This window comes from Astatotilapia calliptera, chromosome 6, assembly GCF_900246225.1.
Source record: "Astatotilapia calliptera chromosome 6, fAstCal1.2, whole genome shotgun sequence".
Classification (NCBI taxonomy): Eukaryota; Metazoa; Chordata; class Actinopteri; order Cichliformes; family Cichlidae; genus Astatotilapia; species Astatotilapia calliptera.
The window spans coordinates 31,750,415-31,894,593 of record NC_039307.1 but is presented as its reverse complement, the minus strand read 5'-3'; the positions used below and the strand labels follow the sequence as shown (position 1 = coordinate 31,894,593).

General features: G+C 40.0%; 5 protein-coding genes and 1 long non-coding RNA gene across 11 annotated transcripts; 1 reads left to right on the top strand and 5 right to left on the bottom strand.

The window, feature by feature from the left end:
• Nucleotides 1–38,718: 38,718 nt before the first annotated feature.
• Nucleotides 38,719–81,337, bottom strand: vasna (vasorin a). Of its 3 annotated transcripts, XM_026171746.1 has the most exons (3): nucleotides 81,101–81,162; nucleotides 77,775–77,851; nucleotides 38,719–42,529 (listed from the first exon to the last, which is right to left on the bottom strand). In XM_026171746.1, exon 3 carries the CDS (start codon nucleotides 42,506–42,508, stop codon nucleotides 40,418–40,420), a length of 2,091 nt encoding a protein of 696 aa, XP_026027531.1. In that variant the 5' UTR covers nucleotides 42,509–42,529; nucleotides 77,775–77,851; nucleotides 81,101–81,162; the 3' UTR covers nucleotides 38,719–40,417. The 3 variants fall into 3 exon arrangements, with proteins under 3 accessions (XP_026027531.1, XP_026027532.1, XP_026027530.1); XM_026171747.1 differs by lacking the exon at nucleotides 77,775–77,851 and having other exon boundaries at nucleotides 81,101–81,337; XM_026171745.1 differs by lacking the exons at nucleotides 77,775–77,851; nucleotides 81,101–81,162 and adding an exon at nucleotides 48,000–48,016.
• A 4,981-nt stretch (nucleotides 81,338–86,318) lies between these two features.
• Nucleotides 86,319–95,483, top strand: LOC113024564 (uncharacterized). The gene is made up of 3 exons (XR_003272672.1): nucleotides 86,319–86,450; nucleotides 87,824–87,977; nucleotides 94,434–95,483. It is a non-coding gene; the product is annotated as an uncharacterized LOC113024564 (long non-coding RNA).
• A 3,904-nt stretch (nucleotides 95,484–99,387) lies between these two features.
• Nucleotides 99,388–116,895, bottom strand: LOC113024561 (beta-1,3-galactosyltransferase 2-like). Of its 2 annotated transcripts, XM_026171744.1 has the most exons (3): nucleotides 116,621–116,895; nucleotides 108,762–109,752; nucleotides 99,388–100,235 (listed from the first exon to the last, which is right to left on the bottom strand). In XM_026171744.1, the coding sequence occupies exon 2, from the start codon at nucleotides 109,745–109,747 to the stop codon at nucleotides 108,764–108,766; it is 984 nt and encodes a 327-aa protein (XP_026027529.1). In that variant the 5' UTR covers nucleotides 109,748–109,752; nucleotides 116,621–116,895; the 3' UTR covers nucleotides 99,388–100,235; nucleotides 108,762–108,763. The 2 variants fall into 2 exon arrangements, with proteins under 2 accessions (XP_026027529.1, XP_026027528.1); XM_026171743.1 differs by lacking the exon at nucleotides 99,388–100,235 and having other exon boundaries at nucleotides 107,801–109,752.
• Nucleotides 100,224–103,042, bottom strand: LOC113024560 (beta-1,3-galactosyltransferase 2-like). 3 transcript variants are annotated; one of them, XM_026171742.1, is made up of 3 exons: nucleotides 102,793–103,042; nucleotides 102,405–102,486; nucleotides 100,224–101,226 (listed from the first exon to the last, which is right to left on the bottom strand). In XM_026171742.1, the coding sequence occupies exon 3, from the start codon at nucleotides 101,219–101,221 to the stop codon at nucleotides 100,238–100,240; it is 984 nt and encodes a 327-aa protein (XP_026027527.1). In that variant the 5' UTR covers nucleotides 101,222–101,226; nucleotides 102,405–102,486; nucleotides 102,793–103,042; the 3' UTR covers nucleotides 100,224–100,237. The 3 variants fall into 3 exon arrangements, with proteins under 3 accessions (XP_026027527.1, XP_026027526.1, XP_026027524.1); XM_026171741.1 differs by lacking the exon at nucleotides 102,405–102,486; XM_026171739.1 differs by lacking the exon at nucleotides 102,405–102,486 and having other exon boundaries at nucleotides 102,882–103,042.
• Nucleotides 105,425–116,973, bottom strand: LOC113024559 (beta-1,3-galactosyltransferase 2-like). The gene is made up of 2 exons (XM_026171738.1): nucleotides 116,849–116,973; nucleotides 105,425–106,525 (listed from the first exon to the last, which is right to left on the bottom strand). The coding sequence occupies exons 1-2, from the start codon at nucleotides 116,932–116,934 to the stop codon at nucleotides 105,574–105,576; spliced, it is 1,038 nt and encodes a 345-aa protein (XP_026027523.1). The 5' UTR covers nucleotides 116,935–116,973; the 3' UTR covers nucleotides 105,425–105,573.
• Nucleotides 116,974–123,035: 6,062 nt separating this feature from the next.
• Nucleotides 123,036–129,688, bottom strand: LOC113023333 (beta-1,3-galactosyltransferase 1-like). Its single transcript, XM_026169353.1, has 2 exons — nucleotides 129,474–129,688; nucleotides 123,036–124,418 (listed from the first exon to the last, which is right to left on the bottom strand). Exons 1-2 carry the CDS (start codon nucleotides 129,515–129,517, stop codon nucleotides 123,317–123,319), a joined length of 1,146 nt encoding a protein of 381 aa, XP_026025138.1. The 5' UTR covers nucleotides 129,518–129,688; the 3' UTR covers nucleotides 123,036–123,316.
• Between the last annotated feature and the right edge of the window lie 14,491 nt (nucleotides 129,689–144,179).

Here is a 144,179-nt window from a genome sequence, read left to right as displayed (position 1 = left end):
GCCATGACCTCTTAGCTGTCAGCATCACTAGAAAATGTTTTTGGAGCTATGGTTTATTGGTTGATGTTCTACAAGATTTAGATCTTTAGTTGTACTGTAATACAGAGACCGAATACCTGGAAGCAGGCCATCAAACTGATGGCACCATCATAATTAACAACGAAGAGTTGAAGTAGACAGAAGAGTTCCACTACTTGGGCTCAGTCATCAGCTACGATGGAAATATCACCTCCGATGTCCGAGCATGAATAAATGCAGCCTGGTTAAAATGGCGACAGGTCACTGGTGTCCTTTGCGATACAAGAATGCCAGATCGACTCAAGGGAAAAATCTACAAAACAGTGGTCCGCCCAGTAGCCCTGTATGGCTCCGCATGTGAACACACATGAACAGGCCCTAAACACCATGGAGATGTGCATGCTCTGATGGAGCTTGGGAATTACAAGACGGGACCATGTTACGAACAAAGACATACGGAAGCGACTAGGCGTAGCTGCAATTAAGGAAAAGATGCTCGAGTCCCACCTGAGGTGGTATGGACATGTGATTCGAAGCGATGAGAACTCTGTAGCAAAAACGGCTATGATGATCGACCCAGAAGGATGCCGGCCTCGAGGCAGACCGAAGAAACGGTGGATGGACAAAATTAAGGAGGACATTAAGACCGTCAACGCATCACCTGAGGACGCCTTGGACAGAACCAAATGGAGAAACCTTTGCCAAAGAGCGGACCCTGCACCAGCGGGAACACCGCCAGGATGAAGAAGTTGTACTGTAATACAGACCCTGTTTACTTTGCAGTTTACAAATGAAACATAAACACATGTTTTTTTTAAATAAGAGGTTCTGCAATTTTATCATAGAATCTGGAACAAGTGATTTACATTTTTTTGGTTTGGAAGGCATGATAAAAAGAAATTTGCTTCTTTTAATTAACTTATGAAAATGATTTTAACATGTGGCTTCATGAACAGAAAAAGTATTTTGTTCAATATTCAAAGGTTATTTGAATGACATATATATTTACATAAAATCTTCGAGCTTCGAGCAGACGGCTCCCTGTTATAGTGTTTCCTCACTTGGCTCATGTGGACCCAGCCCAATTTTTACTCTTTAAGTGTGCGCGTGTGTGTGTGTGTGGGGGGGGGGGGGGGGGGGGGGGAGATATGTGTGTATTCACATCATTTATGTTAATGAGAGTGTGGGGAGTGAGTTGGAGGGTGGGGTGGGCTGCTTTTAACTATGTGAAGCACTTTGTGCTACATTTTTTGTATGAAAAGTTCTTTATAAATAAAGACTGATTGGTTGATTGATTGATTGATTTTGGCTAAATTAGCATGTTGTTTAACCATATAAAGTATGAACTGTGAAATAATTCTAACATTTGTTTTTAATCAATTAAATATCAGTGTGCATATATGTATTTTCATTTTTATCATTTTGCAAAACCTGTCATCTCACATTTTGTTTTTTCTTAACAGAAACATGTAATAGGGTTTGAATTAAAAATAAAACCACACATTTAGCGTTGCACTGTTAGGAATCTTGGAGTTGTTTTTGACCAGGATATGTCCTTCAGTATGCATAATAAACAAATATGTCGGACTGCTTACCTGCATTTCTCAATATCTCTAAAAAAATATCTCTAAAATTAGAAACATCCTGTCTCAGACCCATATAGCAAAATTGGTATGGCCTGGATCTGGCCCACACAATGTGCTTACACATGGCTCACATACCGCAAAGCATGACGGCCCTTTGGTGGCCCAGATCTGGTTTGCCAGAGGTGGCCCACACATGGGCCAGCACAAGGCCAGTTGCAGACACACTGCTTGCCCAGAACAGTTTCAGCTCTGGCCCCAGATATCAGCCTAATGTGTGCCTTAATCAAACCATGTAATAACAACATGCGCTGGAACATAATAGTGCAAAAGTAACATGATGAAACTCTGTTCAGACAGTGAATGGACTGATTCTTAGGTGACCTTCTCTACCTCCTGAGCTACAGCCACCCAGTGATAAACATGAGTAGGTGACTAGGTTTAGGATAAAGTGTACACTCACACACCTGCCAAACCTACATTTGAAACGTTGGCTACCATAGCAGTATAGTATTGCAACACGGCATTTGGGTCTACTAACTAAAATAGGAAAATAGGAACATAAGTAGTGCCATCATTGCCAGACCTGGCCCACATACAGGGAGTGCAGAATTATTAGGCAAGTTGTATTTTTAAAGGAATAATGTTATTATTGAACAACAACCATGTTCTCAATGAACCCAAAAAACTCATTAATGTCAGTGTTTTGATCTGTTCACCATCAACATTGCAGCAGCAACCACAGCCTCCCAGACACTGTTCAGAGAGATGTACTGTTTTCCCTCCTTGTAAATCTTACATTTGATGATGGACCACAGGTTCTCAATGGGGTTCAGATCAGGTGAACAAGGTGGCCATGTCATTAGTTTTTCTTCTTTTATACCCTTTCTTGCCAGCCACGCTGTGGAGTACTTGGACGCGTGTGATGGAGCATTGTCCTGCATGAAAATCATGTTTTTCTTGAAGGATGCAGACTTCTTCCTGTACCACTGCTTGAAGAAGGTGTCTTCCAGAAACTGGCAGTAGGACTGGGAGTTGAGCTTGACTCCATCCTCAACCCGAAAAGGCCCCACAAGCTCATCTTTGATGATACCAGCCCAAACCAGTACTCCACCTCCACCTTGCTGGCGTCTGAGTCGGACTGGAGCTCTCTGCCCTTTACCAATCCAGCCACGGGCCCATCCATCTGGCCCATCAAGACTCACTCTCATTTCATCAGTCCATAAAACCTTAGAAAAACCAGTCTTGAGATATTTCTTGGCCCAGTCTTGACGTTTCAGCTTCTGTGTCTTGTTCAGTGGTGGTCGTCTTTCAGCCTTTCTTACCTTGGCCATGTCTCTGAGTATTGCACACCTTGTGCTTTTGGGCACTCCAGTGATGTTGCAGCTCTGAAATATGGCCAAACTGGTGGCAAGTGGCATCTTGGCAGCTGCACGCTTGACTTTTCTCAGTTCATGGGCAGTTATTTTGCGCCTTGGTTTTTCCACACGCTTCATGCGACCCTGTTGACTATTTTGAATGAAACGCTTGATTGTTCGATGATCACGCTTCAGAAGCTTTGCAATTTTGAGACTGCTGCATCCCTCTGCAAGATATCTCACTATTTTTGACTTTTCTGAGCCCGTCAAGTCCTTCTTTTGACCCATTTTGCCAAAGCAAAAGACATTGCCTAATAATTATGCACACCTGATATAGGGTGTTGATGTCATTAGACCACACCCCTTCTCATTACAGAGATGCACATCACCTAATATTGTTAATTGGTAGTAGGCTTTCGAGCCTATACAGCTTGGAGTAAGACAACATGCATGGAGAGGATGATGTGGACAAAATACTCATTTGCCTAATAATTCTGCACTCCCTGTATGGTTGACATACACTCTGCCATGACACCAGTCATTCAGAAGTGCCAGCTTGATGGCAGATCTGGGCCAGATCTGTTTTCTATGACCCTGGGCCACATAACCCAAACCACAATCGAGCCATATATGGCATGCCATTACATAGACAGTGCCATCTATGCCAGGCCTGGCCCATATCTGAATGACATATGCCTTATCATGCCAGAAGTCAACCAGCAGTGCCGGCTTGATACCAGATCCAGGCCAGACCTGCTTGCTATGTGGGGAGTGATGCTGAAAAACTAGTTTGTGCATTTATTGCATGGAATAATGTAATGAGTTATTATTAGGCTATCTTAAAGACTCTGAAAAGCCTTGAGCTGATCCAAAATGCTGCAGCAATAGTACTGACAGGGACTAGAAGGAGAGGATATTTCTTCCATACTTGCTTCTCTCAGTTGCTCCCTGTGAAAATCTGAATCCAATTTAAAATCGTGTTCCTCACATCCAAAGTCTTGAATAATCAGGCTCCATCTCATCTGAAAGCTGTCCTACTTACTGTATCACACCAATAGAGCACTTTACTTTCAAAATGGGAAACAGAGCCTTCAGCTTTTGAGCCTGTTCCTGCAGAACCAGCTCCCAGTTTGGATTTGGGAGACAGACACCCTCTGTACTTTTAAGATTAGGATTTTTGACAAAACATGTAGTTATTGCTGGATCAGGTGACTATCCCTTAGTAATGCTGCAATAGGCTTGGACTGATGGGGGATTCCCATGATGCACTCAGTGTTATTCATCATATACCTCTTTTCACTCATTATGTGATTATATACTCTGCATTTAATCATGAGTTATTATTAATAGCTGGTTCTTTCCGCAGCATGCCTTTGGCCTGTGTCCCTCACACTCATCCCCAACCGGTCAAACGAGACAGCTTCCCCTCCCTGGACCCGTTAAAAGGAAGTTTTCACCTTCCCACTATCAGCATAGGATATCATCTGCAGTTACCTTTGCACCAATATCAATAACTTTGGTTGGCAAATTTCATACTGCCATTTTTTCAACAGAAGAAAAACAATTTTTTTAAGTCCCTTTTCAGGATAGCATATTAACTTTGCAAGCAATAAATACTGTTACCTTGCAAAAAGCATAACATTTTGTTAAAGGAGAGCCTGAGTTTTATTTTGAACACTAACAGTTTAATAAAAGCGTGCACGACCAAAGTGCATTTAAAAAAAAAGAAGAAAAATGTTTGTTTTTCCATTGCTGCAGCACACAGTGTAGGAGACTGCACTACTTACTGTAGAAGTGATCTTGTTTTAGTTAAGATAAAAGAAAAATGAATAAGAGATGCCTGAAGAGATCTACAAAAAAAAAAAGAAAGAATAATTTATTAGTTTTCATGGAACACATGAACTCACAAGAATTTCCTCTCCTCTATCAATCTCGTCCAATGAGTTTGCACAAACACACAAATGCACAGCAGTGTCAGACGTGAGTCAATACAAGAGAACTCTCAACATGGAGTTTCAGTTACAGCCGGGTGGAGCTGAACATTGGATGAAGTCAAACAAATATAATTACCTCATAAGATCACACAGTCGACTTGGTGATTGGCCAAATAGTGAACGGCATTTCACTCCTCATATGTCATTTACTCCTTAGATTTGCAATAATTTTAGTTCATACAGTTATTTTGTGCTCTGGCAGGTACAACTACATGCTAACAGGAAGTCTTGTTTTTCTGGTGGGGGGGGGGGGGGGGGGGGGTGTCATGCCAAAACAGCTGTTACTCAGCACCACCGCATGTGACTCTCTGCCACTTTATGCTCTTTACCAAACTGAGAATTCAGTTAAAGGGTCACTGAAACACACTGGAGGATATCCAACACACATCTCAGACCCAGTGCAAGTGGTCAGGCTTCCAGGAAGCTATCTAAAAATAGCAGCTGCAGGGGAAATATCGTGTTAACCCAAGAAACAAATAAAGAAGCATGAGCTGATAATGTTGTGATAATGAAGTGGTGGATGTGATTTAGGCATATCTGGCATATCTGGATTTCACATGAGAAGAAATCAGATTCACAATAAACCAAATTTCTAGCCTCTTCTCGTGGACTCCTCCAACCTTAACACTATTCTTAGTCACATCAGTAACATCACTGTTTTTGACTATAAATGTTCAGTGTACATTTTCCAGTGCTAGCTATTCAGTATTTCTCAGGCATATGCAAACAGTAGGAAAGTGAAGTCCGTGAAGCGGCTACATTTTCATTTTCAGGAAACCCCATCCCTAATGACATGGGTTAGATCCATGCCATGTGATCTAAACATAAGTGAACTTGATCTTGTGACACCCATGAAAATTCAAATTCATGCTGTTAATTTGTTATTTAAGAAAGTATTGCAGACAACTTGAGGCTGAAATGCTGTGGTGAAATATCCTGCTGCCCATTAACTTGCATGATGTTGATAAGATAGATAGATAGATAGATAGATAGATAGATAGATAGATAGATAGATAGATAGATAGATAGATAGATAGATAGATAGATAGATAGATAGATAGATAGATAGATAGATAGATAGATAGATCGATCGATCTAGACTTTGCTTTGTTTCTACCCCTTATTTCAAATTCCAAATCAATATGCAGAATTCAAAATTATATAATCCCACAGTATACATGTTCAACTATACACAAATCTACACTCATATACAATACACACTTAGAACAAAGCTCCCAGACCAAAACAACAAGCTACATTTTTTACATTAGCTAAATACCCAAGTCTCAGGGCCTCTCTAGCTTGAGGAGGAATTAATTTTACAAAAAAATGTGAGATAACTTGTTCAGTTTTCACTAGAATAACCGCTCTTATGTCTCATCTTTGAAAGCTGTTAATCAAATCACAGTGTGGTTTAGTTGTGTCTTCTTAGTCCTGCAAGTATGATTTCATTTCAACCAGCAGCACAGTTGAAAAGTGTCCGTTTTGAACTCTTGAACTTGTTGCAGAAGATGTTTTGTTGAAAGGTGTGGCTCTTTCTGCGTCAGTGTAACAAGATCGTTTGGCAGGACGCTGATATTTAAATAGTAAGTGCAATTAACCATGCAAGACACAAAAAAACATGAGTGATGAAACTGGTGATGTAAGTGGCTTTGGGTTGTGTTTAAGAGAGAGAAAGATCTATAACTTTCAGTGTGTGGGAAGGGGAGCGTGCGAGAGTCTCAGTGCAGTAAAAATAACATTCGGGGTTGCAGATGATGCGTGACAGGACTGACAGCAGTGGGAGTCTTTGTTATTAACAGCAACTAATAAAATATTAACTTATTTTCAACCCTACCCCTGCAGGCTTTGCACTCACATGTTCACATACCTATATATCATATACTCAATGACTGAGACCATTAGTCCATCAGTTGCTGTGCTGTGAGTGGATAAATATACCAAACACAGAAGCAGATGGGGTGACCGAAGGTCCTGACATGAGGAGGGATAGGTACTCCCTAGGTGCTATAGAAAGCTTTGCAGACCTACATCTATGTTTTATAGCGGTCTATGCTCACATAGGGGCATTGTCATGAATATATGGAATTACTGGTAATGTGGGCTGTTTATGCTCATGTGTGTGCTGTTGTTGGTCAAGACTTTTTTTTCCCACTTTCTTCTCTGTAGGTGAAATTTTTACTTGTCAGCTAATAAATATTCAGCCTATGAGAAGCAAAAGCTGTTGGCTGTGTTTGTTGAACTTTCACAGCTCTTTGCAAATAGCACCATAAATCTCTAACAGTTTGATTAGTGTTAAAGTGAGGGGCTTGGGTTGAGTCACCTAAGGTTTTGGAGCCAAGTGTTGCTTTAAGCCCGGTGGCCCTGTGTGGAGGTCCTGGCAGAAACAGAATAGAGGTGAGAGCCGGCCCGTCTGTCAGGCTGCTTGTCTGATTAAAGTTGTCAGGGTCATGAATTGCCTTGACCTGACTGTTTACCTTGACAGGGTCTACTGGGGCTTGGTCCTTTCTCTCAGATTGAAATTGACCCATACTTTTGTAATGACTGTCTGGTAAACAAGCACAAATATCTCTACACACACACAGATAGACACAGTTAAATGTGTTATGGCCTTTTTGGCTTTCCATTTTAGAATTCAATTTAAAATCTTATTGTTTGCTTTAAAAATTTTACACAGCCTGGCAAATGGGAAACTTTATGGGATGTACACAAATTATCCCACAAAGATCTCTCAGATCAGGTGAACACCACTCCTCGTGGTGCCCATGTGGAGACTGAAACACCGAGGGAAGCGAATTTTGGCTTTTGTGGTCCACAAATTATGGAGTGAGTTGCCCCTTCATGTTAGGCTCTCCATCAGGTTTTTAAATCACATTTAAAAACACACATTTTCTCCATGGCATTTTAGGAGTAGTGAGTTAGCTGTCTCTAATCAGTTTTTGTCCATTTTTATCACTTTTAATAAAAAAAATTTATTATTAGTTTTATTTACTGTACATTTTATTGTCTATTTAATTTGTGGTTTTCTAGTTTTAAGCTTTGCTGTTATTTTATTTTTATTTTTACAGTTTTATTAATGTTAAGTTTAATAAATATTTCTTATATTTTATTGCAATATTATAACTAGAATGTATTTTGGTAAACTATGCTGTTATTTAAGGTATTCTTTATATAAAGTTTTCATTTTTCCATTCACAAAGTGATAATTTACAGAGAAAGTTAAATGAATGAGAAAGAGCACATGTGATAAGTCAGGCCTCAGTGCACTGATAGGGCACTCTAAAGTTTTTGTTTTCCAGTGGAGAGCATCACTAAAAAATATGCATTCTTAAAGTGCAAGGTCTTTCCCAACTTTTCCTTAATATCAGTCTATCTCCTGCCAATCCCTGTTTGTGACTGATCAGAGTCTATTGACACCACCCTTTTCATGTGAACACAACCAGCTTTGTGTGACTACTTAGCCTGATTGCCACTGTTAGGCTAACTAAAGTCAGACAGCAAAAAGCTGTCCTTAGTATTTCAAACTCCCTCCATAATACAAGCCCCGGGGTCACCAAGGCCAAACAACAAACAAAAAAGGTGCTATTTCTAAAAAGACGAAAGATGAAGTCCTTCCTCACACGGGGTTTGAGGTCTGATTGTTGGGGTTGAATCTCTATTATTGTTGACTGTTGCTGTGATTTGGTGCTACTGAAATAAAATTGAAGTGAACTGAACTGAATTACCTAAGCAACAGTTAAAGACTCTGTACTCCCTGGCTATCCAAAACACAGTGGGAAGGGTAATTCAGAATGACATATCAGAAACTCCCTAATGAGCATCCTTTATGTTGCAGGCAGATTTAAACAAATACAAAAGAAAAACAGGAGCACATGGATCGCAAGCAGCATTCATTTTGATTGATGTAAAAATTGTCAAATAAGTTTTTGAAAAGTTTTTTTTGAAAAGTTTTGGGGGTTTTTTGCGCAATTATTGACAGTTTGTAAAGCTTTTACTTTACAGATATTGGAATACAATTAGTCATATACATCATATTTTCAGACTTTATGACCTTTCTCCAACTGTGAGACCTGAATGGACTCTTAATGTAGAATCCATTAAGATCCACTTGTTTTACCAAACTAAAGAGCAAAGAAAAGTGATGTTTTTGAATTAATTTAAATATTATACTAGTACTAATACTATACTAATTTAAAGACTATATAGTCACTGAATATAATTATAACTTAATTATAACTTCTTTGTACATGTGCTGAGATTTGACAAAGCATATTAACATGTAATTCTGACTCACCACCCCATAATCAGGCAACAGATTACATCATTTAATGCAAGAAATGAGAGTTTACGTATCAGTCTTAACTTGTACTAGTATATGTTTAGTTTTTCAGGAAACCAGAAATACATGTTTCACCGAGTGTTTGCGTGCAGAAAATATACTCATATACTACGATAAAACAACGGAAAGAAAAATGTTACAAGCCTTGAAAAGCTAAAAACTGTACAGCTGTACATTGTAGAAACTGTATATCATTTCAAACGATCCACACCAAAGAATCCAGTGTGTGTCCACGTGAGAATGATTGAATGGTAAACAAGACTGCAGCGAGGCAGAAACTGTAGCTTTTACTGCTACTGTTGAGCAGTAAAAGTTATGTGATCACATGCAATAAATAATGAGCAATAATTCCATATTCCAAGTAACTTTGCCCACAGGATTGTGGAATTTTTGCAGCTGACCCATAAATAACCATGAAAAGGGGACAACTGTGTATTCAGTAATTTAGCCTTCTTGTTTTCTCTGCAGCTTTTTTTCTCCTCAGTTTTGTTCTTGTGACTTCCCTCCCTTCTCGCCCACTTTAAATTACAGACAGATGATGTCTCTCCCCTCGGGCTCTAACAGTGGTGAGCCTTGAAGAGAGCTGTTTATGTTTATTTATACAGCAAAACTGCAGAGACGCACATGCACACTCATATTCAGAGCTCATTTTAACCTCTTTCTTTAAGCTCTTTTAATATGCTTAACATGATTTACTGGAAGCTCTCTAGTCTTGAACGGCTGCAGAGGTTTAGGAGGGAAAAATTCAGAGGAAATTTCTACAGGGGGAAAACGCCCAACCCAGAGAAGGCATAAAAGACTTTTGGACTTGAAGAACATAGAAATGTGAGTTTTGGGTTATGGACTATAAATTGAAGAGGAACATGTGTCAGATCCAGGAATTGTTTCGTCATCTCTGTGCAAAATCTTCCTTGAGATGAAATAAATTTTGCCAAGAGCTGTGGATCACCGTGCTGGGCTACTGTAAATTACACCTTAGATTTACAGCAGGAACACTCAGTGGAAAACCATTTCATCGACAGCAATTTTCAGTGCACTCCTTCTTTCCAGATTATTAAGCCAAGTAAGGTTTTCCTTCATGCTTAAACAGCCTTTGTGCTTTCACTCTTGAGTCACCGTGGTGTTGCGCAGCAGCAGTTCTTTAAACACAGCTTATTTAAGAAAAAAATTGAATACACTAAATGCACAGATAAAACTCAACTATAATTTCCATATCTATCATTTCAAGTGGTTTAGTGTCAGTTGAAAGAAACATCGTTGTAATGGGAAAAAATTCGCGGCTGGTCAGTGATTGAATTTTTAGTTCACAGTTGCAGTGACCAGCTGGTATTCCCGAGGTTGAACTTGCGACACCCTCAACATCTGGGTCAACTGGTGGGAGGCAAACTGTCTCCCAACTGTCATAGTCCAACTCACTAGGGTCACTCTCAGACATACAGAGCCATCTAATGTTTGAATGCATCAGTGAGTGGATCTATAAACCAACTAGTTGCCAACTGTTACATTCTGGTTATACTCTTACATAAAAGCAAGGTTACTAAGCAGTCATACCTGCTTTAGTTAGCCCTCCTATCAACTGAGATCTGTGCAGGCCACAGAGGTATATGTTTTTGTCATATCTCAGAGTTTAACGCAGCTGTGAGACATGACAACATTCATCATAATCAATTATTTAGTTTACGGCTATGTCGGCCAGTTTGTTCCTAATGCTACAACATCATTGTGTCACGGTCTGCGGAGACAGGCCGTGCGGTGGTGTGTGTGATGGACCCAGGTGCGTACACAAGTGAGTAGACGGGAGTGAACTTAACAGAAAGCGAGCCTTTATTATGGCCGAAGACAAAGTGTACAAACAAAGCAGGGATAGCGTGACTAAACTAGAATATAACTAAAGTGGGAAAACGAATACTGTGACAAACTAAGAAGACTCAGAGACTATGATGATCACTGCAAAGACTGACCGTGAAAACATGGAGGTGAGAACACAGACGACACGACACTGAACACAGCAAGACTGAGGACTAAATACACACATGAGGTGATCAGGGGAAGTGGAGACACATGAGGACACAGCTGACTAGAATGAAACATAATTACAGCCAGTGTTGGTCAAGTTACTTGAAAAAAGTAATCAGTAACTAATTACTGATTACTTCCCCAAAAAAGTAATCCCGTTACTTTACTGATTACTTATTTTCAAAAGTAATTAATTACTTAGTTACTAAGTTACTTAGTTACTTTTTAAAAACACGATTTACAACCTGAATAGGTGATAAAGTGATAGATCTTTCAGCCCAGTTCTACTTTTTCTGCATAATCCATCCTACAAAATGTAATCCAATGGAAAAGTCTCTTTTTTTTAACTTGTTTTATCAGTTTTAATCTTTTAACTTTATGCATCAAGCAAAAATTTAATTATATGCAACATTCTCTGACTTGAATAAATTAGTTTAACATTGAAACCTATTTTCTACACATTCCAGCACATAAAATAAAATATTTTTTGTGTTTACACTCAGTCTTTCAAATAGATGCAAGTAAAACACAGCAGAAAATAAATAAAGTCAAAGACTCAGCGGTCCTGTTGCTCTATTTTCACCTGTAAAGCAGGACTAGGGTAGGCGGAGGTTTACTCTGGTGCAGGTGTGCCGCGGTCAGTTGAAGAATCCGCGAGTTTCTCTGTGAGTTTCCCATTACGTCATTGCGCACTCGGTGCTTGCTTGGAAGTTTAAGGGTTTTTTTCGCTGTAAAAAGAAGTTTTCTTCCCACGCACGATGGACGCTAATGTTTTTGTCACTTTTTATGGAATCAAACTCAAAGTAAGGTCAGTACTTCCACGCTTTAAACGCTGCACGCTCATACTCTCTCCCGCACTCGATATATTATCCATTGTTGATCTGCACACAGCTGTTGTCACTAACGGCGCACTCGCTTACGTCACTGTCGTGAGACATTCTCTCAAAAAATCACGGTTTTAGTAACGCAGTAACGCAGCGTTCCTAGTAACGGTAATCTAATTACCGTTTTTGCAATAGTAATCCCTTACTTTACTCGCTACTTGAAAAAAGTAATCAGATTACAGTAACGCGTTACTGCCCATCTCTGATTACAGCACAGGGGAGAGTAAACCTAAATGCAGTGAACAAAGAACACCAGACTCTTTCAAAATAAAACAGGAAACCCAGAGACATGAAGATAAATCATGACATGAACTTAACATAACCACACAGACATGAAACATGACAGGTAGACGCACGAATCAGGGAGACTGAGTACAGGGGGAGATGACAGAAACGACTAAGAAATAAAGGACTAAATAGCCACCTAGAAATTAACTAAAAAATGGATACAAAAATACACAAAACTCAAACACTGGGTCACACGACCCAGCCCATGACACATTGTTTTCTATTGCTGCTTTGATTAGTGCTTTATAAAAATACAAATGTTTTGGAGTCAAAAGCACCCAAGTCTGCCTCTGCAGTTTTAAAGAAGAATTGGTATTTCTACATTTAATGTTTGCCATAATGCACTAAGTTAAAGTAACACAAGGGGGGAAAGGGATATTCTGTCAGTCATAAAGAAGAAAGACTCAGATGCTATCACTGCCTTCATCATTTGGATGGGGAACTTCCAATTTTGGCAGTTATCGGAACATTAGAGACGCCTACCTGAGGCAGGTGGGGCATTCCCTGTATGCCACACATGAAGAGGAGAGCTGATACAGCTATATCTGAGCAATGAACCTCCTGGGAGTGAAAACTCCATCTGCTGACGTGACCGTCCGATACCCAACTGGAAGATCTACTTGAGAAGGTGCTACCTTTGCTTCTGAAACACAGACACACAGAAAAAAGCATCTGTTTGTTCCTCCTGTCACATACCAGAGTGCTCTGAGAATAACATTGGCTAGTTGTGTGCAATAACTGCATGCAGTATATTTCATTTTAGTTGATTTTAGTTGTTTTGTGTGTCTCTACAACCATAGACAGAGCTAGCTCTACATTACGTCAGAATGCTGGGTGCTGCTCAGTACCAGGGCTGCACTTTTTCACCTATTCTCTTTATATTGTTCACAGACAGAGGCCACAGCAGGGGGTTGGAGAGTGTCTGGTTTGTTGGTTTCAGAATCTCATCTCTGCTTTTTGTAAATGATGTGGTTTTCTTGACTTCATTAATTCCTGACCTCCAGCTCACACTGAAGCAGCTGGGAGAGAGGAGAGGAAATTGACATATGAATTTGTGCAGCATTTGCATTAAGAAGGACACTGTGGCAGTCTGGTGTGATGACGAGACTTGAGTGTGGAAGTGGAGCTGAAGGTTTACAGGTCCTACCCTTAGCCATGGTCACAAGCTGTGGGTAGTGAGAGAAAGAATAAGATTGCAGATACAAGCAGTGGGAATGAGCTTCTTCTTAAGAGTGTCTGAGTGATAAAGATCTCTGTCATTTGGGAGGAACTCAAAGTAGAGCTGCTTCTCCTTTGCATCAAATAGAGCCACTTAAGGTCATTCAGGATGGAGGTATTTTGGTCATGACCTACTGCGGCCCCGGGGCAGACAGGATGGGCTGGAGAGATTACATTTCTGGGCTGACTGGTTACATGTTTCTTTCAGTGGTTTTATATTAGGATTAAAATGACACAACCATTCTCTTAATGAAGCAACCATTTCAAAGGTTTATTGTATGTTTATTGTAGATGGTGACAAACATTTTGCTCATGCCAACAACTGTTTTCCCAAGCATGTCTGTAGCATAACGCTATATAAGAAATACTTGAGTCTCTGAGTCCGGTGTCTCTACGTATTCCTGCCTCCCTTATGTTCCCTTGTCTGGTCAGGTGAAATGGTTGGTTCTTTGTTTTGTCTTGTATGCCTTCGTGTTGCATTCGTTGTAATTCTTCGGTGTTTAATCCCCTTGTTATCCCTTTCTCTCTGTGTTCAGTGCTTTCAGTTTTTGGCCTTCTTAGTTTTACTTTTACTGAGGTTCTGTTGTCAGTTAAAGTTTGCTCTATTCTATCCACCATATTGTGCTTCCTCTGTGTTTGTCACGTTTTTGTCTGTGATGCCATGTTTAGTTACGTCCAGTTTTAATTTGTTAGCCCTTTGTCTTGCATGCTCTGTGTTTAGTTTTTTTTCCCCCCTAATTAGTGTCCACCGTGTTCCCAACTGTTTCCATTCTCCTGGTTGACTTCTGAGTATTTATTGTCTGTGACACCCTCTGTTCATTGTCAAGTCCTCTGTCATTGCTGTGTGTTTCCTTGCTCCATGTGCTCCCTTGCTCTGTGGTTTTCCCTAGATTCCCCCAGATCCCTAGTGTTTGTATTCCTGGCTCCTACGCTTTCTTTATTTTGTATCTTGTGATTTTGAAAAGTCTTATACATCAAAGCAGTTTTTGTTTTCACGTCTTGGCTCTCGAGTCCCACATACTGGGTCTTCAAAACATGCCTGCTGCACAGTGTTACATGATAGATGCGTTACAATAGCCTAGCTTTCCTATCTTCTCAGAGAAATATTTAAAGCAATAAAACATCCAGTTCATAATCACTGACTTGCTGACTGCTGCTTGCTGTCTTCGGTCAGAGGTTTAGGCCATTAGTACCGTTTCTTAATCACAGGGTGGTTATAAACGATGGGCCACCGTGATGTCATCCATTGGTTTTTAGCAATGTTCTCTAAATCGTCAGCTAGTCTGGCAAGTCACATCTATAAACTGTGATTTTCTAACACAGAGACACACACATCTAATGAACAAAATACACAAGTTTCGCCCACCAGCTTTGGTGAGTGAAATTCACCAATTTTTGGTGGGTGGAAAGCCAAATCATTTGCAAGGCAAATCAGAGTAAAACCCAAAAATTAAGCCTAAAAAAACAGACAGGTGACATATTTAAAATATTCACCCTCATGTTTTGACTTTATTTCCTAACTGCCATGGAGACGAAAGAAGGAACTTCACGGGTCAGAGTTGAGTGTCTTTTTGGGTCTCACCATTCTGAACCATGTTTCGGTTACAGGGTGCTTTCTTACCTTTAGACTATTATTAGGTCACACAGAGTTTAAACTTAGGTTTGTTTTGTCCAGAATTCTTTTTTTTTTTTCATTTTCAGTTACATATATACTGTACTTTCATATGACCTGGAAACAATTAGGAACAGATAATCATGTGTCACCTAATAAGAATGCATCATCCATCTGGCTGAACAGTACCTGTTCCAACTTCCTTTGTTTTTTCTGGCAAAAAGCTGCATAGCTCCAGCTTTCTCCCGTGAAAGCCTGCATGCATTAATTAAGACCTGCAAAGGCTTCTGACGCCCACACAATGATTGCTGATCCCCTCCTGGATAGTGGGAACGCTGGACTGATTTGACAAGCTTAGAAGGAATACAGAGAAAGTGAAGGTAAGAGAGAAGGGGAACTATAATGTAATTTTCAAAAGGGAGTTTGATTTCATCCTGCAGGTATTTGGAAGGGACCAAGAGGCAGTCTCCAGGGATAAAGGCTCTCCTTTGTGCATACTTTCCGCTGTATGAAAAAAAGATTGACAAAGGGGGGGGGAGAACTACTTTAATTTGTGTTTGAGAAGGAGTCGGGGCAAAGTCGGGGGCAAAAGCTGGGCATGGTTTTCATTAAATGTTATGAGGTATTGTAGGGAGAGCTGCCAGAGTGTTTGCACATTGGTAATTCTGGATGTCAGTCAGCACTCAGTCGAGTCGTACCTCAGAGAGGGAAAGACGTTAAATGAGAAAAGCAGATTGGAGCTTTAGCTAAGGAAACATGATGCATGCAATGAATTCATTGGTGAATTTTAAGCAACACTGGTGGAACTGTTGAGCAACTGTTGAGCTTATATGTAACTTTTTAGATTATCCAATGCTAAAAAAAACAAACAAAAAGAAAAACAAAGAAACACTCCAAAATGTGCTGGATACCTATACTGATATAGATTGGGTAACTGGAATGACAGGATGTTGCATTATTTGACTGAAGAGAGAGTTATCAACCCACAGAGGGCTGATAGATAGATGCTAAGTTATTATACTTCTAATGGACAAGATACAGAAATAATTCACACTGTATACATTAACTATATATAAAAGAAGAGGAATAAGCTATAAAGGCCTATTTTTTGTTTCTCTTATGAAGTTGGATGTTTTATAAAGGGTGTCTGCAGGGATTTATTCACTTTTGCAATCGGCCTCATTAAAGGAGCCACAGTTTTGCTGCTTCTGCATTGGCTGCATTTAAAAAAAAACCCTCATCATCATTAGATTTTTGTTTTCTTTCCTTAAAGTGGAGGACTAGTTTCCAAAGGATTTGATAAGATTTGTTGACATAGACCAGCAGTCTCTTCAGCTGTTTCCATCCAAAACACCACTTTGGTGACAGTCAGTGTGTCGACAATGAAAAATGGCAAGTTGAGGAACAATGGCCACTTTTTAATGTTTTTGGATAAAGAATAGTGATTCAACATTGCATGGAGGTGGACGAGAATGAGTCACCAAATTAAATCCGCTCCTGTTGAAGGGATTAGTTTAGAGATTATGGTTTGGAGCTTCACTCCTCTGAAGAAAGTAACAGTCAGTATACAGTATCCAAAATCTGAATTGACCCAGTGAGAGGCCGAGGAAGAAAGAAAGGAACTTTATTCAAGACTGAAAGCAGGACAGAGAGTGTAAGACGAGAGCACAGGCAAGACAAATGAGTCAGCTGGGGTTTTGTTTTATGTTCACTGATATTCAAACGAGCTCTCGGCCGCATGAGATTGCGTCATGGCATTTGGGAGTTGGACCAGGGGTTTTATGAGCGTGTGTTGTGCAACACCAGCTCATGTTTTTCTGTAATCCATCTATTCATGATGTCATTTCAACTATATTTAATGTTGCATAATGCACCTTTTATAATAAATACTGGCCAAGTGTGGAATAAAAAAAAAGGTAATTGTCACATTTGTCATTCGCTAAGACTGTGAAATCAGAAAGTTCCACTAAGAAGACTGGGAGAATATTCGCAGCAACAAAGTCTCCTTATCCCTTTCCTTTTAAGAAAAGGGAAATAGAATTTTGTTATTTAATAATTACTGGACAAAAAGCCAACATATCCCAGCTGTCTTAAACCTGTTTTTTAATTTGAATATATGATCATTATTACATGAAGCATGGACTTTCTCACAACGCCATCATAAAGCCAAAATATGTTGGATTTATATTTTTAATGTACATTTTTCTGTGGTTTATCATCTAAGTTTGAAATCTGTGATCACAAGTCTGAACGGGTTTCTGGATTCACAAAAAAGAAAATCATTCACAGAGTTTTAAAATCAGATTACAAAAAGCAGCAATTGCGTTACAACAAATCAAATAAGCCCCATGAGTCATTCCAATAACATCTCCCTGCACCAGTATTTTGAACACTGAATTCAACCAGAGACCCATTTGCAAAGAAAACACCAAAACGTAATTTTCATTTATATATTTTTGACAGTATCAAACCCAGATTTAAACATTTAAAGGAAAATAAACAGATCACACTGTGAAAAAAATGTTTTAGTATTTAATTTAGAGACTCTGTGGCACCAGGACGAGTAAGGAACTGCTTTACAGGAGCTGTCTTGGACTCAAAAAATCACAAACTCATGCGTGCGCGTTGCATGCAGCTTCATGATTGTGCAGAAGTGGTCGGACAGGCTGACTTTCAAAGAAGAAGCGGGAGCTTTGTCAAAAGCCTGAAGATTAAGTTGTCATCGCAGGTCTAGTTTTAGCCTCTGCTGGAACTTACTTGTGTTTTTCCTGTTTGACTGCTGCAGCTTCTTCCACTGTCTGTCACAGCTAATGCACACATGTCTGACATTTTGAATGACAGGCTTATGAACAGTGGAAATTTTTCCTCAGAGATACTTAACTGTGTTTATATGAGTCTCAGCAAGTTGGGGCTTTAAAAGGGGTGCTCAAGATTAAACAAATACAAACCCCTGTATGAGGTTAAACTATAATTAGTAAATAGATTATTGAAAATGCAGACATTTAATCTACTGTCAGTTTTTAAGGAATGATGACAGCTAAATTATAAAGGAAGGATAATTACTCACATATTAAAAAAGACTTATAGACGTGTTTGTTTTGAACAAACATGTTCAGTAAATTCTGTCTGTGATGCACTCATAATGCAGTGTCTACTCTCTCAAACACCTCTGCTCCATGTCCTGTTTTTGTTGCTGGTCACCTCCAGGGATCCTATCAACACGCTGCGGTAATTTCTCAGTGTTTCCTTCTCTCATATCTCCTCTCAACGGGCTCCATATGACCTGCAGCTGAGTTTTAATATTCGATCTCCCGCCAGCGAGCTTTTCAGTGATCACACAGCTCACTGCTGGTCTCACACAATCATAATCTCCCTGTAAGATAGAACAAGGAGGACAACAGTGTGTGTGTCTGTGTGCGTGTGTGTTTGTATTATGTTTGGCACAGCAGTTGCAGTGCGGGGAGTTCCAACTGTTTTTATGAAGTTAAAATTAAAATAACAGAAGCGCTTTTAAGCGTGTGTGTGTGTGTGTGTGTGTGTGTGTGTGTGTGTGTGTGTGTGTGTCCTTTCTATGTGGAGCTTGCATGCTCTCTCTGTGTCTGCTTGGGTTTTCTCCAGGTATTCTGGTTTCCTCACACTGTGGTTCAGATAACTGGTGGTGGAAAGGTGTGAATGGACGCTCTCTGTGTTAGCCTGGTGACCCGTCCAAGGTATACCCTGCCTCTCACCTTATGGCAGCTGAGATAGCTGTTCTAAAGTGTTTGATGAAAAGTTTCTAAAACATTTTTGGCATGAGATTAATTATGTAAGGGTAGCACTATCAGTTCAACAGATTGCTGAAGTTCTAACACTGGATTTTAGCTAAACTCCCAAAAATGATTCGATAATTTGTAAATTCTATATAAGTGTGCTGCTCTTACAGAGAAACAACTTGTTACCCTGTGCGAGTAGACATTTGAATATGTGCAGCAAAATTCAGGAGACATGAAAAAATATTGTGATTCTTTGTCTCTAACATAAAAATAACATAACTTTCCAGTGAATGTGTTTCAGGCATTTACTGGTGTGTGAAATGTATGAAATGATGTATGATGAAATCACAAGGATAGCCCCTCAGATTTGAACCACAACTTGTAAAGCATAACCTACATTGATATACATAACCAAGGAGAAAAAGCAATTGTTATGGTTGGCACCTTATATTTTGTCGTAAAAATATTTCTATTTGCATTTAATTTCTAACATTTACCAGATGACCTCCTCTACCTCTAGAGCAATAGCCACACTGCTGTCTTCCAGGTTGCCTCTAAATGCCAACTTGAAGGCACGTAAACATACTATAGTCAGAAGATTTACTTTCCAAGTTTTAAAACAGATCCATCCATGAGGCATGAGTGCACAGAGGCTTACACAGTGTACTTGTTGGTTTTCATAAAGAAAATAATATAAGTTATTAATTTACCCTCCATGTTTTGTTTTTGCTTTTGTTTTTTACTTTTTGTCATTATTTCTGTCTGACTGATTACATTTTTCTTTTCTTTTTTTCTGTGACAAATTGAGCCTTGCTCTAAAATTGAGTTAATCCTCACAAACCAAATGAAAATCAATGAATATGCGTACAGCCGGGTACAAACAACAGTTAGGCATTTACAGCTAGTTTTACTCTGATTTTTCATCCAGCCCAACAGATGAAATAGTTTTAATGCTTAATTTTGTGTATTATTAGCGGTGTCCATCTTTTATCTACAGTTTATCACTTTTAACATTGCAACTGTATTTTCAGATGGAAGTTAGTAATTACTTTCCAGAATCACAATAAGCCTCATCCAGCCACTCATCAGCTTGACCAACTTTGGATGTGTGGCATTAATCCTAACAAAGATCGCTTATTAACATCTGAATGGTTTGACGTGTTACATGATTTTATGAGCGTTGCTTGACAGCCTTTGGGAACATGCAGTCTAGCCTGTGTCCATGGGTTTCTCTCAGAATGGGCGCATAGCTGACCTTGTCTGTCTGGTCTCCGAGGTGAAGACATTGTGTCTTCTCTCTGCTGCACCTGCTGATCAAGTCCGTTCTACACGCAGAGTGTAACAAGATTAAAGATTTCATCACACTCACAGTTATTTGAGTCGAAGGAGACACAATAATGTCTTTTGTTGGCGGAGCAAAACCTCATATCTGAGAGTGGAGGTCAGTCTTTTGTTTAGAGACTCTTGGGGACTTATCTGTGTGAAAGGAAATGAACTGGTGTTTGTCAGTCAACAAGCTCCAGGCAGCCAAATATGAAATACAAAAGCTACAAAAAATGTATATAAAACTCAAAGAGTCTGTTATATCAACACTGTGGATAGCTTAGACACGCAGCATTTGGCTGCAGTTCATCTAACATGGAAGGATTCCTTATAGGAGAGAACAGATTTATCTCTGCTGACAACTGAAAAACTATTTCAAATCTAATGAAGAGAAGTAAAAGGGCTTAATATGCTTATAAAAGTGCAGAAACAATATGGGTTTTATGAAATATTGGAGACTTGAGACAGACTACACCCTATATGAAGCCTAATGTTTCCTGCTCTTGCTAACTGTAAAGTTGCAAACAGTCTGCTCACAGTTCATATTGCTGACCTATGATTCATACTCCACAGAATTTAGAAAAATGTCACTCATTTGGTTTCCTTTTTCTTCCTCACCTTCATAAACCGTCACTCACCAGAGTAACAAAAACAGGCTTAACCACTTTTGGTAGGAAACAGTGAATGTGAATGCAGAGAGGGCATGCTCAGAGGCGGGCTGCCAAAACCGCAATGGAAAAAAACCAACATAATTCTCCTTGAGTTAAAAACATATAAAGGTTATGATGACTGCCCATCTCAACAAGCGTTCATAAGCTCCTTTTTTCATTTATCTGCTGCTGTTGAAAGAACTTGAAAAAAAGGTCTACATATGTTTGCACTGAAATCCAAAAAGTGCCTCCAAATCGTACCAACACATTCATTATATCTTGATTATAATTTCTCGTATTTAACTGGTAAAAAATGGAAAGCTGTGGTTTCACAGAGAACTTTGTGCTTGACTATTTGGCTGAGAGCAGAGACTTCCAGGAGTCTCTGTTGATTACCTGTAACTGTATCCGTCCAAGAAATAATCCACCTTAATAAATGTACCACATATTGTCATATTTCATGCTTCTGTTTTTGTGCAGATTAAATCAGAGCTACAACATGTACTTACCGGCCGCTTTTTTAGGTATTATATCTTGAACGGATTGTTAACACAGAGTTGTTCTGCTAGGATGTTCTCATACAACTATCTCTAAGGTTTATGGAGAATTGCTAGAAAAGGTGAAAATATCCATTCAGCAGCAGTTCTCTGGTTAAAATGCATTGTTGATGCCAGATGGCCAGCCTTCTTCCAAAAGAAACTTCAATAACCACTTATTACAATCGAGGTATGCAGAAGAGCACCTTTGCATGCACAACAGCTTGAACCTTGAAGCAGCAGAAGACCACACCAGGTGCCACTCCTGTCAGCTAAGACCAGGAAACCGAGGCTACACTTCACGCAGGCTCATGAAGATTAGACAATAGAAGATGAGAAAAACATTGAGTGGTGTGATGAGTCTCAGTTTCTGCTGCAAAATTTAAGATGATAATGTTGTTGCTAACCATGTCCATCCCTTTACAGCCATCTTCTGATGGCTCTTTCTACCATCATAGCGCTCCAGGTTACAAATCTACAAATACAAAATTAGGGAAAACGTGACTACTTTGTGTTCTTTTATCAATTAATGGCATTTTTAGTTTCAGTGTTAATGACTGGAAACAGTAAAAGAAGAAAAATGTTTCATATCTGGTCTTAACTGGCAGAGGGAGAAATGAGGGACCTACTGTATGAGCCTCTAACAGGGAAATATAAAAAATGCAAAGTTTCCGTGAATACTTAACTGGCTTGTATGTTTCTTTTTTTTCTTTCTCTTCTCTCCCATTTGTCCTCCAGAAAGTCTGATGGGAGTTGGAATTTGAGAGTTAAGGCCACTAACATGTAAAAAATGGCTTTATATGTATTTTCAACTACAAGGTTACAATTTTGTTAGAGCAGAGCTACAATTATCTGATTCTTGCTGCTGCATCCCACTTTCCAAAAACATCTAATCACCATGGTTCCATTGTGGAACTCTTACAAATGTACTGTATTTATTAAAACGAATAAATGCCATGTCACGAGGCATTAACATGTCCAAATTTGTCGGCATATATTCTCTTCTCCTACCTCCAGTTCACTGCTCTCTTTTCCCTCCAATTTCTCCCACCCCCTTCCTGTTCTCCTTCCTGCCAGGTCATGTTAAAACCTGCTTCACATCTGTCCTGACAAACACCAACCAAACAAGGCTCTTTGTTACCCGGGTGGCAGTTCAATAACTCAATTGGTATCAATTTGAGGAGAGGAGGAGAAAAGCCCAGAGGCTTGCAAGTAAATTCTTTAAAATGGGAAGGAACAAACAGAGGCAGGAAGAAGGATAAGATAATGACAGCTGACAGGTTAAAGCAAAGAGTTGCTAGAAAAGAGCTTGGATGTAACTTATGGGTCATGCTGTAGTTGAGAGCCTGGATGGCAAGAAGACAGAAAGGGAGGCAAAGAGGAAGGAGAACGATAATAAGCAAGTAATTAAAGTTGACAAGTAGATGAGACGTGTTACTGAAAATAGCCAAATACTCTAAACACACCCTTTCATATATGAGTGGCTTTAAAGAGCTTGGTTATGCCCTATTTTTGCCCAGGGTGAAAGGTCACCTGTTAAGAGGTGAAAGGTCAAGGGGAACAAGCCCTGCAGCAGTAAAGTGTTTATATAGGTGCTTTCTGCGGGAAAGCTGAGTGGCAGCAATGGTAGAGTAGATCTGAGTGTAGCAGCTGGAAACCAAATTATTAAGAATTGCACAAATAAACTCTTGGTTCAGTATCTTGCCTAAAAATACTTCCGCATGCAGACTGGATCAGCCAGGGATCAAACCACCAACCTTGTGGATTAGTAAATGACCTGCTCTACCTCCTGAACCACAGCCGCCCCAAAAAGAACGTTGCTTGCTTTCTCTACATACTTCAAGTTTCCCCCAAAGTCTAAAGACATGTTAGATTAACTTCCCTTAGGACTGAATAGCTGTTGGTCTCTCTGTGTTAGCCCTGCGACAAACTGGTGACCTTTCCAAGGTCTACCCTTTCTCTGACATCTGGGATAGACTCCAGTCCAACTTCAAACCCTTAATTAGATACATGGATGCATGGATGCATTGATAGATGGATGAATGGATGGATTTCAGTCAAGCTTTGTCAGCGCTGCATCTGCTCTCTGCATGAGCACATGTGAATAGGCCGTTCTCAGAGAGAAAACTAAAATTCAGTACAAGATCTCTCAGTAAGATTTCTTCTTTGTCCACTCTTTTTCTTCAAGACATCAAGCAATATATGAAAAAGTGATACTTCTTAAAAGTTCCTCTTAAAGCCATTCAGTCATGTCTGAATTATAAACAGATTTTCCTTGCAAACAACAAGGGTGCATGACAAAACTTTCTTTGGAGTTCCCATCCTCCTGTCTGATTTATGCCTCTTTCACAATGTATGCATGTTTGCAGCATGTATTTTACAGCCAGTTAGTGCACTATGGTGTGGAATATTAGCGTGCTATTAGTCTTGCTTGTTATGCTTCACCGTGAAGGCCTAAAAAGTGCAAGCCTCTTCTAATCTCTCCTCTGTGCAGTCATGTCATCTCCTATCACAACATGACCCTGCCTGGCCCAGAGGGCCTATTGTTGTGCCGAGAAGTAGCTGCACTGGAGCCCAATAAAACCTCAGCTGCTGCCCCAAGGCTCTGAAGTCCTCCCCTCATACTGTCTACCTGGAAGCTGCCTATGCTTAGTGCACGTTCTTCCCTTTTGCTTCTCTCTGTCCATGGTGGTTAACTTTTCTCTTTAATCTTCTATGGATCCAGCAACTGATGTACCAAATGAAAGAAAGAAAAAAAACAACAATTTCTGATTTCATTTGACAAGACAATAATTTATTGGCACACAAATTCAAATTCCTTTCCCTTTCTGCTCTCTTTTCTGCTTTCTTTGTCATCATCACTTCATTGCATTTATTAGTTACAGCAGAGATGGCAAGATCTCCAGTTTGCATACTTTTACAAAAATGTTTTTAGCTAGCAGATCCAGCTCTCTGTGCCATGTCGGATGGTCCTGTGATATGCAGTGTTAAAGACTTAAATTTTAACTTCTGCCTCAAAGAACATGGAAATCATTAGGGGCCCTGGGTAAGAGGAGACCTTTGGGTTCTATGAGCAGATGAATGGCAATTAAAGCTAATTCAATTAAATGTTGTATTGCATTTCAGAGAGGGTAAGAGCTATTCACAGCTTTATCCACTTTGTTTTGCTCATGAGAAAAGGAACTTGAGCTCTTAACCAAGGCAGTGTGGGAAGCCATTTTGAAGGCAACTACAAAGTGAACCAGCATTGCATCTCTTTAAGTGATGCATTTTATCGAATAGCAGTGCTGTAAACACTGTTACCATCAGTCTGTTCCCCATGAAAAAGGTAAGTTTCCTTAGAAATAAGGAGAGACTGTTTTTAGTATAAGCAGTCAATTTTTATTTTTGCTGCTTCAAAAAAGTTTGTTACAAGTTCATTACAGATATTATGTTCCTCTGAGGAAGATATCTGTTACCTTCAGTGAACAGATTTGCATTCATGTATGCCAGCATGGATGCTGTGTGCCTACATGCATGTCCGAGTGCCAAGAGTTAAATGTCAGGTATATGCAGGTATGCTGACATCTGAAACTATGGCAGGACAAATGGAAATCATTGTCAATTTAATGCTCAATTTAATGTAATATTAAATAAAATACATCCTTGATTAGCAAGTGATTAAACAACTTCAGGTGTGAAACAACTTCAGGTGTGAAACACAAATATTAGCTTGCTAATATTTGTTTTCTTAGAGCAAACACACCCAGGGCAGAGCACTGCATGGGTTTCACTAATTCTGAAAAGCTGGCCAATGCAAATTCATCAAGTTTCACCTGATCAAATGTAATTATTCAGTTCAGACCTGAAGCACAGTGGATTTTAGTTTGGAATTTATTTTTCTTGTTTTGTTTGATTTAGTTTTTTACATTTGCTTTACATTAAAGCCTACAAAATTCAGAGATTGTAATAATTATTTTTAATTTTTGGAGTGCATTGTATCAGTGGGACTAGGCATTTTAGCAACTTAGTCCCTAATGATGTGAAAAAACAATTAAAGCAAAACTAGGGTGTTCCTGAGAGGTTAAACACACTGAAACCTAGAAATAAAAAATAAAAGCTTTTTTTTTTTTTTTTTAAAAAACCCAAAAAAACCCAAAAAAACAAACAGTGGAAGTGACTTGGGGGACACAATGTGACAAAACAGTTTCTGAAGTGACCGATAGCAATTCCATTCTGAGTACTTTTGCAGCATTTTCGCAGTGCAGGTTACAGTGCATTTGCCCTGTCAGAGCCACTGTACATTTGCTTAACCAAAAGGATTGTTTGAGTCTATCCCCCAGAGCCAACCTGCCATTTCTAACATGATCACCTCCTACACTACAGTACATTCTCTTCTCCTCTTTCATCATGGCCATTTCTTTGTGAGTTATTTGTTCACATAGGACTGGCATCCTCCAAGTCCCCACACTATTCCCACTGGCACACCTGTATCTCCTTGGCAGTTACACCAGCTGTGATAAAACACCAGTCCTTCGTCACACTCATCACCACATTGTTTCACTAATTAAATGCTAGGCTTGCTTGGGCTTTTTAGCTGCTTGACTTCAATGTGCTTATACTTCATGTATTGGACTTAATCTTTCACTCTCCTCTGCAGAAACTCTGACTGTTGGATCACATTTTTACTTTTACCCCCATTGCACGGTTAAAGAAATAAACTTTTGAATTTACTGTATAAACCCAACAGAAAAAGGGAAAAGTAAGTAACAACTAAATACAACAAACATCATGAGGTCATGTAATGCCAACAAAGGTCAATAGAAGAAAAATGACCAAAAAAGTTTGCTTGAAGTGGTTTGCTTGTAAATATATTTAGCTGTAAGAGAATGGATTTGGGGTTGCAGAGCAGTCTGGTACATGTCTTGTTTCACATGTTGAAACTGGTGAGCTAATTTAAGTCCAAATTTCCAGTCTTAAACTCTACATCTCGTGCTTGAGGGCATCAAAGATTAGTCCCAGAATATTTTCCAATTTAAATGCCACAGCATTAATGTGGCTGCCTTAAATAACAGAATGGCAATTTAACAGTAATGTTATGAGTAATGACAGACAACAGCTGGGTCTTTTTATTTTTTTGTTATCTGTCAAACTAGTCAATAACCAACCAATCACACAGTGGAGTTGGTAAGGCAGGTGAATTGGTAACCAAGACATTTGTTTAATAAACTGCAGCTCTGCCTAAGGGAACTCCAGTGTGGATAATCAGCAGTCTCTGGCCTGGCTACAAACCCTAAGACATAAAGTTGAAGTTGCAAATTTCCCTTCAAAGATTAGAAATGCATTCCAGAAAAAGACCACAGATCTCTGATAAGAATTCTTGCCAAAGTGTTTAGCGCATTCAAAACAGATTTTAAAACCTATGAAGCGTGTGAATCTTTTTGAACTGAGATATGTAAGCTTGTTTGTGCCAGAATTTTCTTTGTCCTAAAGATATAAAGCAGTGTCCAAGCAGCAGTAGTAAACATCTCTCTATCTCTGTGTGGTACTTACTTATATATTACACAGGTATGTGAGTACTGATAGGAAGATATATTGCAGCACAAATGAGCTGCGTGTGGTATTCATGGTTGGAAGTTATGTGCAGTATCTACACATAAGTATGCATGCACATTGAAGCAGTGAGTTGAGGGATTTCTGGGGTCTGTTCAAAACATTATCAAGACCAGCGATCTGTCTGCAGTTGGATTTCACTTCATTCACTCTTCCCTCACCTCTCTTTTCACCGCTCACTCCATCTATCCACCCCCAGCAAGTCATGACTGCTTTCATTACAACCAGACTGTTCAAATAAATCAAGCCTCTCCCCCATTCCCCGCCTTCTTTGTTCTCTCTGAACACCAAGCACATTAAAAAACTAATGAGGGTGACAGACTCTGAGGTTAAGGTTTGTTTTAATCTAAGGACTTTTAGTAACCTTAGTTAATATTTTGTATGGACTGGCTGTTAACATTAACTGGTTTTACTGGTTCATTTTAGTAAAAAACATAGATACCAGATAGGGCTGGGTGATATGACCCAAAATTCATATCTCAATATTCTTTAGCTGGATAGTAATATACGATATATATCTTGATATTTTTTTTTAAAAGCCATAAAGTAAGAACAAAAAGAGAGTTCTTAGTCAAAGCTGTGTCCCAGATCTCACACAGGCACTTTTATTAACATACAGTGTAGATGTACAAAAATTACTCAGAAACGAATTATCGGCATTTATTAAATAATAATGCTCCATAAATAAAATAACATTTTTTATTTTTGTGCATAACAAAAAGCTCAAAATGTAAACTAAAAGACGCTGAGCATAATAACAAAGACAGACTGATTTTGCAGCTGCTCTGTTCCCAAGTTCTACTGCGTGACTGATAGCCTGGAGTTTGAAATCCACTTCGTAAACATGTCTCTTAACAGGTGCCATTTGTGGTCCTTATATACACACAATACGGTAAATTACATTGAAGCAAAGTATGTATTACTCCACGAGGCTCCCGACTTTGGTAGCCGTCATGCTCCAACAATGCATCAAGTGGTGCGCTTTGTAGCTTACCAAAGTTGTACGAAAACATTTTTTGACAGATTACTGAGCGCCGTGTATCACATAAAATCGGTTCGCGGTCAGTAAGCACAACCAGAATTCCACAGGGCGACCATGGCTCAGGGGCTTGGGAAGTGTATCTGTAACCGGAAGGTCGCCGGTTCGATCCCTGGGCTCTCTGTCCTGGTCGTTGTGTCCTTGGGCAAGACACTTTACCCTACCGCCTACTGATGTTGGCCAGAGGGGCCGATGGCGCGATATGGCACCCTCGCTTCTGTCAGTCTGCCCCAGGGCAGCTGTAGCTACAACTGTAGCTGCCTCCACCAGTGTGTGAATGTGAGAGTGAATGAATGTAAAGTGCTTTGGGTGCCTTGAAAAGCGCTATATAAATCCAATCCATTATTATACATAAGGCGCACTGTTGATTTTTGAGAAAATGAAAGGATTTTAGGCCGTGGTGTCAATTAGGGCTGGGTATCGTCACTAATTTCTAGAATCGATTCGATTCCGATTCACAAGGTCCCGAATCAATTCGATCCACGATTCGATTCAATTCGATTCGATTTGAATCGGGGAAATTTTGCCTCAGACAGTCAGAAATATTATAACTCAGATCATGCATCAGTACATTTCCATATTTTTATATCCCTAAAAAGAAATCTGACACTTGCGAGACATAATCAAAGGTGTAAGCATCACAGCAGATGCCTTTGTGACAAAGTAACTGAGGATAAAACACAGGAAAACATGATGGTGATTTTCCTGGCCTGGGATTTTATAAAAATATTCTGCAGTAGATCAAAAACAAAAGAAAACCATTAATGAATATGTGAACATTACCTGAGACTGCTGAAGTGAAGCAGAGCAAAGTTACAGAGGTTTTATTAGAGACACGGCTAAGCGTTTTGCAATTTTGCATAATTCTAAAAAGTTTAAATTTGTTCAGTAGCCTATTGAACAGCAGAAATGAGGCTTTCTTTTAGGAAGTAAGTAAAAGGAAACAAACAGCGGCCGACAGCGCTGCAACGGTAGACTTGTGCGTAACAAGCAAACAAATAATGCAGAAAAAAAGATTTTTAGACGGGAAACTGTTCTTGAAGTATACAGAGAGAGCAAGAGAGAGAGAGAGAGAGCTGTGCGTGAAGTGCGATTTTATCGTAGTGGAAGCAAAACAGCAAAACTAAGAGTGAATTCATGACAATGTGTCATGATCCTGGGCCATGTTGGCCCAGTATTCTTAGTTCTCATGTGTCCTGTTTAGGCTCTGTTTCCTGAGTTGCCCTGTTGTGGTGTTCCCTGAGTGCTTTCCCTTTGTGACTCTCACCCCCTGTGTGCCCCTCTGTGTATTCATGAGCCCTCGTCCCCTTTCGTGTTTATTCCGTGTCTCCCCTGCCCGTTATGTTGGTGTTCTACTCGTGCTCTCTCTCCTCCTGTCTGAACCTCTGTACTTCCTGTTTCACCTCACCCATCTCCCGTCAGTGTTGTGTTCACTCCTGCCATGTCTCGTGATTATTATCAGTGTCACCTGTGTTCCCCATGTGCTCCCACTCCGCTCGTTAACCCTTGGTGTATTTATGTCTGCGTCTCCCTCAGTTCTGTGTCGCGTTCTCCCTCATGCTGCGTGGATTTCCCCGTGTTCCTTGGTGAGCTTTATGTTCGTTTTTCCCAGTCTAGTTTTGTATCGCCTATCATCTTCTGTTAAGCAATAAAGCTGCCTTTTGAGTTCATCCCTTGAGTCTGTGAGTTTTTGCGATTGGGTCCTCATCCTGCCTGCCACACAGCCGTATCATGACACAATGTTTATGTGAAGCGTAGTTTGCTGCTTCTTTTGCTGCTGGTTTACTAAATATTGTTTGGAGAGAGATAAAACCTGCAGCTTCAGAATCATCGCAAAAAGGACGTAAACACAAAGCACGGACCCGCCAAAACTTCAGAATCAGTGAGCTGTCGGCTTTCAGCCCCGACCGTGTCCGTGTCGTCGGGTGAGAAAGTCACATCTCACTGATTCTGATGCGTCGGCGGGTCCGTGCTTTGTGTTCACGTCTTTGTGCAGAATCCGTGTTCAGTTTTTTACTGTTTTAGCTGTTTGGTGGTTGTTGAAATTTTGTGAGGTTTAACCTGAGATTCTGGCATTTCGGTCAAAATAAATTTATATTGAAAAATCGATTCAGGATTTTAATGAATTGATATCACGTTATCCAAATGAGAATCGATTTTAATCGATGTCTGTGAAGGTTCTCAGTCATCCAGGTCATCGTAGTCAAAGGAGCTTGCAAAGAAAAGCGTCTGGACTTCTTTAAGTAGCTTGAAGATTTTAATCGATAAATCGATAATCAAAACCCACCCCTAGTGTCAATGCTGTTGTAGTAAGGAAACCTCTGGCAGTTACTTGAAGGTTCTGTAACTGGCTCGTAGCCGGCAACCAGCTTACTATACAGGTCAACTCCGCTAGCAAAAAGATCGAAGGAGGCGTAGGAAACTGCTTTACCGAACTTTATTTCTTCTCCAAGGCACGAACACCGCGTACAGTGGGCTGAAACAGTTTACTCACAGCGAGCATCGCCGACACAACTCTGGCTGTCGAGGGAGTTATTATATTCCTTTTATTTATTCTGTTTCCGTCACTTCTGTAGCTAACCGTTACTTTTCCCCTTCCCCGCTCTCTCTCTACACACACACACCAGGGCAGTCCCACTACACACATCCCGAATACATTTCCCATCAGGCTTCACCCTTAAAGGGCCATGCCTGTAACAATGCGTTAGCCCGGTTAGCTCGTTAACACGTTGACGCCGTGCGTGGGGCAGTTTCAGAAAACTGAAGGCTCTCTCTCCCATCCTACTTTTAAATACTCTAGGAACAACAAGTAGGCCTGCAGAGCGAGAGCGAAGATTTAACAGGGAGCCAATGAAGGGAAGCCAATACAGGAGAAGTCTGCTCTCTCTTTCTAGTCCCTGTCAGGACTCTTGCTGCAGCATTTTGGATTAATTGAAGGCTTTTCAGGGAGTTTTTAGGACTTCCTGATAATAATGAATTACAGTAGTCCAGCCTGGAAGTAATAAGTGCATGAAGTAGTTTTTCAGCATCACTTATTTAAAACAACATATAAAAGCACAATCATAAATATCAATGTACAAATATGCTAAAAAAAAAAAAAAAGGGTATTCAGAGCCGAGGCTTAGCAGTGGAGGGGCAGGGATGCAACGCACAAACTCAAAAAAAGAGAAAAGAAAACACACTAATACACAAGTGCAGCACACTATCACACACTCACACTAATAAACAAAAAGAAGACAGGTGTGTAACACTCAAAAGTTCCCACCACCAAGGCGCCCCCAGTCTCCTCCACGTCAGCTCTCCGCATCTGAATAAAAGAAAAAAGAAAATTATAATATATTACAACAAAACTTACATGCAGTGCTGGGGGGGGTAACCCAACTGCAGGACCACACTGGTGATCTGCAGCTAGAAAAAGGGCCTCCCACCAGTGGTAACAAAAATCAAAACTACAAATCAAAACAACAGAAAACAACATACAATCTAAATAAAACTTTAAAATCTGGAGCAGACGGAATCGCCGTATTATTCCAACTTTCCGTCTGCCCGACTATAAGTTAATCATCCAGTCAATCAATGTGCACGCCAGCCGACTTCCGTAGCCAGCATGCATATGGCTGCTGTCCACGCCGATGTCCACTTTAAAAGGCTGGCAGCAGCAGGAAAAGAAACCTTGCAACAGGAACAGACGGTAAAAGCAAAGGCCCACACTTCCTGCAAAGTATAATAAGCATTTACTATAAAAGAACAATAAAAGGCAGAGATCGTAACAAACTGAATTACGTACCGAGTAAACAGCGTCACGAATCATGAGGACAGTGGCTCATTGGAGGCTTCCACAGCTACAACTTAAAAATAATATCTGTTTACCACCAAGTAAGGTAATGTACGCACTACACTGAGTAAACACCTACCAGCTGCGATGGAGGCTTCAGAAGAGTGACCCGCAGATGATCTCTGCAATACCAAGGGAAGTCAGGTGACCAAAAAGGAGATCACAGGTAAGCAATCCAGGAATGCTCAAATGCGGGGCGGATCTAGAGAAATTTTCTTAGGGTGGCAAAGAAATCAAATGGGGTGGCAAAATCAAAGCACCCCCCCCCCCAAAAAAAAAAAACAAAACAAAACACATATGCAGGTGGTTACATATGGTTAAAATGATTCAAATGCGGTAAGTATACACGTTTTTCATATAAATATTTTCTATAACTTAATTATTCTCTGTAGCCCACATAATTACACACTTTAGTTAGAATCAAAACACATGTTTTATGTATGTACTGTATAGAGATGGACCGATCCGATATTACGTATCGGTATCGGTCCGATACTGACCTAAATTACTGGATCGGATATCGGAGAAAAATAAAAAATGTAATCCGATCCATTAAATATCACGAAAGCACCTCACAAAACTTGCAACACACCGTAACTCACCTCAGAACGTTAGCAGTCGGAGCAGTATGCATCACGTGATAGAGCGGCTGTGGCATGCGGGACCTGTGGTGGTCTGGATAGCATGTGGAGCTTCGCTAGCAACCCGGCATTTCATCTCCGACAAAGTTATCCCGAGAGAAGTAAAGCAAGTGTGTAAGTCCATCTCTGAATGTTTGTAAAGCATTCCCACGTTAAGCTTAACGAGCGACTGCCTCTCGCTCTCTGGCTGCTACTTCAATCGTGAAACTGCTTAAATCAGCTGATCGGCTTTTCTGTCGCGAGTCCGTCTCTCTTGTTTGTTTTTGGTCCACTTTGCACCAGAAAGAGGAAACCAGCGGCTGAACAACAGCAGCACGTTTAAGCTTGATAAGCTGTTGTTAGAATTTATTTAATATTACTTTCTACTCCAGGATCTTTTTCTATGTAGCTGACGGCTGGTAACTGTGCAGGGGCGGATCTAGCAAAGTTTAGCCAGGGGGGCCGATAGGGCATTAACTGGGAAAAGGGGGCACAAAGACATACTTTTCTTTCTTATTCTCATTTAAAATGTCGAGCTTTTAATAAATAATTATCTGACACCCAAAGTTTTAATTTGATGTAAAATGAATAGAAGTCAATTACTGTATATAGTAACTATTAAGTCTAATATATATACCCTAGTAAGCTATAGTACTTTTTACTTTGGGAAGGTACCATCTGTGCAGTCTGCAATTTTGTTGAAGAAAGATGTTGAATCTATTTAATATTTCTTGAAAAATAATTGATTTCTGTGCATTTTTTTTTCACACTGCATCAAATTAAGGTTGATTACGTCGATTAAGCATCATGAGGTGGAGCGTGAGGGGTGGTTCCCTATTTTTTATTTATTTATTTTTGTTGTTGCTGGGAGTTGGAACCCTATTAGTTAGGTTGCTTAATATTTACGCTAAGTACTCTTTAAAATACCAGAATAGGGAGGATGGTGTAGGTCTAAGTTTATTAGATTGATCAGTATTGCTGAACTATGAAATATTTTTTTTGTATACAGGTATAACAGAATAGCTTTAGTGTAGTTGTTGTTTTAAACTTGAGTATGAACTTGCAGACTTGCAAAATGCAGCAAGATATTTTAAAAAACAGTTTTGTTGATTAAAAAACACTATATCGGATTCATATCGGTATCGGCAGATATCCAAATTTATGATATCGGTATCGGTATCGGACATAAAAAAGTGGTATCGTGCCATCTCTAGTATTGTATAGCCTGTATAATAAATAAATATTTAGCCCAATAAGTATAAAATCCAGAAAGCTACACAACACAGGGCGGTTCATTTAAAAACACAAGTCTAACTTAAGTTTCACACTGTTTTTTGTTAGAAAACAATCAACTCATATGGCTCCTACAGTTGCGTAGAGACAAAAGTGGACAAAAGAGGGGCAAACTTGTGGCTCCACAAATATAATTATAACGTAACATATACTATATCAATATAAACAATATTGTCACATCTCATATCTCGTATAACAATATATCGATATATATTTAAAGACTCGATATATCGCCCAGTCCTAACACCAGACATAAAAAAGTAAGACTAGGTGTTTTCATGGTCCCTGTGCCTCGCTGGCAACATGTTTGTTTTGGTTTTCGCTCTCTCCCTCCTCCCTCTCCCCCTCTCGCTCACTGTCTTTCGCTGCGGCGATGCTCATTGCGGGCTCCCGCTGCTGGCCCACACACCTGCTCTCATCACCGCACCGGCTGCTGATCCCAACTGATTGCAGTACTACTGAAGATGGCGAATCTACGTTAATCTTCGCTGGATCGTTGAGCTATCAGCGTCAGTCAACCTGTGCATCTGCAAATCTGAATCTGTAAGCTTTTGTGACTATCCTGCTAACCTGACCTTTCTGTGTGTAGATTGTTTCTGGAACCCGATTACGAGAGGAGTGGCAGAGGAGGAGGAGGACTTGGAGCGTTTGTACAGAGAGTGTACCTTTTCCCTGATCCCTGTTTCCCCACGGACCCTGGCTACCTGGACCCCCTTTCCCCTGCACATTGTATATAGCCACTTGGTGTTGTGTTCACTGTAAATAAACGCACTGTCTTTCGCATATAGGAAACAACTGGCCTGCGCCTGAGTCCCTGCTCGCTGCTGAAGTGAAAGTAAACTTTATTGTCATCTCCGCTACATACAGTCCAGTACATAGAGAGACGAGACGATGAGGCTCCAGTTACAGCAGTGCAAGTAAACAAACAATAAATATAAGAAGAGTAAGAAAATAAATATGCACTTTAGGACTCGGGGTAAAGGGATCAATAACAATTTAAAATTTATATTTTATATTTTGATGATTTAAAGTCTCACACACAACCCGTGGAAAGGGGAGGGAGAGGGGGGCACCAGAGGGAGTCTTCGCCCAGGGCGCCAAACAGGCTAGGACCGCCACTGCATCAAGACATCACATATTTGCAAAAGTGCTCTAACGTTTTCGGAGATGCCTGTTGCCCACAAGATGACCGCACAACATTTTTATTCTTGTTTGTTTTAACGGTATAAACAGTGAAAGGTGGTGGATTAGCCACTTGGTCATGATCAACTCTGGGCTGGACCAATTACAATACAGCCATATTGAGGTGAAAAGGAACACGATTCGTCTCGTACTTCAGCTAGAATGAAAAAAAAGACACAAAGCTGACGTTATTCTGTGTTTTTGCTGCACAACTGGCTGTTCTTCTCTCATTCTCTCTCCCTCCCTCTCCTGTTGCTACTTCAATCATGAAACTGATCAATGATCAGCTGATCGGCTTTCCTCTCTTGTTTGTTTATCGCCCACTTTGCGCCAGATATATAACGGTGTACACAAAGAGTTGAACGCACGGGCAGAAATGTTGAGAGCGCAAGCAACACATTGCGAGCAAGCACAAGTGCAAAAACTGAGCGAGAGGGGCTGCTATTGTGTGTGTGTATGGATAATAGCAAACACTGAAATACATTTTTTGCACACAGCAATGAATTTTGTTCACTCAAATTTAGCTTTTCTTCACTCAAAATAAATTTCTTCTCAAAATGCAACACTTGCACCTGCAAATGTTTTTTTTTACGTGCGCTCAGAATAGTGGCACAAAAATAACACCATATTTGTCAGGCTAAAACAAACTGAGAATAAAGGTGTTTGTTGTTTCTTAGCTTCCACTGACTCTCCTCTGTCAGAGTCTGTTAGAAAATGCCCTCGAAAATTTGCCTTCTTTGTAAGTTCATCGCTGAATTTTACAGGTTTTACTGTTGATCAGACATTCCCAAACTCCCTTCCCACAGCTTATTTTGGTCTTCCAGCTCATGTTGCTCTTTTTATTAGGTTAATTGAGTGACTTCTAAAAAAGCAACCCATCTTTTCTTACCACAGCTATAGAATGCCATAGAAAGGGTTCACCCATCAAAAGTAGTTGCAGCAAACACACTAAACACCCAAACAAAAAAGTTTACCCTCCTAGTAATTTTCTGTGGAATTTAGAATGATAATCTATAAAAGCCTGCTCCCCAAGCCACAGTGGCTTCTGTCAGTTCTCCAGCTCTTTCAAAGAAATCTCCTTAATGTTAATCTCTTCCATGTTTTAGATTCCAAAAGGCTATAATCTTTTCCATGAATATATAATTAGGTATTTGCATTTTTATAGAGACTCCCTGCCTTTATGTTCAGCGGGTCAACCCTTCATGCAAAACTTTCACGCAGTGAAAGTGTATTTAGTTTCAGTCTTGCTTTTAGTTCTTCTCTTTTAAACTGTATCCAAACAGAGCAGTTTGTAAATGTGTAACTTATCCCACAAAAATTGGATAAGCAGAGTAGGAAAGATCCAGTCAGTGATATCACAAAGCTAAAAATAGCAGAATAAGTCTAATTAATAGCATTTCGGCATTTTGTTCCAAGACCATGGCATTTTTGCATGAGACATCTGAAAGATAACTCATGTTTCATGAAGAACATACCTGAAGAGTGAGGTCAAGATTGTTGCTGTTTGCTTGGATCAGCAGGCTTTTTGTTTACCTGACCTAATAATCTAAACTTCCACATGGTTATTATTAATACCTTGGCTACCTGGATTTTCGTCAATTGCTTGGACAACCGGGATACTAAATTGTCCATGAATAGCAAGTCCTCAAAGGTGCAGGTTTTTTTTAATTGTACATATAAACATACATTGTTTCGTTTTTAACTGTCTTCCAACAAATTACTGCATTTTTGTAAATGTAATTAATCCATTAAAAATACATAGGAATGGGACGCCGGATTGCACACGCTGCCATGTTGCCTCTCCATCAATACTTTGGCCGAGATGAACAATGCCCTCTTGCCCAATTGCAGTTTATGTATATGGATAGAAACAGTCCACAGTACATAGTACAACAAAGTGGAAAAAAAATGTGAAGAAAAGCAATAATGTGACCCTCATCTGGATAAAATCTCTTCCTCCTCTTCTCCTGAACTGAAGTCGGGGCTCTTACACAAGAGCCATGGACGTTCCTTGAGCTGCCATACACTCCTATTTTAAAATATTCAACTCTGCAGCTGAAAGAAAACACATTTCCAGCTGTCTGAGAGAAGTGAACAGGGGTGATATTTTCATAACTTAAAGCCAGTGTGAGTGTTTGAGAGATGCTGACAAGACAAGGTCAGTCAATGGCACTTTGTCGTCATGTTTGTCATTTTGTGCTTTCTGTAGCATGTTCGAATGCTCGAGATTTGGTGAACAAAATGGTCATTTACTTGTGTGGGACCGCAAATTAGCCTCTGTGGAGTCTGTGTGAGACACCCATACATAGTATAGCTGAGGTTTGCTAACAAAGCCTGCTAGTGTTAGCTGATAAACTTGAATGTCTGCTCCAATATCTATGAAGTAGCAGAGTCACTTAACATCTGATTCGAAACCTGTTTGTTAGTGTGTAAAATTTTCCACTGGCATCTGTTCTTCGCTATTAGGGGAAAAATACTTAAAAAGACTTCCATCCACAAACCAACACAACGTCACAAAGTAATCATGTTGTGGTTTAGGTTAGCTTAAGCGTGTGCATGTGTGTAATGAGGTAATAAGGAGTTACAGGCTGCGTGTAATCAGCTCCTGTTGTTAATGGAAACCCTTTTCCCAGTTGTTTACCATATTTCTATGACGACACTCGCGTTCATTTAAAACTAACATAAAGCCTCAAAATGAGCTCGAATTCTTCTAAACCACACTGGCAGGATACACTGCAGTGAAAGATCATATAAAAGTATCTTCAGGCCTCAGCCAACACCTCTTGATCAAACACAAAACCACAGTCGTGTTATCATCAGAGCATTTTAATACTGTTCGTTTTCTCAGCATTGCTTTTATGGCAAAAAAAAATGTACACAGAAATGCTATTGACAGACAGAAGAAAAACATACAACAATGACAAAAATACAAGTTTCCCTAAATAAACAGGGAAAGTAGTGTAACAAGCATGTTGAAAGTATTTCAAACATTTCCTTCTCCTACGACTGTCCAAAGCAACACAGCGAGTGTTTCAGCTGATATGTTGGGATAAGGGGAAAACATGAACATCTGTGGCTTTGTTTGGACTGGAGAATTGACAAAATAAAACAGTGAAAACTGAAAATGGGTGCTTGATTTTGGACACTTTGGGAGTATTATATAAGGACAATATGGGGTTGGAAGCATAAAAAAGGGGACATAAAAACAGCCGTGAAAACACACACACATACACATCTGAACAATCAAACTCATGTACGTTACTGCTGTTAGATAACTAAGAATCAAATAAGGCCTTTTTTTTGTCAAAATCCTCACAAAAATTGATTGCATGGTGCTTCATTTTTAGTTTGTAATTTGATGCAATGCCATATGTTGTGAGACAAAATAAAGGCTCTATTGTTCTCGAAATCCACATCAGCATGTAATATGACACTAAAAGATGTCGGTAAGGCTCGGGAGCAATGTTGCTTAGGCATTTCTCTGTAAACCTATTATACTCAGTGATAGAGTATGAATCCTTTTTTTTAAGGAAGAAGATATAAAAAACTGCAAAAAATTATTTAATCTCTACCCCAGACAGGAGAAAAAAAAATAAAACAGATACATTTCATTGCTTTTAGCATTTACATTTCACAGTCTGGTTGGCAGTAAACAAGCAAAACTACACAAACCAATAATAGTCACTGACCAAAAACACACAATGATGATGATTAAAGTCAAGTGGCAGACAAGTAAGAGGGTAATAGCAAACAAAAAGCTAAAGGGGCCACTGTCTAGACGATATCACTGGAACGATACAGTCAGCAGCCCCAGGAGAAAACTAGTGCCTAAAACTCTAAATCTTTGAACTTCCTTTCTTGGCACGTGTGTGCTGCTTTATAGGAGTGAGCTCTGAGGCTGAAGGCCTTTGAACAGTTTAGGGATCTTTACTGTTCAAAAACAGTCTGAGCCTTATTTAACTATGTCTTTGTGGAGTGGAGGCAGACCTGGCAGAGAAACTAAAGTATCTGACACTGAACTTTTACATTCAGTTTAAATTTTGGAAAAAACAAAAAGCAGTCTGTATTTTATGTAAGAATGGCTGAGTTTTAATTAAAGTAGTTTTATGAATCAGCTTTTAGTAGATATTTAATTACTCCTCGCTGCTTTTGGATCTCATCTTTGGAGAACTTTAGCTTTGATTTACTTCTCCATTTACTTCTCCACTCAGGACAGTCAAAAATCCACCATTTATGCATGGGTTTATAGGCAGGGACAATTACTGTTTAAACTCATGTTAGCAATACTGCAAAAAAAAAACAAAAAAAACAAAAGACATGCTAAAAATACAAAAATACATGACAAAAATGGAATACCATAATATCAACTAAACACTAATAATCTGCCTCTGATGGCACAGAACAATGCAGGCAAAGTCCGTTCCCATTTACCTTTCACAGCAAATATATTTCCCACAAAAAACAAATGATGTGGCAGAATTATGGTTGATGGGTCAGAAGAATCCAAATCTGCACAAGACACTTGCATGTTTTTGTTTCAGATACTGTCCACAACATAATATAGAGTTCACACAGCTCATATGGTCTTCAGCTTAATGCTGATTTTCAAAATATTTTTATTAATTCCACTTCCTTTTGAGCATTAACCTTGTGACAGTCTATAAGTGGAACATTTGAAAGGAAAATCCAAATGTTTTTTTCAGTGCAAGATCTTTTTATAATCCTTATGGTGCGGTCAGAGTTGGTTGAAACTCCAGTTTGTATTGGGACGTGTGGTCCAGGTGTTTTCATATACACCAGTGACGTGATCCAGTTCTGTAGCTCAAACACTCAGGCACTTTCCCCATACCATATCTACTAAATCCAGCAACAGGATTACAACTCAGTCACATTGTTTCTGTTTTATAAACAAAAACATTTTAAAAAAGAACTGTCAGTTACAGCTGCGTCAATGCAAAAGGCACTTCCGTTTTCAGTTCGCTAAGACCTTTCTAGTAAATTGCACTCAGTTAGGTTTCACCACCATCTAATCCTGCTTGATGACTTTTAAACCACTTCCCATTCATTTTGCAAATTTCCAATATGATGTCATCGTAATTTTACCATTCACTGACTCTGAAATAAATCATCCACTTTGTTGTGCCACCTTTTGACCTTGAAAGGATAGTAAGTGCCACTTTTTGAATTTTGGATGTTTGGACTGAAAATTCGATTTCAATCACTAAGTGAGCGATATCAGGATCAGAAACTATGGAAGGGGAGTCTTTACAAAATCTTCCCAACAGTTAGAAATAAGATGGTTTTAGTGACGTAACATTGTTATTTGAAGGGCAGTGGCCTTGCACTAAGAGTGCTACATAGTCCAACCCCCCGTTTTGTTGCATGTATGGAAGTGGCTGAGGAGTAAAACAATGATCGATCTCCGGCTGTTTGAGGGGTGTTGTACCGTTTCCTCCATTCTCCAGACAAGGTTTCCCCTCCAGTTCCATGGGATCAGGATCAGTGGGGCCCAGTTCAGGCTCCAATCCAGAATTGGCCTGCTTCCTTTTCCTTAGACAGATGATTGTCCCAGCCACCACAGCAAATCCCAGCACCAGTGCAAGAGCAGCTAAAGCAGGTATGAGAGTATATGTCATAGATGGCTGTGTCTCCACCCAGGGCTCTGAGGATGTCACTGGAATCCCTTCGGTACGAGCCTCTGTACATGACCCCATTTCAGCAGAGTTGTTGGCCCGAGAGCTGATTTTCTCTCCCAAAGGATTAGCACAGACTGAATAGGTACAGTTTGGTCTCAGACCACGTAAAGTGTATTCAGGATAGTTGGGTGGAACATTCAGTGTAATGGATCGGCGATCAGGCCCTGAGAGGTTACGGTAGGTCAACTTGATGCCACGAATATGCGGCTGTGACTTGATAAACCGATGCAAGTCAAGAAGGATTGATGTGGAGGTCACCTGACGTGAACTGATGGCATCAAGTTTATCAGGCATCTCGGTGGTAACTATAGAATCTTCAGTTGCTGGTGGTTGAGGAACATCATCCATATTTTCACAGTAGAGGCCAAATGTCCCTGACAGACACAAACAGCCGAGTTCTCCCACTGGGTCAAAATAACAAGTGCCACCATTAAGGCAGATGTTTGGTGGACAAAAGTGCTCATATTGCCCACTGGTGGAGCTTGGGAAGACTGGAGGTTCTGTTTTTGGAGAGATAGTTTCTTCACTAGGTGGTGGAGGAGGAGGAATAGCATTGGTATGGGTTGTTCTTGGAGATGTGTATGGCAACTGTGGAACAGAAGTACTTCCAATGGGAGAGCCCATTTGCAATGTTGTGGTTGATGGACATCCAAAATCTTTGTGATCCAGTTCTGAAAGCATCTTCCCAGCATTAACTAGAGGAAAGTGGCATCTGGTCTCTTCATGTCTCTCAAGAATCACTTTCTTCTCTTTTAGCCAGACAGGGAACCAGGCTAATGGGCACAAACAGTCAAATGGATTCTTAGCTGCTGTCAGGGTTCTCAACTTGGGGAAAGTGTGAAAAAAATGTGGTGGGAATCCCTGGAGATTTAGACTACTGAGATCCAGTTCTTGAAGCCCAGATAATTTATCAAAGTCCTCCACCCTCAGATCCCCCAATGGGTTGCCAGCCAAGCTCAGCTTGGTCAGCCCTTTTAGGAAATCATGTTTTAGGGCCCTGGGCACCTCAGCTAACTGGTTTGATGAAATGTCTAGCTCATGAAGATTCTTCAGGGAGGCTACGAGATCCTCATGTAAAGTAGTAAGCTTTAGAGAGGCCACCTTAAGTGTCTCCAGGTGGGGAGTCTGTAGGTCTGAGGGACTCAAAGTTGGAATATTGTTGTTGCTGAGGTCTAAAAGGAGAAGACTGGGGAACTGAAGTGATGGGAGCGAGGTTAGCTGATTCCCTTGCAGTTTTAGTTCTAGCAACTTTTCTAAACCTTCAAAAGCTTCCAAATGAATGCTCTGTATGCGATTTGAATGAAGATACAGCCTCTCCAGCTGTACCAAGCCAGAAAAACTGCCTTTGGATATATGGGTAATCTGGTTAGTGGACAAGTCTAAGTTCTTCAGTTTTGACAACATCTCAAATACACCATCTGGAATCTCTGTAAGCTCATTCTGGCTCAGATCTAAAAGCTCCAACTCCATTAGACCTTTGAAGTCTTCTTGAGCCAAAGTAATGATGGCATTTTGGAAGATGTAGAGATTTTGTGTCGTTGTTGGGACACGAGGCACAATGGGGGCAGGAAGATTAATGCAGAATATAGACCCCTGCATTGGGCAGTCACAGCTTGCTGGGCAGTCAGATGATAACACCAGCCCAGAAGACAGGACAAAGAGCAGGAAGTATTGTATCATGGTGATGAAAGGCTTGCAAATCTGAAAGACATAAGTGGAATAGAAAATGGTTAGTGTCAATCATTAGTTGCTTGCTAAGGTGCCCATATTTACAAGACAAATTGAAACATAAACCCTGGTAATTTATAAATAGCTCTACAGGTAATATAATTAACTACTCTATGAAATAAATGAATATTATTTAAGAATTTTGTCAGCCTCGTACTCAAACTTAGATTCGTTTTGTCTAATAACAAATGCAACAGTTCCATAAAACATGTCCAAAGGAAGAAATTCAAGTATCAAAGAACACAAAAATATAGAAAAGTACAATGAGGTGGATACACACATACTTATGCTAGGGCTGCTCAATTAATCGAATTTAAATCTAAATTACGATCTGGGCTTTCAAGGATTAGTAAAAATGACTGAGCCGATTATTAGCCCCTCCCTCGTGCTTTACTCTCGCGCTGTGTGGCAAATCGAGCGCACCTCTCTGCATTTCGAACACGCGTCACAACAATTAAGAGGACCCGAGGGAAGCTCGGAAAGCTAAGCAGAAGTTATTTGGAGAGGAGAGTGATTGCTGTTGGTTGAAAAGAGAGGTAAAAAACTTCAGTGGTGCAGAAACATTATGGGTTCGCGGAGTCAGACGTGGATCAAGTAGACATAGTGTGTAAACTTTGCTACGGTGTCGTAGCTGCACCACAGAGCAACACTGCAAAGATCATTAAACATAGATGTTTACATTTTTTTATTTTTTATATTGCAAACATTTGCACTGTTATCAGTATTTGCACACTATTTTATATTATTTTTTGACAATCTTTTTAAAGTCATTATTCAATACATTGTTATTGTTAAATAAATATCGTCAAATAATCAAGATCTCAATTTCAGTGAAAATAATCGTGATTATCATTTTTGCCATAATTGAGCAGCCCTAACTTATGCTAAAAAAAACAAAACTTTATTTCCATAAACACAAATATGTATGCAAAATATAATGCCTAGAGCCTCATTATAGTGCCTTTGCTTTTCATATCTGTAATGATCATCCTCCCCAGGGATAAAGGCCCATAGGTTAAGTGAGAGGTTAGCACAGGCCACCCAGGGTGACTATTTCTGAGTAGATAAGAAGTCAGTTCAGCCACTTCTTTGTGTTTATGGCATCGTTTTTAGCCCGTGAAACCCAGTCTGCTGCAGTGAAGCATGACATGCACAGCCGCAAGTCTCCCATATACAAACATATCTGAGGCGAATATGGTTTGCTGACAGACACATTACACTATTGTTTTATAGTGCCAAAAAACACAGGACAGTAGAAAACTGTGGAAAATTCAAGCACTGCATTGAAAATTTCCAACTAATTTTCCAGTGGATGTGTGAATGTTTTTTAAATCTCATCCCGCTTCCCTCTTAATCAGCACAAGATTTTACAAGGTAGTGTACAAACAGTGCTCTACAAAGAGATAATTGTGTCATCAAGCGTCTTTACTTTGCCCACTTTTATTGTTTATAGTCACATGTCTTATAGGAAGAATAAAAATAAGCCCCATGTATGCAGCTCACCCAAAAAGAAAGAAAAAACACAAAAAATGCACTTAAATGTATAACTGCTGTGTAGTGAGTAAAGAAGTTTTAATAATGTGTCTGGATTGAGCATAAAAACAGTAACAAACTGTTCTGCTGTGGAATAATGAAAAATGTAAAAAACAATTAACTTACAAATATGTTGCTGTTTTTTTATAATCACATGTTTAAATGTTCCTATTATGGTACACCATTTATCAATGTGCATTTCAGTCACCATCCTTAACATTACATCAGCTCTTTGTCTTTCATCTTCCTCTCTCTCCCCTCCACTCCCTTGGCCTGGTTTCTATTTGTTAAACTCTCACACTATTGCCCTTTCCAGGACTCCTGAGGCGGAAGTCAAGGAGAAACCTAAGATGTTTTATTAAAGTCAGGCGTGCACACATAGGGCCATACCTCTATTCCCTCCCTGCCCTATTTCTCCGCCATTCATTCCCTTCACCTCATAACATGAAAGTAGGAATTTGCAATATTCTGGGAAATTCTTTATGTAGTGACAGGAATGGAAAAAAGTGGTGCTGACAAGTGTTTTGAACACAACACAAGATTTTTTTTAGATGAATTAATATGGACGGTGCTCTGACCTGCTGCTCTCTTGATTCTCTGTTAACCTAAAGACACACTTTTATTTAACTGATCTTCCAGGACCAGTTAGAATGTTTCTAATGCTGTTTTATACAGATCACAGCACACTGTCTGGGAATTAGAATCTTATCTCTGATTTTTGTCTCTTGATGCCATACTGTATCTATGTGGGAAACTGGTCACTTTGCTAGTTTTTGCCAAAGAGAACAACACTGTTACACTTCATGTCCAATAAGAAATAAACACGGACACTAAATTGAACAGCTTTACAAACCTGCAAGTCTGCATATACTAGTAATTTTAACTGGTGTTTGAACTTTTAGGTAAAAAAACAAAACAGCAATGCAAAGACATGTTTTCAGACCCAAAGTTACTGGTGTGAGTAACATTTTGTGGCCATTTATCAAAGCAATATATCCATCCATCATTCAGTTTTTTTCTGCTTGTCCAGAAAGGTCACCAGTCTGCTGCAGGGCTAACTTTGCCTGGCATTACTTTGCTTTAGTCACCAAACCAGTACTAGTGGGAAAAAAACAAACAAAACAAACAAAAGCTACAGACACAAACTACAATGCACACCCTAATGCATACAATTAAAAGATCTAAGATGACAGCGTGCTCCACTGAACTATTCCTGCTATGACGGGCTTTTGTTCAGGAGAATGTCTTTATTTAAAGCCACTGCACTCCAGAGTCTGGAGCTTTCTTCGTGTGAAGTCAGTTGTTGTTTACAGAACATTATAGCTGCCTTTCAGTTCTTTAGGGTGCTACCTCTGACACACTTGCTAAGTGAATAGTGTGATGAAAGGAGAGGAACGACTGGAATATGAATGGTTGGAGTATTACACTCTTAAAGCTAGCCTTTATAGGCTTTTATAGAATATGTTTGCAAATCCAAGTGTGTAGGTAATCTTGAGGCCTTGCGCTTGCCAACTAACCACTGTCAGGACATGCACGTTTACAGCCTCTGTGAATGTTCTAGAATAGAATAGAATAGCTCTTTATCCGATTGTTCAGTCTGACGTCACTAGCCGTGTCTGGACCTAAACTCCGCTGCAGGTCCATATATCAAATGATCACTATGGCATTACTGAGAGTTGAAAAACTGTCTAAAGTCTTTCATCTTTAATAAAATGATCAGCGTTCTGCTCTACTAGGTGTAACAATTGAGTTTAACATCCAGGCATCCATGAAAACGGAATTTATGACATTTAACGGAGTTAGAAGTTAGCAGGGAGTTAGCTCGCTAGCTTCTATCTAAATACAATATAGCATGTCCTGACTGCGGGGTTTTGGAAACAAATTAAAACGTACAGCTCTGTTATCACTTCCAACATAAATGACGACAGAAAACTAAACAGCAGTGATGTTTGTAGGGTTACTGAAGTTTGGCTAGCTGGTATATAATGATGTGCTACGTGACCACTAGCGACACAGCTATGTTAGCATAATATAAACAAGCTAACTTTTTTTTCCCACTCGATAAACGTTAACGTGAGTGTTCTCGGTAGTCAGGAACAAATGTAATCGCATGGCAGGATGCTGTAAAAGGACCAAACTTCAGCCAGGAGAACAACTGAGATAATCCATCCACAATACGAGGTTAGTCATTCATATACTGCTGCATGGGCTGGGCTGTAGCTACATCCTAAGGTTTTAAAAACTGAGCTTAAATAAATGATTAGCGATAATAAAAGCCGAGGGAGGTCAACAGTGATCACTGACTGTTTTAGGAGCTTTTTGAGATCAAATAGAAGAAAATACAAAACATTAAACATGTTAACAACACAAAAGCCATATTAAACGCAGACTACTTTAGGCCCGGAAGTAGGATTCATCGCGTCATCACTGAACAACCGGATTGTGACTGTTACAAGAACAATGAAAGGCAGTTTGGTATCTCTCCGTGTGAAATACACAATAGCGTAAGCAAGTATTTACATAATAACACAGACAGATTTACATTTACACAAGACAGATATGTACAACTTATTCTTACACCTGCATACATACAGATACACCCATAAAGACAGATATGTACAACTTATTCATACACCTGCATACATACAGATATACACATATATATATATACACACGATATACACATATATATATATACACGATATACACACATATATATATACACGATATACACATATATATATATAAAAACACCCAGCACGCCCCTGCGGGCGGTTTATCCTTCAAGCTCGGGTCCTCTACCAGAGGCCTGGGAGCTTGAGGGTCCTGCGCAGTATCTTAGCTGTTCCCAGGACTGCGCTCTTCTGGACAGAGATCTCCGATGTTATTCCCGGGATCTGCTGGAGCCACTCGCCTAGCTTGGGAGTCACCGCACCTAGTGCTCCGATTACCACGGGGACCACCGTTACCTTCACCCTCCACATCCTCTCGAGCTCTTCTCTGAGCCCTTGGTATTTCTCCAGCTTCTCGTGTTCCTTCTTCCTGATATTGCTGTCATTCGGAACTGCTACATCGATCACTACGGCCGTCTTCTTCTCTTTGTCTACCACCACTATGTCCGGTTGGTTAGCCACCACCATTTTGTCCGTCTGTATCTGGAAGTCCCACAGGATCTTAGCTCGGTCATTCTCCACCACCCTTGGGGGCATCTCCCATTTTGACCTCGGGACTTCCAGGTTATACTCGGCACAGATGTTCCTGTACACTATGCCGGCCACTTGGTTATGGCGTTCCATGTATGCCTTGCCTGCTAGCATCTTGCACCCTGCTGTTATGTGCTGGATTGTCTCTGGGGCATCTTTACACAGCCTGCACCTGGGGTCTTGCCTGGTGTGATAGACCCCAGCCTATATGGATCTTGTACTCAGAGCTTGTTCTTGTGCTGCCATGATTAGTGCCTCTGTGCTGTCTCTCAGTCCAGCTTTGTCCAGCCACTGGTAGGATTTCTGGATATCAGCCACCTCCTCTATCTGCCGGTGGTACATACCGTGCAGGGCCCTGTCCTTCCATGATGGTTCCTCGTCTACCTCCTCTTTCTTGGGTTTCTGCTGCCTGAGGTATTCACTGAGCACTCGGTCAGTTGGGGCCATCTTCCCAATGTATTCTTGGATGTTCGTTGTCTCATCCTGGACTGTGGTGCTGACACTCACCAGTCCCCGGCCCCCTTCCTTCCGCTTAGCGTATAGCCTCAGGGTGCTGGACTTGGGGTGAAACCCTCCATGCATGGTAAGGAGCTTTCTTGTCTTTATGTCAGTGGCTTCTATCTCCTCCTTTGGCCAGCCTATTACCCCAGCAGGGTACCTGATCACGGGCAGGGCGTACGTGTTGATGGCCCGGATCTTGTTCTTACCATTCAGCTGACTCCTCAGGACTTGCCTGACCCTCTGCAGGTACTTGGTGGTTGCAGCTTTTCTAGCGGCCTCTTCATGGTTCCCATTCGCCTGCGGGATCCCCAGGTACTTGTAACTGTCCTCTATGTCTGCAATGTTGCCTTCTGGTAGTTCAATCCCCTCAGTTCTGACTACCTTCCCTCTCTTTGTTACCATCCGACTACACTTCTCCAGTCCGAACGACATTCCAATGTCATTGCTGTATAGCCTGGTAGTGTGGATCAGTGAATCGATGTCTCGTTCACTCTTGGCATACAGCTTGATGTCATCCATGTACAGGAGGTGGCTGACAACTGCTCCGTTCCGTAGTCGGTATCCGTAGCCAGTCTTGTTAATGATCTCACTGAGGGGGTTCAGACCTATGCAGAACAGCAGTGGGGATATATATATATATTAGGGGTGCAACGATATTCGTATCGATATTGAACCATTCGATACAGTACTTTCGGTTCGGTACGCATATGTATCGAACAATACAACATTTGTAATTTATTTTATCAATTTTCCTTCTGACGATGCTTTCTGTGTGGAGCGCTCAGTGAATCTGTGTTCGACTACTCCGCCTAGGCTGCACTGTCGAGCGCAGATCCACTGAGCGCTCAACACAGACAGCATAGTCAGAAGGAAGAGCGCAGGGCAAGCTAGCGAGACAGAAGTTAAGCTCTCCTTGCAACAAGCAAATTGAACCTCATTCAGATCTGGCGTTTGGAATTATTTTGGTTTTCATGTGACGTATGACCCTGAAGGTAAGCGAGTCATGGACTAAAGTAAAACAGTATGTTGGATGTGCCATGCAATGCTCAATTGGTGTGAACTAGTGTGTTAGCGCAGTTAGCTCGTTAACGTGTTGGCCGTCTAGCCCCATGCACGGAGCGATCCGCGGTAGCTCGTTAACGGAGATTTGCCGTGTTGTGGCGTTAAGGTCATTTCAACGAGATTAACCTGAAAGCACTAGTGGTAACACAACGAATATGACTGCACATTTATGCCGACATCATCCTAGTGCAAAGACAAGTGGAAGCAGACAAAAAAAAGCAAGCATGCTACTAACTTTAGCCGAGTCATTTAGACAGCTGTTAGCACATGATTCTCCTTATGCTGCTGAGAATATAGCTCAGAAGAAGCGTATTGGAGCGGATGATGCCGTCATTCACCTCCTACATCGTTCCCTCGCTCACCTGGAGACCGCTGGAAGCACTGTGAGAATCATGTTCTTTGATTTCTCCAGTGCCTTCAACACCATTCTTCCCTCAGTTCTAAAGGACAAGCTGGTGAACTCTGGAGTGGACCATCACCTCACTACCTGGATCCTGGACTACCTCACCGACCGACCACAGTATGTGAGGACTCAGGGCTGTGTGTCGGACAGGGTCGTCTGCAGTACGGGGGCCCCACAGGGAACGGTTCTGGCTCCGTTCCTCTTCACCATCTACACTGCAGACTTCTCCCACAATTCCACCCAGTGCTTCCTGCAGAAGTTCTCTGATGACTCTGCAATAGTCGGCCTCATCACTGATGGGGACGACAAGGAGTACAGAGGTCTGACCCAAGACTTTGTGGACTGGTGCCAGCTGAACTACCTCCAGATCAACGCCAGTAAAACCAAGGAACTGGTGGTAGACTTCCGCAGGCACAAGCATTCTCCACTGCAACCACTGAACATCCAAGGTATGGACATTGAGGCTGTGGACAGCTACAGGTACCTTGGTGTTCATCTGAACAATAGACTGGACTGGACTCATAACTCAGACGCCCTCTACATGAAAGGGCAGAGCAGGCTGTACCTGCTGCGGAGACTCAGGTCGTTTGGAGTGGAGGGCCCACTCCTGAAGAAATTCTATGACTCTGTTGTGGCTTCTGCTATCTTTTATGGCGTGGTCTGCTGGGGCGGCAGCATCTCTGCTGGGGACAGGAAGAGACTGAACAGGGTGATCCGAAGGGCCAGCTCTGTTCTAGGATGCCCTCTGGACCCAGTGGAGGTGGTGAGTGACAGGAGAACGGCGGCTAAGCTATCATCCCTGATGGACAACATCTCCCACCCCATGCAGCAGACTGTGACAGCACTGAGCAGCTCCTTCAGTGGGAGACTGCGGCACCCACGGTGTGGGACGGAGAGATTTCGCAGGTCTTTCCTCCCCACTGCTGTCAGACTCCATAATAAAGACTTTAACTGATCAAACACACACATCCATACATATGCAATAATACTAAGTGCAATAATCCTTTCTGTCATCGTTGTATTTTTACTCAGTTGTATATAGTATTTGTATTTGTATTCTATTTTTATCTTATTGTATATTTATTTTATTTTATTCTACTGTATATAGTATTTTATTTTATTCTATTCTGTACAGTTGTGTACTGTATTTATTCTTGTTGTATTCTAATTTTTGCCTCATAACTTTTGCACTGTCCACTTCCTGCTGTGACAAAACAAATTTCCCACGTGTGGGACTAATAAAGGTTATCTTATCTTATCTTATCTTATAGTATAGCTTTTATTTTGGAAAGAGCCATTTCTCTGTAATAAACTCTCTTTTCCAAAGATGAGTGATTCCTCAATCAGATACAGGGCTTGCAATATCGCTAGCCCGACGTCCCGGAGCTAGCGATTTTTTCAGTCGGGCTACCAAAATCTATCTCTTCCCTGCCCGTCGGGCTATTGTAGGAAAAATATATGTCAATGCTTTTGCATTCTTTCGGAAATGTAGCTGGGTAATTATGTCATTGGCATCGGTGAGCCACTGTCAATATGTGACATATTGAAGTCGCGTTTGAATTTGCGCTTGTTTTTTGCTTTCACTTTGCAATCGTGCGAACTGTGTATAGAGAGCGACAGCACTGATCTGTGAGTGATGATAATTTGTGCACCAATTCCTCTGACATCGTCTTATTAATCGTTAGCTTACTATGCAAACATGACAAGTGAAATCTCCCACAGCAAGCTTAAACATGTGAGAGGTTGATCACGCAGAGAATCGCTGAGCTTATGTGAGTGCGTGTGTAAAAGCATTTCAGTTCTGCTGAGCCAAATAAGACAGGTCAGGGTGAAGAAGTGACAGCCAAAGAAAAGCTTACCACAAAACGGAAAAGTTATGACAAATCAGACTATAAGGCAAAAAGAAAGTGCAGCTTTATGGTTTCATGGACAAAAGAATCTCTGTGGCTGCGACATGACGAGCTAAATAACCAGGGCTGCACATAAGTGGTCCGCAGGTGCGCATTCGCTGTCAAAATAAAAAACACGCACAAGGGTTAGGGTTAAATTTAAAAACTGTACTTTTGAGTTAAAATATATATTTATAATTTTAATAAATGACAAATTAAAAATGCATGAACATTTTTTTGTATCGAAAAAATATCGAACCGTGACACCAAAGTATCGAACCGAACCGAACCGAACCGTGAATTTTGTGTATCGTTGCACCCCAAATATATATATATATATATATATATATATATATATATATATATATATATATATATATACATACATATATATATATATATATATATATATACATATACATACACATACATATATATATACACATATCACCACCTGGGTCTGGGTGCAGTTCCCCCCTCCAGGGGCAAGGGTACCTAGACCCGGTTCGTAGAGTACGCTTGGGGAGTGTGATCGTGTGTACAGCGTCTCTTTATGTCTGTCTCCACGTTGGTTGAGTGTGGAGTAAGTGCATATGAGAGCATGAGGGTGTGAATGGATGTTTGTGTCTGTGTGTGTCTATATGTCAGGTTGGGTATCAGACGCCACCTCTCTGGGGACATCTCAGGCCCTCCAAGGTTTGGAGGCCTATCTCCACCCACCACCACTTCCCCTGCCAGTGGCGGACTCCCTCAGGTGTCGGTGCGTTGGTGGTTCTTTGTGTCTGGGGGTGGGCTTCCGGGTACACACCGGCTCACTCCTTGGCGGCCGTTTATCGGGACCTGGAGCCTGGGGCTCGCTCGGGCCACTTCGGAGGTGGGGTGCCCCCGGCCTCTCGGCCTGGGGCTCGGTCACTCAGGCACAGCTGGCTGCCGGCGGAGCTCACGGGCGCGTCACTGCAACTCCCCCTGGCTTCTGCTCCGCGGCTGCTGAGTGAGCCCTCATCTGGGACTGTCCTCAGCTCTTACTGGGACAGTGGCGTGACTGCCCCTCTGTTGGTCTTCCTTGGTCTCTTGTGTTCTGGGGGCCTCTGGATGTCTGGAGTTTTGATCTCCTCCATACCTGCTTCATACCCTGGAGGACGGGGCTGTGGCTCCCCACACTCCCTAGCAGATCGTTACATGGAGAAACCTTTGGAATACAAGCATGCTGATCCACACAGGTATGCACACAGGTGTGCACACGGGTATTCACAGACGCGGACTACAGCTTTCTTGGCTGCTGCCTCAAAGCACATTGTGCGCTGTCTATCTTGCGTGCTGCACAACATCGTTTATTATTTAGTATCTACTGATATCTACTGCTAGCTAGTTTATTGTGATGGTGCTGTTTTTTTTATTATGTTGGTCTTTGTTGTTTGCTTTCTCTTCTGTTTTTTTTCTCCATACAGGTGACCCAGGTGTTTTGTTTTTTTGTTTGTTTGTTTTTTTTTCTTTCTTCCCCTCCTTCTCACCGTCTCTTCTCCCCTTTGGTTTTCTTTCTCTCCCTCTCTTTCTTTCATTCTTTCTCCCTGTCCTATCCCCCAGTCATGTCTGTCCCGTTTGTAGCAACTGAAAATAAAATAAATTCATAATTATAATAAAGGTCAATCAAATGGACCAATATGGCAAGGCCATGATGATCCACTTGGTAAAATAAATCCGCTTGGCATCTTTCTTGGCCTTAAGACAACAATTCTGATGGCTAAAGATCCAAACGGGACACAAAAAAAAAAAAAAATATATATATATATATATATATATATATATGTATATACACTCAACAAAAATATAAACGCAACACCTTTGTTACTGCTCCCATTCCCCATGGGATGGACGTAGAGACCTAAAATTCATTCCAGATGCACAATATAACCATCCCTCCCAAACAGTGGTCACAAATCAGTCCAAATGTGTGGTAGTGGGCACATCTGCCATATTGAGATAATCCATCCCACCTCACAGGTGTGCCACATCAGGATGCTGATCTGACATCATGAGTAGTGCACAGGTGTACCTCAGACTGCCCACAACAAAAGGCCACCCTTGGAATGTGCAGTTTTGTCTCACAGCAAAATGCCACAGATGCCACAAGCAATGAGGGAGCGTGCAATTGGCATGCTGACAGCAGGAATGTCAACCAGATCTGTCGCCCGTGCATTGAATGTTCATTTCTCAACCATAAGCCGTCTCCACAGGCGTTTCAGAGAATATGGCAGCACATCCAACCGGCCTCACAACCGCAGACCTCGTGTAACCACACCAGCCCAGGACCTCCACATCCAGCAGGTTCACCTCCAAGATCGGCACAGAGGCACTAATCATGGCAGCACAAGAACAAGCTCTGAGTACAAGATCCATAGAGGCTGGGGTCTATCACACCAGGCAAGACCCCAGGTGCAGGCTGTGTAAAGATGCCCCAGAGACAATCCAGCACATAACAGCAGGGTGCAAGATGCTAGCAGGCAAGGCATACATGGAACGCCATAACCAAGTGGCCGGCATAGTGTACAGGAACATCTGTGCCGAGTATAACCTGGAAGTCCCGAGGTCAAAATGGGAGATGCCCCCAAGGGTGGTGAAGAATGACCGAGCTAAGATCCTGTGGGACTTCCAGATACAGACGGACAAAATGGTGGTGGCTAACCAACCGGACATAGTGGTGGTAGACAAAGAGAAGAAGACGGCCGTAGTGATCGATGTAGCGGTTCCGAATGACAGCAATATCAGGAAGAAGGAACACGAGAAGCTGGAGAAATACCAAGGGCTCAGAGAAGAGCTCGAGAGGATGTGGAGGGTGAAGGTAATGGTGGTCCCCGTGGTAATCGGAGCACTAGGTGCGGTGACTCCCAAGCTAGGCGAGTGGCTCCAGCAGATCCCGGGAACAACATGGGAGACCTCTGTCCAGAAGAGCGCAGTCCTGGGAACAGCTAAGATACTGCGCAGGACCCTCAAGCTCCCAGGCCTCTGGTAGAGGACCCGAGCTTGAAGGATAAACCGCCCGCAGGGGCGTGCTGGGTGTTTTTTTTTTTTATATACACATATATATACACACACACACATATATATATATATATATATATATATATATATATACAGTGGGGCAAAAAAGTATTTAGTCAGCCACCGATTGTGCAAGTTCCCCCACCTAAAATGATGACAGAGGTCAGTAATTTGCACCAGAGGTACACTTCAACTGTGAGAGACAGAATGTGAAAAAAAAAATAATCCATGAATCCACATGGATTTGTAAAGAATTTATTCGTAAATCAGGGTGGGAAAAAAAAAAAAAAAAAAAAAAAAAATATATATATATATATATATATATATATATATATATATATATATATATATATATATATTAGGGGTGCAACTATATTCGTATCGATATTGAACCATTCGATACAGTGCTTTCAGTTCGGTACGCATATGTATCGAACAATACAAAATTTGTAATTTATTTTATCAACTTTCCTTCTGACGATGCTGTCTGTGTTGAGCGCTCAGTGAATCTGCGTTCGACTACTCCGCCTAGGCTGCACTGTCGAGCGCAGATCCACTGAGCGCTCAACACAGACAGCATAGTCAGAAGGAAGAGCGCAGGGCAAGCTAGCGAGACAGAAGTTAAGCTCTCCTTGCAACATGGCAAATTGAACCTCCCCCACCCTCATTCAGATCTGGCGTTTGGAATTATTTTGGTTTTCATGTGACGTATGACCCTGAAGGTAAGCGCGTCATGGACTAAAGTAAAACAGTATGTTGGATGTGCCACGCAATGCTCAATTACATGGGTGGGAACTAGTGTGTTAGCGCAGTTAGCTCGTTAACGTGTTGGCCGTCTAGCCCCATGCACGGGGCGATCAGGGGTAGGTCGTTAACGGAGATTTGCCGTGTTGTGGAGTTAAGGTCATTTCAACTAGATTAACCTGAAAGCACTAGTGGTAACACAACGAATATGACTGCACATTTACTCCGACATCATCCTAGTGCAAAGACAAGTGGAAGCAGACAAAAACAACAAGCAAGCATGCTACAAACTTTAGCTGAGTCATTTAGACAGCCGTTAGCACATGATTCTCCTTATATGTTTAATATGCTGCTGAGAATATAGCCCAGAAGAAGCGGATAGTATAGCTTTTATTTTGGAAAGAGACATTTCTCTGTAATAAACTCTCTTTTCCAAAGATGAGTGATTCCTCAATCAGATACAGGGCTCGCAATATCGCTAGCCCGACATCCCGGGGCTAGCGATTTTTCCAGTCGGACTACCAAAATCTATCTCTGCCCTGCCCGTCGGGCTATCGTAGGAAGGAAAAATATATGTCAATGCTTTTGCATTCTTTCGGAAATGTAGCTGGGTAATTATGTCATTGGCATCGGTGAGCCACTGTCAATATGTGACATATTGAAATCGCGTTTGAAATTGCGCTTGTTTTTTGCTTTCACTTTGCAATCGCGCGACCTGTGTATAGAGAGCGACAGCACTGATTGGTGAGTGATGATAATTTGCGCACAAATTCCTCTGACATCGTCTTATCAATCGTTAGCTTACTATGCAAACATGACAAGTGAAATCTCCCGCAGCTTAAACATGTGAGAGGTTGATCGCGCAGAGAATCGCTGAGCGTTATGTGAGTGCGTGTGTAAAAGCAGCAGGATATATATTTCAGTTCTGCTGAGCCAAATAAGACAGGTCAGGGTGAAGAAGTGACAGCCAAAGAAAAGCTTACCACAAAACGGAGTAGTTATGACAAATCAGACTATAAGGCAAAAAGAAAGTGCAGCTTTATGGTTTCATGGACAAAAGAATTTCTGTGGCTGCAATATGACGAGCTAAATAACCAGGGCTGCACATAAGTGGTCCGCAGGTGCGCATTCGCTGTCAAAATAAAAAACACGCACAAGGGTTAGGGTTAGGGTTAAATTTAAAAACTGTACTTTTGAGTTAAAATATATATTTATAATTTTAATAAATGACAAATTAAAAAGGCATGAACATCTTTTTTTGTATCGAAAAAATATCGAACCGTGACACCAAAGTATCGAACCGAACCGTGAATTTTGTGTATCGTTGCACCCCTAATAAAAATATATATCCTTCACCCTCCACATCCTCTCGAGCTCTTCTCTGAGCCCTTGGTATTTCTCCAGCTTCTCGTGTTCCTTCTTCCTGATATTGCTGTCATTCGGAACCGCTACATCGATCACTACGGCCGTCTTCTTCTGTTTGTCTACCACCACTATGTCCGGTTGGTTAGCCACCACCATTTTGTCCGTCTGTATCTGGAAGTCCCACAGGATCTTAGCTCGGTCATTCTCCACCACCCTTGGGGGCATCTCCCATTTTGACCTCGGGACTTCCAGGTTATACTCGGCACAGATGTTCCTGTACACTATGCCGGCCACTTGGTTATGGCGTTCCATGTATGCCTTGCCTGCTAGCATCTTGCACCCTGCTGTTATGTGCTGGATTGTCTCTGGGGCATCTTTACACAGCCTGCACCTGGGGTCTTGCCTGGTGTGATAGACCCCAGCCTCTATGGATCTTGTGCTCAGAGCTTGTTCTTGTGCTGCCATGATTAGTGCCTCTGTGCTGTCTTTCAGTCCAGCTTTGTCCAGCCACTGGTAGGATTTCTGGATATCAGCCACCTCCTCTATCTGCCGGTGGTACATACCGTGCAGGGGCCTGTCCTTCCATGATGGTTCCTCGTCTCCCTCCTCTTTCTTGGGTTTCTGCTGCCTGAGGTATTCACTGAGCACTCGGTCAGTTGGGGCCATCTTCCCAATGTATTCTTGGATGTTCCTTGTCTCATCCTGGACTGTGGTGCTGACACTCACCAGTCCCCGGCCCCCTTCCTTCCGCTTAGCGTACAGCCTCAGGGTGCTGGACTTGGGGTGAAACCCTCCATGCATGGTAAGGAGCTTTCTTGTCTTTATGTCAGTGGCTTCTATCTCCTCCTTTGGCCAGCCTATTACCCCAGCAGGGTACCTGATCACGGGCAGGGCGTACGTGTTGATGGCCCGGATCTTGTTCTTACCATTCAGCTGACTCCTCAGGACTTGCCTGACCCTCTGCAGGTACTTGGTGGTTGCAGCTTTTATATATATATATATATATATATATATATATATATATATATATAGGAGCTGAACCTAACAAGCTGCTTTAAGTTACTCACGCCCTTATTCAGACATCCCAACAGTAATGGAAAGAACCATGTCACATGTGATATTTATCTTAGATGGTGCACAGAACTGTCCATGTGCTGATTCCAACATGTAATCCAAAGGCATACATGACTTATCAGCAGTAACAGTAACATGCGTACATGTATAATTAAATGTGACTTTTAGTTGCCCATATAAGTATTTCATGAGCTGTTTTTATTCTTCATGTTTCACAAAAAGAAAAAGTACAATATAAAATAAACTGCCTCTTTGTCCCTGTTTACTAAATAACTTTCAAAATATCTTTTAATAATGTTGTCACAAGCTGTAGCTACAATACTGTAGCTGTGTGTTTGATATCAACACACAGGAGGTTGGGAAGCGTATCTGTAACCGGAAGGTCGCCGGTTCGATCCCTGGGCTCTCTGTCCTGGTCTTTGTGTCCTTGGGCAAGACACTTCACCTACCGCCTACTAGTGTTGGCCAGAGAGGCCGATGGCGCGATATGGCACCCTCGCTTCTGTCAGTCTGCCCCAGGGCAGCTGTGGCTACAACCGTAGCTTGCCTCCACCAGTGTGTGAATGTGAGAGTGAATGAATAGTGGCATTGTAAAGCGCTTTGGGTGCCTTGAAAAGCGCTATATAAATCCACTCCATTATCAATATCAGTTGGTGTAAATAATTTTCAGTCATCTATCAAAACCTTGTCTCATTATGTCTTTTGACCTTTTTGACCAGAAATATTTTTCCAAGACTTATAAAACTTACCTGATGTCAGACAGCAGCAATGTAAATTATTAAAACTTGTGTATGCTTTACTTTCTACATCTTTGTTTAATCTTGACCATTGTTAATTTCAGTCAAGTAAAAGGAAAATAAGTTGGCAAGGCTTTTAGATAAGTGTTAAACACCACTGTGGCAGGCCAAATGAAATGCCTTAAACATAATATTTTCAAAGAGCTTACAGGAAAGCACATTTATTCTTAACTTTCTGCTTCACAAACACCTCATCTATTTTGAAATTTCAAAGGAATGACAGGATAAGTAGGAGGGGAAATAAGGAAAGCTTAAAGCTCAATCTCAACATAAGCACTTTAAGTTCCTCTGTTTCTTCTGCTGTCTGATATTAACCGGGTGCCAACATCATAAAGCCAAGAATCTGCCAAGCACAGCACTCCAAAAAAATGGACATACACAGTGCACGCAAGTAATCCTGCATTATGCTGCAGTCACAGAACTTGTTGCAAAACCAGTTCTCTTTATTCTTTCGTACGTGTATAATTAAATGTCACTGCTTTTTGTTGTCACAGTAGGACTTAATGGCACACAGCATATCCTTAGCCATGGAGGCTGTGTGTTGAAAGGGGAACGTGCTCATCAGAAGATGAAAATTAAACAGTTCGGCACACACCCGACCTGCAGAACAGCAACTCACAGGCCTCTGAATGTATTCACACAGGCACGCACACATTCTTGCACATGTTCACGCCAGGAGACACACACAAACACAGAGTCTACAACACAGCTGGATTTTGTTACCCACAATACACTGCAGCCATCTCTCACTGTGAGACAGAATGAAAGGCCCACATAAACTTTACTCCTCCCCTGTGATAAGAAGTGGGCAGCAAGAATAAATGGAGATGGGGAATTGCAGAGAACGAGTGTGAGAGGCAAGATGTTTAAATAGCTGGTTCGTTGACGCCTGCCACAGTTCATCCACAATTTGCTGTATACAAAGACTCACTCATCTAAACTTAAAGTGCATGGCAAAACCCAAACATGATTGTGTTGTGTATTCTCTCAAAGCAAGGTGCAAGGAGTCTTGGTCCTGTAGAAGCACAACTATGGTGACTTGACGACATAAGAAAGAAATTCCGCAGCATTATGATAAGTTGAACCTTATTTTGAAAATCCGCAGAACAGTTACATGGCTTAAAAAAGTCATAACAACAACCTCAAGAAACCTGAGCAGGCTTGTACAAAACATTCTGCTCTGCTTTTGGTTTGTTGCTATGACTTCTGGTCCATCAAACTTTATTGGACTGATGTCACTATTTTCCCAAATGTCAGCAATGAAATTAATGAAAAATAAACCTCAAATTGGTACTTGCTATGAATTATAATTTACCTCAAAAAGAACATATGCTCTCTCTCTCTCTTGCCCTCTTTCTCCCCCTTGCTATGGCTGGCTGTACTGTATTGTACAAAAGAGAAGTATACCACTGTTAGTTGTCAAGAATAGGATCATAAGAAGATCAACAATGGAAACAACACTCTTTGCAGAAAGCTTGTTATCTGACGCATGACCTTAGGGGGTTTGCACTGCCATTTCTCCCACTGAAAACTATCATTCGGTCACTAGATTGTAGAGGTAGATGCTGCTCTTATCAATGATTATCATGATGACCCTTGAGATGATAGTCATATCAGAAACTTTACAAATAGCAACTGCACTAGAAATATTCCAGAGACGCACAAGGAAACAACCATGAAGGGGAGATCATCCAAATGTCAAACAACTTTTGTATTTGATCTTATTATTTGTGGAGTTGTGAAACTTTATAATGGCAAATTTTATAGTATGTTGAAGGTTAAAGATTGCTCGTGTTGAAAGCTAATATGCAAATTACGGAAATTTGCATTGTTCTTACTGCTACCAAAGGCTGTGCTGCGTTTCCCTCTTGGCTAGAATATCCAGATAAATGACCAATGCAAAAGGGCAGAATAAATTTAGAACATTGTTGTTTAATTATTGAATAATTATTGTCTTTACTCTTTATTCCTATCCAGTTTAAGTACTTACATGTCAAAGAAAGTAGGACAGCTAGGTGGTGAAGGCTACCTAAAACACTGGTATTAATTACACTTCATACACAGCAAAATCTCCAGTGTTAATTTAACACTGGAGATTTTGCTGTGTACCAGCATTATGAGGATTGGTAAACAGAAACTGCTAAAAAAAAAAAAAAAGAACCAACTACAACGGCTGTGTAAAAGTGCAAATAATTGAGCAGTCATTTAGATAAATTATGTAGAACACAAATGCTTTTGGTAGCAAATTATTCACATTTGTTTTTCTCCTGACACTAAATTGGATGATGGAGAGACTGGCAGATGTGAAAGAAAAAACATCAGTGGTGAGGGCACAAAGAAGTAAAGTGGCGATCATAAATTTGTGTTAAAAAGTTGTTCTGCAGGGAGGTTACTTCATTTTCTTTTAGAAAATAAAGGAGTCTTGATTTAGTGGTGCCAAATCTTCCAAAGAGGAATATCGTGTTACCTCATGCTTGAAAAGCTTACCAGTAAAATCAGTTTAACAAGGTCTTTCTTTCTAAAACTCTTACCCCACAACTGTTTTGTAAGAAGATCAATTATAGCCATGCACTGTATCTGTACTGTACTGGGGTTGCACAGGAATGTGAAAGCACATGGACAAACATGTGTAAGGATATTATAAATAAAACAGATTAAGGCTTAACACACACAAAGTAAATAGAAATGTTATTCTGATGGGCGTGCTGCATGAAAGTTCAGTTGTGTAAAGGATTTTGTGGTTGAGCAAGTCTCTTTATTTTACCATGACCTCAAAAGTTATGATGACTTCTAGGATTAGTTTGTTAATCTGAGCCTGACGTGACGTCTTTTCTTTCTTGCCTTAGGAACATATAACGGAGAGTTGCATCAGTCTTATCTGGATAGAGTGTCAACAAGCTGGATTTATGTTGCATCACCTATTCTCATAACCCAAGTATCAGTATAGTAAAAAAAATTAACAGAAGATTAGATTAATATATACCATTGGGTGAGATTAAATGAATATATAATCAGGGCTTTATGGTCTGAGATTACCAATGCAATGACTGTAAATACAAATCATCCAAAAACTATAAATGACAATCCAAAAATTACAAAACGCAAAGGAAATGTTTATATATTGTATTGTTTTCCCATTGATTTGATTTTTACTCATGGGAGTAGTACTTTAGTAGTAGTTTTCCTCTACAAATATAATTAATTAAAAAGTCTTCTGTGTGAAAAAATAACAGAGAAAGATAATCAGCTGTCTCCGATGAGCCTCTCATTCTCCATATGGAGTAGTCTTGTACTGTAGCTAGGATTTTTTACTTTGCACAGCAGCTGTGAGCTGGCACAGTGCAGTAATCTGTTGAAGTATTGAGTCTCGTGCAGTCCTTTAATGTGAAATAATACATTTTAATGATCGAAACTATAAAAGAAACATTCCCACAAAGTTAGTCATTGCCTGTGAGGTTTTTGGCATCACATGTGCTGACAATCTATATTAGGATGAAGAAGAATCGCATGCACAATGAGCCACATGAAAGCCACGATAAATAAATTACATTAAAAGCTTAGGTACAAATACAATTTATATTTCTTTGTCATTCTCTTCAACTGCATTTACTCCTTGACTTGTTCTTCTGTGTACTCTTAATAGAACCATTGTTTTTGGCAAAGTAGCAGCTCCACACTTAGAGACGTATCTGTGACTCCTCTTACTATGTTCCCCTCTGTCTCTCATTAACCGTACCTGCTTTTGTACTGTTAATAGAAGCAGTTACATACCAGCTAAATTGTATGATAGGACAACCTTTCTGACACTGGTAAGGGTAGCTTCAGATATATTATGAGGTTTGAAATATCAGATAAATGGCAATTTGAGCTGAAAAGCCAGAGTAGGGATCCAGTATCTGCCCTCTAGTAACTTACAATGGGTGAGTTGCAGTATCCTGTAAACAAAAATCTATCAGTGAAAGTATTATGACTTTAAGTCTGCCAGCACATAATGACAATTAACCTGGTTATTGCCTTGTAGATATGAGATTCGTGCAGAGGATGTGTAATTACCAGGAGAAGCCATTATAGAAGCACTGAACAAAGTAACCTCAGTCAGCTTTGTGGATGGTTTTGGCCTCTGGCGGTTTAACCAATGCCTTGGTGTGGTGTTTTAAGGTGTGGAAGTGTTCCAGTTATGCTCCTGCTATGCTGAAAATTCAGAGCAGTGTGCTGCGGCTGCCTGTTAGACCTTGAGTCCTATCTGTGGGTTTAAGGAACATTTCCGTAAGGAAATCCAGTCCCCTTCCCAGTAGAATACTAGAAGGTAAGCTTAGCTTGAGGTATTCATGGGCAAATGTATACAGAAGAATATCTGAACAGATTTAGATTTCCTCCTGAAGTAAATCCAAACAGAGCTGTACTGACAAGTACTTGACAGTAGAACAGTGTTAGTGTTGTTGTCGTTTTGTATTTGATTGGACTTTGTTTTTAAATAGGTGCAGATACTTTGGCTAATCTTACAGGGACTGAATGATTCTTAAGAATTGGTTGGCTTTATTCATTCATTGCTTCATTGCTATCTACTTTTTAAAATCAGAATCTTAGCCATTACCAGGACTTACTAGGACACAATTTCTAACAAGCACATCTGTTATGCCCCAGATGTACCTTTCAACAATGATAATTGCTGAACTGCATTTTGGTCTCTCTGTGCCTGGCAAACCTTAAAGAGTCATTTTTTTCATCACGTTATAAGGTAACGTGATGAAAGGTGTTTACCAAGGTGATAAGGTGTTTACCAAGTGAAGTTAAAAGCAATTATGTTGTTTTTGTGTCTGATCCACCAGCATAACAAGAAGGTGCTATGGAGCTATTTGCTGCTCCCTTTAGGGTTCACCAAAGCAGATAATCTGCCTTCATTCCACCCGATCCCTAGCATGTCCTCCCCTCCTCCATGAACCTCTTTTGTGGTCTTCTTCTTTTCTTCTTCTTTTCTGCCAGCTAAATCCTCAAGATCCTTGGTCCAGTAAATCCACTATCCCTCTGCAAATGTCCAAACCATTTCAGCCTTGCTTCACTAAGTGTATCTCCAACCTGATCAACCTGAGCTGTACTAATTTCTAATCCTATCCACTCTGGTCACTTCCAGTGAAAAATTTAACATTTTCAATTTTGTCACCTCCATCTCCTCCTGTCTTTTTATCTGTGTCACTGCCTCCAGCAGATCTCACTATCAACTTATAAACCTTCTGTTTCACTACTCCTGTCACAAATCACCCTTAACATTCACGGTTCACCCCAGGGATGTAAACTCTTCAAACTTGGGGTCAGCTGTGGCTCAGAGTGATTCACATCCCAGCTCCTCCAGACTGCATGTTTGAAGTAAAGCAAGACACTGAACCCCAAGTTGTCAGAGTACAACTGAGTTCACTTCTGTGAATGTGTGTGTAACTGTGTGAATGAGGCTTATAGTAAAAAATACCTTGTTTGCTCAGTTGAAGTAGAAAAGCGCTATATAAGAAAATCTAGGGCAGAAAACACATTTATTGTGCCTTGCTACTATTAACTCATCAAACAGCTCTACACCACACTAACAGAACACAAACTGAACTTTCATTCATTTTGCTAACTAGAAGAATATGTCTGTGTAAATAAATAAATAAATACATTTTTATTTATATAGCACCTTTCAAGACGGAATCACAAAGTGCTGAAAGATTTTTCAGCCTTTCAATGAGGATGTGGTGGTCAACTGTGTCGAAAGCTGATGTTAGGTCCAACATGAGTAGAACAGAGCATTTTCCTGCATCATTATTCACCAGGCTTTCACTAGAGACCCTAAGAAGAGCTGTCTCCGTGGAGTGAAATCGACGAAAACCTGACTGAAACTTATTGTAAATGCCATGTTTATCTAGAGCTGCCATAAGTTGCTTAGCCACAACCTTTTCTAGAAGCTTAGCAAAGGTTGTGTATCTTGATATGCTTTTGTTTCTTCTTGATGTGTTTACTTGTGGTACACTGGCCACATGCCTGCATTCAGGGTGAATGTTGGTGACACCGGGTTTTCCACAGAGTTGAAGCCTCAACATCAGCAATGAGGCACCACAAGCACAGTTGGGTATTCTGATGTAACAATTGGAGCAGCAAACAAGTCACAAAATCGAAGGTTGTGTGCATGTCTTCATGCTCAAGTGCTTCCAAATCTGTTTTGTCAATCAACAGTTGTAAATAAGCCTGTCACCTGGAGTCAGCTTCACACAGGTGTGCCAGCAGGCAAAGGGCAACAGGCACAACCCATACAAGCATGCCTATTCTTTCACCCACCTTCTCTTCTTACTATTTGTAAAAAAATTTCTAAACCGTCCCAGTGAGGTATGTAATCCTCCAGATGCTCCTTTTGTGGGTATTTTCCTTATAGCAAGAGTAAGTGCATAAAAACAAGTCTGATATAAGTAACGCACACGTAACTTGCTATTGTCTTTTTGAAATGTTTGTAGAGTCACCCCGAAGCAGTGAGCCTCCTCATTCACCTTCCTTGGATCTATCACTTCTTGGCCTGCAGTCACTTGTCGCTCACTTTAAAGCACTGTTCACTGTAAACAGAATCTCTGCAGCAAAGACAGTGATAGAAGTCACAACAGCAATGAAGACTTTTGAAAAAGAGCCAAGGTTCTCTGAGATTTTTACTGTCATTTTTCTCAATTAAGTAAGCCCGCCCCATCTTCATTTCTATTGCATCCTACAATCATTATTTTATATGACAAATTACGTCTTTAATGTTAAACACACGTGTGATGTAACTGTTCCTCCTTCATCTTTCTCCCTTACCTCCACCCCAGTTACTGACTGATGTTTGCCTGTTTGCCAACAGGGCGCCCTCATGTGTGTTCAGCCCTCTGGCAGGGTCCCTGTTAGGCATGACTGTGAGGGAAAAGTCGGGTGGTAGAGGCCTGTTCTCCGGTTTGTGCAAGTTTAAGACAGATAGCATCTTCACAGCTTATCTGCACTTTGAGACATCAAGCTCAGGTTTGGTTCAGACTAATTTCATTTGTTTGGTTCATCACCGCAAACATACACAGAGACAGAATGTTAAGAAAGCAGAAACTCGAACTGAAGCTTATCTTAATTGGCCGTTTACTGGTCCACATGAACCATCTGTAACCATGTGTACAGAGTATCCCATTCATATGCACTCAACTAACTTTGAGTTACCAGAACCCAACAATAAAATTATCTTGGATAATTATTGATTTTAGGGGTTATAATCACTTTTGTGTTTGATTGTATTGAACTAGTGACCTATCCAGGGTGTACAGCTGCCTTTTAGCCTATTTCAGCTGGGGTACGCACAAGTCCATAACTTTAAATCTTCCCCCCCATGAAAACTACATTTAACCTCACCTGTACCCTGATGAATTTTGACAACTCAATATACATCAATAAATGACAACTTGATTTTCGTTTTTTCTAAGGCTAGGTCTAGTAAGCCAATCGCCCTCACTAACTTCTGATGCAAACCCAGTTATTTTGTCCTGGAATCAGGCCTAATATAAGACAAAAACTGCTCAATTCAGAAAAAAGAAACAATAGTTACTCCTAGTATGCTTAGAAAGAGTTTAGTTGGATAAGCAGTTATAAAATTAATTCATCCAACGATTTCCTCAACCACTTATCTAATTTAGGGTTGTGTTGACCTCTTTTTTGTTGTAGCCTCACATTTCATAAATTTGAGGATGTGAAGTTAGTTTGAGGATGTTAACGTAATACTTATTCAGTCTAATTTAGAAGAAACTGGAGGTCTCATTTCCACAACATTTTTAGCTTACTGGAGAAAGTGTATTAAAAACGTGTATTCAGGTTTTTTCACCTGACTTTAAGTCAGACCCCGGTTTCTGCAAACGTGCAAACGCTGGGAATTTATTTATTTTTGGCTCACGCTGATTATGTTAGCTTATCCAACTAATATTCTAGTTAATAATCTTTTATACATATACAAAAGGGCTGAAATAATTACAGAAAAGCAAAGAAATGTTCTTACTATATACTTTCGTTTACCTGCATATAGGTGATATGCAACCAGCTTCTCTTTTTCCAGCATGTTACACTATATTTATTCAGACATTTCTTTATATTATGTTATATTTCTTTATGTTTTAGTGTTCAAAATATTACATAGAACCAAATTTGTTCTGTGAACATGCCGGAACTTATTTTCACCACAAGCTTCGGATGCTAGAGCACCGCTTGCGCAACTGTCATGGGAGTTCTCGCTTGACCAAAATGTACTCTGTAATTTGTGCGGAAATTTCACTGGGGTGGTGAAAAATCAGAAGCAGTGTTGTTGTTTACAGTCACACATCTAAAGATCAAATTTCACCTTCTGAAAAACCCATTAATATGAGGCACAAGCGGTTCATGTTTGTATGTAGACGTGCATCACTAAAGAACGATTTTGGCATCGATGTGGGATGAGTGTTTACTTTGTCACTTATCTATTTACTTTACCTCCTGACAGATGCTTTAAAATAAACACACGCACACATACACACACACACACAAGCCCATTCTTGTCCCTGCTGGAAGGGGAATCAATTAGTGCAAACTGAACTGCGTGTGTGTATGTTTGTTTGGCTCAGTTAAAGCCACTGACCTTGACTGGTTCATGACCCAGAAACAAAGGCTGCATTTTACACAGGAACAGATTTTTAACTCTTTGCAGTGCTGTTCAGAGCTAAACCAGGCCGTCTGTTCTATCAGCTTTACAAGACCAGACCTGTTCCCTGCCAGCATTTCCACAGTGTGAACGCAGCTACAGACACATAAAATGTGTCCTGGGAGGGCGACTTTGCTGAGAAGCCTTTGTGTCGGTGAGAGACGGGAAATATATGCGTATGAAACATACACACAAACAAACACACTCTCTAAATTACTCATCTTCCCAGCACACCATTTATAATGGCAGGAACCAGGTTTTCTATCTGTTTGTGCTTGCCTCACTATCAGCGCTCACAGATAATCAAACTCATCATCACATACCTCGAATAACCGGTAACTGCCTTCCAGTCAGTCTGCAGTAAAGTGACTATAACTTACTGTGGTGCACCGCAGAGTGTAAGATTGCGAGTCGAACCACTTAAGTCGTCCAACGAATGATGTAGTGTCACGAGGTCAAAGGTCATGTTAACAGTCTGTCTTACTTCTTAGGTTTGTTTTCATTCAAGAAGGAATGTGATGGATGTTAAACAGCAAACTATACAGAAAAAGGAATAGGTTAAATCAGAAATTTGCCTCTGTGTGCAACCGATTCATTTCTGTTATCGCTGCTAGCATGCTTTTTTTTGATGGCCCCACATTGCAAAACTATGACTTTAGTATTATAGCTAACCAAAAATATGTTGATTTCAGTGATGAGTAAAGCTGTATCGTCTCTTTAACCGATCGACTGCTTGAAGTAGAGGAGGATGTACTGTAAGTGTTTAAATCAAGATTACCTTAATTTGCTACAGCATATATAGTGCGCTCAGTGTTGGTGTTGTTTCTTCATCATCATAATAATGTTTGTCCAGGATCAATATTACAACAGACCAATCACGTTGTGATGTCATATCTTTGGAATGTGGAGGAAAAAGGAAAAGAAATGCCTTTGTTTACATATAACACCCTTCTAAAATAAATGGTAATCATTCCAAGTGTTTTCTTTATTCCTTTATGCTTTAGAATATATAATAGTGCTTTCAGCGTTAGCACGGTTAGCTCATTAACGCTTTAGCACCGTGCAGCCCCACGCACGGGGTGATCCGCATTAACTCGCTAACGGAGATTTGCCGCGTTAATGCAGTTATGGCGTTAACGTCATTTTAATATGCAAATGTTTGCAAAGTTTAACCTCACATTTGGCCCATTCGTTTTTAACAAGGTGTTACTTAGATTGGTGACAATCAGCAAAAGTTCAGTAAACACAAACATAAAGTTTGCAGGTGCTAACAGGTTTTGGCACTTCCACAGAACTCAAAGTAAAGGGTGGTTTCAAAGGTTGTTTGTTCCTCCCGCTGCCAAAAATTATTAATCTGACAGGCTTTTTATGTTCTCCCTTATAAAGTAATGCTCATGGTTGTCTGTCCAGTGAAAATAGATCGGATGAGAGCAGACTGACCTAACCATCGACCAGCTGATCCTGACACTATGTCACTTGATGTCAAACAGAGTCCAAGAAAATTGATTTCCAAACAATAAGAGAGTCAATAAAGAATTTAGCTTGGAGGAACGACTTCTAATACCCATGCCACTGAGCAGCTGTAGCTGTGAAGCAGTCAGACAAAACTACATAGTTTTAGCACTTCACTCAGCGTATCAACAGGTAATTGCTACAGCCACTGGTGTGTGGAAAAGGAAGCTTATTAGACATTACAAAAATTGTGACTGGCTGATTATCATCACCTCTTTTGGCTGTACTGTACTGTTAATAGCAGTAGCCGTATGTTTTTGTAACAAACTGTTTTTGTAACAAACTGTTTTTAAGGAGTGTGCTACAGAATCAAATCAAACTGGTTTAATTTAACTTGTGGTGCCGAATGACAGCATGTTGATTTAACAGCAGTTACACAAAAAGATCCATGAAAGCAAAAAAGTGGAAAATGCTACAAAGTCATTAGTTGAAGCTAAAAATATGAATGCTGGAGAGTCACATGTCACACTGCTGTGCAATAGCAAAGAACACTGTAGCTGCTGGAGAATGGTGAACAAGACATGAAAACTTTTATTACATTTAAATTCCACATATGCTGCCCTATCTGCGACAAATCCAGTGCTTCTTTTTTGTTTTAAATAACAGACATGCCATTCTGCATGTCTGCAGTAAAATGCACAGCGTGCTGGAATCAGACTCCTGGGAAGACAAATGTGAAGGAGCAGTGCTGACACGCTTCACTGCAGGCCAGGCGTTGACACACGACTCAGAAAAGCCTCGAGGCTCGGAGGGATGTTTGGAAAAGGAACAGGAAGAAAAAATGGTGTCGTGTTTATGTAGATGGATGGAGTGTGAATGCACAATTGCAACACATACACACAGACTCCCACTGAAGCCACAAGTAACCTCCTTTGATTTTGCACTGATGGGATAAATAAGGCTGGCTTTTTATGTATGCCAGCTCCATTTAATAGCTAGACTTGATATATATTGTAGGTACCTATAACAGTTAATTTGCAGAGTGTTAACTTTTGCAAAGCAGCTGATGGTATCTGCTTCACATCTCTGTTTCACAGAAGCTGAAAGAGGCCAGTGACAGCAATCAAGCGTAGTACTCTAATGCTCAGGTTATTTAAAATAACACTATTTTAGTTAGGAAAGCATCAGTTTGTAGAAAGTACGACAACAAGACAAGACAAAAGTTCCTAAAATACAACATGTAAAGCTTCCATTTATAAAAAAAAATTGTTTGTTTCAACTAGAGGAACAAGGCTGAGTCAATGTGCACTTTTTACTTTAATGTGCTCTGGTGTCTGCTTATTCAGCTGTCCTGTGTTGCTATCTCCAGCTGACAGACTACACGGAGTTTAAAGTCCTTTGGATCCTGTATGAACTCTTAGATTTCTATCTACAAGTCATTTTACATGCAAGGCATGCAAAGAAAATCTGTAGTAAGTTTATTTGGTTTGTCTCTGATCTTCTTACTGGTTAGAGGGGGTAAAAGCTCAGTTTGAAAAACATGAAATCACTCCATGCTACAATCAGTTTAATCTCAGTTTAACAACTTCTAAATTAGAACTGGCAGCTCTTTATAGTGTTGCAAACATAGTGACGTTCCCTCTAGATCTGGCAACTTCTGAGGCCTCTTTAAAGATCCCTGCATTTAAAAAAAATGGCGAAAGTCGACTGTTTTAATGAGAACAATTTATGTTACAACATCAAGAATGTGCGAATTATTTTGAAAAATCTAGCAACGTTTAGCAACCCTTATAGATTAAGCTTTAGTTTCTTAGTGTTTTCTCACAACTAAACTCACTGAAGCAGAATAATGAAGGAACAAAGAACACCTAAAGATCTTTTGCTCTTTCTTATTCCTCATTTTTTAATATTTTGCTTGGAAAATGGGTGCAGGGATTTAGTCTTTGGCCTTAAAAACTTTTTTTGTAGAGTTGTAAAAAACACAGTTTGTACAATTCCAGTAAGCTTGGAAGTTTTTCAGGAAATGTTCTACAGAAAAAGGCGACAGTCTTTTCAGTGGTGGCTCCTAATCTTTGGAACAATTTATATTTGTCAAACTGTGTTATGTTCACAATTTGACAAATAAATGGGGACAAACTGTGTTTGTGCAACAGGGTACAAGTAACAAGGTGCCTAAAAATCTAATTTATGACAAAATACTAGCTTATTCCTTGAGACAGGCGCCTTTTTTAAGTTTGAATGATTCATAGGTCAGTGTTGAGTGCCTTAACAAACAAAAAAAACATTCCTCTGAAAATATTCGTTTTCAAGGACTCGACTGAAAATGAGTGAAAAGAAAGGCCTTCAGAAAACCTGGAGAACTATTGCTCAAGACCATGATTAAAAAGCAATTACGTCTGGCTCCTTGGACACAAAATATAAAGAAATAAAGGGGTGGACCAAGACTTTTGCAGAGTACCATATATGAAGACTAAAGAACAACAGCTAACGTTAATGGTGCGTGAGGTTATCTATCACCTTCATTTACTGGCAAACTCTGGGTTTAGCAGGACACATCCCATCCTGAACCCCACCATATGCACACTTTTTCTATCCCTTTGAATAATGGCAGCCATCAAATTTAACTAAGGAGGGGGTTTAGTGAACGCCAGAAGTCTGTGAACTGAACAGCAACCCAATCAAGACTCAGCACAGATATATTAAGACCAAACTGCTGCAATTGAGCCTGTGAAACTGCTCCATCAATCCTTGCAACCTCAGTCTGTCTAATATATCCCATCTGTTCTGGGGAAGGGAGTCTGGTGTGTCTTGGCCTCATCCGTGGTATGGAATAAGGTTTCTGCAGTTGCCTGACCTGCTGACTGCTTGTTTTGGACTTTGCATTGGTCTGTCTATGTTTATGGAGTGTCTTATCCAGCAGTCACAGCTAATGTAGAGCACATTTGACGGACACTAGTAAATCAACACTGGCTCCTATCTACAAACTTAAAACAGAGTCTGCCACGTATCTGAGAGCAAATTTTAGTTAGTGCATCCTAAAGATTAATAAAACGTGTCGTTATTTGCTGTCTCAAAATCAAGCACAGCATTAGTTGCAGCAGTCCCAACAGATCAGCTCACCTTTACTCATGGCTCAGCTGATACTTAATGCAATCCATTTGGATGCAAAGACGTAAGGCACGGCTAATCCTGCCTACAGTTGCGGCACATCTGCAGGCTGCTTTGCAACCCATCTCCAATTCCACGGAATAATTGATGGAACAGCTGCTAATTTGCTGCTAACAATTCACTAACAGACCCCAAAGCAGCAAAAAGTGTGGATAATTTTAATTTTAGGGGATAAAATTATCAAAAGAGTCCCATCTTAAGCATACACTCTAAACTTCAAAGTTGAATTTTCATATCTTATACCATCCGTGTTTGGCATCGATATGAATACACTTGAATACACAGGCTACATTTCCACTATGAACCCCTCTGCTTGCCATTGTTGTTTAAGCTGCTAAAAGCTAACTCTTGATCCACCTCTGCGCTCTTTGAAGTGGAATTCATCTGTGAACAAGATGTCCAAATTAAAAATACCACAGGCTCGCCCACAGCCACATTCTGCTATGCAGGATTTAGCGAGACGGCAATGTGTGTAAAGTGCCAAGTCAGATGCATGTTAGACTACAGTAACTCAGACACACAGCTGCTGTCAGACACCGGGGGAGTTTAAATAAAATGTGATTGCCACTTTTTACCCAAAATGTTGTTGTACCCAGGTAAACATTGTTTGTCTTGAAAATAAAAGCAAAGCTGAGTCATTCTTGACCAGGAAATAATCCTCCTCATGATCTTATCCATGTTACAGATAAAAAGAACAGCTTTAAAGTGGTGACGTGCACAGACGTTTCTCATGAACAATAATTACTTGGCGTAATTCTTCTCAGCTTTCTGCTCAATTTAAAATCCGAATTTCCGTTTTACAGCAAACACAGTGCTGAGTCGATAAAACACGCTTTGGCCTTTGATTTTTTTTGTCACTGCAGTGTGAGACATAAACATTTACATATGTAAATACTTTGATCTTTTTTTCGTTCAAAACCCCAAGATGCATTGGGCATTGTAAAGCAGTGAAGCCAGAAAAATCTGAAAGATATATTATCATCTTGTGAAAAGCTTACTTATCTTTTCCTTTATATAATAATTTCTAGGTTTTATATTCCAGACTTAACTGCAGTCAGTTTCACCTTTCAGAATGCCGCACACCTTGGAACATCGTGACCCTAACCTGCTCTCATACTAATAAGCAAGCAAGTAACAGTTGCACAAGCCTCTTCAAACTCTTTTGTCTTGCTTTGGTGTTCCAAGTATCACCACAGGCTCCTGGCGAAACGGAAACCAGTCGAGTGAGTTTCTTCCTATTTGGATCACCTCTATTGCAATTTTGACTCAGACTCAACACTTTTTTTTTCTTTCTTTTTTTTTTGCCTGTCCTTCTTCTGCTTGGTCAGTTTCTTGTCCCAGTCTTCTGGTTGACTGAGTCCCCCTTTAACTCCTGACCCCTTAATCCCCTGCCAGCTGCAGCGAGGCCCCCAAGGAAGACCTGTGACTGTGCGTGCCTGTGTGTTTCTATCAGTATGTATGTGAGAGAGGCAACAAAAGTTCTATGCAAGATATGAATGAGCACTAGCATGCACTTCTGTACTGATTAGCACTGTCTAAAAGCTTTTTTCTTTACACATCATCATTGTGGATTGACATGTGCATGACATTTATCCTCTTACATGAAAGAATTTCTGTTAATTGATAACAGTAGTCTTGCCAGTTATGGTAACTTGCCAGTTACAACATAACTGGCAAGACTCAACATTCATACAAAGAGCCCATAAAGTTGCTACTAATCCACCCGAGGCTGTTATTGAACAGCGAAGCAGTGATTTATGTTATTCACAGACACTAAGTGTCTGACTGTTGAATTTCTTGGGTAACAAGTGTAGCATCACACCTGCAGTCATGGATGTGATTCAGCCGACTTTACAGTAACTTTTGTTGATATCTTTTCACTGTTGCACAACTCCTTTTACCCCCAAAGGGATCAATTATGCCTCTTCATTCATTAGTCACTGTTACACTCCGTCTATCTATTGGAGGCCATCCCAGCTGACATATGACTAGAGGCAGGGTACAACCTGGACTATCCAGCCCACCCCAGTCCATCAGCAACCATTTTTACTCACATTCACACCAACGTCCAGTTAACCAAAGACTATGTTTTTCTTCCGTTTGTGGGAGGAAGCTGGAATACCCAGTTTAGTTTCACCTAGCATTTTAAAAAGAGGAATCCTGAAACTAACAACCATTAATTAGTTGGTTTGTGGGTTTTTTGTTGGTACTCCCTTAACTTACACCAAAGCCTGATCAACCGCCTAGAGATTATCCTTCCAGTACTCTCATGTACCAACTGACTGTTCTGTTGCTATCACAGGGAAACTCTAAGGTCTTATTTAGAGTTAAGATATCAGTCTCCAAGTTAGTAATTTAAAAATACAAAATTTAAAACCAGATTCCTACCGAAAAACAATGGCCTGAGCCCAGCTCTAGAAATTAGGTACTAAACTTGCTAGCAATCGGTCCTAAGAATACTCTTGACTTCATTCTGCCATAGCAAGCTTTCAGTAACTCTTCACTGAGTTAAATGTGCAATCCTGACAACACAACACCAAAGAAGACTGCAGAATGCTACCAAGATAATGCATGCTTTGAGAGCCATTGGTGCACTCCATTTGAAGTCGAAATGTCTAAGGTCCAAGATAGAATTTTCAACTGGAACGTCCCCTCAGGTCAGACTTCCAGCCTTACACCAACACCCGCACGACCAACGCACGTAATGCATGTTAACATTAGTAAAACTGTACAACTTGCAATCTTTAAAGTCACTGTTGTGTATTTGTGATTGGCTAAATAAGTGATATCAGGGCATTGACCAGGATCTGCCTTTCAATGTGCTGCAGCTGTGCTTTTAAGCCAAAATAATAACCATTACATTGCATTGCTAGTGATGCATGGATGCCTGTACCTTCCTAAGGGGCTAAACAGGTCCTGTTTTTCCTTGCTTTTCCAAGTTGACAACTAAAATGCGCTCAACACAGGAGTGATGTCACTCCCAGCACCGATATCTGACTTCTAAGGCAAGCATTAAGCAGCGTAATATTGTGACAGACCAGCATTAACATTTTAGGAAACATATAATAGAAGATTTACATCACATCCTCTCATTATTTCTCACTATACGTCTAAAAGCAAAAGTTTCTGTAGTTTGCAGAATTCTGTTGTTTTATAAGACAATGTAGAGCAGGAAAGGCAACAGCAAGTCGAGGTATTGCTGCTAAAGGTGCTTCTACAAGCTACTTAATCATCTGTAGTCAGCTCTGTGCAGTCTCACAGAGCTGAAATTTAGAGGGTGTTTAATGTAACCGAATAACTGTTTATGTTAATGTGCATTATATTCTCTATTTAAAAAAAAACCTCACTCATGAATTGTGCAAATAGGCAAACGGAGATTTGAAAACAGACAAAATCAGGTCTTACCTATCTGAGAGTAAACACGATACTACACATGCACCTCTATGCAGACTTATAGAGGTCCCCTAAAGTAACACCTCACCTAACAATGGCTCAGCGATCTTTCAAAAGTCCTGATGCGTACAACTAGTTAGGCACACACGTCAACTTTAGTGCACGCGGCTGTATTGAGCAACAATGCCGGTTTGTCAAACGGCCTCTGTCCTCACCTGTTGTCTGTCTGACTTGTTGAAAATATCACAGGTCCAGACCTCTGATCTTTGAAATGCTTTGTGAGGCCCTGCAGTCCCCAGGCCATGTGTGTTTGTGTGTGTGTTGACTTGTGCTGTGAATGGGAATGAAAGGGTGTGTATGCGTGCAAAGCAAGACTATGTGCCCCCAGGAGGAAAAAAAAAGATGGAAAGGGGCTCAGAAAGAGGGGGCTGGAAGCTGGGCTTTCTCTAATCTACTACACTACCCCCATCCAAAGACACACACACACACATATACATAGATACACACTTGCCCTCAGGTATATCTCCCACTGAAGGACAGGGTGGTGAAGTGTTATCTTAAAGGCAGATTAAGGAGCAAGTCTGAATTTGAAAGCTTTCTTTATATGGAACAGAGACTGATTCTCTCAGCTCTCAATTGGCAAGGAAAATGCTTACTTGCTTAATGGTCATTGTCATTTTTAGAAGCTGATTTTGCAGTTTTATTAAGGTCTCAACCCCAAGGGGAACTTTTGTTGAATACTAAGATTTTGTTCTTAAACTCGTCACACATTAAGTGCTATGACCGAGTGGAAAAATAGGTATTTTCAAGTCATCAGAAGGTTGACTATCCTGCATTCTGCATAAAGCAACACAGTTGTTCTACTGGAGGCATCTTACATCTCCTGGTGTCTCCTGGTACCACGCAGGAATGTTACAAGGAGCATGCATGTGTCACGCTCTTTACCTTCCTATTGACTATTGAGCCGCCAGTGTTTATACAACACACTGTGAGGGTGGGTGTTCGGGGGGGGGGGGGGGGCATGCTTCACGGGTTAGTAAAAGGAGTAACAACTCCTAAACCATCCTTGGTGGTGGAAGGGGAGTAGGCAGGGTTTAAACTCAAGGAGGTTCCCCTCTGGTGAGCGTGTTAAGCCTCACGTTGTTATGTGTTGTTTGAGTCTTGAATTCCTCGGCTGTCAAGGAGGCTTGTAAAGATGTAACATGAGCCTTTTTTTTTTAATGTTGCTGAAAACAGAGACCAAATTTAGCAATATAGCCCAAATCCTGTCATTCAAATGAATGTTTTAGTGGATTTAGGCAAAAATTAGATGCATAACAGGCTGCAAGAAAAAAAGAGGCATCCACTTCCAGTAACTGAAACAATCTTTGTCTCGATTTTTTGGGGTGTTTTTTAAAGTAAATTGAGTATAAGCGTACTTTTTAAGTGGTTGTGTGTTTCATGACGTTGCAAATTTGCTGTCTTAAAGGTTTTGCACAAAACAATTCAAAGATGTTTTTTGTGACTGTGGAAATTAGGATACTTCAGTCATTGAGATAATAACATGATACAAGTTCCTCTTTCTGACACTTAAATTGTTTAAATTTATCACACTAGTTAAGTTAGAAAGAAATGCATTCATCAACTGCTAAAATAACAAAAGGGAGCAAATCCAGAGCAGCGTAATGACCCAACTCGGCAGAATGATTTATTAGCAGTCGGAGGCTTGATGTTGGACGTCTGCTCCATCAGCGTAGCCCTCACTTCCTTAAATGTTCTCAATTGAGCTGACAAGCAGCTCAACCCACCGCACATCTGCAACAACAGCAAGAGCGAATTCTTCCCTCTATCTTTACACTTTGTGCTCAAATACCAATGTGATGGAAATGACAGTTGCAACTGAATAACGGCAGAATAACAGCTGATGATATAAAGCGTTTGGTTTAAAGATACAATGTGAAGACATATCTATGTAAATATTCAACTGTTCAACTGATATGTTTTTTTGTAGAAAATGTAACGATTCCAGGAATGGATTTTTCCGAGAGAGGAGATATGCTTTAAAATTTCTTACAACTATGAACAACAAATTAAACACACATAAACTCAGTATTGGACTTTATTTGAGATTCAGACACGTATTTCTATGTTATTAGTGTATACTGAAACAAATTTAAGGCTAAACACCAGAACAGCACTAAATAAACAAGGTAGCAGATGAAAGTCAGTTTCAAATGAGGTCTCTTACATTAATTTTTTCCATTGCAAGGCTTCTGTTGAAAGCTTTTTGGAGTTCTAAACAGACTGAGGGTGTTTTCGCACATTCGCTGTTGAGTCAGCTAAACTCGAACTCTGTTTCATTTCCACCCTTGGTGCGGTTCACTTGTGCAGATGTGAACATGGTAATGGCACTTGGGTGTGGACCAAAATGACCACCCCTGATAGGAGGTGGTCTCAGTCCAGTATCAGGCGAACTCCAGAGTGGTTCGTTTATGTTGAGAATATGATCTGAATGTGAGCTCGCGCCAAGCCAAACACCATGTGCACGCTGCAAATTTGAGCTAAACGCTGTGCATTCTGGGATGCAGCAGTACCGCAGATATGCAAAGTACACAAACTGTAACAACCAGAAGTAAAATGATTAAAGTCACCCAGATAAATACAAATGTCAAGAGTAAAAATTATCCACTAGTTCAGGCTACAGCACTTTCTTCCTATACTGAATTTGATGCTCCCACCTCAGACACAATCTGACCTTCAGGCCTGAATTTGGTCAATAGCTGACTAAAGTTTTTATAGGCAATATAGTATAATTAATATAATTGAGAGTATGTACTGTCTGGTGCCTGTAATAAGGTAAAGTTTCCTCCAACACTGTGCTATTAATATTTCCATTATTTTTTCAGCTTCGATGCACTGACCTCACACTACTTCCTGGTTTCTCAAACCTCCTCACATGGTTTTGTAGTGACGCATTTCAGTTCACTTGGAGTTTTCTCTGTTGGAAAAACATACAAGTTTACAAACTCGTCAATTGATTTAGAACAGAGTGTAAAAAAAGGTGTGAAAACGCTCCAAAACTTAAAAAAGTGTCACTGAATGTAAACAAATTCTGTTACTGATTATGATACAGGGAGGGTGGTTATCACAATTTACCTTGGATTAATTGGGACTTTCTGTTCCACATAAAAGAGAAAGCCACAAAAAAGCATTAGTCTTACAGAAAAAAACAAAGCTGGATAACAGAGAAGAAGAAACCAGAACAAGGGAGCAGGAGGGTGAGGCTTGACGGGAGTCTCTCTGCAATGTAAAAATGTCCCATCTGCACATGTAAAACGCAGCGGACGCAGAGAAAACAAGAAAGGAATGACAGGATGGTAAAAGTGTCAGGATGAAGTAGGGAGGGAGAAACTTTTCATTCAGGAAAGCCAAGAAAAACAGTGCCGCCAGCTCATCGAGGCTTACAAATCTACGGAAATATAAATAGCACGATGTTGGAGGGAAGTTCACTTCATTACAAGGGCTAGAAAATAAGTACCGCTTTTTGTGTCACTAATGTTGTTTACCAATAAAAAGCCTACTCAAGTTTGGTACAGTGACCAAATTCTAACCTCAAAGGAGGGGTGTGTGTGTGTTTGTGTGTAAGAGCTAGGTGTTATTCAACTTATGTGGATGTGAATGCATTTGCAAAGTCACATTATGGAAAGTCTACCTAGTGTTATATACCTAGAATATATAAAAATGAATGTACCGACTATGACTTCACCCATCATTTTGTGGGCCTGGCGTTTTGGGTGTTGTCATCTTGGATTTTTGAAAGCAGACGATCAGGAGTGGGACAGTAACGAACTGCCAGTCAAAATCACAAGACAGCCACACCCTAAGGCATAACCCTGCTCTATCGCTCAAAATCATAATTTACAAAATGAACATCAGACTGCATTGACTAAGATTTTTAAACTAGCACCTGAAACCATGAACTCGTTAAGAACGGGTTTACTGAGGTCAGAAATAAAGGGAGAAGTGGGCTCACTACTGTAGAACGTGGCTGGTGGGTCGCCACCTGTTGGCCATTAGTAAGAAAGGATCAGTCACTTTTTGGATCCACAGGCTATGTTCACTCCTTTAGTAAAGAGTCAAGATGTTAAGGCTAGGAAAGAAGTCAATAATGTTGAGCTTAGAGGAAGACTCGTGGAAATGCAAATAAATGTAATGTCTTCTGTATAAATGGTTACTTTTAGCTGTGAAACATCTGAGGACCACAGGGCTCATTTAAACTCCACTAAGGGGGGGGGGGGGGGGGGGGGGGGGTGTTAGCTGGTGTGGCTGATAACAAGTGAAATCTCACACACACATCCATCCAACCAACCCTCTTCACCTTGTACCTCTTTACTTCATTCATGAGCTTATTAACTCCCTGATGGAGGAACTTTCCTTCATGTTCCCCCTTATTTAGTTGTCATGGTGGCTCGACCTGAACACTTATTAGCTGACCCCTGGGATTAGTCCAAGCTTGAGATGAGGAGAGTTGAGGTTAAGCCTTCACCTCGAGGTGCTCGCTGCAGCATCTCACCAGAAACCTTAATTAAATTGCTGAGACACCGCGTCAGGAATGTTTGCTTTACTCTCCTGTATTCACTTCTGTCCATCCCATCTGTCTCCACCTTTCTTTGCTTTTCCCATAGTCATACTCCATGCTGGGTTTGTTATACTACCCCAAACTCATCACGGAGCAGACAGTGAAGGCAGCGAATTGCAATATAAGGAGAAGACGGGAGGTCAGATTCAGCATATTGCTGTCTAGATTTATTAGATCAACAAGTCAGCCATGCATTGCAGGCATTCCTTCTACATATAACCACTGCAGTATCAGAGAGTTTAGACATGAATATTGATGACTAAAAGTGCTCTTTTGGATGGATGAATCAAAAAGATAGAAGGATAAGGATGGATAAGATATAAATATTGTTTAGAATAACTGTTTATTTTTCAAAAGTTAGAAAAAACCTTTGTTCCCTGCCTCTTGTCCTATGACAGGCTACCCTGAAGTGGATGACTGGAAAACAGTAAAATGCCCAGCACAGCTTTCCAAAACCCCTAGAGGAATCTTTGACTCCTTGCCTTTTATTATCAAGTTCAGAGGTTTATGCATTTGTGTTCTGTTGCTTATTCTATAAAATGTCAGGGGGGAAAGTGAGAAATCCACACCACATGATCCCAAAAATGACAGCACCTTGTTCAACTTACAAAGTTTTTCATTGATATCAAAAGTTTTTTTTTTTAAGTGTTCAGTTTACAGAAACATCAACCAAAGACAAGCGCAAAAAAATAAAATAGTCCTTAAACTTGAGTTGGAATCTGTGTTTTCGATCATCATCATACTTTTATATTTAAAATATAAGTGAAGGCAAACTCTTTAAAACAGCCACTAAATAAAATGTGCATATATATATATATATATATATATATATATATATATATATATATATATATATATATATATATATATATATATATATATATATATATATATATATGTATATATATATATATATATATATATATATATATATATATATATATATCCAGGCTTGACAGGATAACATCACAAAGAAAACAAAATGAAATCATCACTCTGAACTGACTGGCGGTATGTTCCAGAGGTGATACCTTGATTTGTCTCTGGGGAATCAACAGCTAATTGCGGAGATTAAAGTCTCAAGCAGCCAGAGGTGGGAGAGACAGAAACGGTGAAGGGGCAGATAACGAGTTCTAATCCGATACATGCGACTCCAACACGGTCTGAAGCAACGACCAAGATAAGAGCTAATCCTGTTTTCCATGTATCTCTGTAGGAAACGGTCCTCTCAGCGTCTCTTCTGTTAAGTGCGTCTCCTCTGAGCGCGTCTGTCCAACAGATCCTGACCCGAGATACTGACCCGTATATGCGGAGAGGAATGCGAGGATATGCTGACAAAATCACAACCACAAAGGAAGCTTTCACGTCCGGAGCTGGCTGAGTAAAAGGTACTAGAAGGAGCCGATGCCGGATTAATTACGAGTGTGCTTCGGAGCGTCCAAGTTTGCAGAAGAACGGATTAACTCTGCACATCTAATCGATATCACAGCACCCAAACGCATGAGCAGATTTTCTTTAATACAAATCGCTTCAATCCAAAGAATTAAAGGAACCACAACACAGTTCACTGTGCACACAACTTTCAGTGTGGCTATCAAAAAGGCTTACCTTGGCAAAGAAACCCAAAGTCCGCAGGAATACGCTGGAGCAGCTTCTACCCGGACGTTTTATCCACTTTGTTCCTATCAAATGCAAAACCCTCCAAGAAAAGTTCAGAAACCTCCTCTTGCAGCGCAGCGTGGTCGGCGTGTGCACGGAGTTCAGACCAGAAGGTGTCTCATGGCACTGCAGCGCGCAGGCTGTGCTTGAAGACTGTGGTCCGCTGGCGTTCAGCGGCGCACTGACTTTTCAACAATATTGCTCATTGAAGTAAAGGAGGCGAGCACTTAAACAAGCTGGGGAAGTGGGAGGTACGGTGCAGAGCCGGAGCGCGCTGCCGTGCGCGACCTCGAGGTAGGCTGCACCTGCGAGCGCCATCCATTACTCTCCACCTCACTTTATAATACGGCCTATTTTATTTTGAAAATAAATTATATTTACATACAAATATAATAAACACCAGGAAACAAAGAAATTATTTTACCCTATAGGTCATTTTCAGTGCTGCGTCATTTCTGGTCATTTTAAAGAAAAACAATATTTTGGTGTGACTTGACTTTTTCACAGCGTCATTTTTTTTACATTGTTACTTAATATTCGTTATATAGATCAATGTGATTATGTCAGTGATGGATTTTCTATTATTCAGTTGTCCTTGTTTACTTGCGTGTCTCCTTTTCGGTAAGTTAAGCAAAGCAACCCGCACCCTGAGTACGGCGTCGTACTAAGTCAGATGGGAAAATGGTGTTTGTTTTTCTGCTAAATTACCAGGAAAAGGCAGTACTTAAAATTACTCACGCACTACTTCAATGTATTAAAAGTTGTTTTGGGGGATTGTCTGTGTGTGTGTGTGTGTGTGGGGGGGGGGGGGGGCTTTTTACCCCCTATATGTACCTACGTTTAAGTGTTTAAATATTTGCATCTGAATATGGTTATATTGTCATTTCAAATAAAGTTAATTAAAATTCCATTTAATTACAGGGTAATGACACCTTTAGTCATGGGTCATACTATTTTATATTTATTTATTTATTTTTAAAGTTGTGTCTTTGAATTTTTTATTCATCCCTCTTTTTCCATAGGAAAATTTGTAGCTTTTAGATTCCAAATCCTGCATCCTCAAGAAAAAGCAATGAAGCTGAAACGCAGACTCAAGTGAGATACCATGTCTTCTCTTCACCCCTCCAAGCTAACTGCAGGGAGATTTGACAGAAGTGAGAATTTAATCTCTAATCAGCTACAGGAAATGATCTTATAACAGGAGAGCTTACAGGCTTACAAGAATCGGGTTGTTGACATCTGAAATCAACCAGTGTAATCTGTCCTTAGATTTCTCTGTTGTTTCCTTTAGTTTCACCCAGATAGAAGACAAATGAAGGGCATTTACAACACATAACAAATATGTCTGTCATGTTTAGAATGAGTTACAGGTCACTTTTGATGGTTCTCCCAGCTTTCTCTCAGTGTTTTTCCACAAGCCCCCGTTTGCCACAGTTACAGCTAATGAACACATACATAATGTAAACCTCTTTTTTATTGGCTAGGCATTTTGCCTTAATTTTTAGTTAGTTAACACAAATGCTGTAAGGTCAGCGATACCTTTATAAATGCTTATTTCTGTCCCTTCTACAGTGATGAAAAGCTTGAATCCTCGTGCAGAGTCCACATTTCCTGTTGAAGTGATCTCATAAACATTATGTAGGTAACCTGCTAAGTCATAATTAGCTGCTCTGAAATCATTCAAACATATATGCGCCATTCATGATAAAAGTTTGGTCTCCCCAATAAGTCTCTCCATAAACTTCAACTTCTTCAGAATTCTGCCGCTCGGGTCATAACTTGGACTCCCTTAAGAGACCATATTACCCCAATTCTTCAACAGCTTCACTGGTTGCCCAGAAGCCAGGATAAATTTTAAAATCTTAGTTCTCACGTTTAAGTGTATTCATAACATTGCGCCTCCTTATCTCTGTGAACTGCTTCATATCACCATTGCTTCCCGCTCTCTCAGAGCTTCATCTGCCACTCATCTTGTTGTTCCTTCTGCTCGTCTTATCACTATGGGGCACAGAGCTCTCAGTCGCTCTGCTCCTCGGCTCTTGAACTCACTTCCTTCAGCCTTAAGAACTATAGATACCCTTCCCTTATTTAAGTCACAACTCAAAACCTATTTGTTTAAACTAGCTTACTAGCTTTAATGCAGATTTTACTTGCTGTCACACCTGGTTTATTTGGGGGGTTTGGGTTTTTATTTGTTGTTTTTTGTATTTTGTTGTTTTTGGTATTTTAATTTATTAAAATCTAATAATTTAATCTACTGTTTTATTGATATCTTTTTCTCTTTGTAAGGTGATCTTGGATTTTAGAAAGGCGCCCTCAAAATGTATTATTATTATTATTATTATTATTATTATTATTATTATTATTATTATTATTATTATTATTATTATTATTATTATCATTAAAAGAGGGAAGTACAATAAATCTGCTTTACTCTTGTAGACATTTCCATGACAACTGCATTGCAGAACCTCAGCCACCTATCGCATTCCTCTGTCTTTCCAAGTTTGCATTTCCATATTAGGCCTGTATATTTATACACGGTCTTGGGAAAGCTGCTGCAGGTGCACCGCTAACCAAATACTTCCGCCCGTCACTTAAGCTGTAAATGAGCTGTTGGATGGAGAAACTATATTCAAGTGCAGAGCTGCACTGTGTGGACGGGAACCCACTGAAACCTGAAACTGTCGTCATGGTCACCAACTCTCAACCTGGTAAAATGTGTTTAACAACATCGTTGATAGTGAACCATGCTCACTGGTGCCACTAGGGTATGCAGCAAGGCAAAAATTAATAATCCACCAAAGAGAAGACAGAGGAAAAAGAAATGTTTTTAATACAAAACTTCGGTACATGTACAGCTGCTCCCCACACACACATGCCTCTCGCACATTAACACATTCTTGGAGATCTGACAGTCTAAACTGAGACGGTCAGTCAGACAAGCCGGGGCATGTGTGAGCAATGTCCAGATGAAATCCATCTATGTGACACACGCACAATAAAAATATAAAGTTAGCCAGAGACACGGCTGATTGTGTAGAAGATCATTTTAAATTCTCTGTACAATCAGTTTGTAGAGCTTTACGCCTTCCCCAAGGTAACCCATGACCACCTGTTAGCAGTCCACAGCATGGGGCGCATTTCACTGAGTGGATCATGCCATACCATGGGATGGCATCAGGTACAGTACACTTAGTTGGTTTTATAATTGCTTTTTACTTCTCTTTGGCAGCTATAGATAATTACTCATCATGTACATCTTATATTATCTGCACTGCAGCCTTGAAGGGTAAAATTGAAGGTCCTATTGTGCGAAACCTACTCCAGACTAGCAATAAAGGCACACCTTTGCCATCCTTTTTTTTTTATTTCATATTTTACTTCTTATGATGATATTTTCTTTTTGGGCATTTTTACCTCCACCAAGGAGGTTGTGTTTTATGTAGCGTTACTGTGAGTGCTTTTTAAATGAATATCTGAGGTTTGTAGAGTGGCTCATGTTAATAATCCATTGCAATTTGGCTTACATCAAGGTTCAAGGTCAACTCAGTGATTTCTTGGTAAAACCTGACAAAATGCCTTGTAACTTAGAAAATATGATTCTTACAAGTGTGCTGTGTATTGTCAACATATAGGAAGAATTGTATAAAGATATAAAATATCATGTCACATTTGACCTCTGACCTTTTTATTCAAGGCCAACAGAAGGCCAAGGTCATAACAATGCTACGTAGAGCATTTTAAAATTATGTTGCATACTGCCATTGTTTGTACTGACAACGTATAGATATATAGGTAATGATATGTGGGTATTGTAAATTCTTATTCTAAATTTACTTTATTATGATATTGTAAAGTACATTATAGTAACAGGTCATAACATTTAAATGAGTAATATTTTAAATACATGTACAATGTTCCTGAAAAAGAATTTTTTTTTTTGGTAAACAAAATAAAATTGTGATCAAAAACTTGTTTCACTTGATATTTATCACAAAAAAATGAAATGTATTTTACTAAACACTGCAATGATGTTTCAGTGTTTAGTAAAATGTTTAAACAGTGTGGAAAACAAACAATGCCTGCACTTGGCACATGGTTTTACTGCACTACAAACCTTTTAAAGTAGGTTTAAAAAGAACAAAGAAAAAATTAGTTTACAAAAAATGCAATAATATTCCACTTAGATTAAATACTGCTCAGATAGTGAGCTGCCTCGGTTGAAGTTTAAACGGTCTGAGTGCTTCTTGTTTTCTTGTCGTTGTAAATCATAACTTCGCCTTTGTGTTTTTCTACTTTGACTCCCATGTGATACAACATCATCTAGTGGTACTCTAACAAAATCAGATGCGATTAATCATTTAACCTCCATTCTTCATCTGCTGTACATGGAATCAATCCGTAGCCCCGAATCTCTCACGAACATCAGCTGGCTTTTGTTTGATGGGTCCCATCACAGAGCTGCTTTGCCTCGTGTGAGCCTGTGCTTGGGTGTTTGTGTGAGCGCACATGCGAGGCTGAGAAAGAGGAACAGATTTTGACAGGAGCGCGAGAAAACAAACACAGCAAGCCAGATCCTTTGCAGCTATGTTTGATCTGCTGCTTTACAGCACAACACTAATCTGGGTTGTTCTCAGGGGAAGAAATCAATACAGCAAAATGACTAACCTAAAGGTAGGAACCTAGTAATGGCTAGTATGGATGAGCAGGGTAATTAATTAGGGCATAAGAATAAATGTCACATAATAATGTGTTAGTTTTTCCACGTATAGATTACCAGATTAAATCTGGTAACATTACTGAGCCTGTGAAAATCAATCTATCTATCTATCTATCTATCTATCTATCTATCTATCTATCTATCTATCTATCTATCTATCTATCTATCTATCTATCTATCTATCTATCTATCTATCTATCTATATATATATATATATATATATATATATATATATATATATATATATATATATATATATATATATATATATGCATGTATGTATGTATGTATGTATGTATAAGAAGTCAATTTTTGAACACCATCAGACCATGAATGGACACTGAAGACATGCAACAGCACTCCCTTCCAGAAACACTCTTAATACCACAGCACAAAGTGGTGTGTGCTGTAACAGGCTAAGTGTGGCTCTTGCTGTGTGAGCAGAGTAGGAGGACTGCAGTCGGGTACAAAGCGGGAGTGTTTCACTCAGTGTTTATGTGATTCACACAGCCGAGGCTGTGGAAGGCTTGACCCTCCAAAGACCTCCCCAGCACAGCGGAAATGACTTCTGTCTAAGTAAGACTTCAGCTTCTCTGTTTCAGTCTCTCCCAAAGTCCTAATTTGAAGCTTTAGGAAATGTAAATAAGACAGGAAAGTAGCTAAAGCAGAGGGAGTGTTACGTTGCTTGTGCTTGCATTCTGTGTATCAGCCACTGTGCTTTTGTGTTTTTATATGTATACGTGCCAGCCAGGGTGCATGTGCTTCTATTGTGCACATAGCTGCCTGTGCAGTGTGTTTTACAAGTTCTTCGGGCAGAGATTGTTGTGGCAGAGAGGAAAACATGAAATAACACAATGGAATTCAGGCCTGGAGTTACTCTCCCCACGGGAGGCAGGCAGACTGCGTTTGGTCTGGAGCCAGGAACACTGAAGGAAAATGAGAACAGTGTCCATGCTACTTTTCTTATTCTCTCTTTCTCTTAAGTTGTGACAACGTCTTTTTGATTTTTTTGTGTGTGCTTGTTTGGGGTTTTTTTGTTCTCTTAATGCAGAACAAGCGCTTCCATATGATTCTTCTTCTTTCCTTGCCTTTCTGTATATCTGTGTTTCATATTTCCTGTGTCAGTGTGTGCTCCTCTCACTCTGGTATATTAATAGCACTTTGCAGTGATGATTAGGTTGCCACCTGCGCCCTATCACAGTCCCAACCCACACACACACACACACACTCATTGGCTGTGCGTGTGTGTGTGTGTGTGTGTGTGTGTGCGCGCATGTGGCGCGGGCGGGGGGGGGGGTTACAGTATGGGAGGGGCAACATATATATATATCAAATATATGTATACATGTATGTATGTAGGACACTACGTATGTTGTAAGGAAATATCACTGCAAGGAAATTAACAGCAAATAAAAAATATGCATATGAGAGAAGGTAGTGAATATGCAGTAGTTTATTTGATAAAAAAAAAAAGGGAAGGGGTCTATGCAAATGAAAATATATTTGTCTGATATCCAGTTCAAGAATATCTTCTCCAGCTTCTCTTAGATGTCTCAGTGAAAGTCCCACTCTGTCCCCTTGCACTTGTGTCTCAGACAATGTGTGCAGTGTTCAACATGTCAAACTTTCAGTTTGACTTTTGGAACGTGGGCAGGAAAGCAGGGAGACATACCTGGTAAGGAAGGGAGGCAGTTGGTAAGACTGGTGTGGCCAAAAAGCTCCTGGCTTTTCAATTTGTCGGTGTTTGCTCAGTGTTCTCTCCATGAGCCTCAGGATTTTATAATAGAAATCAGCATGGAAGGTTTTGCCTTTGGGTGCCAAGTCATGGTGCACAACCAAATGAATTTAGGGAGAGAAAAAAAGACAAGCATGGTTTTGGTCTCTCCCCTTGCCCTGATCATTGAGCTGTGATAACCTTTAGCACAAACATGGGGTTGCTCTCTGTCCAGGATTGAGGTCCATGATGAAACTGCCAAGTGCACAGCACAAGTGGTCAGAATGGGACGTCTAGTGAGTGATCTAAAAATAGTAGCTGCACTAGAAGCTGTCTGGATATGGCCAAGAAGATGCCTTCGAATGGAGATATAGCCAAATTCAAATCAGGTAATTGTTTTTCACTATTATTGGACTATCCCCAAAACTTGTCAGTCATATCTGTCTGTATGTCACAGACTAACAGAAAGATCACCCACGCACAGAGCACTGCAAAAGCTAACCAGGTTTATTTTTTCTGGTTCTACCAGAGGTTCCTTCCTGTTAAAAGTAAGTTTTTCGTTCCCACTGTCGCCAAGTGCTTGCTCAATGGGGTTTGTCTGACTGTTGGAGTTTTCTTCTTAATACTGTATGGTCTTACAATATAAAGCACCTTGGTTGCTACATATAAATAAAATTAAACTGAATAAAATCAAATTAATATCAATGCTTAAAATATAGTTGTGAGTGTTTGCGTTTTAGTTTAGCAATTCCATCATTTATTGAATAACTTTATCTTGATATTCATATTGCAGAAAAACATCCTGACATTTTCTTTAAAAACATGATGGCACAATAAAGAATCCATGCTATGTGTTCAATCACAGATCAGTTAAATTGAAACTGTAGAAAATAGTTATTTTACCTTTTTCAGCTTCATGAGCATCAATTATTCTGATTCTGTGGGATTCTGAGAAATCTCTTTCTTTTTTTTTTCAAATTTGCACAGAAACAGAGAAAATTGAAAAGCATTCACATTCTGAACAGAACAGTTTTAATATGAAAGAGTAATGTAGTTATGTTTAGATTGTTCAATTTCACTTAATTAATGTGCAAATCAGTGGAAGTCACCAGTACCACTAGAGAACCCACACAGACATGCAGAGAACATGTACACTGCACAAAGAACGGCTCCGAGCAGATGATGGATTCAAACTCAGGACCTTCTTGCTTGCTTTTCCCCCCACTTTATTACTTAAAAATTTATGTGTTTAATGCAATTTATTTTAGGTTTTTTGGAGGGGGGTGTTCACACCAATGAAGTAGAAGTCTGAAAAACTCACAAAAACTATATATCAAATATGATGCACGCGTTAAGAGCAGCTCTGCAAGAGACTAAAATTTGCAATTCAATGAGGAGATTTGGCAGATCCTGTTCTTAGCATGATAGAATCTTTGAAAATGTGTAATATGTTGAGCCACAAAAAGGAAAAGATTGAAATAATTGGAAGAAAATGTGAAGCCTTGGAATCAGTAGGCCCAATTATAGAATTGACTCAGTTTAGTTTCAGTGTGGTTATAAATATAATCCAATGTGATGAATGTCTCAATATCTTAATGAAATGAGTGCTGGAGCTGGTGGAGGGGAGAACAGGGAGGACAAGAAGGAAAGAAGAGGCAGAGGAGGTGACAGTGAGATGTCAGCACAACAGGAAAGAAAAATGATCTGACAGGAACTGGGAGGGTATAGTAAAAGAGAAGAGAGAAGAGCGTAGAGAGGAAGACTAGGCGAGATTTAATGGTGGAGAGTGAGTGGGAAGAAGAGAGCAAGAAAAACAACAAGGCCGAGGGAGGGTGGACAGGGGAGGGAAGCTGGGATGACACAGTCATGGGAAACCACATTCGGTCCCTGCCCCAGACTCTGCAGTTGTTGGCCTCGTCAGTGTTGTTGTTTTGTTTTCACATGGCCTTAAACCTCTCTGTGTGGACCACAAACAGATGTTAATGACGTTTCTCACTGCAGTTTGTGCTCGAAGTCATCAGTGCTGCAAATGGGCTGTGGTGAGACGTCCTGTGAGGATGGACGCCAGCAAACAAGAAAGAGGTTAAAAAAAAGAAAAAAGAATCTCAGAAACACTCATGAAACAAAAACATGTGAAAAAAAATTGTTTGGCGATGTTGGCCAAAAACCCAATTTGCTTACTTTACAGTTATACCATTACAACGATGATGAGTGGAGGCCTGACAAATGTCAATATTAAAGGGTTTACAGCAGTTCCAGTCAACACACAGCAAACAGAAGCCGGTGGTGCAAGTCTTTGTGGCTACAGCTGGGGGTGAATTCCATTCAGGCTTTCTGTGGTAACAGGTTTCTTACAAAACATATAATTAGCAACAGTAGAACAATGCACCACATTATGATTAAAGATCAATGACAAATTACACAAAACTCCCACAGCTTGGTTTATCAGAAGTGCTCATTAGCATTGATTCTCTTTGATTTCCCGTCAGTGCAGCTGAACATTTATTTTAAAAGGTATTATCTTAATGTGAATCAATTTAAATGTTTGTTTTCAAGCGTGGCTGAAAGTAAAATACAAAAGGAGCCCACCGAGCCAGCCTAACCGCAATGCAAGCCTGGATTATCCTGTAAATCAATGGCAGTTCAGGGAGAGAGCAAAAATACGTTTTCCAAAAGTAGTCTGTTATGCTTCTTCACTTATACAGTTAGGTTCATATATATTGACACTGACACAGGTTTTGTTTTTTACCTGTTTACTGAAACATATTCCAATTATATTGGAATAGTTATATAATTTACATGGACACCATGTGTAGACTCTCAGCTTTCATTTGAGAGTATCCACATTCAAATTGGATGAAGGGTTTAGGAAATTCAACTCCTTAACATGTGCCAGCCTCTTTGTAAAGTGACCAAAAGCAATGGACAGTTGACTCAAATGCTATTTTATGGGCAATTTTGTTATGTCATTATCAGTTAAGCAGATAAAAGGCCTAGAGCTGATTTGAGGTGTGATGCTTGCATTTGGAGGATTTTGCTGTGACGATATGTGGCCAAAGGTGCTCCTATGCAGGTGAAACAAGCCATCCTTAAGCTGTGAAAACATCAGAGAAATTGCTACAATATTAGAAGTGACAAAATCTACAGTTTGGTACATCCTGAGAAAGAAGGAAAGCACTGGTAAACTCAGCAACACAAAAAGATCTGAATGTCCATGGAAGACAACAGTGGGGAATGATTGCACAATCATTTACATGGTAATGAGAAACCCCTTTGCAACAGCCAAGTTAACAACACTCTCCAGGAAGTAGACATAATGATATCCAAGTATAAAATAAAGAGAAATAAAGAGAGCCTCAAGGCTCAATTGTACTTTTCTAAACAACATCTAGAAATCCAGCAAAGCTCTGGAAAAACCAAGACAACTTCTAACAGAATGACGGTATGAAGAAAGTATGGAGAAGGGGTGGAACAGCTCATGATCCAAAGTATACCCCATCATCTGTAAAACACTGCGGAGGCAGTCTAATGGCGTGGGCCTGCATGGCTGCTAGTAGAACTGGGATACTAGTTTTTATTGATAATGTGACACAGGACAGAAGCAGCAGAATTAATTCTGAGGTGTTCAGAGACATACTGTCTGCTTAAATCCAGCTAAATACAGTCAAATTGATTGGGTGGCGTTTCATAATACAAATGGACAATGACCCAAAACATCTGTCTGTCAATCTCCCGCTCCTTTCTCCCATCACTCGTAACCAAGACCCTGAGATACTTATACTCCTCCACCTGGGGCAGGAACTCGTCTTTGACCAGGAGTGCACACTGCACCCTTTTCTGGCTGGGGACCATGGCCAGATTTGGAGGTGCTGAATCTCATTCCCACCGCTTCACACTTGGCTGCAAACCATTCCAGTGCGAGCTGGGGGTCATCACCCGATAAAGCCAACAGAACCACATCATCTGCAAAGAGCAGAGATGAGATTCTGAGACCACCGAAGTGAAAGCCTTCTGCCACTTGGCTACACCTAGAAATTTTGTCTATAAAAATTACGAACAGAATCTGTGACAAAGGGCAGCCCTGGCGGAGCCCATCACCCACTAGTCCAACTTATTGCCAGCTATGCAGACCAAGTTCATGCAATGGTTGTATAAGGATTGTATGGCTCGTAGCAATGGGCCAAATACCCCATAGTCCCTAAGCACCTTCCACAGGACACTCTGACGGACATGGTTGAATGCCTTCTCCAATACCACAAAGCACATATAGACTGGTTGGGCAAACTCCCATGCACCCTCAAGAATCCTTGAGAGGATAAAGAGCTGGTCCAGTGTCCCACAACCAGGATGAAAACTGCTCTGTTGCTCCTGCATCTAAGATTTGACTAATGGACAGACTCTCCTTTCCAGCACCCTTGCATAGACTTTCACAGGGAGGCTGAGCAGTGTGATCCCCCTATAGTTGGAACACATGCTCTAGTCCCCTTGCTTAAAAGTGGGAACTACCACCGCAGTCTGCCAATCCAGAGGTACCATCCCGGATCTCCACGCAACATTGTAGAAACGTGTCAACTAATACAGCCCTACAACATCCAGAGCCTTCAGGAACTCAGGGTGAACCTCATCTACCCCAGGGGCTCTGCCACCAAGGAGTTCTTTAGCTGCCTCAGTGACCTCATGCCCAGAGATAGAAGATTCAGTCATTAAATTTGTCCAATTAAATAACTGAAATGAGTTGTCTTATTTAGAATGCATTGTGGTAATGCAAAGAACCAAAATTTGAAAAAAAATGTTCTCTCTGTCCAGATATTTATGGACCTATTTTTATTTTCCAGATTTGTCCTTTGTAAATCATAATCCAGGAATGTCAAAGATTAGGCCCGGTCCAGCCTGCTGGAGTGCTTTCAAAAGTGTGTCAATTTCAGCAAAATCATCACCAGTACTGCTACTGTACTGTATGTGATAGTGTACAGGGCCAGTATTGACAATATTCTCAATACTGATACTTTTGACTTAAATGCAGCTTATGTAGGGGAGAGCAGCGTGTCATGGTTTGTGAGATGAATCATCATTTTGCAAATTCCCAAACCCATTTTAGTGACTAACTAAAATGGGTTAGTCACTAGTTAAACCACTAAATGATTGTGATTTTTACTTTTCACGATAACTGGTGAACGGAACAAAACATCTATTTTGACATTGAGGTTTTTTTTATAGAGGACTTGTAAATGTTTCTGTCTCTAAAGCACTTTGGATCAGCTCCTGCTGTTTAAATATTATATAGGCTATAAAAATCATAGACATGAAAGTGAACACAGAAAGGCTTTTTTTATATATATATATATCTGAGGTACCCAAAACATTGATTTGGTTGATCGAGATGTGACATTTTCAGATGAACAGAACAGAATCAACTTTTTGGGATTTCGTTAGCTGGATGATTGAGCATGCATCAAGACATATTTAACCTCCTAGGACCTGGTGTCCACATATGTGGACATCACATTTTCTGATATCTAGACCAAAATACTACATTTTGCTCTTCAAGGACCTGATATGCACTTACGAAGACATCATACTGCCACTGTTCTATCGAAATTTAAAGCGAATGTCCTCAAATGTGGATCTCATTTTTCTCAGAAACTGAAATCAGGTAAAAAAAAAAAAATGCACCCCACGATTCTTTGTTTTTACATTCATCAGGTCCCAATCAGCCCAAATAGCAAAGAGAAATTAAAAATTCATGCCATGAAAGAGTTCAGGTCTTATGAGGTTAAAGTATATTTATAATAATAATAATAATAATAATAATAATAATAATAATAATAATAATAATAATTTAACAAAATTCAGAGATCTACATACTGATCTTAGAGGACCAAAACAAAGTATCGGTCCTATCATATCATATACAAACAAAATTTGGATCAATCTGCCCATCTTTAGCCAGGAGTACTGGCATGACCAGGAAATAGCAAGTTAAAGGTATGTTTAGATCTTGATAAGTTGTTTGGTTAAAAATACACTGTTATCTGTGAATTTCATATGTAATGTATGCATAAATGCATTATATATAGTGACTGCATATGGAAAGAGTGAGACATAGTGACTAAAATGTACACGTTCATTGTGAGTGCATGGTACTTGAAAGAACTTGACATATAACATATATGTCAACTGAAGTAATTCATTTAGTATTGCTCACTCGGAAAAAACAAGTTATTCTAAGTACTCATTTTGAACAAGTTGCCCTAACTTAAATATCTTAAATAAACTGTAAGTTTTCTAATGCAGTGAGTCTGCATAATCTTTTTAAGTACTGGCAACTTGTCAGATTTTACAGTGTCAAAGCACAAGTGGTATGGAAAGCATTTCCCATGACACACAGGCGTTAATCTACCTTCATTATAACCAAAACAAAACCAAACACTTTCCCTGATAGGGACAGTCTCACTTTATCATTACTGTGGCTACAAGAACTACGGTATCACCATTATTTTTACAATTATGTTTACAAGAAGTATGCGTGTTAAGAACAAATTATTCCAATTTTCAGGTCTTTCAACCATCAATAAAATAGCACAAATTGTGATTATATAAGAGATATGTAATAAATCAAGAACATGCATAGATCTTATGCTGGAGCTTCTTTTTTCCTGTAGCAGGGCAGTCTGAACAGCTGTGTTTGTTATGAGAGAAAGAGGAGAGAGGATGCTGGAGAAGAATCGGGAGTAAGAGACTGTATACTATTATGTACGCTTGTTTAATTCTGTGTATATACAACATACATGGGCCTGTGACATGTTTGTGTGTGTTTTTGTCTGTGTCTGCATGTGTGTTTTTAGGGAACTGACCACAGCGGGAGGCCTCCAGCAGCAGGGGCTACCAGTGCTTCTCACAGCCTGCAGAGTGACTCCTTGACAGGGATCGTGAGAACCTGAGTGGCAGGGGTCCTTGTGGTCAAGAGGAACTTGACTAAATGTAAAGAAATGAGAAAAGGCAGTGTACACAGAGCATCTGGCAATTCTGCTCATGGAAACAAGGACGCTCTTTGATTTTCTCCTATTATACTCCTTGCCACTGAAACATCCTCTTTTTTTAAAAGAAATAATAATTATGAAAAATTATTACTCATTGTTTTTAAACATGCAGAAGTGGTCGACATGACCTGCCAAAGCTCAAAAGATGAAAGAAAATTGATTCAAGTGACTCTGAACCCGGCATGGTTGTTGGTGCCAGGTGGGGTATTTCAGGGACTGCTGATTTACTGGGATTTTCCCCATTCATTACAACTGAGGTATGGAGAAGAGCATCTCTGAATTGCCATGGAACATTGAAGCAGATGGGCTAAGGAAGCAGAGGAGCACACGTTGTGCCATGTCGAAACTGAGGCCAAATTTGGACCATAAAAGATTGGAAAACCAATCTTGTCTGAAAGTGTCAATTCAAGCTAAAATTTTCAATGGTAGGCTCATAATTTGGCATAAACAACATGAAATCAGGGATCCATTCTTCATTGTATCAGTGTTTCAGGCTGCTGGTGGGGTAATGATATCAGGGATGATTTTTTCGGCACGCTTTGGGTACTAATTGTACATCATTTAAGCACCACGGGCTACCTAAGCTCTGTTGCTGACTGTATCCATCCCTTTATGACCACAGTGTAACGACAAACAACAAAATCTCTGAGGAATGTTGTTGAATCTGTGTCATGAAACATTAAGGTAATTCTGAAGATGAAAAAGGGACCAACCCCGTACTACCAAGGTGTACCTAATGAATTGGTTAGTGAGTGTATATTTTAATTCAAATGGTTTGCTCAAGCCCTGAATTTGATTTTTTAATTGATTGTCATTATCGTTATTATTATTGTGAAATAAACAATGTGAAAAATGCGATAGTGTAAATTGACTGTTTGTAAATTAAAATGCTTTACAGTGCTCCAACATTTAATATGTCTATGATGAAAGTAATTTGTAATTTGTAAATTTAAATGTTTTTTTGTTTGTTGTTTTACTTTTGATTTTTTTTTTTCCATTTTAGAAGTTTCTTTTTTGTTGTTGTTTTTTAAATAACAATAAATTTATAATCAGTCAGAGGCTCATAATCACAGCTGCAAAGTCTTTGGTGGAGGTAACTACATTCTTCTGTGATTTTTCCAAACAACTTTGTTCTGTATGACTGCTTCAAGTCCCTCATCGCTCTTTGACACTGAGCTGGAAGCAGCAGGACATCTGATTTTCTTTCTGTTCCCACACCTGTCTTCTTGCTCTTTGCTGCTGTTCTTCTTTCTCTTAGTCATCAAAAGACACCACGTCCTCTCTGTTTTTTTCCCCCTATGTCCTTCATCTCAAACTCTTACTTGTGTCAGTTTGTGCCTGTGTTATTATTTATGGGCTGGTGAATGGAGAGAGATTGAATGAGACCCAGAGCTTGGCCTTTACCCTCACACTGTCTGCTACTCCTAAATCACCACAGAGTCTGGCTTACTTTCACATTAATGGTTTGTCCATGGTGTTTGTGTGAGTGAGAGAAAGAGCCAGGCACAGAAAGAACAAAAGAGCCGCCTTTTGTCCTTAAACTACTTGGTTGTTTGTCCAAAAGCCTCGTATAGCCTTTGTTTTCTGTTTTCTTGTTGTAAAAACAAGTATTTTATTTTAAAAAATTCAGTTTCTTCAGTTATGAACAACCACTTAGTGACAGTGAAAAGGAAAAACTCTCTTTTAACAGGAAGAACCCTCTGGCAGAACCAGTCTGGGGGAGGGCCAGGAGGCTGCCAGGTCACTGTGGAAGAGATCCAACGATTATTAATAACTAATGATTAAATGCATTTAATGACTGGTGTTTTAAGTTTATTTAGTTTAAAGCCTAATATCAAAAGTATAGAAACTATCCAATCAAAACTGGGAGCTGGTTCCACAGAAGAGAGGTTTGAAAGCTGAAGGTTCTGCCTCCCAAAATTGCAAACTAGCAGTCTGAGAGCCAAATGCTCTGCTGGGGTGATATTGCTCTATGAGGTCTTTAAGATAAGATGGGGCCTGATTATTCAAGACATTGTTTGTGAGTATTCACTCTACTGTCAGCTTGTCTCCAGATTTTTTTCAAATGAGTGTGTCAATATTTGAGGGCTGTACAGGTAAAAAAAATGAGCTCTTTTCGTATTGTCATTGGATTCATTATACTACTAGCTTGGCTTAACTCTGTCACTGTGGTTTTCATGTAGAGGAGCATGTTCATGTAGCACAGAGCTGTTTTAACATATGCAATTAAAACTCTTCAATATAGTTATCTGTTCAGTGGTTTACTTCCCATAAAAAAACCATAATATTCTGCACATCAGTGCAACTTAAACCACTGTACCTGCTTTAAAGATACATGCACTGATGGATGTTTTTGGTGTGTGTGTGTGTGTGTGTGTGTGTGTGTGTGTGTGTGTGTGTGTGTGTGTGTGTGTGTGTGTGTGTGTGTGTGTGTGTCTACGGCCAAAACAGGACCAGCTCAAGTTTATGACCCTGCAGTGCAGTCTTTCTTCTCAGGGTGACAGAGCAGACAGCCGATCTGCAAGGGGAATAGGAGGCTAGTCTGAAGGACACCTGGTCTGCGAGGAGCTCAGTTGGACAGTATTTTATGTATTTTGTACTTTCAAAGTCATTGAAGCAATTGTAAAAATATATTTTCAGAGTGTCCAATTTTGCCTTGTCATTGTGATTTAAATGGACATGAAGTTTAAATTGGGTTTGCACGTCAGCCTGGAGCAAAATCATCCTAATCCCTCTGTTTCCCTTTATCTGTGAAGCAAGTCACCTTTTTATGCTTTGAAAAAACAGCAATTGTGTCATTCATTGGTATTTGGTATGTCTATTTTTATCTGTGTATGCTTAACTTCTTCTCAGCTTCAGTAAATTCAAAACACACTTTCTATTACCCCGCACCAAACTACTGAGAAAGGCTTTGGTTTCTTAGGAACATAAATGATATCCAATTCTCCTCAAAGCTACAGAGAGAGAAGGAGAAAGACTGCACACAATAAATCATTCTGAGCTCCATCAACTCAATCCTTTTTGATAGCATCAAAGGAAGGAAGAAGATGAGCAATTTCCTGTGTTGTGAGTGTACAAATTGAAAAGTCTGTATAGTCTCTGTGAGGGTTTGTGTTTATACCTGAAACAGGAACACAATATATGGCCTAGTAATGCACACACCGCAGACACATGCTCAAACAATCTGTCTAGTGGGCAGAGACAGGAAGTAGTCTGAAAAGGAGGAAGAAAAAAATGGTTGCAACATTTAACATTTAAAGTGACAAAAAGCACAGCAGTGCTAAACCAACAAACGTATGGTACACTCACACTAGCACACCCATGTGTGTGTGACCTTCAAATTTAAAGTTTGTTTGACTAGTGGGATTACTGGTCCTGGTCTTACAGGACTCACAGGTGGGCCCCCTGTGTGGATCAGTTGGAGCCAGACATCACTAACACATGTAGTGCGATCAACTCCAACAGCTCCCACAGCCTGGTACTTCAAAACCTCAACGAGAGTTTAAGGTACTGGGAGTCAAAATTGGTGGGTAATTGTGCTAAGTAATCAATAAATCTGTGAGGAACAGTGTGTGCCCACTTCATTGTGTCACCAAAGGCATAAAATACTGAAGGGAGAGAGAGTATGACAAACAAATTGTCGCTATTTAAATTTTTAGCTGTTTTCTTGGTTAAGGCTGCAGTCAGCGGGAGCTAGAACAGGGCCTTGACAGAAAGTTAATGGATCAGAGAGCTGGAGATAAATGAAAACACAAACCTATCACATCGTGGAACAGAGACAAACCATTGTATGACCATTAGTTCTGAGCATGTTACTCGCCGGTTTCCCCCCCCCTTTTTATCAATATGAAAATTGCTTTTAAAATTGCCAACAATGACTGTAATTCTTTCATGCATGCTTTTCATATTCTTTAAGCATCTTTAAATTTTAAGAAAATCCATGATGTCAAACCATCATTCCCCAAATAGCATTAACGCTCCTGCTGTAGGCACAATACAGCACTCAGTTGTGCAGACTGTGTGAAAGAAATACTTCTTTATTCTAAGCATGAAACTGCACATAAGTGATATTTAAAAGTGTCAGACAATCAAATGCACGTCTCTCCTTTTAGGTTTGGAACCTACCAAAGATTTCAGTACTCACTGTTGATTTCTACTGGAGCCAAAAAAGATTCAGTTCTTAATACACAGTACCCATGAGTGCTTGCCTAAAACGCTGACCTTGATGGGTCAGAGGTTTTGGTGCTTCGTTATGTTCATCAACATGTTCTGGAAGTTTTTTTGGAAGTTTATGAGCGAACTCACTGGCTGACAGGATAAATGGCAGACTTGCCTTTCACCTCAGCATCGTTGCTCCTCTTGACACAATGATGAGGAAGAGGTTCCTGGCATTCCTCCCGAGCTTCCTGATGCGTTCAAGTCAGCATTCCTAAATCCTTCTGTGTGAGCTAAACCTTTCTTTAGATGTCTGTTAAATGCTAAAAAGTTGTATTTTAAAATTGTCTCGTTTTAGACGAATGTCACTGTTCTCAAATATATGCCCAGATAATGTTAGGTAAATGTAATTAAAAGTAGTTTAACAATTATATATTTTACCTTAAAAATTCAAAATTTCCATTCATTTGGAAAACAAACACCACATAGTACATTTCTTTGATGCTGGATTTTTGGTTAAAAATGAAAAACTTCAATTGGACTTAAACAGACATAAAATGATTTTTATTTAATGTAAATATTTTAATTGTGTTTTGAAGAAATTTACATCAAACTTTTAAATGAGTGGGGTTGATAAATATGCAGCAGATTAATAAAAATTGTTGTTGTTGTTGTTTAAAGTGGTTAGGAGTGTTGTGGCTTAAATTTTATCGAATCAAAGTCTGCCATCTTGTGGAAGTATGAGAAACTACAACTGTATTCCCAGTACTGGCCAGTTTGTTTAAACTCGTGGTACTTTTCCTATATCGCATTGCATCAAGATCATACATGCAACATAGTTTAGATAACATCAGTTTAACTTGACATAGAAACAAGTATGTTACATGAACTAGGAAAAACACCACAGCATTTATATCCTAAATCCTATATATCCTTTATTTATATGTATATCCTTTGGTGTTATCCATACCATAACACCAAATATAAAAGACAAACACAGAGAGTAAAAAGTACAGAAAGACAAAAGAGCTAAAGTTAAATACAAGAGGATATAAAAGTAACTTAAACATCTCACACTTGAGCTGAGGATAAAGGAGGCCTGGCTGACTTCAATAAAAAGTGATTACAATATCATTTTATCATTTGAAAATCAAATATCACCACAAAGATCTAACATGTAAATATATAAATGTACTCTTAATACTAACCCCTGACAAAAAGCCTCTCACAACCTCTGTGCTTCAGTTAAATATATTGACCTTTTTCAAAGGAAAGAAAATTATATTAACTTGGCCTAATGTTCAGATTTTGCAAGATGTACCGTAACAAAGGTGTCTCCATTTTGCCACATAATAAATATGCAATATTTTATTTTTGTTTTAACCATTGGCCAGATTCAGGTTCCCACTCCATTGATCCAAAATCCTATAAACAATACCTTTTTTGGAAAACCTTCAGCACTGAACTCCCCGTTTGATCCTCTCCCAGTAGCCATTCATTTGCAAGATGCTTGTTGTTGTCGAAGCGATCACCTTTGAAAGACTGCAGCTGCTCAGAGAATGGCTGGGATTGACAAGAAACATTGTTTCTTCTGGAGGGTCAGTAGGAGATACGCCCAGGCGTTTCAGACACATGCCGAGGTAAGCATCTTCAATGTAGATCGGTTTGATCTCAGGTGACACTCCCAAGATCTTCTCAGGAAGGTCTAGTGACATGACGTAGGCAAAGCCGAGCGGATACGGGGGGTACTCTGATTCAGCAATCACAGATCGAGGCATGTAGAACTTTATAAATGGGTTCCTTAAAACAGGACTATGCCACCAAACCAGCCCAGTCATATAGTTTTGCTTAGCTGTGCTAGGATCCACCAACAGTTTCACCAGATTCGGGACATTGAGTATAACATCGGAGTCGATCTTCATGACAAAGGAAGCCTTAGTACAGTGTGCAGCCAGCCACTCCAGCATGACCATAGTCTTGATAGTCAGATTATTGTAGCTGTCCTGAAAGTTGCTCTGAATCAGGTCATGGTACAGCTGATTCTCCTGCTGAAGCTTCTCTTGCTGATGTTTAGCATCACTTCCACCAGGGAGGCCCACTATGAAGACAGTCTCTACCTGCTGACCCAGAATCAGCTTCTCATTTCCCCACGTCTGCCGGATGGCATCCCGAGTTGCCACATTACCGGGTGCAACAGGAACCATCAGAATAAGGAAAGGAGTTGTGGTCCTACATGTAGGCGTGTCATCCATGATGAATTTGTAGTTTCGTGGGTAGGCCACATGATATGGTCCTGGATCCTCCCAACGTGGCTCTGCTGATGCTGGTTGATAAGGAATGTTCCTAACCACTTTGTTGGAATTGAGATAGAAAAAGATGAAAATCACTGCTGCTGCAATGCAAATGAAGATGCCTTTTAGGTGCCTCTTCTTGTCCATGAAAACTACAGAGAAAGGAAACATATTTTATCACGAGAACTTGTACAGCACGTATTCTGCAGACTTCATTGAGTGGTGGCCTCCAGCTCACTCTAGAGGGCAGCAGCGGTTTTTGATACGGGCGGCATCATGGTGGGGGCAAAATAAATAAATAAAAAATTACTCGTACTCATGCTGCCCCGACATCATGCCAGCGCATATCGGGAATGTCGTAGGCACCGACTGGTTTTCTATCGCCCATTTGCTGTGGGCGATAGAAAGATAGAAAGTGCTCAATACATAATGGCATTTTTAACAACCCACTGAAAAAAGAGAAGGAAAGAAAACTTTCTAATCTTGCCAGTCATTTGTGAAGCCAAATTATCTTAATAGTCAATATAGGAACAACATCTAGAGTATATTGTTAAAGATTCAGAATTTTAAGTTCCGTGAAATGTTTTGCATACTGAACCTGGCAACTTCCCTTGTTTTATGCTCAAACAAGTGTACAATGAAAGCAGTCTACGGGAATTCTTGGACTTTAATGAACTTAAAAATACTTAGAAACTGTGCAATCGCATAGGCACACCTGTTCTGCTTGTTTTTCTGTATAAGGAACAGACGTCGGAGAGATCAGATACATCCCCGATAGAACCTGTTTCCCCTGCACCTGGAGCAAGGATCCAGTTTACTCCGCCTCCATTAAAACTAACTCGACGCGGAAGTCGTGATGTTTTAGTTTAGTGAAAAAGTGGAAAATTACATTACTGTTTAGTTTGTGAATTACAATATAAAGTGATATATTTATTGATTTTCACCTGTTAGAGATTATTTACTATCACGAGGACATTTTGCCACATAATTATTTGTATCCCCCTCTAACTTAACTGTATGAAGAGGTACAACCTCCAAAATCTCAGGAGTAAGAAGTCATTATAAGACGTGTTTGTGAAATAAAAATCAAGTATGTGGGACAATTTGTCCGTATTTGGACGGGAAAAGCAAATTGTGGGAAGATCAGCATGATATTATTTTTACCCCACTGTAATCTTAATGTATAAAGAGCTAACGTCTTCAAAGGAGTAAAAAGTCCTTATAACAAGCGTATTTGAATTAAAAATCAAGTACGTGGGATATCTGTGACTTGGACAGCCCAGCGCGTGCTCCCGACTCAGGGGGAACAAATTATGTCGGGGATACCTACCTTGGCACAACCGGACCTCTTAGCAGCCAATCAGCATTTAACCTGCTTTTGGGTCATCTGCGTCCAGCGACCTGTAGCTGACCTTTAGATTTGCACGGAAATAAATAAATAAATAAATACATTTAAAAAATAAATTACAATAAAAAATAATTGCACGGCTTTTACTGTTTGTGAAGCCATCCTGTCTGTTCACCGACCGAACGGAAAAATAAAATAAAGAAAATTAAAGAAAAATTATAAACACCATAAATGTACGTTTTTAGCAACTATTTCCGCTTTTTGTGAGCTTCCTCGGAGCATGTCAGTGGACTATGTCTTAAAGAGAAGAGCTTTTCTTTATTCCAGAATCCGGTTATGCTTTGTCACATTAACAGCGATCAGCGCTCACCTGTTTTTGTCCCCTGCATTCGGCATTAAATCGGAGCACAAAGTAAAGCGTGCATGGAGAGTTTATTCAGCACGGGAATACAAACTGACGTAGGTTGTGTTGTTCCTTGATTTCCATCCGCTTGTTTGTGAAAAGCGCTCTTCTATTTCTCTTTTCATTTGAATTTAGATAAACTTCAGAGTTCCTACAACGTGTAACCACAGGGAGATCAAACAGGTAAACTCCACGCCCTGAGTCTGAGCACCGCCCAGTCAAGTCACTTCCTTACTTTGGAATTCTCAAACTTTAATGAGCTCTGTGCTACTGCTGGCACTAGTACAACAAACAGCAACAAAAAAAACCCCGAAAAAACACCCACAAATATTTTCAAATATTGTATAACAAGGCAAAACTAGAAACGTGAAAGCAAGATTTTTTTTCTCACTCTTAACTAACTGAAGCGTTTCTTTGAACTACCAAGTAAACAAATTAGTGCTCTCGTTCTGGCCAGACACGTGGCAGCACCTCTGCTATAATTTTGTTCGTATTAAAAATAAAAAATGAAGATATAAGTGTACACATACGTATTTTACTGCCAGTAAAAATTGCTTTATTTACAAATAACTCTCACTGAACTAACACAGCGAACCGCTCAACATGTCTGTACTCTCTGCTCATATTACCTTCATACTAAATACTTTTTTTTTTGCTTTTTAAAGAACTTATTTTGACATCGCACTCAACACCCAGAAACAAAAGAAAAGTAGCTTCAAGTGCCAAATTGTATTATATTTCTTCACGTCGATATACGGGTCGCAAGTAGGGGTGACGTGGGCAGTAAGTGGCCCACCTGACAGGTAGTTGAAATACTGGTTTTCTGAGCTACAAGGAAACGTCAGTGTAAAACTAATAACCGTTTCTGACGTTGGAAGCAAATGACATCCGCGCAATTTTTTAAAAAAAAACAAACAAAAACAAACAAACAAGAAAACAAAAAAACCCCACATACATAAAACAGGAAAACTCACTGGCCAAATTCACAGTCGTGCGTTTGATTAAAGCAAAGTTAACACCTCCAACTTGTTTTTCCCTTCAAACCATACCGTTTTTCCTTTTTGGCATTATCCTGCTGAAAGAGGTCACGGTCATCACAGAATACTTTTTGCATTAAAGAGTGTAAATAGTCTGCAACAATGCTTAGGTAGGTGGTACATGTCAAAGTAACATCCATGGATGGCAGAGTTTTTATAGTCCCAGTTAACGAAAATCAAATAAGCTGCCAGACAAGACAGGCAAAAAAAAAATGACATTAAAAAATTTCATTTAGATTTTGCCCACATTAGTCTACAAATGTCAAACTGAGAGTGAGATGCTTTTCTTTACATGCAGAACATTTTCTTTATCTTTAACAACAAATCAATTCTTTTATCTGCCTGCAACTATATAATGTAAGATCGCCATCATGGCCCAGTAAAGCTATGAGACTACACAGTGGGCAAAGATGTACAAGCGTCATCAAACCCAACACTTCAGACCTTGAATAAAACTTGATATTCTACATCTTGTTAAATGTAAATAGGCATGTGTTTAGTCTTAGTTTTTGCCTTTTTTTTTTTTTTTTGAATAATCAGAGGCATTACATGTTGCAAATAACCAGTCAACCATTGCAAATGTCATTTCCACTAAGTGTATCCCTCATTACTACAGCATACTAAATAAAGTACTACATACATGGTGGAAGCAGTCTGTTTCTGGCAGTCTGTTTGTGTAATTAGAGAGCGTGAATCAATTACAGTCTTCAAGTCCATTTTAACCTTTAAATGCTGTCCATCTTTGAGATCAGAACCCTCGTACTAAGGTGCATTTTTCTTTAAGATGTACAGTGAACCTTGACTTAATGACTCTTTACTGCCAGTGTCTCTTATTTCAGGTGGGACGGACTAAGACACAAGAGGAAGTTAACAGATGTATGCAATGAGACAGTTAAAACAAAGGAATAGTCTAAAAGCATTGAAAGTGCTCAGCACATTGAATTGTCTTCTAAGGACTTTTAAGGATCCCAGATTTCCCACTGATAGAAAAAAAAACAAGACAGTGCTCTACTGTGGTATTATCATAGACTCTAGTATGTGAATGACACTCCTCACAACCACCGGAGAAACGTTCAGGTTTTGGAAAAACATATTAATTACATTCAAATGAATAAGAACAGTCCATTTAATTTAAATATAATTTAATATGTAAAATGAACCTTATAATCTTTTAAAATATTCACACCTTTCACTAGAAGTCACTTTAAAGCTTAACCCCAGCTGTATTATTTCTAAACACATTTAAGTAACTTCAAGTTTTTTTTCTCAAAATGCTCCGCATACCCTTAAGAAGTAAGTGAAGTGCTGAATTCTTTCACTAATGCATCAGTAGTTGTAGTGGATTTGTCTGTTTGTTTCTCCCCTCTCACCCCTTTTTTGTGTGTGCTTGTGAGGTTGTGCCTCTAGCCTACATTATAACCACACCCCTAAGTGCACCCTAATGGTATCTGGAAACCAAACACACAGGCAACGGTGATAGCCCCAGGTAATGTGGTAACTTGTGCTGTACAAACAACTCCACCCCGTCCGTCAACCCTGCCAAAATGGCTGAAACACAAGCATCAGTTGTAGAGTTTTTATTAAACCTTGCCTGGGATACCTTCAAGTAGTTTATGTTTCAAGTATTAAAATGTCCCACAGGAAACTGAGGAGCCAGGTACCATTGGTCAATGCAAATGTAAATTCCCTGCATATTGCTCTTGATAAAACCTTAAATGTAATGCAGTAGCTCACTTTCATCTTTACAACCCAGTAACCCTAAATCACATTTAAAATATACAAATAAATAAATTTCCACATATTTCTCTGGAAGATCATTAGAAAAGACATATCCCATACCCAGTGTGTGGGTCGGGTATTCAGGCTCTGGATACAATTCCTCAGGCACATAGCACTTGGAGTTCTTGGAACGAACGACTGGTCTGTTCCACATAAGCATCCCTGTCAGGTAGTTGGTCTTGGGGATGCCCGGCTGTTTTAGCATGATTACTAGATTGTCAACATTCAGAAACATGTCAGAGTCAATCTTCATGGCATAGGCTGCTGCAGGGCAGTGTGTACTTAGCCAGTCCATGATCACCATGGTTTTGATTGTTAGGTTTAGATAACTGTCTGTGAAGTCACTCTGGATCAGATCATGGTGCTGCAAATTTTCCTGTTTGAGCTTCTCAACATCATCTTCTCTAGAGACACCCAACATAAATAAAGTGAGTACCACCTCACCCTGAACTATGTTTTCTTTGCCCCATGTCTGGCGGATCGCGTCCCGAGCTGCCACATTTTTTGGTTCCACTGGAACCATGAGAACCAGGAATGGGATCTTGTTCTTGCAAACCTCTGTGTTATCCATAAGAAAATGGTAGTTGCGTGGATAGGCTTGGTGGTACTGGAGGGAGGTAGATCGCACAGTCGAAGGTTCAGTGGTTTTGTTTAATATAACTTTGTTTTTGGGATGAATGCGGTAAGCAGGTGCATTAACCCTACTGTTCTGGTTTAAAAACCACTGGTATTGTTCCTGCAGTGGGAAGCTCTGCCATAGTGACAGCGGGCGGCTGGACAGGGTGTAACACAAGCCTAAGGCCAAAACACAAAATAGAAGCAGGAGCTGAAACCAGGAATGAAATAAGATCTTCTTCTGTGGAAAGATGCTCTGGACAAGTTCCCTAAAAAGACAAGAAAGATAAAAGTGGTGAGTTATATCACCTTTCTTTGCCATTGTTAACAAAGTGCACAGCTTCACAACATTTGAGTTAGAGCTGAAAATCTCTAAGCTCACTGATACTGAAGATTTATGCTTCAGTGGGAAAGCTGCACCATATCAACACTCCTCTGAAATCCTGCGCTATAACCTATAGAACAACTTGATATGCACCTCCTTAATGATGTAAGTACAATCCAGGTGAACACAGCCCACAGCTATTGTGTTCAGCCTCTTTAGTACTGCCAATTTCTGTTGCATGTTTCCAGCTACTTTTATGCTGCAGTTTTTGAAGACAAAACTGCAAATGTGAATGCAATTTTTATTTCTCAGTCTTAACTAAAGCCTTTGATACCATCCTCTATGGTATAATAGTAAAGAGACCTGGACGGGAAAAGACAAAAAGAAAGAAAGTTAAGTTGGGGAGAAAGTTAACAGAGAGGGAGAGAGAGAGAAAAAATGCCAGTTGTTGAGAAGAGGCAGGGGGGGAGCAGAGAAACCAGAGCAACTACCAACATAAATAACAGTGATGTTGTTACTGAACACAGTACTAATAATAAAAGATATTTTTAGAGGCAGCAGCAGCCCAAGATGACATGTGTCTGTGAGTACCTGCTTGTACATCTGTGTGAACATGTCTTGCCATGCAGGAGTGTGCTTGTGTTCATAAGGTTTCCCACTGTAACTGTCTAACAGTGTATGTGGGGAGCCACAGTCCCGCCCACCAACACCTGAAGAAGGCATGGAGAAGCCCACCACACCATGAAAGCTCCAGGAGGACCACCGCAGGGACAACCCTGTGCTTTTAGCTCCTGGGGGAGCCTGAGATGTTCTAAGAGAGGTGGAGTGTAAGACCAGACCTGACACAGACATAGACAAACAGCCACACACATGCATTCCCCTTCCTCACACACCCAACATCAAGACATGCAGAAATGAATACTGTACACTCACACTACCCATAAACACTCTATACTCCCAGGTCAAGCACCAACACCCCCATAGGGGCAATTAGCATCCAGACACAGGAGATGTTCTCCTTCACTCTGGGGTTTAGACAAGCAGTCCGCCCGGCCCAGCACACCAATCCTATCAGCGACTGATTGTTATTGGAAGGTATTACGTGAGGTTGTTGTTTTGTTTTGTTTTTTAAATATAATATTTTAGTATTTTGTGTTTTGAAGGAAGCTTAGATCATACATTTAAAGCAGTGAGGTTAAAAAATATGCAGCACGTTAAACATACTTGTGGCTTAAATTTTATAGAATCAAAGTCGTCCATCTTGTGGAACTATGACAAACTACAACTGTAGAATTCACAGTACTGGCCAATTTTTTTTCTTTACAGTCATGGTACATTTCGTATATTGCATCACATCAGGATCATACATGCCCCATAGTTTAGTTTAGATCAGTTTAGTTTGACATAGTCCATGTAAAAAACTTGTCTCTAAGAAACACACCACAGCTTTTATATCCTAAGCTGGTTTACAATGCAAACAAACAAACAAAAAACAAGCAAACAAATGAAAAGAAAAAAAAGAATCAACAACATGCACAATCTATAGTAAATATACACATTAAAACAAACATCAAAACAGCGCAGGGCTATTACAATATACTTAAGTAGTCGACTACATCATAACAAAATACCATAGCAAAACAGTACACTTCATTAACAATTATGGATTGTGGTCATTTGGATGTTTAGCTATTGTTAAAGCAACTGCACAGTAATGTAATCTTATCATCTCGTCAGTTGGAAGTTCTACAGCAAATATCAAACCATACCATAACAACAAATATAAAGACGAACACAGGCCGGAGGGTAAAAAGTACAGAAACACAAAAGAGGTGGAGAAGGTAAATACAAGAGGACATAAAAGTAAATTAAACATCTGTTACTTGAGCTGAGGACAAAGAAGGCCTGATTGATTCCAATAAAAAGTTGAGAACAGTATCATTTCATTTCTTGCCAATTTAGCAATATTTCAATATCACCAAACACAAAGTTCTAACTTGTAATTATTATTATTATTTCTTTTTTTTTTTAGAGAAAAATAATTCTGTTAACTTGGCCTAATCATCAGATTTGGCAAGATGTAACAAAAGTATCTCCATTTTGCCACATAATAAATACGCAATATTTCATTTTTGTTTTATCCATTAGCCAAATTCAGGTTCTCACTCTTTTTGGAAAACCTTCAGCACTGAACTCCCCGTTTGATCCTCTCCCAGTAGCCATTCATTTGCAAGATGCTTGTTGTTGTCGAAGCGATCACCTTTGAAAGACTGCAGCTGCTCAGAGAATGGCTGGGATTGACAAGAAACATTGTTTCTTCTGGAGGGTCAGTAGGAGATACGCCCAGGCGTTTCAGACACATGCCGAGGTAAGCATCTTCAATGTAGATCGGTTTGATCTCAGGTGACACTCCCAAGATCTTCCCAGGAAGGTCTAGTGACATGACGTAGGCAAAGCCGAGCGGATACGGGGGGTACTCTGATTCAGCAATCACAGATCGAGGCATGTAGAACTTTATAAATGGGTTCCTTAAAACAGGACTATGCCACCAAACCAGCCCAGTCATATAGTTTTGCTTAGCTGTGCTAGGATCCACCAACAGTTTCACCAGATTCGGGACATTGAGTATAACATCGGAGTCGATCTTCATGACAAAGGAAGCCTTAGTACAGTGTGCAGCCAGCCACTCCAGTATGACCATAGTCTTGATAGTCAGATTATAGTAGCTGTCCTGAAAGTTGCTCTGAATCAGGTCATGGTACAGCTGATTCTCCTGCTGAAGCTTCTCTTGCTGATGTTTAGCATCACTTCCACCAGGGAGGCCCACTATGAAGACAGTCTCTACCTGCTGACCCAGAACCAGCTTCTCATTTGCCCACGTCTGCCGGATGGCATCCCGAGTTGCCACATTACCGGGTGCAACAGGAACCATCAGAATAAGGAAAGGAGTTGTGGTCCTACATGTAGGCGTGTCATCCATGATGAATTTGTAGTTTCGTGGGTAGGCCACATGATATGGTCCTGGATCCTCCCAACGTGGCTCTGCTGATGCTGGTTGATAAGGAATGTTCCTAACCACTTTGTTGGAATTGAGATAGAAAAAGATGAAAATCACTGCTGCTGCAATGCAAATGAAGATGCCTTTTATGTGCCTCTTCTTGTCCATGAAAACTACAGAGAAAGGAAACATATTTTATCGCGAGAACTTGTACAGCACGTATTCTGATAACACAGCAATACACAAATTAATAAATAACAGAATTAAAGTCATAAGGTCTGTGAAGGTTCTCAGTCATCCAGGTCATCGTAGTCAAAGGAGCTTGCAAAGAAAAGCGTCTGGACTTCTTTAAGTTACTTAACGCCCACTCACTTCCTGGGCCATCTGATCTCAGGAATTCGCATGATAAGGTGGGGCCAGGTTGCACAATGAACACACCCGAAACTCTGGCTGATTGGGACCCACACCCAGTTTCACACCTTGTCTCAGGCGATTAGAGGATCATCAGGGGGTCCTTTGTCCCTCTGTGGGGGGATACTCCCACTAGGTTTATATCTGGGACTCTCCACCATTTGACCTTAGAACTGAAGAAGCTTCTCGGATGAGAGGTGAAACGTCTTCAAGTAACTTAAAGAAGTCCAGACGCTTTTCTTTGCAAGCTCCTTTGACTAAAGTCATAAGGCTTCCAGCTTTGTAGCCCTCAATTTCTCATATCTGCTTTTTGCAGAGAATGTGGTTCTGCAGGCTTCATGAGGGGTTCACAGCTAAGTGTGAATGACAATCAACACCTCCACATCTGAGAACATGGTCCTCAGTAGGAAAAGGCCAGACTGCCCACTCCGGGTCAGGGACGAGTCACTGCCCGGGAGTGGAGGAGTTCAAGTATCTCTGGGTCTTGTTCACAAGTGAAGAAAGTGGGAGCCTGACAAACAGTTTTGGTGCCACAGCAACAGCAATGCAGACGTTGCACCCGTTTGGCACGAGACGGCCGCTCATAGAAGCAAAGCTGTTGATTTACTGATCGATGCATGCCCCTACTCTCAATGTGATAAAGGAGCGCCGCATGATTCACAGTTCAAATAATTGTTTCGTACTGGGCCTTAGTGTGGTCACCCAATTAATCTAATGTCTGAAAGAAGTTGTTTCCATTGCTCTCAAGGACACGCTTACCTTTCTGAGTGGCTGGCCCTTGAAAAGCTCAAAACAGTAGTCAGGTGGGACTGCTGTGCAGATCTATCCTCAGTTACCTATCCAAATTCGCTATCAAAAGGCCTTTACACACCAGATGTGTAATATTTGTGTGAATATTTCTTGTTAAAAATTTATTTGGGCCTCACCTATTTTCTTTCTTGCAGCCATTCACACAGAACAATGTTTTGACATTTATCTTTTTTTTTTGGACACGAATAAACAGCTTTAACCTAATCAGACCACTGCACTTGGCAACAAATGCGCTCATCGTGTTGAATATACAATTCGGAAATAATTCTATTTTAACTCAGACACACAGCTAGACGCGATTCGGGGTCAATCGGCTCACTGAACCTATTTGTTTGCCTCCTCAGATGAAAATCTCATGGTTTGATGGTTGCTTCTGGTGAGAACTAGACATAGCCAGAATCTCTTTCTTCCTTTTCTGGTTCAGAAACATCAGGACCAGCTCATCGTCACTTGATGTCAACTTCATGTATTTCACAGTTTCTTTTTTGAAAACTAATTTTTCACAAAACCAAAACACATTCAGTACATCTCTATGTTACAGGGCAGGGTCACATTCGGAAAAATTTTTTTTGCAACATATGCGGTAGATAATGACTCAGAAAGCTTTGGCAATTTCTAAAAACCCTCTACCCTTGCCATTCATTTATGAAGTCAAATATCTTAACAGTCAATACAGAAGCAACATCCAGAGTCAGGGGCGATTCTAGGATCAGGGCTTTGGGGGTGCTGAGCACCAGGAGAGCTGCCCAGCCAAGCAAGATAAACTTTACTTGTCACAATGAGACTTCTTCCCTGTCTCTGTCAGTCCCTGTATCCCTAAATGTCTCCAGTTGTCCCGAGTTCTCTCTGATTGTCTCCTTGGTGCATTTAAACCCCTGTTCCTCCCTGTCCTCATCGACTGTTGTCTTCGTCTTCGTTATCAGTCATCATAATTTTACCATCTCTGTGCAAGTCTGCAAACTTCTTTATTAAATAATAAGATTCTTAAATTCATCAAGTCTCAAAACATGAGATCACTGTTTTGTACATTTTAACACAATTTAATAAGCATATGCTTCAGCCAATACCTTTTCATTAGCCTTGTCTTGGTTTCTTGCTTTGTGGTAGATCTTTATTCTGTTTTCACTGAGATATTTGAATGCTAATCAATAAATCAATATTCAATTCTAAAAAAAAATCTAATCCCCACATTTGTGAAAGAAAACCAAAACAGTTTTTTGAAAAGTCTGTATCAAAACCATCAAATCTGACAAAGGTTATTTAAATGCTGCAAAAGAAAAATGGATTGGAATTAGAGCTGGGCGATATATCGAGTTTTTAAAACATATCGATATATTTTTATACGAGATATAAGATGTGACAATATCCTTTATATCGATATAGTCTATGTTACGTTATAATTATAGTTGTGGAGCCGCAAGTTTGCCTCTCTTTCGTCCACTTTTGTCTCTACGCAACGTTACTCCGCCTCGCCTTCACTGAAGACAACTCCCCCTCCTCCCCCATCGCTTCACGTGCAGGCAGCGACAAGACGGACACGGCAAATCTCCGTTAACGAGTTACTGCGCATCGCCCCATGCGTGGGGCTGGACGGCGTCAACGTGCTAACGAGCTAAACATGCTAACGAGCTAACAGCGCTAACCCTAAAATCCTTTCATTCTCTCAAAAGTTGATAGCGCGCCTTATGTATGAATTCTGGTTGTGCTTGATGGCCGCGAACCGATTTTATGTGGTACACGGCGCTCAGCAATCTGTCAAAATGTTTGAGTACGACTTTGGTCAGCTACGGAGCTGCACCGCTTGATAGGTTGTCGGCGCATTACGGCTACCGAGGAGCTTCGCGGAGTGATACGTACTGTGCATCAACGTAATATTACCGTATTGTGTGTGTATAAGGACCATAAATGGCACCTGTAAGAGAGGTGGTTATGAAGCGGATTTCAAACTCCAGGCTGTCAGTCACACAGTAAAACTTGGGAACAGAGCAGCTGTGAAATCTGTCTTTGTTATTACGCTCAGCGTCTTTTAGTTTATATTTTGACTGCACAATTGTGAGCTCTTTGTTTAGCACAAAAACAACCTTGTTTTCTTTTATTTATGGAGCATGATTATTTAATGAATGCTCATAATTTAATTTTGAGTAATTTTTCATGTACATCTGTGCTGTATGTTAATAAAAGTGCCTGTGTGACATCTGGGACACAGCTTTGACTAAGAACTCTCTTTTTGTTCTTACTTTATGGCTTAAAAAAAAAAAAAATCGAGATAGATATCTTATATCGCCATCCAGCTAAAAAATATCGAGATATGAATTTTGGGTCATATCGCCCAGCCCTAATTGGAATAAAAAAAAAAATACATATCCTAACCTTAATTACTGGGGGAGAATAATGAATGATGCTCACAGTGAGTAAAAAGTAAACTGAATGCATTTTTTGGACAGAGATTCACTTTTAAAGTGTATGTATAATATAATACAGATACATAAAAAATACACTCCAAAAATCGTTAGCTTCATAGCATAAGTGCCTAAGTCATTTGACTAAGTCAAATGACTTAGGCAATTATGCTATGAAGCTAACGAAATAGAAGAGTCCTTGAAATGTACAAAATATTAATTAAAAAAATTATAAAAATGGAGACAACTGTGCCTATGGTACAATGTATGAAAAGCTCTTTACTGCAGATACTACTAATATGGCTCTGCAGATTTTTTATATCATTTTAACCTATGTCGCCTCACCTTGAGGTTGGAAAATCTATCACTGTTTCGTGGTCAACTCTCTCAAGCAGTTTAACAGTTTCTGTTTTGCCTGTCACTGTTCCCTGTCTGTTTTCTTACCTGGTTCTTCCTGACCTTGTACTTTCTCCTCACGTTCCCCTCTTTCCTCTCTCCCTCTTTGGACTGACAATCATACACAAATAGATTGTATTGAATGAAAAAAGTTAAATTAATATGAAAAAAATACTATTGAAATCACTATTAAAGTCCCTTCTCAATGTACTTTCAACCAAAAGGCAAATAACCAAACACATGAACATCTAATAAAAGATATAAATACTGAAACACTGATCCAACATTATCCTTTATTGACGGATAATTTGATCTTACACTTTTAACTAAATGTGGCTACTTTTTTGAAAAAACTTCCTTATATCCATTATGAACGTGACTGTCTCTCTGTACACACACACACACACAACAGGAGTTAAGGCTAATGGGAATGCAGTCAGTTAGCTGATAAGTACCTTGGGTTTAATATCGGCACATATGACAAAATAACCGGCTTCTCTCATTCCTTTTCAAACAGGACAGTGGTAACAACAGCAGGCTACAGACACTTTTAAGTTTTAGATTTTAAATAGGCTTTATACATTTCAATGGGAGCAACAGGACCGTCAACTGTCGCTTATTTTACTACAGAGCAGGACGGATTGTAGGGTAGCAAACATCATCGGAAAACACGTTTTCAACACTGCAGGTTACTCGGGTGTAATGTTTTTCAGCTAAAAAGAAACATGGTCTGACTCCTACCTAACTATATAAAGAGTAACTGAAGGTTAAATGCAGCTAATATGTCCTGTTTTAAGGCAGGCACTTACACCTCCGCTCCTCTGCATCTCAGCGACTATCGGTCTGGCAGTGAGGGCTAGTGGTGGGCGGATTGATCCAAATATCGATAGTATCAATCCCAAGTCGGGATCGGTATCGGATCGATACTAGCCTGGTTAGATCGATTCTTTTATGTTATGTTTTGTTTGACAGTTCTGCTTGTTTGCTATGCTATGCTGTGCTTTCGGCAAAAACGAAACAGCCAGGTCGCTGGACTCGCCGCTCCTGTGTCAGCAGTAAACACTTTGCTTCCCCCCCCCCTTATATTTCGGTGTTGCGCTCAATAATCACACGGTTGCTGTAACAGTTCATTCAACCGCTGCAGCTCTCCCGCTGGCAGCCGTACACATCACCACCACCAAACCTGCAGCGGCATCACAGAACACGCCCTGCCACATACCCCCATCGCCCGCTTCACCCCACCCCGCGAGCAGGCGAGGGAATCGGCCCGGACCATCGGCCCCCCATGCCCCGGCCCAGCGACAGGGAAGTGTTCACTCTGGTGGTCGCCCGCGACTCCAGCAGAAGCCCGGGAGCTGGCCTGATGGCCACCCATGTGGCAAGCAGCGGCGGCGCAGCAGCAGTGGAAGTGAGCCAGGGCTCAGAGGCAGCTGGGCGGACAGCATTCAGGGCCAGGCAGGACCCCCGCGCACCTCGACCTTCATCTCCAGCTTGGCAGGTCCCGCTGGCGCGCCAGCCTCCGGCTCACCCCAAGCCGCGCGCTGTCCACCCTTACAGTGATCACCCGGTTGCTGTAACTGTAGCCTACATTTAATGGCTGCAGCCATCCTGCTGCCAGCTGTACACATCAACACCAAAAACAACAACAGCACAAGCAGCGCACAGGTTTTAAGCCGGTGAGGCATCATTGTAGATGCAGTGAAGGTGAGTCCATCTCCTCTGCAGCAGCATCGCAGACCATGGCCCGCCACAATAATAAAGCATTTTTTTATTTAATTATAAATAAATGATTTCTCCTAATTATGTCCTGGGTTTTAAGTAATTAATAATACAAAAGGAAAAAAATCACAAAAAACACTTAAGGTCATGAAAATTAATTGTGATTTAGCAATTCAATGAGGCATCCACCTTATTTATTGAAAAGTATCGGTAATGGTATCGGCGATACTGGCCCGTATTTACTTGGTATCGGATCGATACCAAAATATGCAATATCGCACACCACGTAGGGCACAAGAGCCAGAGCAGGGGCAAGGCGAGCTGGAACAAACCATTTTGGGAGGGGGGTATCTATACTTTTGTTGTTAAAATATTACATCTCAACCAAGTACTGCATGCTTTCTATATTTTTTGTAGTGTATCACACACACAAAAAAGACAATATCCTGTACCAAATATTGTCAAAAAAGTAAGAAATCTTTGGGGGTGCTTTAGCCAGAAATGGGCTAAAAACGCTAAAAACGCCCCTGTCCAGAGTACACTGTTAAAGATTCTGTATTTTAGGTTCAGTGAAATGTTTTAGGCTACTGAACCTGATAACTTGTTTTATGCTGGAGCGGATGTAGACAGAAAGCAGTCTACAGACACTCATAGAGTGTAATGCAGAGAACACTTCCACTTGTAATATAACACTTGAAAACTGTGGTAATCAGATGTGTACAATAGTTCTGCTTGTTTTCGCTGTTTATAACAAAATATTAAGCCTAGGAGCAACTCTTGGCCTTTTTTCCATTTTAGAGATCACCACACTCCAATGAGGAAGTCAACGTGTAGTGTTAGTCTAGCTGCACAGATGAGTGATGTCCAAACAAACAAAAAACAGAAGCGAAAAAGAGGGTTCAAAAACAATGAAAAAATATGCACTCCACCACTGCCTGTGCATTTCATGCTGTACTTTTAGATCTGTGTTGATCTTCCTTATTCCGGCCCACTTATCAATCAATCAGCATTCGACCTACATATGGGTCATCCGTGTCCAGCCTCGTGCAGCTAACATTTAGAATTGCCCTGTTCTCCAGAACACCGGCAGTGTGTGCCGTTTGTGAATCCCCCTCTACGTTTGCTGATCAAACGGAAACCGCTATGCAGACGGAAAAACTACAGACACCATAAATGTAGGCGTTTAGCCATCATTTCCGCGTTCGGTGAAATTTCTCGAAGCATGCAAGCCGACTTTGTCTTATCAGGAGAACTTTTCTTTATTCCAGAATAATCCTTTCACGTAATAACATCATTCTGTGCTCACCTGTTTTTGTTGGGCATTAAATCGGAGCACGAAGTAAAGCGTGGATGGAAAGTTTATTCAACACGGGAAACCCACGTAGGTTGCGTTGTTCCTTGATTTCCATCCGCTTGTTTGTGAAAAGCGGTCTTCTACGCTTTTGTCTTTATAAACAGATTTTACGCAGATAAACTCCAAAGAGTTCCTAAACGGTGTGGTCGCAGACAGGGGACCTCCCAGTGCAGAGTTTACCTGAAGTCACGCCGAGTCTGAGCACCGCCCGCGTCAATCCAGTCTCTTCCGCTTATTCGCAATGAACTCAGTCGGCAGGAAATCATCTTGAAATTATATTTAGAACAAATTTCTAACAATTGATATTTTTCACTCCAAACACTTCCAACTGTTCGCTTGTGAGGATTTTCCAAACACTACAATTAGAAACAAAGTATCCTAAATGTATGTATTTAGTGTTTTAATTAACGTTTTAAAAATGAAATATATAAACCCGTACTAAATATTTGTATGGGGAACCTAAACAAAGACTATATGTCAAAAAATATTCTGCTATTTCTCAATTCTTTCCTAGAAGGTTTTGATGAAACTGATCATTCGTGCAGAGGTATCGAAAACGGTTTCTTACTGCCATTGTTTAAATTCACAGTATATACAGTATACCTTTAGGGAATAATATGGGCATCTGATCTCTTCTTCGGGTCAAATAAGGCCAAACTTTTATAAAATGTTTTTATTTTTAAAGTTGTGCTTAAAATGTGGTTGCCTCTGTTTGTACGCTGTACGGGGATTCTAAAGATCACAAACGTGTCACATTTGACTGGTTAGTTATTTTGAAATATACTGTAGTATAATTTTATGTAATAAATATAAATATGTAATGAAGTAAAGTAAAGCTCAAAGTCCGTACCTATCCACGACTTACTTCTATGTAATGTTTGTGTGATCGAAGTAGACGTCAGGCTGCCCTTATCTGATTTTTATTGCATGACTAAAGAGAACAAAGAAATCAAAATGAATATACAAAGTAAATGTTGCCCAGGGCTGACCTACCTGGAAATGCAAACTCACTGCAAAATATGACACTCGTTTCTGAGGTTGGAAAAATTCCCCTGGCCCCAAATGATATCTGCACAGTGCTTTGACACGAAACAGCATTCTGTCAATGTGAGAGTGAAATGCTTTTCTTTACATGCAAAACAATTTCTTTATCTTTAACAAATAATGGTGTCTTTTATCTGCCTGCAAAACTGTATAATGTAAAACGACCATCATGGCCCAGATGAGATGAGACTACACAGTGAGCAGAGCAAAGCTGTACAAGCATCATCAAGCCCAACACTTCAGACCTTGAATGCAGACAGCAGAGGTTCAAACAGCACACCAGTGAAGAATTTCTAAGCCTAATGAAAAAGTGTTTTAAAAGCATTTTAGCAGTTGAGCTGCTGAAATACTGTTATTATTTCATAAAGGAGAAATGATGCATTACATGAAGCATTTCATAAAGGATAAATAAAGTAAAAAGAGAAACGTAGCTGAGACTGAATGCCTGTGTTTGGTGTCAGACGAAGGCGTGTTATTCTTGTATCATATTTCTGCAGCGTTTTCATGTTATTTGCATAACAGGTGCCTTTTGAGGAAGTCATGTGTCATCTAACAACGAAATAACACATTGTCAAAAGCATCCTGACAGATTACTGCCTGCAGGCAGTAATCTGTCAGGATGCTTACAGGGCAGGCATGGCTGCTGTCATAAATTTAATAAAATGCAACTACAATTTATTAACTCAGTAGTTAATTCTTTATAGCACACTTGATAAAATACTCAAAAATTCTAAATTTGAATCCTACCATATTGTTTTTTGTTTTTACTTTTATGATATTTTTATTCACATTTTTCTTTTTTGGGACCTCAAAATGGATGTCAGCATGCCGTCTTGAAGAATGTGTCCATTCCTAAAATGCATCTGAAGTTGAGAGAGGGCTCCTTTATTGAAGACGTTTTCAGCAAATAAACAAATAAAATGACACACAGCTTGTCCCTTTAATGTGAACTGAGATAAAAAGAAACATATAAGTCATCATGAATGCTCCTGCTTAGCAGTCATCACATGAAAAACACAACAATAATACCTCATATTCAACTATCAGCTATGTATGCATCATTCTGATGCTCATACTCCATATATGCACACATGCCTATGTTACAAAGTTACTTGTGAGAGAGAACTTTTTCTACAAGAAAAATAAAAGTAGTTTTCATATCCACGCTGAAAACTGTGCTACTATATTCCTCCTCAGGTACATGGACTGATATCATCAGATTGCACCATAAGGGCAACTGGAACTGATGAGCATAACTGATAGCTAAACAGACAATTCAACAGAATTGAACTACCGGGAAATGGTTATCTATAAGAGCTGTAGAGAAAAAAAATCCACCAAAAGCTGTTGCATAAGTACAAAATATCATCAGCCACAATGACGATGTCAGTGCTAACAAGCTTGCCACCAACAGATGCTTGTTAGCTGCCATTAGGCATTTGTTTAGTCTAAGTTAAAATGTTTCTATTTTTGACATGATATTTACAATTTGCAGGACATGTTGCAAATATCAGTCAACCATTGCAAATATCATTTCCAGTAAGTGTACCACTTGTTACTACAGCATAATAAATGAAATACTACATGGTGGTATCTGAATTCATGCAGTCTGTTTGTGTAGTTAGAGAGTGTGAGTCAATTGCAGTCTTCCAGTGAGTGAAGTTCAGCATCCTGACAGCCCGATGGACAAAGCTGTCTCTCAGTCTGTGTGTTCTGGCCCGGAGGCTCTTCAGTATCCTTCCTGATGGCAGCAAACTGAAGACGCTGCTGAAGGGATGAGTGGGGTCACCTGTAATGGAGACGACCTTCCAAATGAGGCAGGTGCATTGTCATTTTTTCCTGCAGAACCCAGTGCAGGAGTCATACCACACAGTGATGCAGCTGGTGAGGATACTCTCAACTGTGCCTCTGTAAAAGGTGCTCATAATGGGGGTTGAATCTCTTGTGCTTCTCAGTTTGCAGAGGAAGTAGAGTTGCTGTTGGTCTTCTCCACATTCAGGGACAAGTTGTTGTTGCTGTACCACTCTGCCAGATGGTTAACTTCACCCCTGTAGTAGATCTCGTCGTGGGTCAACAGAGTAAAGAGAAGGGTGCTCAACACACATCCTTGGGGAGCCCCCGTATTCAGTGTTCTTGGGCTGGAGTTGTTGCAGTCGACCCGTACTATCTGCTGTCTTCCTGTCAAGAAATCTAGCAGCCAGTTATACAGCAAGGTGCTGATCCCCAGCAGATCCAGTTTGTGAATGAGTTGCTGGGGAATGATGGTGTTGAATGCTGAACTGAAGTCTATGAACAGCACTCTGACATATGAGTCTCTAGTGTTGAGATGTGTGAGGGCTGAGTGAGGGGCAGTTGAAATTCCATCATCACTTGAGCGTTTTGACGAAAGAGATCATTTGATTTGATGCAGGACTAACCGTTCAAAGCACTTCATAATGATGGAGGTGAGTTTGACAGGACGGTAGTCCTTAAAGCAGGAGGTAGATGACTTCTTGGGTACAGTAATGATGGTGGAGGCTTTGAGGCATGTGGGAACGGCGGTACTGATTTTGGCAAGGGATCTCCACACACTGTCTGGGGATTGTGTCACCACGGTCTGCAGAGTGGGCTTGTAGTCTGTGATGGTTTGTATTCCTTGCCACTGCCTCCAAGTATCTCTGCTGTCGCTGAAGCTTTGCTGTAGCTGATGCCACGTGACAGGTTTGCCCTTGCTGTTCTTTTGCTCACCTAATTCCCGGCTCTGAAGGCTTGCATTTTTCAACTTTAGCAGCATTTAAACCTGACCTGTGAGCCATGGTTTCTGATTGGCCCGGACAGTGATAGTCCTGGTGTCACGACCTGCAGGATCGGCAAGGTGCTGATCAGAATCTCTCCACTCCTAGCCCTCCTTCTCTTCTCTTTTTTCCTCTCTCTCCCCCTCTCTCCTTCTCTGCCCTGTTTTGCAGGGGCAGAACTCATGGCGGCTTCACGCCCTCGGTCCACACCTTCCTGGATTGGGAACACCTGGACCTCATCAGACCAACTGGTATATTAGAAGGAGGAGATCAGCTGTTCAACGCTGGATTGCTGTGAAGGCTCTAGTCAGTACACGTCTAGCTCAAGTTTCCTGTGCCTCCGTCTCAGAGACTTAACGAGTGTTTCTTTGTTCCTAGAGTCCCCGTGTTTCCCCGTGTGGAGTGTGGAAGGAGTGACTGGTCGCTAGCGGAGAAGAGAGAGGTTGAACTGAGCGCGTGTGTGATTTCCCCGTTTTCCCTGGACCCCTGCCCCTCACGTCTTGTATATAGCACTAACCCCGCACTGTCTGTACATACACTTGGTGAAGATCTGTAATAAACAATCTCTGTTTAAACGCTACTCATGAGTCCTGCAAGTGGTTCCTCTAAGCAACCGGTGACACCTGGTCTCTGTGACATCATCGATGCATTTTGGGATGTAGGCAGTAACAGTTTCTGTATATTCCTGAAAGTCTGCGGTGTTGTCGTGTGTAGCAACCTGTGGTGGAAAAGCAGTCTTGCAGTGCCTCTGAGTACCCTTCTGGCCACACCTGTACCTGCTTACGAACTGGTTTGGTGACTTTGACCAGGGGCCTGTGGGAACCCATGACACACCTAGGTTTCTGCCTGTACTGACCCTTATGCAAAATAGGTGGAATTAAGACACAGTTCCAAAAGCAAACACAACTGATCAGTGCTGAGAGTGGTCCTGTTGCTGAGGTTGGGGTGATCCTGTAATCTCTTATGAACTACCTCCAACGCTTCTATGACTGGGATGCAAGTGAAGACAGATGTAACATCTCTCTCTCACTGTACATGTACTGTTTATAAAATTAGGGAAACATAACCTGCACAAACAAAATAATTTGCAGGACAAATGTTTGACATCAATTTTGTTCGATTTGAAGAAGGTAGGGGGGCAACTTCACTCACATGTGTTTATAAGGTTGGGGAAACCTGCAGTCAGCTGAGACTGAAGAAGTCACTTGGATGAGTGACGAAACGTTTCTCCAACAGAATCAACCTTTTGGAATTTACTTACCTGGATGATTAAGCACGCATCAAGACCAGCTGATCATTGATCAGTTTCATGATTGAAGTAGTAACAGGAGAGCGAGGGTGAGAGAATTTGAGAAGAAGAGGCAGCTGACAGCGTAAAGACGCAGAATAACTCCAGCTTTGTGTCTTCTTCCATTCTAGCTGACGTCCAGGACAAACTGTGTTCTTTTTCAGCTCCGTACGAAGTGCGTAATAATTTCTCTGAATGCGGGGCTAAACTTGGTTTATATCTGACCCAGATAGACTGCAGGTCATAACTTCTTACCTGAAGTTCAGTTCACCTGATACTCGGACTGGCAGCTGCCTCGGGTCTCTCCTCCTCCTGCCTCCACTCTCCCTCATCCACCTGCTGGCCTCTGTGGCAGCTCCGCCACAGCCACCAAAAATTTGGTTACTGAGTTACTTTTACATATCGGCCAGCATCTGGCCAATCCACCACCTTTCATTGTTTATACCATAAAAAAAAAATTTTTAAAAACGAAAAATCGCCATCGGCCCACCGGTATGCCCGATGGCCAGTCCAGCTATGATGTGGCCATTACATTTTTGGTTGTCTAGACCAAATCACTAAATTTTGCTCTACAAGGGCCTGATATCAACTTATGAGGACATTATACTGCCTCTGTTTCATCAAAATTTAAAACAAATATCCTCATATGTGGCTCTCATTTTTCTCAGAAACAAAAATTCAGTTTAAAAAAAATCTGGTAATTCTTTGTTTTTACATTCATCGGATCCCAATATGCCCAAATACCAAAGAGAAATTAAAAATGCATGCCATGGAAGAGTTTGGGTCTTAGGAGGTTAAGATGTGCAGTGAAACTTGGCTGTTTTGAGTCTTTGCTGTCTGTGTGTCTTATTTCTTGTGGGAGAGATAAGGACACAATGGGAACATAACAGATGTATGCAATGAGAGATGAATACAATTGAAATAAAGAAATAGTCTAAAAGAATTGAAATTGCTTTGCAGATTAAAACAATCTGAGGCACTATAGAGAAATATGGATTCTGTAACTAGTATCTTTCTGTATGTCAGAAACTGTCCTCTAAGGGCTTTTAAGGATCCCAGATTTGCCAGTGATAGAAAACAAAACAGGACAGTGCTCTACTGTGGTATTATCATAGACTCTAGTATGTGAATGGCGTTTCTCACAACATTCAAGAGAACACTGAAAGGTTGAGGTTTTGGAAAAACATATTCATTACATTCAAATGAATAAGAACAGTCCATTTAATTAAATGTACTTTAATATGTAAAATAAACCTTATAATCTTTTAAAATATTTACACCTTTCATTAGCAGTCAATTTAATGTTTAACCCCAGCTGTATTATTTGTAAACGCATTTAAGTAACCTCAGCATTCTCACATAATAATCACACATGTAAAAGTGCACCCCAATGAGACCTGGTAAACCTATAAAACCTTGAAGCAATTGTTCACCTTCACCTTTCCAAACAAGTAACTCTAAATCACATTTAAAAAAATAAATAACTTCGGTAGTTTATAACAATCTATAAATACATTAAAACTCTAGCATAAAGCTAAGGTGTTAAGGACAAGGTGGCCCAGGCTTTTTCAGGTCTGTCCAATAATCCAGCAGCTGTTTAGAAGAACCAAGAATGTATGTAATGACCTTGGAAAATTCACAGCGATTATATGCATAGTTATAGGCCTTGAACTGGGAGGGTGTTGGTGGTGCTGTGAGGGCAAGTCCAAGCTTTTTCATGCACATCCCAATATAAGCATCCTCAATGTTAAAGGGTTTGACTGACTTTGACATTTCCACATATTTCTCTGGAAGATCATTAGAAAAGACATATCCCATACCCAGTGTGTAGGTCGGGTATTCAGGCTCTGGATACAATTCCTCAGGCACATACCACTTGGAGTTCTTGGAACGAATGACTGGTCTGTTCCACATAAGCATCCCTGTCAGGTAGTTGGTCTTGGGGATGCCCGGCTGTTTTAGCATGATTACTAGATTGTCAACATTCAGAAACATGTCAGAGTCAATCTTCATGGCATAGGCTGCTGCAGGGCAGTGTGTACTTAGCCAGTCCATGATCACCATGGTTTTGATTGTTAGGTTTAGATAACTGTCTGTGAAGTCACTCTGGATCAGATCATGGTGCTGCAAATTTTCCTGTTTGAGCTTCTCAACATCATCTTCTCTAGAGACACCCAACATAAATAAAGTGAGTACCACCTCACCCTGAACTATGTTTTCTTTGCCCCATGTCTGGCGGATCGCGTCCCGAGCTGCCACATTTTTTGGTTCCACTGGAACCATGAGAACCAGGAATGGGATCTTGTTCTTGCAAACCTCTGTGTTATCCATAAGAAAATGGTAGTTGCGTGGATAGGCTTGGTGGTACTGGAGGGAGGTAGATCGCACAGTCGAAGGTTCAGTGGTTTTGTTTAAAATAACTTTGTTTTTGGGATGAATGCGGTAAGCAGGTGCATTAACCCTACTGTTCTGGTTTAAAAACCACTGGTATTGTTCCTGCAGTGGGAAGCTCTGCCATAGTGACAGCGGGCGGCTGGACAGGGTGTAACACAAGCCTAAGGCCAAAACACAAAATAGAAGCAGGAGCTGAAACCAGGAATGAAATAAGATCTTCTTCTGTGGAAAGATGCTCTGGACAAGTTCCCTAAAAAGACAAGAAAGATAAAAGTGGTGAGTTATATCACCTTTCTTTGCCATTGTTAACAAAGTGTACAGCTTCACAACATTTGAGTTAGAGCTGAAAATCTCTAAGCTCACTGATACTGAAGATTTATGCTTCAGTGGGAAATCTGCCTCATATCAACACTCCTCTGAAATCCTGCGCTATAACCTATAGAACAACTTGATATGCACCTCCTTAATGATGTAAGTACAATCCAGGTGAACACAGCCCACAGCTATTGTGTTCAGCCTCTTTAGTACTGCCAATTTCTGTTGAATGTTTCCAGCTACTTTTTTGAATTTATCAGTGAAAGATTAACAATCATTACCTCAGTATAGGGAACAATATTTATAGCATCAATATAAGGACTCACAAATGGCAACAAATTCCTGGAGGCAGATAATACAGTCATGATAACACTTGAAAAACAGGCCATTTCTTTGTTTCATCAGAAGTCACTTTGACCTTTGTTGGAAAACGATTGTTTGCGCAGGTTTTATCAAAGGGTCTATAAAGATTTTCCACATTTTTTTTTTGTAATGATATCACTGAAACTGAGTCACAGATGCCTGTTTAGATTATTTTCTGTCACCAATGCCTTGTGTGAAACTTTTTCTGAGGTTTTCTCTCTGAGCTATTGAACTTGTTATTACCTGTAGGGCTTCATATTTTGTTTATTAAATGTGTGTTGTGAAATTTGCATTTGAGTTCTCATCTCTGCACTCCACACTTTGTGACATCTAATGGTGACCATAGGTGGAAAGTTACAAAGTACAAATACCTACGTTATTCTACTTTAGTAGAAATTTTAGGATTCTGTACTTTATTTGAGTATTTTAATTTCTGACAACTTTTTTCTTTACTCTCTACATTTTTACATAAATATTTATGCTTTCCACTTCTTATATTTTCTAACAGACTTGTTACTTCGGGAATTTAAGTGGGGGAAAGGAGTGTAGGTCTAAGTATGTTGTGTTTGTGATACATCTGAATCTAGTGCTACAGAAGGGGGGGAAGCATGAAAGGAGTGGCATTTTTTAAGTGTTAGGTCATTTCAAATGTAATGTTTCTATCAGCTAGACAAACATCAACAATCACACAAACTGTTTGTCTGCATTTTGTCACACAGTGTGTTGCCAGGTAAAGGTTCAGCTGCTGTATTTCCAGGGAAAGAAAAGAGAGAGCACTAACTTCACTCAGAGATGGAGAAAGATGTAGGAAAACAGAAAGAACAGGAGAGGAAGATGAGAGGTTATATTTAAAGGTAAGGGCAAATTAACTGCAAATTTAAAGCTTACATATGATGTCATCATTATCAATCACATTGATAAATTACGTATATTATCACATGTTTTATATATAAAGCTAAGCTGTGCTAACTCCTGTTAGCTGTTATTCAAATGTTGCATGTTAGTGGGTAGTTATATTATGTATATAAATATATAGCTTAATTTGAATTGGTGTGGTGGATTCACAGTAAAGCACTGTGTTGGATTGGTGCACAGTGCAGCATAGGGATGGGTATCGTTTAGGTTTTATCCGATACCAGTCCCAATCCGGTACTTTTGAAATGGTGCCAGTGCTTAAACGGTGCTCGAACCGGTGCTTAAAGAATCAAGAACACAAACTTTGTCCAAAACCTCTCATGTTTGGCCTTTTCTGCAGCTATAGGGGATTTATGGTATCACTCTTGGCTGGAAGCAGTGCTTAAACAATGGAAAAAACACAAACTTTATCCAAAAACCTCTCATGTTTAGCTGTTTCCCACATTTTCTTTGGTCATTTTAGCCTTTTTGGCCAGGGTGAAGGGAGTATCTGCCATCAAACAAGAAGACAGCCACATGTAACTACGACAGTGTTTGCTAGTTCACCTTACATGCATTAATTTATTAACGTGGTTACACACGAACAACATTAAGCTACTGACCCAGAGAAGAACGGCTGCTGCTGCCATCATCATCCGTCATCATTTCTGCTACACTGGCAGGGCTAGGGGCCAGGACTCTCCTCTTTGGGTTCATGTTGCTAACTCCGGGTCCGATAACAGGCACCACACCCGCGGTAGATGTGCTCAGTGTGAGGTCCTGCAGCAAGCTATCAAATACGGCGCATTTCTCGGCTTTTAAAAAAATGCTATGCGTCACCAGGTGTTTCATCAGATTCGAGGTGTTACCTCCTTTGCACAGTATCACCGTATCAACATAATACCACTTGTTGCAGGCTGCTGAGTTTGCATCTTTTGCTGTGAAGTACAGCCAGACTTTGACCGCTTCACCTTGGGCATTTTTAATCTGTAGCTCTGCTCTAAAAGAACGTACGTACCTTGGCCCGCCTACTACGCTTGCAAAGGTAAAATGATTGGCTAGAATCCAAAGTGTATGACATCTCAGGAAAAAAAAGCACCAAAAATGTGTGCTGCTTTTCGGTCTGGTTACTACCGTTTATGTCAGAACCGGTGCCGGTACCCATCCCTAGTGCAACAGAGCTGAATTAGCATTTAATCTGACTGGAGTATTTTTAAACCTAGGTATCTCTATTTCTACTTAAGTAAAGAAAGTCTGTGCTTTTGCTACTTCTGAGGTTGACGCAGTTTCCAAATTACTTCAGAAATTATTTCTAGTATTGTTATAGTAGTGTTAATGGTGATCTGGAGGAAGGAATCAAAAGGTATTTTTCTGCCTCCTCAACATTTTTATTTAATGTATGCTGCGTGACAATGGATGCCATCTATCAACTGGAGTTGATAATTTAACACTTATTAATGCTAACTAGGTGTTAAGAGTTTATATACTAACTCTCAGAGTATTCTAGTTTAACTACATAAGAGATCTTCTAATTAATTCTTAAAAGTTTGAATTTTACTCTTCTGAACTTCTAGAAATTCCTTTGGAAATAAACATGTATTACAAAGAGGCAATGGTTTTTGAAAAACATTTATTTTTGAACTGTGCACTACAATTTCAAAACATTTTCTGAAACATGTAACAATATGGAGCAATGTACATGTTCTCACTTTCATTAGAATATTGTTTATCAAATGCTCTGACATAGATAAATGCAACAGCATGCTCATTGTTCTTTTCTTCAATGGAGGAAGTGATGAATGTCCTCCATTCATCACTTCTGCTTTCCCCCATATTCCACCTTCACAAGCATATCCTGTGTGGAGATTCAATAAAAATTAGTTGTGCACTAATTAATTGCACAAATAATCTGGTAATCAATTGAAGCACAGTAAAAAAAAAAATCATTTTTGAGCTGTAACTTGTATTTAAAGGCAATATTCTACCCGAACATGTTTGTTGAAATGGTGCTCTCTCAAACAACTGAAGAACACAGACAACAGTTAATGGTGAACTAAATTTAAAAACTCAATCTTTTTCATTTTTACCTAAACCGTGTGCACAAAACTCTGGAGGGATCTAAACATACAACCCAGTCAGGACGTCTGCAACTGCTGTTTGCTCGGTTGTTTTTTGTGGGAGATCGTTTTCAGGCTTGAAGTAGCACCATTATACCAACATTTCACAATCTAGATATTGTTTTAGGTGTATTTAAGTTAACCAAAAACCTGACTGAAAATTCATATGCAAGCTTTTTTTCAAGGCTGTACTATTTGCCCGCAGACAATATATTTCAGCTAGCTAAAACAGATTATTATGCTATCAGCGAGCAACATGGCTAATGCCTTTCACACAGCTTTGTCTCAACTCCAAAAAGCCACAGAAGTAAAAGCTCATAATAATAATTGAAACAATCTCACAAAAAAACGACTTACCAAGCATAGCAAACAACTCAGAAATATGTAGAGCAAAATGTTCTGAAACGGCTTCACTTCAGCTTGGATCAGAATCTGTGGTACTGCGGGCGGAGTCTGTGAATTTACTCTATTAGTGTCATAGCCCCTCTAGGAGTTCGGAGTTAAGAGGTCAAGAGTTAATGTTAACATTGTAACACCTCCAGATTTGACATAGAAACACTCATTTTTAACACTCGATTTTAACTACTATCATTTTACACCTCAGAGTTACATTAAAAGAATGTGACTCTACTTAGAGTAAAATTAACTCTACTTTTGCAAGAAGTCTACTAACACCAAAACATTTGACACTTTTGAATTTGCTGTGGCCTATAATCCTATACGATTAAACACTGGTTTCTGTTTCACCAAACCTGTTTGCCTCACTCCACAGCAGTAGAGCCACACCAGCTTGACTCGTTTTCTTTTCTCAAGTAATACTGCTCATATCTGTAATTCTAATTCCCCAAAAGTTTTCCATTGTACTTAAGTCAAGCCAAGTGGATAGTAAAGACTCCGTATGCGCAGCATTGGAGTTCAGGGAATGTTTTATTTGCACACTGCCTTTTGTATTTTATTATTTATTTTGTTCTGTCAGACAGACTGATTAAACAAATTGCATTTTAATAGTCTACCCATTGTGTTCACTATGTTTTGTTATACTGATGTGTATACAAACTTGCCATGAAAAATCAGTTAGATGCAAGTCACCAATCATTAATCATCAATCATTTCCTGCTCAGAACAAGACGGTCAACTTTGTCTAACTTACCAGGAAGAACAATAGCGTTAACACACCATCAACAATAAAACACACAAAAGACGTTAAATAACATCTTTAAAAATGTTAGTTTTCGTTTGTTTGTTAGTTTTGTTTTGTTTTCTAATCATTCATTGACACCGAAACTGTTTCTTGCTTTTAAATAAGTTGAAAGTGACTTCAATTAATGAGTTTTGTCTGTCAGGTATCCAGTATTCAAGTAGAGAAAATGTATAGCTTATATTATCGCATAAGTCAGCTTCTCCCCGAACGCTAACATTTAAGTTTAATCAGTTAAACTTTTTAATACTGATCTTGTCACTTTTTTCATCACAAAAAATGGAATCAAATATGAATGAAAGCTAAAGAATAGCGACTAATGCGTCCCAGAATGATGAATTCAGAGCCTTTACATGCTGCTGCTTTTCAGGAAACCAAAGCTGAGTTTTGGTTTGGAAGCAGTTTGATAAGTTCTTACCTCTTCGTTCCATTTGCACCTGAGCCAGTGTCGGAATCCCCCATGATCGGCCCCGATCCTTCTTTTCGTGATTCCTTGTTCTCTTTCTTTCTTCTTCGCTTCAGCCACAAAATCCAGCGATTATTTATTTAAGTGGCTCACTTAAGGTGTTCTATCCATTAATGTTTCCAGATAAATGAATGAAGCGACTTCTTTTTGTCTTTTTCCTTTCATTGTGTGTGATATAGGATAAGTGAGAGAAGGAGGGAGGCGCAGGAGGAGACTGGGGAGGGAGAAAAGGGGGAGGAGAGAGACGGGACGGGACGGGGGGGGGGGGGGGGGAATTATAGTTTGTAATTTTCCCCTAATTAGAACCAGCTCATCTTTCCACTCAAGTTAACTGTAATCTGAAAATTTACTGCATGTGGTCTTTTATGGTATTAAAATGGATGTCTATGGGAGTAGGAAGGGTCTTAACCACAAAAATTGTGCGCATGGGAGGAGACGCATTCTTTTTAATATTGAAGGAGTCAGCCGAGTATTGACAACTTTTACGCACAGCACTCTACACCCTAACCCTCTACACCGGCACTGTCAACTGCCTTTTAACGGCTGAGGTGCTGTGGTTCCTACCCTAACCCCAGCCACCAAGAAGCCCGGAGAACTACTCTCTTGTAATTTCTTTAACACTACATAAAGAAATTTCAAGAAAGCTTGCCTAAGACAGCTCGGGCTGTGTTGAAGACTTAAGGTTAAAATCGGGTCGCGAATACCTAAATAAACATTGACTTCAAAGCATCTTTGAATTGCACAACTATTCTTTTGTGTATGTTCTATTTGTTTGAACACTAGTGTTTGTTCAGTACAAGGGCGTAGATTTGGTTTTGGCATTGTTGGGGACGGAACCACCGAACCCTGCCCTGTTTCTTTTTTTTTCTTTTCGTCTTTGCTTCTTAATAAAAAAAAAGGAGAAATATACTTGCCTACATATGTTATTCTACATGCTTTTAAACCATTTAAAATTACAATTCATAGTTTTATATGGGAATTATATAATGTTAAGTTACTATTAAACAAATGACTGACTAAGTATTTTATACTTTAGTTTACTTCAACCATATTCCATATAAATCAGATATCATACAAAAATAAAAAATACCTTAAAATACAGTCATGACAATAAAAGAATATGACTTTAAGGACTTAACAACATTACTTCAGTTATACTACACCAACATCTCTTATACATTAGCACTAAGGGAACGCACTGAATGACCTGGTGGTTTTTGTCCATAAAACTACTCGTCTAAGATTACCACAAAGTAAAAGATCTCTCAGCAAAATTATGCAACATTTTAGGCACACTATTGCCCCGATCAAATCAGTGAGCTGGGATGTTTTACTCTAAACATGAACTACTGTTACAGCAACAGACATGGACTACTAGTTGTAATCTGGAAAAGGTCACCTTCTATTTGTTCTCCCGTAAATTTTTTACAGCGCTGTTAATTCAATCTTGCAGGCCTTCTTAGAACAAAAATGAGAAAAAGAGAGCCGATTAGTAGCTCATCCAAGCACAAAACAAAATCACCTGCCAGGTTTTCTCTAAGTGCACTGTCACAATGTTAAAGGGCCCCGTTATACACTGAAAAAAAGGGATTGGCCAACTCTTGGATTTACGTAAGCATCTTGCGTGTATTTAACATAAGTGCCTCATGCTTTAAAGTTAAGTGTAATTATATAGTGTAGAAACTACATGATATGCAGAGAGGCTAGATTAAATTGTTCATATCATGTTCGAGTGAAGTAAGTCAATAACTTACTGCGACACCACACGGGATTTCAGTCTCGCACGCTTTGGATTGTGGTTTCAGGAAGGCATCCATCTCAGTCAAATCGAGCAGCCGCCTCTAAGTAAATTGGGTGGTTGTTGCATTAAAAAAGTCTAACTTGTAATTTAAACACAATAATTTCATGTTTCTATGAATGTAATTAAATCATGAAGAATCTGTACGAAATTCAACAACTTAATTTGTTCTTGTTGAGACGACCTGATACAATCTAGTAAGAGTGGTTAGTTGCTGAACTCATGAAATTCACAAGATCGCACAAGATTTCAAACTGCAGGAAAACCACTGGAGTTATAAGAGGCAGACAACTACACACACACCACATGTATGCTATTGCTATTTATTGTGGTTTAACCTGTCAAGGACAAAAACGTACAAAAGAATTCTGCATCAAGCCTTGAAATCATAGCTTTCCTACTTTTGTTAAGTCTGGATTGGTGGCGTGGTGGTTAGTGCTGTTGCTTCACATTAAGAAGGTCCTGGGTTCAAATCCACAATCTGACTAGTTTGCACTGGGTTCTCTCAGGGTATTCTGTTTTTTGTCCCAGAGTTAAAAGTCAAGCAGTTGTTAGAATTAGGTTAATTGGTGATTCTAAATTACCTGTGAATGTAAGTGCAAATGGTGGTTTGTGATAGACTTGTGAGCTGTCCTGCCTTGTAACCTATCACTTCAGGGTTATTTCCCAGCCCCCCTGCACCAGAATAAGGTTAGGAGGATGGTAGCTATTGTAGATCCATTCAATTTTTATGGTAACCAGGATCTAGACTTTGTTGAACATTATGTAATATGAAGACAACATGTAGTATTTAAGTGACCAAGTAGTACTGGGGTAAAAGTTATTGAATAGTGTTAAAATAAAATGACAAAATTGTGAAGGATTAAAATATTCCAAGAGCTCAACTTACATCATCTGAACATGTTTCAATCGTGTTTTATGAACACAAAATGCACATGGTTATTACATATGAAAAAGCTGTGTTGATTTAACTCAATTGTTTAAGTTTTTGCCAAAGCAAGAAATTTGTGTGCAACCAATGTCCACTATTGAATCAAGTAAATTCAACATGGCCTTTTGTTCAGTGTAGACATGTCCATGGTGGAGAGTCCCAGATATAAACCTAGTGGGAGTAACCCCCCACAGAGAGACAAAAGGACCCCCTGATGATCCTCTAATCGCCTGAGCCAAGGTGTGAAACTGGGTGTGGGTCCCAATCAGCCAGAGTTTCGGGTGTGTTCATTGTGAAACCTGGCCCCACCTTATCATGCGAATTCCTGAGGTCAGATGGCCCAGGATGTGAGTGGGCGTTAAGGCGTCTGGGAAGGGATTTCAAAACTGGATTATAGATGGCAGAGAGTTGGTGTCGTAAACCCCGCCTCTGTTCAAAGATGGTCGCTCACAGTGGACATAGTCAACTGACATAATTTCACCTAAATACACAGAAAATCTTGTTAAACGCCACACAGTTTGCACACTATTGATATTCTCATTAAGCCTTTTCTAAAGACGTTATAACAACCTATCATCCCTAAATACTAAATTTCTTTTCCAAATTTGGACTACTGCACTTAGTCACAGACCCGACCACTTTATTTAACTATCCTGTATGTTACCAAGCCTTTCTTCTCACACAGTCACAGTGTCTCTTTCAGTGCAAGCTTCACTCATCCAGTCAGACAGGAAACCCAAGTAGCACGTGGGAGCAGTATGCATCACATACAGCACTGCGTGTATTTGTATGAAATGCTGGTTTGTAGCCTCGCTACCAAACCAGCATTTCATCTCCGAGGAAGTTATCCCAGAGAGAGGTAAAGCAAGTGTGTAAGTTCATCTCTGAATGTTTGTAAAGCATTCCCACGTTAAGCTTAACAACCGATATATGGAGCGACTGCCTCTTCTCTCCCCCTCCCTCTTCTTGCTGCTACTTCAATCGTGAAACTGCTTAATGATCAGCTGATCGGCTTTTCTGTCACGAGTCCGTCTCTCTTGTTTGTTTTTCGCCCACTTCGCACCAGAAAGAGGAAACCAGCGGCTGAACAACAGCAGCACATTTAAGCTTGATAAGCTGTTGTTAGAATTTATTTAATATTACTTTCTACTCGAGGATCTTTTTCTACATAGCTGACAGCTGGTAACTGTGCAGGGGCGGATCTAGCAAAGTTTAGCCAGGGGGGCCGATAGGGCATTAACAGGGAAAAGGGGCACAAAGACATACTTTTCTTTCTTATTCTCATTTAAAATGTCTAGCTTTTAATAAATAATTATCTGAATCTTACACCCAAAGTTTTAATCTGATGTAAAATGTATAGAAGTTCATTACTGTCTGCTGTTAAGTCTAATATACCCTAGTAAGCTATATTACTTTTTCCTCTGGGAAGATACCATCTGTGCAGTCTGCAGTTCTGTTGAAGAAAGGTGTTGAATCTATTTAATTATTCTTGAAAAATAATTGATTTCTGTGCATTTTTTTTTCACACTGCATCAAATTAAAGTTGATTACGTCGATTAAGCATCATGAGGTGGAGGGTGGTTCCCTATTTTATTTTATTTTTTGCTGGGAGTTTGCAACCCTATTAGTTAGGTTGCTTAATATTTCTGCTAAGTACTCTTTAAAATACCAGAATAGGAAGGATGGAGTAGGTTTAAGTTTATTAGATTGATCAGTATTGCTGAACTATGAAATATTTTGGGTGCAGTGTATTTTTTACACACAGGTATAACAGAATAGCTTTAGTGTTGTCTATTTAAACTTGAGTATGAATTTATACAAAATGCAGCAAGATATTTAAAAAACTGTTTTATTGATTAAAAAACACTGTGTCAGATTCATATCGGTATCGGCAGATATCCAAATTTATGATATCGTATCGGACATAAAAAAGTGGTATCGTGCCATCTCTAATTTAAACATTACCACATTATTGAATTATCTTATTTTATTTCTACAGCAATCACTTGTTTTGATCAATCTGTACAAGAGCACTTCTAATTCAGTATTCTAAAAACTACTTTAAGCTTTAATCGCTTTTTCCCTTTCACACTAAGTGACTTGGACAAGATGATAAACAGACTCACATGCTCAAGATGCTGTCCAATCTTCATGAGCTCTCTTGTATTTGTAAGTGTTAGTAAGGTTAATACATTTTCTGTATATGTTTCTTTTCACAATTTTCCCACTTAAGCAGTCAGTTTTCTCTTTCCCAGGTTTGCTAACCCAAATTTTTTTGAATTCATCCAATATGCACAGATTTGCTTTTTCTTTGAACAGGTTTGTGCCTACCTTTAAATCTTTAAATCTCATGTTCGCCTCATATCAGATCCAACCTTCGGCCACGTTTGTTCTCTCTGTTGCAAAGGGAACCAGGCGGAAACACCAAATATTAAAACCCAATTCTTTTATCCCCTTGATAGAACAGAGAAAACCGACTCATAGTGGTCAAAACATTTATATTTCTTTTTATTCAATCATCTTCCGGAAGAGAGAGCCCCAAAAGCGAGTTGCAGAAACTCTAACATTAGAATTTAAAAACGTCTCACATATAGGTGTTATTTTGGTACTTTACACCAAGGTTATTATCGTTAACGAAAACTAACGAAATAACGAAAACTAGAAGTGAAAAAACATTTTCGTTAACAGAAATAAAAATAAAAACGAGACTTTGCGAAAAAAGGAAAACTAACTAAAACTGTAATGAGTGTTCACAAAACTAACTAAAATTAACTGAATTTATAGCAAAAATGTGTTTAGTTTTCGTTGATGTGTGTGTGTCATACAATAGTCAAGGGTGAAAATGAAGTTTAGTTTCCAGGTTTTTTTCTTGCTGTGTCTCATTATGCCAGCAGGTGGCAGTACATTAGTCAAGTCGTCTGTGTTGCTGCTCTGTCCACACGCAGATTCATGTCAGGAAAAGTCGGGAGAAAGCACCAAAGTCCAATTTGGGATTACTTTGAATATGACTGTGTTTTGGATAAAGCATAATTGTAGTGGAAAGAGACAAATTATGAGGGACATTTCTAAAGGGAAAAAAATCCCACAAACCTTAAAGTGCACTTGAAAAGCTCACACAAGAAGGCTAACCTAGCTTACCTTGAGAAGGTAAGGGAGCACACTCAACCCTCATCCCCAGAAAACAGAAGCTAACCCCAGGCAAGGCAGCGTGATGCATCCCGAGACAACAGGACGGGGACATCTACACAACTGTGTGAGTCAATTGCCTTCAAAAAGTTTATCAATTCACTTGAACCAAAATTACGAACACCCGATGCTGCAAAAGTTAATAGTCTCATTGGGGCCAAGATATACATTTTATAGTTGCCTGGTATCAATGGTTGTTCATCTGCCCTAATTAATTAATTAATTTATTTATTTATTTATTTATTTATTTAAAGAACCTATAGGTGGGAATGTGAGTTGTCTGTCTCTGCGTGTTAGCCCTGCGACAGACAGCTGACCTGTCCAGGGTGCAGGATATGGTAGCTGGAATAGCAACATACCCAAGGATAAGCAGAAGAGCATGACTGATATGATGAAACTGGGATTTTGTTACACTTAATTATTGCAAACACAACTAAAACTATAACTGAAACTAATCAAAACTAAACTGAAACTAAGGTTTTTCAAAAAAAAAAAAAACTAAACTAAACTAGCAAACAATTGGTAAAAACGAATTAAAACTGATATAAAATCTGAAGTCAAAACTAAATAAAAATAAAAACTAATGAAAATTGCAAAACTATTAAAACCCTGCTTTACACGTCACACAGTTTTGATACAAAGACTCCTTATATGGTACAAGTTCCTCTTTTCTGTCTGGCTTCCTGTATTTATTAATGTACTTGTATAGTGTTAAGATTCAAAATTGAGGAAGGAGAGTACACACCACCCATGGTCCAGAGGATCTTTGGTCAAACAATGATTTTAATGAATACACGCGTGGGAAGACAACTCTGTACGCAGACAGGAAGTAGTCTTCGACTTAATCAAAGCATGAACAGATATTTTATAGCATCAGGGTTTGATTTACTGACGCCCCTTCATGCGTCACCGGTACATTTTATACATAGATCAGATCAACATCATCATGACTTTTCACCCAGAAAATCATCTTCTATTTTCATGGCTTGGTACTTTCTGTGTACCTTTCAGTTCTTATCCTATTCCTCTTTCTTGCCGAGACACCAAGAAACGGTTCCTCTTTTACCAAGACAATTTTGCAGTTACAGCCAAACATCCTCTAAATAAATCTAATTTAAAGTGTGTGTGTCACGACCTCACTCAGCCTCGATGTCACCTCTCGCACTTCTGACCTTTTACCAGACCAGAAGCTCACTGAGACTATGTGTATGTCTTCTACTAAATAAATATTTTAACCAAGAACCTCTACTAAAACCTTAATATAAAATGATCTGATATATAAGTGTTTTGTAAGCATGTATTGCAATTCCTTCTATGGCTCCAAGTCACTTGCACAATAGATTGTCCGAACATCGCGCCGAACAAAGCTTCCGACCCCCAATTAATTGACCGAGCTCCAACTCTTCAATAAGCACAGATATGCATTGTGTATAAAATAGTCATAACTGCTTAAGGCCTTCTTAAAGCTATCTGTTACATTGTTAAAGCCTCGTCTTAGCCTGCTGCTCAAAATAACTTCCTGCTTTCACTTCTGCATACAACTTCCTGTCAGCCTGCAACTCAGTCTTTCTGAAAGAGACACTGTTTAAACCTCTGAATGCAATATCCATGCTGCAGATTATATTATTAATGCAATGGTAATAATGACAATTATTTAACAATAGCAGTAAAATAATTTCCCTTCTCGACACTCCCTCTTTTGACCTCTGGAACACCAGAGGTCACAATACATTGTGTCCTCACGCAGACCCTTCTCTGGTGGTCTCGAACCTCGAGATCTCCAGGATCCTCGCCCCTCCTGTGGTCGCCGAGATCGATCTTCTGCAAAAGAAACAAAACACCTTTTCCTGCATCTCCCTAACTTATCCTATCTGGGACTCTTTAATCAAAAGCCTGATCCTAATTATCTTCTTAACTTATTAACTTGTATTTATGTATACTCTTCAACGTTACTCATCCCTTTAGAACTCTTTAAGCCCTGCTTTCACGTCCGGTTGCTCGCTCTATTTTTCCCTTATCTGATCATCAACATCCTGTGCACAAATTGTCGCTGCTGCAAGTTCCTCTACTCTAAAAGAAAACAACCACTTTAATCAATTAAGTTTAAGCATATAAGCAATTACTCCTGTATACATTTCATCATAGCTAAATGCTGCCTTGAAACAATTCCTATGTGTTAACTTCATTTTAACCTCACATTACCTATGTTATAACCCATTTTGGTATAGCCTTTTTATTTCATTTGCCCCCTTTAATGTAACAATACCTTCTAATTCTAATTTATCAGACTTAACCAAAATATATGCTTTCCTTCCCCTTTGGTCCTTCTTTTAAGTTCAGTTAAAAGCTAAATGAATTTAAGGCCTTTTGCCTGGAATCAATACTGTCATGTGTGTTTCTTAACTCTGTGTCTGTAAGCGTGTGCAATCCTTCATGAACTCATATTATCCTCACAGTAGATTGGCTAATCATAGCGCTAGCCAAAGGCTCGTGACCCTCCAGAGACAAATTTGAGCCACAACTCCTTTAAAAGCACAAAATGCAATATGTATAAAAATCATTTCTATTTATAAGCTCCCCCTTTATCCTAAAAATACCTCCTATGTAATATCTGTATGTGTAAGCCTACATTATAACCACTACTTCTAGAAATCAAAAAGAAATCAAAGCTGTTCTACTCCTTCAACCCTCACTAATTTTCCCTCTAAGATTTATTCACAGCTTTGAAAACCGGCATTGTATCTTCTAAACAGGATTCAGTTCTGTCATGGTCCTGGGCCATGTTGGCCCAGTATTCTTGATTCCTTGTATTTTCGCTCCTTATTTAGGCCAGGTTTTCTCAGGTGTCCTATTGTGGTGTTCCCTAAGTGTTTTTTCCCTTTGTGACTCTTACCCCCTTGTGCCCCTCTGTGTATTTATGAGCTCTCGTCTCTCTTTGTGTTTATTCCATGTTTCCCCCAGCCTGTTATGTCTGTGTTCTCCCCGTGCTTTCTCTCCTCCTATCTGAACCTCTGTGTACTTCCTGTTTTACTTTGACAGTCTCTCGTCAGTATGCGTAATGTTGTGTTCACTCCTGCCCTGTCTCGTTATGTTTATCAGTGTCACCTGTGTTCTCCACCTGTGTGTAATCTCCCTGTGTTCTCTGGGTGTATTTAAGTTGTGTCTTCTGTTATGGTAGTTGCTGGTTCGTCTGTGTTGTTTCCCCTCGGTCTCCCTGCGTCTCGTTTCTGGTTTGTGTTATTAGCTTACCCAGTTTAGGTTTCCGGTTTCTTGTTTTTCCACCAGTGCTGTTTTGTGCCCACCGTTGTAAATAAATATTCACCTGCACCAGAGCTGCCGCCTTTTGGGTCCTTTTCTACAACTCCACACGGCTTGCCTCGCAAACCGTGACAAGTTCACTTTTAATCCTTTAACCTTAACTTAAAATAACAGTTTCAGTTTTACCATATCCAAATGATCAAAAACCCAAAAGGTCCTAAAATGATCCTAAATTATTAAACAATTAAATTATTAAACCCTAAACCCCCCTTTATCTTGATACATTTCATGTGTCAAGATACTATACAAAACTTAAACATGCTCAGTTTCCCCACTCATGATCCAATCTATGTCATAAAAATAAACTTAAAACAGAACAGTTATCAGTCATGTGTTTCTTCAATTAATGGTGACTGAGTTACATCAAAAAATATTTCCCCTTTAGCATTTGGCATTCTCCCAACAATATACTATAATCCCATAATCTAACCCCAGTCAACAAAACAAAAATTTTTCTGGTAAAAGCAAATTGTTTGTCCACATTAATTCATCCTCACTCACATTCAGTCACACATTCACTCACATGCAGTCACACCATGTATTTGCTGATAGTGGAGCTTCCCGCACGATCAGATACTCCACCTTCAGCAAAATGAGCTCAGTCATTTTTTATTTTCCATAGGAAAATATTTCTTTATGCTTTTGGACTGGATTGACTCGCATAAAATCCTTTTTACAGGGACTTACGACCTGAATAGTCCCCACAGGTAGCTCTCCTCAGCCAATTGTAATCTGGAAAGCCGCCTTATATTTGCTCTTCCCGAGAATTTTCAGCGCCGTTATTCACTGTTCCAGGCCTGCTTAAAACAAAAATGGAAAAAATAGAGCTGATTGTTAGCTCATAAAAACAAAACAAAATCACCTGACAGGTTTTCTTTAAGTGCACTGTTACAAAATAATGGGCCCAATTTTAGACATGTCCATGTTTCCTAAAACTCCCTCTATTTAAAACAAAAACACCAACAACCCAAACCTAACTGACCGAATCAACCCATTACCACAACAACCTCAACAACCTTAAACACACAAGTATTTGCCACCACATAATTTCACCTCCTCAATACACCGAAAGTCTCATTAAAACCACACAATTTGCAAACAAAAATCACCCCCTTATACTCTTAAATTCAGCATAAGACCCCTTACGACATCATATAATCACTAAACTATAAATTCCCTACCCCAATCTGCACTTCTCGTCTCTGCTATGCTTCCTCTTCCTGAAAGTCACAGTCACACACACACTCAGGAAGTTCCTTCGTCACCACACACTCCAGCTAATTTGCATACTGAGTCATCTCTCAAGAAGCTGTAACAACAGAAACATATGTTTAAACATTCCCAACTCATTAAATCATTTTATTTCTTCCAACAGTGATCACTAGTGTTGATCACTCAGTACGAGAGCACTCCTAAGTCACTCTTTTTAAAACTACTTTAATCCCTTTTTCGTTTTCATAACTCCCTTTGTCATATGGCTTATTCTATTCCTCAATTACAAACTCAAATGTATTTTATTAAACATTCACACCATTGTATCATTCATACAAAATAGCAAGCTGTTCTTCATTGCCTATGTTTGTATTCTTAGCCAGGTTTAATCAGTGTCTATGCATTAACCTCCATGAGCTTGTCTTGTCTTTATAAGTTTAATGCATTTTCTGTTTGTGTGTGTGAATTTGCATATGGTGCTTTTACAGTGTGTCAGACTCCTTCATAATTTTGCCTTTAAACAGTCAATTTTCTCCTCCCCAAATTTACTAACCCAAATTCTGATTTCCTACCTTAAATAGCAGCATTCCTTGTCCTCAGCCAGAAGGTAGGGCTCCACTTGCCACTTACCCCCTCTGCCTCAGCCCAGCGGCCTTACCCGTCAGGTCCCGTCTTCTTACTGAAGCCGAGAGTAATCGTGACTGTGCCTGCCTTAGGTTGTCCCTGGGTTTCGAGGTGGGATCTTACCCGTCATGGGCTATCCAGCCTTCCATACTCGCCTGATACGGGGCCCAAGTGGGCAGGGGAGGGAACACACTGGCTCTGGGAATTAAAGGAATGTAAGCTGCTTCCTTCATTGCATCTTATATTAAACTATCTCACTTCTGACTCCTTCCTAGAATAATTTCACCTATGGCACTTTGTGTATGTGTGTTTTCTATTCATTAATGTAATTGTCAGTTATTTTCTCTCTTCATTTTACTTTATTTATCTGTTTGTTTGTAACGTTCTACTTTAGTTCTACTAAACCTTGATGTAAAAACAATACTCCCTTATTTCACGCACACACTCTGCATTTTGCCTACGCACACACTTCTCTCTCAGACTTCCTCTGTTCACACATCACCTTGCACTCACTCTACTATCAACTTTCATAGTGTTATTATTATTTAGTATTTTGTACACCTCACACAGAATCATTCAAATCGAGTACTCACAGCATTCACATCACAACCTTCAACTTTCACTTTCGATCCTGCAAGACGCAGAGATGGACATCTCCTTCACCTAACATAAAACTAAATTACCATATCAACATACAATTACTGAAATTCAAACTCAAATACACCATCTGTTTTAATAAAGTCAAAGAGTAAACAGGTGTACCAAGTGTATGTACTTATGTGTTTTAAACTGGAAGAAAAAGAAACTCAAACTCTCATAACATCACTCATGCATCTCTTAAATTAAAAACACTTTCAAACTTTAAAACCTCCTACTTTACATCACCAAAGAAATACCTCTCACACCTTCATTCATCATTCAAAACCTTCTAGTCACCGCATTCACACTTAAACTGTGACTAGAGTTGAAGAATATAACTCAAAACACAATTTCCTAAGAGTATTTTAGACATGCTTGTCATAATCAAAAAGAGCAAGTAAAAAACAAACAAACAAAAAATTGAAACCTCCATTAATTCTCACCGCACACACAAGAAATTAAAAATAAAACACACCAGCAACTAATGCTGGAGAAAAGTTACTACTGAAAGTGATGTGTTCGTCTCAAGTATATACAGTGCACTCAATATATTTATATATCTGCATCCAAACTCAGTCAATTACTATACATCCCCTACGGCAACTCAAAACTTTATTTATAGTCCTCTAATAAACATAAATGGCATTTTAAACACACACTCAACAATGTTTGCAGCAGTATTTGTAAAACCAACTGTGGCTTAAACAGTTCACTGCTTACTCATTTGCATTTTCACTCACACACACACCGTCTAAAAATAGCTCCAGCATTGCCTCAGACTCCTTTCACACAGATCTTTTATATTACAAAGACGTCTTATATTTACAACTACTGTCAGATCTGTCAGCTTTAGCGCCTAACCAATTTCGACAAATTTAAAATAACCGCCCAGCGGATAAACTCCCTGAGTTTTTTGCGACCAATTAACCAGTATCAAGACTTTAACTGTTTCTGGCCTCATTTCTAAAATCCCTAACTCAATTTAAAAGCGTCAACCAACCCAAACTTTGAAGTTTTAGGTTAAAGTTACACGCCCGAAGTCCAACTTCTCCTGTCCAAAAAAGCGCAGATACCGTTCCAAACGGTAAGGAGACTCTAACTCCTAGTTATTCTGGAGTGCCCCAAGCTCCACAGTGACCAACTGACTATCCCTCTTCGAGGACAATGTCTAAGCGTCCTTGACATTGGCAAGCGTTACCTCTGAGCACTGCGCTTCCTAGCAGACTCGAACTGCCGTTCTAGAATAATTTATAATACTTTGAAACAACAGTAAAACACCCAAAACAAGTGTATAACTGAGGCAGATCGACCCTGATGGACAATGGGGACTCTAACCCACAAATTGACCCACAAAGGTCTGACCTAATGACCAACCGGGACTTTAACCCACAAAATGACCAAATACCCTACCAAACTACTTGAGACTCTAACTCAATTTCTTTGGGACTTCAACCCAGTATTTAAACTTTTCTTATCAGACTCTTAACTGCTTTCATTTCTTCTTAGCAGAACTCTAACTGCTTCAACTCATGAGATTTTCATCAAAATCAAAACAGACATCCACCAGTAACTTCAGTGAGTAGACTTAAATTTTGTCATGTCCAATTTGGCACACTTTGGAAATAATTCAACAGGTAGTGCCTTACCTTTTGGATAAGCCGGCTTATGCCCACTCACTTAGACCACTGGAATTCATGTCTGCCCGTCAGACCACCTAAGACCACCAAATTTCTCCATCTAAACCTCCAATTCTCCCTCCTCAACCACCGGACGAAGCCCCCAAATGTTAAGATTCAAAATTGAGGAAGGAGAGTACACACCACCCATGGTCCAGAGGATCTTTGGTCAAACAATGATTTTAATGAATACACGCGTGGGAAGACAACTCTGTACGCAGACAGGAAGTAGTCTTCGACTTAATCAAAGCATGAACAGATATTTTATAGCATCAGGGTTTGATTTACTGACGCCCCTTCATGCGTCACCGGTACATTTTATACATAGATCAGATCAACATCATCATGACTTTTCACCCAGAAAATCATCTTCTATTTTCATGGCTTGGTACTTTCTGTGTACCTTTCAGTTCTTATCCTATTCCTCTTTCTTGCCGAGACACCAAGAAACGGTTCCTCTTTTACCAAGACAATTTTGCAGTTACAGCCAAACATCCTCTAAATAAATCTAATTTAAAGTGTGTGTGTCACGACCTCACTCAGCCTCGATGTCACCTCTCGCACTTCTGACCTTTTACCAGACCAGAAGCTCACTGAGACTATGTGTATGTCTTCTACTAAATAAATATTTTAACCAAGAACCTCTACTAAAACCTTAATATAAAATGATCTGATATATAAGTGTTTTGTAAGCATGTATTGCAATTCCTTCTATGGCTCCAAGTCACTTGCACAATAGATTGTCCGAACATCGCGCCGAACAAAGCTTCCGACCCCCAATTAATTGACCGAGCTCCAACTCTTCAATAAGCACAGATATGCATTGTGTATAAAATAGTCATAACTGCTTAAGGCCTTCTTAAAGCTATCTGTTACATTGTTAAAGCCTCGTCTTAGCCTGCTGCTCAAAATAACTTCCTGCTTTCACTTCTGCATACAACTTCCTGTCAGCCTGCAACTCAGTCTTTCTGAAAGAGACACTGTTTAAACCTCTGAATGCAATATCCATGCTGCAGATTATATTATTAATGCAATGGTAATAATGACAATTATTTAACAATAGCAGTAAAATAATTTCCCTTCTCGACAATAGCTCTACACTAACTTCCTGTTTTTCAGTCTGGCTGAGCACTTAGTTTATGAGTCAAAAGTGGCCTTGCTTTACAAACCTTCATTATTAAAGTACATAAAACAATATATTAAGAAAATAAGCACTGAGGATAAATTAATTACATGACATCTGTAATATTTATTTTAATACAATCCACATCTTA

What these genes read in the sequence shown, in the direction of transcription:
- LOC113024560 (XM_026171739.1), bottom strand. Translation starts at nt 102,909, where the DNA reads ATGGAAATCAAGGAACAACACAACCTAC. An exon ending in CAAGGAACAACACAACCTAC is followed by an intron (nt 101,227 to 102,881) that starts GTCAGTTTGTAT and finishes CTTTCTCTGTAG; the next exon opens with TTTTCATGGACAAGAAGAGG.
- LOC113024561 (XM_026171744.1), bottom strand. Translation starts at nt 109,747, where the DNA reads ATGGACAAGAAGAGGCACATAAAAGGCATCTTCATTTGCATTGCAGCA.
- LOC113024559 (XM_026171738.1), bottom strand. Translation starts at nt 116,934, where the DNA reads ATGATTTCCTGCCGACTGAGTTCATTGCGAATAAGCGGAAGAGACTGG. An exon ending in CAGACTCGGCGTGACTTCAG is followed by an intron (nt 106,526 to 116,848) that starts GTAAACTCTGCA and finishes TTGTCTTTTTAG; the next exon opens with GGAACTTGTCCAGAGCATCT.
- LOC113023333 (XM_026169353.1), bottom strand. Translation starts at nt 129,517, where the DNA reads ATGGGGGATTCCGACACTGGCTCAGGTGCAAATGGAACGAAGAG. An exon ending in GGTGCAAATGGAACGAAGAG is followed by an intron (nt 124,419 to 129,473) that starts GTAAGAACTTAT and finishes TTGTCTTTTTAG; the next exon opens with GGAACTTGTCCAGAGCATCT.